The 129590-nt window shown below is 44.7% G+C and overlaps 3 protein-coding genes across 12 annotated transcripts; 2 read left to right on the top strand and 1 right to left on the bottom strand.

The window, feature by feature from the left end:
- Positions 1-8624: 8624 nt before the first annotated feature.
- On the bottom strand, positions 8625-79475 carry LGSN (lengsin, lens protein with glutamine synthetase domain). 8 transcript variants are annotated; one of them, XM_077289978.1, is made up of 6 exons: positions 79412-79475; positions 77228-77367; positions 37625-37680; positions 33446-34277; positions 25638-25828; positions 8625-10890 (listed from the first exon to the last, which is right to left on the bottom strand). In XM_077289978.1, the coding sequence occupies exons 3-6, from the start codon at positions 37649-37651 to the stop codon at positions 9688-9690; spliced, it is 2253 nt and encodes a 750-aa protein (XP_077146093.1). In that variant the 5' UTR covers positions 37652-37680; positions 77228-77367; positions 79412-79475; the 3' UTR covers positions 8625-9687. The 8 variants fall into 8 exon arrangements, with proteins under 8 accessions (XP_077146093.1, XP_077146092.1, XP_077146094.1 ...); XM_077289977.1 differs by lacking the exon at positions 77228-77367 and having other exon boundaries at positions 79257-79464; XM_077289979.1 differs by lacking the exons at positions 77228-77367; positions 79412-79475 and adding an exon at positions 53134-53187.
- Positions 79476-79667: 192 nt separating this feature from the next.
- LOC143807907 (uncharacterized) lies at positions 79668-92769 on the top strand. 2 transcript variants are annotated; one of them, XM_077289987.1, is made up of 2 exons: positions 79668-79880; positions 92630-92769. In XM_077289987.1, the coding sequence occupies exons 1-2, from the start codon at positions 79668-79670 to the stop codon at positions 92723-92725; spliced, it is 309 nt and encodes a 102-aa protein (XP_077146102.1). In that variant the 3' UTR covers positions 92726-92769. The 2 variants fall into 2 exon arrangements, with proteins under 2 accessions (XP_077146102.1, XP_077146103.1); XM_077289988.1 differs by lacking the exon at positions 79668-79880 and adding an exon at positions 86848-86918 and having other exon boundaries at positions 92630-92767.
- Positions 92770-93051: 282 nt separating this feature from the next.
- PTP4A1 (protein tyrosine phosphatase 4A1) lies at positions 93052-99777 on the top strand. Of its 2 annotated transcripts, none has more exons than XM_077289985.1 (5): positions 93052-93184; positions 95047-95139; positions 95526-95656; positions 95991-96065; positions 98523-99777. In XM_077289985.1, the coding sequence occupies exons 1-5, from the start codon at positions 93080-93082 to the stop codon at positions 98668-98670; spliced, it is 552 nt and encodes a 183-aa protein (XP_077146100.1). In that variant the 5' UTR covers positions 93052-93079; the 3' UTR covers positions 98671-99777. The 2 variants fall into 2 exon arrangements, with proteins under 2 accessions (XP_077146100.1, XP_077146099.1); XM_077289984.1 differs by having other exon boundaries at positions 98519-99777.
- Positions 99778-129590: the final 29813 nt, after the last annotated feature.

Below are 129590 nucleotides of genomic sequence, written 5' to 3'. Positions count from 1 at the left end.
CTCTTGTCCACCCGACAGACTGTTTGTTCCTGATAAATGGACCAGCAAAGTCATTTCCGAGGTTCATTCCTCGGTGTTGGCAGGGCATCCGGGAATTTTTGGTACCCGAGATTTGGTGGCTAGGTCCTTTTGGTGGCCTTCCTTGTCACGGGATGTGCGGTCATTTGTGCAGTCCTGTGGGACTTGTGCTCGGGCTAAGCCTTGTTGTTCTCGTGCTAGCGGGTTGCTTCTGCCCTTGCCCGTCCCGAAGAGGCCTTGGACACACATTTCCATGGATTTCATTTCTGATCTTCCGGTGTCTCAAGGAATGTCTGTCATCTGGGTGGTGTGTGATCGTTTTTCCAAGATGGTGCATTTGGTACCCTTGCCTAAGTTGCCTTCCTCTTCCAATCTGGTTCCTTTGTTTTTTCAGAATGTGGTTCGTTTACACGGCATTCCGGAGAATATCGTGTCCGACAGAGGATCCCAGTTTGTGTCCAGATTCTGGCGATCTTTTTGTGCTAAAATGGGCATTGATTTGTCGTTTTCATCTGCCTTCCATCCTCAGACTAATGGTCAAACGGAGCGAACTAATCAGACACTGGAGGCTTATTTGAGATGTTTTGTTTCTGCGGACCAGGATGATTGGGTGACCGTCTTGACATTGGCGGAGTTTGCCCTTAATAATCGGGCTAGTTCCGCTACTTTGGTTTCGCCATTCTTCTGCAACTCTGGTTTTCATCCTCGTTTCTCCTCGGGTCATGTTGAGTCTTCTGACTGTCCTGGGGTGGATTCCGTGGTGGATAGGTTGCAGCGGATTTGGAATCTTGTGGTGGACAACTTGAGGTTGTCACAGGAGAAGGCTCAGCGTTTTGCCAACCGCCGCCGCGGTGTGGGTCCCCGACTTCGTGTTGGGGATTTGGTTTGGTTGTCTTCTCGGTATGTCCCTCTGAAGGTTTCCTCTCCTAAGTTTAAGCCTCGCTTTATTGGTCCTTATAAAATTTTGGAAGTTCTTAACCCGGTTTCTTTTCGTTTGGATCTTCCGGTGTCGTTTGCCATTCACAACGTGTTCCATAGGTCTTTGTTGCGGCGGTATGTTGTGCCTGTGGTTCCTGCTGTTGAGCCTCCTGCTCCGGTGTTGGTTGAGGACAAGTTGGAGTACGTGGTAGAGAAGATCTTGGATTCTCGTCTCTCTAGACGGAGGCTTCAGTATTTGGTCAAATGGAAGGGCTATGGTCAGGAGGATAATTCCTGGGTGGCCGCCTCTGATGTTCATGCGGCTGATTTGGTTCGTGCCTTCCACGCTGCTCATCCTGGTCGCCCTGGTGGTCTTGGTGAGGGTTCGGTGACCCCTCCTTAAAGGGGGGGTACTGTTGTGAACTATACTTCTTGGCTCCCTCTTGTGGTCACTAGTGATTTGGCACTTGGATTGTCTTTTACCAGGTTGGTACTCACCTGCTTCGTTAGGCCTGGGGTGTTGCTATTTAAACTTCCTGGATTCTCAGTCCAGTGCCTGGCATCGTTGTAATCAGTTCATTTCTGTTTGCTCCTGTCTTCAGGTCCTGGTTCTTTGCAAGATAAGCTAAGTCCTGCTTTCTTATTTTTGATCATTTGCATTGTTTATATTTTTGTCCAGCTTGTACAAAATGTGATTCCTGATATCGCTGGAAGCTCTAGGGGGCTGATATTCTCCCCCCACACCGTTAGTCGGTTTGGGGGTTCTTGGATATTCAGCGTGGATATTTTGCAGGGTTTTTGCTGACCATATAAGTCATCTTACTATATTCTGCTATTAGTCAGTGGGCCTCTCTTTGCTAAAATCTAGTTCATTCTTACATTTGTCTTTTCTTCTTACCTCACCGTTATTATTTGTTGGGGGCTTGTATTACTTTGGGGTCTTTTCTCTGGAGGCAAGAGAGGTCTTATTTTCCCTTATAGGGTTAGTTAGTTCTCCGGCTGGCGCGAGACGTCTAGGATCAACGTAGGCACGTTCCCCGGCTACTGTTAGTGTTTGTGCTAGGATCAGGTATATGGTCAGCCTAGTTACCACATCCCTATGAGCTGGTATTTATGTTTGCGGACTTTGCTGTAATCTCTGAGATCCTTTGCCATTGGGATCATAACACTCCGCATCCTGCCCCATCTGACTCCGCAATCTGCCCCATCTGACTGCGCATTCTGCCCATCTGACTCCACAATCTGCCCCATCTGACTCCACATCCTGCCCCATCTGACTCCGCATTCTGCCCCATCTGACTCCTCTGCATTCTGCCCCATCTGACTCAACATTCTGCCCATCTGACTCAACATTCTGCCCATCTGACTCCACATTCTGCCCATATGACTCCACATTCTGTCCAATGATGACGTCAACACAGGTCCTTCAGCTCTTGTTTTCTAACAGTTCGGGTGTTGGCTGCTGAGCTGATGTGTGTGCCCGGCAGGTCAGGTGGAGGGCAGGTCTGTCTGTTGCTGTGCGGGAGGAATCTCCTGCATGGAAACAGATTTTAACTTTTTGCTGGTGTCGGCGTGCCCCTTCCCGGGCCCGGTCGCAGTGGCGACTACAGAGACTGTGGTAGTTACAACCCTGTCGCCCGTACTGGAAATTGGACTGTACATACTTTGGCTTACGAGAAGTGAGAGTGCAATGAATCTTATCTTAGCGACGAGAAACATCCTCACGCCGAGTGGTCTCGCTGACTAGTTGCCCTTCCGGTTGTCTCCACTATGAGATAGACTTGCTGCATGCCTTTCTCTGGTAGGTTATGTGTGGTACCTGCATTTTGATCCTGCTGAAATCCTTCTTCATTTGATTCCAAAGTACAGATACAGTTTGGAGGATTTATTGAAAAACACACTGTTCAAACCTAGTATTACATCATTGGTGAATAAGTTGGAAGTACAGAAACATCAATAGATAGGCATGATGGAGGACATCCAAAAATGTATGAGGAAACAATTCAAGATGTGAAACAGCAACTTCTGGTATCTCCACGTAAATCATGACACAGGCTTTTCCAGGAGACAGGCATAAAGTATTGCTCATGTGAATGGGCAGCCAAGAAAGGTCGTGTTCAACCGTGCAGAGTCACTGTCATTCAGGAATTGAAAGAGCCTGATCAAGAGAAAAGAATTAGTTGTTGCTGGAATTTTTCCTTTTGGGCCATTTGAAGGGCCGGGTGTACAGTAACAAGCCAAGAATATTTCAGGCACTCAAAGAGAACATACAGCGAGAAATTCAGGCTATGACCCCAGACTTTTTGAGGAATACATTTAACAATATGGAACAGAGCGTGCAGACATGATTGGATGTGGATGTGAACGGTTGACATTTTCAACACCTGCTTTAAATTTAAAACAACAGTTTCTCATGAACCAATGTAAGTGTGAGACTCTTAGAACTCCTAGAGTGAACCCGCAGATCCTCGGCAATGAACCTCCCCGGGGTGAGCTAGCCAGATAGACCACCCCCTATACAGGGAGCGTTAGGGGCAGGCCTGAGGGAGACTATCGCCACGGAAGCTGGCACCAGGGGACAAGCAGTAGGAGATCCCAGAGAAAGGAGAGAAGGGTAGACAAGACTGGGGAAAACAGGATGCAGGGCGGATAGGTAGGAAGAGAAACAAGGAGAAGAGAAGGAGAGGTCACAAGATGGACTGAGCAGGAACGGCGCGGCAAGGAAGACTAGGAACGGTGGGAAGGCTAAACTGGCTGGCCAGAGAGAGACACAGGGCTAACCGAGCAGAGGAAAAGGAGGACCTGGGTCAAATGAGCACAAATGACAGACAGGCAAGGAGTAGAGGAAGGAGTCACCTTAAATATACGGCGTGCAGGAGGACGTATGGGTCAGGATCCTCCAGGATCACCGAGTGGTTGTATGGAGCGCCTGTAGATCAGAGAGAAGACGTGCGCGTGCGCAGAGGGAGCTAGAGTGAAGTGCGCACGCGCACACGGCGAGATCCCGGAAGTAGCGGTGAATCGTGAAGAGGTAGACGCAAACCTGCAGAAACAGCACGCCGGAGCCGGTAAGTATGCCGGCGAGCGGAGGCGGCAGGCACGGCAGCAGGAACGGAGGCCGTGACAGTAAGTACAGTCCAAATTTCAGTATGATAGATTGTATCTTTTAGAGTTACAGCAATTTTTGTGGGTAAAGTAACGAGTGAATCACCCTGTATTACACTCACCTAATGAGGAGGATCAATAAAGCCACAGGTCAGGGTGGACACGTGTCTAGGATGTTGGTGCAGACAGCTGGGGGGGCAGATAGAGCCTAATAACAGTTTGCTAGCTTATTGTAACCATTGGGTTAATTCAGGAGATGGGTTTCAATGGGTTAATTGGCAAGACTAAGAGTATAGAGGATGATTGAAGTTATACAAGATGAAAACTCAATGTAAACAGATGGTGGAGCTCTCCAAACAATAACTGAATGCTAGAGTTTGAATACCAAGACACAGGTGTGTCCCTATATGAGCCTCATAGAGTAAGGACATGATATTCAAAGTTGGGAAACCTGACGTGGAGCACGGCAAAGGGTGGCGCGCAACTGAGAAGAGTGTAGAACCCATTCCAGCGGGACAGATGCATAACACAATGTGAACTATTTCAGAATACACTGTATATGTGCTGAATGGCTGCCTTTACAGCCGAGGGTTGACACATGCAATTGTTAAGACATTTGTTTCTGGATAAACTCTTACTAAGCACGCTCAGACAGAAGATCTTGACAGAATATGTAGGCAATGGTTTTGGTGCAATGTGAAGCAGGTTACTTTCTTCCATCCTCTATTCCTGGAAGTAATTGCATTTCTTTATTAAAAATAAGCTAATATTTTCTAGCACATACTTAGTTGATATAAGTCTGCTAAGACTTGGTGACAAAATTGTATTAAGTGCTATGGATCTGATTCTAAGTTACCCAAATAAGGAGCTAAACTGGACGGTATATTTTATATAAAAAAAACCCATTAACCTGCAGCTGTTTTTAGGGCTCTCTTACTCTGTTGAGCTCACAACTTCAGAGCATGTTTGTTGTCCAGTGGCAGGTTCTCTTGAAAATACACAGTGAGGAGGGAAAATGAAGGGGCAACTATTTGTTGGCAGTAGAGAATGTGCAAGTTTAATTGCAAAACCAGGTCACCAGCAATTTTTTTCTGTCTAACGGAATTCCTGCGAGCTGCCTCTTACCTGGAGGCATCACTGGCTTCTTTTTAAAAAAATCGGCCTGGTTTGACATGAGATCGTGACAGCACATCAAAAGAATATAAACATAAGGATGAATGACCTCGGGGAGATCAAAACATCCAACACCGCGGAGACACCATCACGTGTTTCTCAAAGCAGTGATCCAGAACACTGCCCCCATCCCTTAAGGGAAGTATGCAAATGCATGTAGAAAAGCCGCGGAGACACCATCACGTGTTTCTTGACGCAAGCAATGAATAGCCAGGTCTTTCACCGGGAAAGAACAACCACGGGAAGGGCAGCATCCAAAAGGAAAACCACCTATGCTAAAACATGGTATCCATCCACAGACAGCTGTTTCGGGGTATTTGCCCCTCATCAGTGTGGAGTAGGAAAATGGCTATTAGGAGCAGTGTCTAGTGAAAAGACTATAAACATAAGAATGAATGACCTCGGGGAGATCAAAACATCCAACACCACAGAGACACCATCACGTGTATCTCATCGCAGTGATCCAGAACACTGCCCCCATCCCTAAAGGGAAATATGCAAATGCATGTAGAAAAGCCACGGAGACACCATCACGTGTTTCTCAACGCAAGCAATGAATAGCCAGGTCTTTCACCGGGAAGGAACAACCACGGGAAGGGCAGCATCCAAAAGGAAAACCACCTATGCCATAACATGGTATCCATCCACAGACAGCTGTTTTGGGGTATTTGCCCCTCATCAGTGTGGAGTAGGAAACTGGCTATTAGGAGCAGTGCCTAGTGAAAAGACTATAAACATAAGGATGAATGACCTCTGGGAGATCAAAACATACAACACTGCGGAGACACCATCACGTGTTTCTCAACGCAGTGATCCAGAACACTGCCCCCATCCCTAAAGGGAAATATGCAAATGCATGTAGAAAAGCCACGGAGACACCATCACGTGTTTCTCAACGCAAGCAATAAATAGCCAGGTCTTTCACGGGAAGGAACAACCACGGGTGTTGGATGTTTTGATCTCCCCGAGGTCATTCATCCCTATGTTTATAATCTTTTCACTAGGCACTGCTCCTAATAGCCAGTTTCCTACTCCACACTGATGAGGTGCAAATACCCCGAAAACAGCTGTCTGTGGATGGATACCATGTTTTGGCATAGGTGGTTTTCCTTTTGGATGCTGCCCTTCCCGTGGTTGTTCCTTCCCGGTGAAAGACCTGGCTATTCATTGCTTGCGTTGAGAAACACGTGATGGTGTCTCCGTGGCTTTTCTACATGCATTTGCATATTTCCCTTTAGGGATGGGGCAGTGTTCTGGATCACTGCGTTGAGAAACACGTGATGGTGTCTCCGCGGTGTTGGATGTTTTGATCTCCCCGAGGTCATTCATCCCTATGTTTATAATCTTTTCACTAGGCACTGCTCCTAATAGCCAGTTTCCTACTCCACACTGATGAGGTGCAAATACCCCAAAACAGCTGTCTGTGGATGGATACCATGTTTTGGCATAGGGGGTTTTCCTTTTGGATGCTGCCCTTCCCGTGGTTGTTCCTTCCCGGTGAAAGACCTGGCTATTCATTGCTTGCATTGAGAAACATGTGATGGTGTCTCAGCGGCTTTTCTACATGCATTTGCATATTTCCCTTTAGGGAAGGGGGCAGTGTTCTGGATCACTGCGTTGAGAAACACGTGATGGTGTCTCCGCGGTGTTGGATGTTTTGATCTCCCCGAGGTCAATCATCCTTGTTTATAGTCTTTTCACTAGGCACTGCTCCTAATAGCCAGTTTCCTACTCCACACTGATGAGGGGCAAATACCTCGAAACAGCTGTCTGTGGATGGATACCATGTTTTGGCATAGGTGGTTTTCCTTTTGGATGCTGCCCTTCCCGTGGTTGTTCCTTCCCGGTGAAAGACCTGGCTATTCATTGCTTGCGTTGAGAAACACGTGATGGTGTCTCCGCGGCTTTTCTACAAGCACATCAAAAGAAGACCCACAACTGCTGGCAAGTAGGAAGCCGTACACAGGGCTCTTGTTCAGTGGTCACAGGTTGCTGACTTTAACCCCTTTACCCCGATCCTATTTTCATCTTCCTGTCCAGGCCAGATTTCACAATTCTTATCAGTGTCACCTTATGTGGTAATAACTCTGAAAGTCTTAAACATATCCCAGTGATGCTGAGATTGTATTTTATGGTAAAGATAAATTTAGGTCGATATTATTTGTGAAAATATCAGAATTGTGACAAAAATTTAGAACATTTTGTAAGGAGCACAGTTTGACTTTTGGAACACAAATTCTGGAATAGATATAAGATGCCATGTCATGTTTGTAGAGCCCCTGATGTGCTAAAGGTACCGTCACACTCAACGAGAACGACAACGATCCGTGACGTTGCAGTGACGTTGCAGGACCTCGAGCTCGTTGTGTTTGACACGCAGCGGCGATCTGGATCCTGCTGTGATATCGCTGGTCGGAGCTAGAAGGCCAGCACCTTATTTCGTCGCTGATCACCCGCTGTCATCGCTGGATCGGTGTGTGTGACACCGATCCAGCGATGTGTTTACTTGTAACCAGGGTAAACATCGGGTTACTAAGCGCAGGGCCGCCGTAAAGCAGAGCACAGCTGTGACGTCACCGCTGTTACTGCCGGCGCCGCTGACACATTCAGTGCAGGGAAAGCTCTCTGCAGCAGCGCGTGGACGCCGGGGGACGTGACAGACATCAGAAGGTGAGTATGTAGTGTTTTTTTTTTACTTTTACAATGGTAACCAGGGTAAATTTCGGGTTACTAAGCGCGGCCCTGCACTTACTCACCCGATGTTTACCCTGGTTACCCGGGTGCTGCAGGGGGACTTCGGCATCGTTGAAGACAGTTTCAACGATGCCGAAGTCTTTCCCCTGATCGTTGGTCACTGGAGAGAGCTGTCTGTGTGACAGCTCCCCAGCGACCACACAACGACTTACCAACGATCACGATCGCTGGTCGTGATCGTTGGTAAGTCCCTTAGTGTAACGGTACCTTAAGTGTAAAGCCCCCACAAGTGACCCCATAGTTGTCATCACTGTGTTGTTCATACATCACTGTTGAATGGCTAGGAAAAGCTAAGAATTTTTTACATGAGAAAAACAGATTCAACCAGGATTGTAAAACCTAACACAGAGACTAAAAATGTATCCTACACAGTGAAAAAAATACAGACCATTGTTCACATGAAAAAAAAAATGTGAAACTGGTTTGCCAACTAGTAGCAAAATGTGTAACTAACTAGTCAAGTGCACTGCGCTTACACCAGTTGGCATCTTGGTTGGTCCAGCCGCGACATAGTAAAACACGTCTGAAGTATTGAAGGGTTAGTTCACTGATTCACCTTCTTATGTTGTAGTCCATAATTAGCTACACAAACTGCCTTGACATTGAAAATATGACGAGGCCAGTTAGCGTGTAAATGGGGTGCGAATAATATTAGTTATGAAAATATTTATGTTTTCTGGAAAGCAAATAAATACAAAATTGAAAGTTAAAGGGGCAATGATGGTTAAAAGTCAATGACTCTTCAGGTATCATAAGTGTTTATTTCTTCAGTAGATACTACAAATTACAGCCGTGGACTGATTTCTTCATCCAGGTTTCATCGATAGAGTACCAACCGAAATTCTTTCTCCAACTCAAAGCTTTACATGTTATTGTGCACAATTTCACCAAGTAATCAGATAGAGCATTTTCCTCTTTGATACATTAACATTATGGATAGCCATGTTGCTTATTTTAACGTTCTAAAGTTGTCATCCTTTATCTACAACAAATATTCAGCTCAAAAAATTAATCCATCCAATTTATAGCAGAAATACAAGTAAGGTATCTTTTGGCCAAATGTTCATAAAACAGAGATTTAAAACCGTAGGAGATAAATTCAACATTCATTTTACTATATTATGTACTGACAGACAGGAAACAAATTCTAAGTGGGGTGTAGTTTGTTTCTTTTCTTTTTTTAAATTGGTTTCAGTCATCATATTCGGAAAGTCATACATTTTTCATTACAACATGTTATGAGGGTTTGCTTAGCTTGATTTTTGGTATGAGCTGTGATTTTTATTGGTTTCATTTTGGCGTATTCCATAGAGTTAGCACATCCGCAACGCATCAATGGGAGATGTCTCTAAGGGTTAAAAATCCCATTTACATATCGCGTCATAGAGTAGTTTATTTTTTAGGTCCGGTGAGATTTTTTAATAAACCAGCACACTACATAATACTCAACAATTCATTGGATTGTCTTTATCCATCTCCCTAAATACTGTATATAAATTTTAACCCAAAAACAGACCTTTGTTCTAAAACTCGAAATAGTTTGAAACATTTCAAATTCACTGAAAAAGGTATTTCCTCTATTAAAGCATTACAAAATCTATGTACAATTTAAAGTCATTATATAAAAATAAGGAGAAATTAAAGTGTATATTTTGTCCAAACTTAAAACCGGGAACACCTTTTATTTTTTAAAAGAAATTTATATTGTAGCTTGGTGACTTATATGAAATATTCAAGAAATTTATTTCTCTCCGAATCTATCTCCTCTGTTTCTAACTCATATTGCTTCATTGCAATAAAATATTGAATAAATGGTTCCCCCAAGGATGCTCTGATACATTTGTCTTCTTGTAGTGCAGTCAGTGCATCTTCTAGTTTTAATGGAATAGACCAAGTTTTAAGCTCGGGAAGATCTGTGTTGCTGTTTAGGCTGTCGAAGAAGTTTAGGCCCTTCTTGATCCCATCCAGTCCAGCGGCAACTGTGGCAGCTAGGACTAGGTAAGGGTTTGCCATCGCTGAACATAACTTGTTTTCTACATAAGTTCCGTTCTTGCAGTAGGATTTTACATTGAATGTAGAACCATTATTATTGAATCCCCAGGTAGCAGAAATGTTTTCTTGGGATTCCTTAATATCCTTTGACAAATGTTTTCGGCAAGCAACTCCTGGAGCGACTAAGCAACTAAGTGCTGCAGAATGGAGAAGAAGCCCAGATAACCAGTTTTTACCAATGTCTGAAAGTTCTTGCACATGTTTCCCACTATAAAATAAATTCTTCTTTCCTTGCATGTCCCATAAGCTATGTGATAAGATCCCAGAATTATAGAAACCTACCATATCAGTATAGAAACTTGCTATGCTTCCATGTTTTTTAGCCACTTCTTTGATGGCAGTTTTAAAGGTGAAGGCATTGTCAGCTGCCTGCAACCCATAATCAGGTTGAAATGATATCTCCATCTGTCCAGGTCCAATGGAAGAAGAAAAACTTTCAATGTTTCCACCAATGTAGTACATTCCATCAAACAGCTCTTGAATGAATAACTGGTCATGGTCAGTCAATAAAGTTACTGCAGGAAATGAAACTGTTTTGGCATTTATAATTTCAGCCATACCAAATACACAAAACTCATAGGTGAAAGCAGAATGTAGCAAAAACCCAATTTCCTCAAGCTGATGAAGTAATCGTTTAGCTAAAAATCGTGGAGAGGTGAGAAGCGGATCCCCTAGAAAGGTAAAAGAATCGCAGATCACTCTTGCAGTTTTTTCAGTCCAAGGCAGAATTCGGAAGGTTTCTAACTCTGGTTTCAGAATTATGTCACTTTTGAAATGCATTGAGTTGATGTGGTCTACTTCATTGTCCTTTGGGCTGAGAGTCAATTCAAGATAACTGCGAGGCATATAAATGCCACCAATGGCCCTTTCCTGCAAAATATTAGCAAAACGTTATTCTGTTTATAAAAGTTATGTGTATGCGTACTTTATGGCAGGACCCTCCACCCCGCTCATCTAGAGGCACATATAACTCATGATCCACAGTTTGCACAAGTTGTAATACAAAATCTTTTCTTAACCCATAAACCATTGTGTTCAATTTCATACTAAAATACTAATACTAAAATATTAGCAAATTAATACAAATATTTACCCATGTTAAATTAATACGGCTCCCAATCAGGGACGGACTGATCATCAGACAAATGTGGCAAATGACAAAGGGGTCAGTTCGGTCATGATTTGCTTCAATCGCAACACTTTAGAAGTATGAGTGTCCTCAGGACGCCGATACTGTTAGCGCTGTGCTCCCCCACAGCTGTTATCGGCTTCATGCTCTGACACTTACTCTGGCAGGGGACGTCGATCGGCACGATGTTGTCACTGCATCACACTACATGTATCCACTGAAAGCAAGACAGGATAGAAGAGGGGGCAGAGGCTTTGGCTGGATTAGGAAAGTGTAAGATTTTTTTTGAGACCTACGGGACGCCATTGTATGGCCGCTGTAGGCAAACATAATACAATAATGGGCTGTAGGGGAACATCATACTTTTAAGCAGAGCCATTTTACTATATAGAGGTCTGTGGGAAATAATCATACTATATTGGGGCTGTGGGACACCATCATAATATATGGTGCCTGGGGGACCATCCTACTATATGGAGGACTGTGGAAGAACATCATGCTATATGGAGGCTGTGGAGGACCATCATACTATATGCGGACTGTGAGTGTCCATCATGTTATATGGGGGCTGTGGTGAAATATCATACTTTATGGGGACTGTGGGGGGATACTATGAAAGGGGACAATCTTAGTATGTGGAGGTTTGTGCGTGAACCATCATAGTGTATTGGGGATGTGGGGGACCATCATATTGTATTGGACTGTAGGGACCATTGTACTGTATTGGAGCTATGGGGGAACATGATAATGTGCAGGGTGACTATCATACTGTATTGAGGCTGTGGGGTCATTGTATTGTGAGGGGGCTGTGAGGGAACATCATGCTGTGTGAGGGGACCATCACACTAGATGGGGGTCTATGGGGGGAACCGTATTACTGTATTGGGGTTGTGGAGTACCATCATACTATATTGGGGCTGTGGGTAACCATCATACTGGGCAAGGAGACCATCATACTGTATTGAGACTATGAAGGACCATCATACTGTGTGGGGGGCCATCATATTACATGGAGGAGGGCTGTGGTGGGGCCAGCATACTGTGTGGAGAATCACAATGTATTGGGACTGTGGTGAATATCATACTGTATTGGGGATGTTGTGGGCCATCATACTGTGCACGGGGACCATCATACTATATGAGGGTCTGTGAGGTGGACTATAATACTGGTTTAGGGCTGTGGGGTAACATCATACTGTATTGGGGTTGTGGGGGACAGTCAAACTGTGTGGGGGGATCATCATACTATACTGAGGTCTGTGGTGGGACTATCATACTGTATTGGGGTTGTGGGAGACCATAACACTGTGTGGTTGGTCATCATATTATATGAAGGGCTGTGGGGGGACCATTATACTGTACTGGGACTGTGGGGGAACCATTATACTGTGCAAGGTGGTCATCATACTATCTGGAAGTATGTGGGGCGCCCATCATACGGTATTGGTATTGTGGGTAACATCATGCTGTGGGGGGGGCTGTGGTAACCATCATACTGTGCAGGGGGTCTTGGGTGACCATCATAATCTGTGAGATTTGTGGGGCCATCATGCTGGGTAGGTGGCGGAATGTGAGAACATCATTATGTATGCGGGCTTTTTTGTGGCCTCAAATTCTTTGGGGGCCATGGAAGGGATATCATAGTGGGGTGCAAGTGCCAAAATATATATCTCTCTCCATGTCTTAAAAAAATAGGGAGCCATGTCCTTGTGTTACTACGCTTATGTTCCATAACAGGACTTTTGCTATAAGGCCCTGTGATTTCTATGTACACTCCTGTATTATTACAATAAAGAGGCACTTGCGAGTCATTATTACAAGGAGGCACAATTGGGAATAATTATCATTTTCGTGAAAACACATAAGACATTACTATTATTAATATTATAACTAAGGATGGGATGATTGTATTATTATAAGAAGGTTCAGGGTCATTAAGATAGCAAAAAGGTTAAATGTATTATTATTAAAATTATAAGGAGGCACAGGGGAACACTATTTTATAGGATGCTGTATGACTAAGGAGATGCAAGGGAGAATTATTACTATGGTGAAGTATAGAGGAAGCTTTACTGTGTAGCAGCATATAGGGGACACTGGACAAAATATGAGGGCAATGTTACTATATAATATATAGAAGGGACATTATTACTATCTATGGCATAGAGTTATAGATGAAAAACGGAAGCCTGGGCCAAATGGAATGGAAAACGGAAAATGAATGGCTATGATCATCAAGAACACCACTGATGAGAACCTGTACAGCACACACACATATACAGCTGGTCTAAAACTGATATTATCATTACATGGTCACTGTATGGTGTTAATATCAGTCCTAGTAGAGTGGTTTTGGTTGATGATCAGTATGGCGGTATTATTACTACTGTATATGCTGGTGATATTTGGTTATGGTCTGGTGGTATTTGTTATACTGCAATATTATTAATGCAATGTTATTATTATTATTATTTTATTATTATTAAGTCTTATATAGTGGTATTATTGGAAATATAGGTCTTGTAGTAAATCTTGATTTACAGTGCAGAGTAAAATAAGTACTAGAGACCCCAATCTGGTAATGAAGATTGTGCAGGTATGGGCCCATGTACTTTGAAATGAAAGGGTGAATTTTAGTGTCAGGGCAGAGACAGACTGCCATATTTCTCGTGCGAGAATCGCATCCCACTGCATGGACTGACCTGGCACCTCTCCTGACCTGAGCAAGACGGCGTGATGGATTACTGTGCAGTTATCAAGCTCAGGTCAGGAGAGCCGGCAGCCAGTGCAAGGTTTACAATGCGATTCTCGCACGAGAAATACGGCAGTCTGTCTCTGCCCTTAGTCCGTCTCTCTCCCAATTTCCACTTAAGTAGTAAGTAATTTTTAACTCACATTTTTGTGTCCAATGGACTATTAAAACATTTTTGAGAACTTATTTTTTCTATCATACACTGTATTAAAAAACAACATCAGAGATCTTGCCATTTTCATACTGACCACTGGAGCTATTTAAGAATCATAACGTCAGTCCTTTTAGAAAGAATTTGCAGCAGTTTCCTTATCATCGTAGACAGGATTATAATAACAGCTAAGGCTACATTCACATTTGCGTTGTTGGGCGCAGCGTCGTCGACGCATACCGACGCATCATGCGCCCCTATCTTTAACAGGGGGGGCTCATGGACATGCGCCGGTATGCGTTGTACTGCGTGTTACGACGCATGCGTCAGCGCAGGGGACACTACTTGTAGCATTTTTCCTGCGCCGAAAGTCCCGATCTGTAGGATCTTATGACAATGCATGCGTCGCAAAACGCTGCGTTGTGTACATGCGTTGTTGGTTGAGTCGCGTCACGTCGCCGACGCTGCGCCCAACAACGCAAATGTGAACGTAGCCTAACTCTTCTATATACAGCTGATATCCCAGAATCCACCAATCATAATAGATAATTTCACCGCTTCCCCTAGCTTCACAATAATCTTAGTACATGCTCATTAGACGCTTCTATTTAAGTTATTTAAATGATTAGATCTGAGTCAGTCTATTGCTGCTAATGAACATATGGATTTCCTAAAAGAACAGTAAATAATAGTTTTAAAAAAGCCCAAGAAGCCAGTGTGAAAATTGTAGGAATATTCATTTTCATTTTTAATACATAATGTGATATGAAAACAAATGGCACAAAAAATACATTTAACACAAAATGATTTAAACAATAGGTAATTTCTTGATGAAAAATTATTTTTAAAACGGGAGACTGGAGAATGCCACAGGGCTGAGAGGCGAGGAGCGACATTCATCTGGGAGCCAAGTATAGATCTATTGTTATTTATGCAGCATCCTGGAGCTGTAAATAAGGAGTGGTCCAGCAGGGGACAACCTTATAGATGAAATCTGTCCTAGAGTACTTTACTATGGTATATTAACTCCTTAACGACCTACGACGTACATTTTCATCACAGTTCGCTAAAGTATCTATGAAGTCAACTCAGGAGCTGAGTCTGCTTCATAACAGGCCAATGCTGGCTGGGTGACAGAGCTTGCATCTCTCTGTAATTGCAGCAACTGGAGATAGCTCTGATCACTGCATCTTTACCATTTAAATGTCGCTGTCAATCTCTGACAGCAAAATGGAGGTTAGGTCATTGCAAGTATGCGTTCACCGGCTCCCATCAGCCCCCAATGATCATGCTGGAGGGGTTACCATGGCAGCCAGTGGCCTGCTGCAAGCCATTGTAACTACCATCTTTGTCCTTCTGTTAAGTTAAGAGAACTGCAATTTCACTATTTTACAATTCTGTACAGTGTCACTTTATGTGGTAATAACTCTGGAACGCTTCAACGGATCCCACTGATTCTGAGATTGTTTTTTCATGACATATTGTACTTCATTAAGGTGGTAACAATTGTTCAATATGACTGGCGTTTATTTTTTTAAATGAAACTTGGCAAAAATTTGAAAAATTTTGCAATTTTAAAACTTAATTTTATTACCTTAAATTAGAGAGATATGTCACAAAAATAGTTAGTAAATAACATTTTCCACATATCTACATCAGCACAACTTTCTAAACATTTTTTTTCTTGTTAGGAAGGTATAAGGGTTAAAATTTGACCAGTGAGTTCTCATTTTTCCAACATTTCCCAAACCATTTTTTTTAGGGACCACATCACATTTGAAGTGACTTTGAAGGGCACATTTGAAGTGACACCATTCTATAAACTGCACCCCTCAAGGTGTTCAAAACCAAATTCAGGAAGTTTAATATTTAACTTTTTTAATTTAGACCCACATTTTTTTCATTTTCATAAGGGTAACAAGAAAAAATGGACCCCAAAATTAGTTGTGCAATTTTTCCTAAGCATTCCAAAAGCCCATATATTGGGAAAAAACGACTGTTTGGGTACACAGCAGAGCTTGGAAAGGAAAGAGCGCCATTTGACTTTTTGAATGTAAAATTTGCTGAAATAATTAGTGAACACCATGACGCATTTGAAGAGCCGCCAATGTACCTAAACTGGAAACTCCCCACAAGTGACTCCATTTTGGAAACTAGACCCCTTAAGGAACTTATCTAGATGTATGGTGAGCACCTTGAAACCCCAAGTGCTTCACTGAAGTTTATAACATTGAGACATGAAAATAATAAAAGCACAATTTTCATACAAAAATGTTTTTTAGCCCAAAATGTTACATTTTCATAAGGGTGACATGAGAAATTGTACAATACAATTTGTTGTGGAATTTCTCTTGAGTATGCTAATATGCAATATATGGAGGAAAACTACTGTCTGTGTGCACAGCAGGGCTTGGAAGTGAAGGAACGCCATTTGACTATTTGAATGCAAATTTGGCTGGAATTAAGAGCAAATGCCATGTCATGTTTGGGGAGTCCCTGATGTGCTTATTCAGTGGAATCCCCCACAAGTGACCACATTTTGGAAACTAGACTACTCAATGAATGTATTTAGATGTGTGGTGAGCACCTAGAACCTCCAGGGACTTCACAGAAGTTCATAATGTAGAGGTGTAAAAATAATTTTTTCTACATAAATGTTCTTTGAGCCCCAATTGTTTTATTTTCACAAGGGTAGCATGAGAAAATAGAGCCAAACATTTGTTGTGCAATTTCTCCTGAGTACGCAGATACCCCATATGTGGGGGTAAACAACCTTTGGGGTGCATGGCAGGGCTCAAAAAAGGAGTGACATTTTGGAATGCAGACTTTGATGGACTGGTCTGCGGGTGTCATGTCATATTTGGAGAACCCCTGATGTGCCTAAACAGTTGAAAACTCCCACAAGTGATTCAATTTTGGAAACTAGACTCCTCAAGAAATTTATATAGATATGTGGTAAGCACCTAGAACCCACAGGTGCTTCACAGAATTTTACAACATTAACCCCTTCACCCCCAAGGGTGGTTTGCACGTTAATGACCAGGCCAATTTTTACAATTCTGACCACTGTCCCTTTATGAGGTTATAACTCTGGAACGCTTCAACGGATCTTGGCGATTCTGACATTGTTTTCTCGTGACATATTGTACTTCGTGATAGTGGTAAAAATTCTTCGATATAACTTGCGTTTATTTGTTAAAAAAACGGATATTTGGCGAAAATTTTGAAAATTTCGCAATTTTCCAAATTTGAATTTTTATGTCCTTAAATCACAGACATATGTCACACAAAATACTTAATAAGTAACATTTCCCACATGTCTACTTTACATCAGCACAATTTTGGAACCACATTTTTTTTTTGTTATTGAGTTATAAGGGTTAAAAATTGACCAGCAATTTCTCATTTTTACAACACCATTTTTGTTCAGGGACCACATCTCATTTGAAGTCATTTTGAGGGGTCTATATGACAGAAAATACCCAAGTGTGACACCATTCTAAAAACTGCACCTCTCAAGGTGCTCAAAACCACATTCAAGAAATTTATTAACCCTTCAGGTGTTTCACAGGAATTTTTGGAATGTTTGAAAAAAAGTTAAATGTTCATTTCTATTTACACAAAATTTATTTCAGCTCTAATTTGTTTTATTTTACCAAGGGTAACAGGAGAAAATGGACCCCAAAAGTTGTTGTACAATTTGTCCTGAGTACGCTAATACCCCATATGTGGGGGTAAACCACTGTTTGGGCGCATGGCAGAGCTCGGAAGGAAAGGAGCGCCATTTGACTTTTCAATGCAAAATTGACTGGAATTGACATGGGATGCCATGTTGCGTTTGGAGAGCCCCTGATGTGCCTAAACATTGAAACCCCCCACAACTGACACCATTTTGGAAAGTAGACCCCCTAAGGAACTTATCTAGATGTGTGGTGAGCACTTTGACCCAACAAGTGCTTCACAGAAGTTTATAATGCAGAGCCATAAAAAAAAAAATCATATTTTTTCACAAAAATGATCTTTTCGCCCCCTTTTTTTTATTTTCCCAAGGGTAAGAGAAGAAATTAGACCACAAAAGTTGTTGTGCAATTTGTCCTGAGTACAACGATACCCCATATGTGGGTGTAAACCATTGTTTGGGCGCAGGGCAGAGCTCGGAAGGGAAGGAGCGCCATTTGACTTTTCAATGCAAAATTGACTGGAATTGAGATGGGACGCCATGTTGCGTTTGGAGAGCCCCTGATGTGCCGAAACATTGAAACCCCCCACAAGTGACACCATTTTGGAAAGTAGACCCCTTAAGGAACGTATCTAGATGTGTGTTGAGCACTTTGACCCAACAAGTGCTTCACAGAAGTTTATAATGCAGAGCCGTAAAAATAAAAAATCATATTTGTTCACAAAAATGATCTTTTCGCCCCCATTTTCTTATTTTCCCAAGGGTAAGAAAAGAAATTAGACCACAAAAGTTGTTGTGCAATTTGTCCTGAGTACGACGATACCCCATATGTGGGGGTAAACTACTGTTTGGGCGCATAGCAGAGCTCGGAAGGGAAGGAGCGCTATTTTACTTTTCAATGCAAAATTGACTGGAATTAAGATGGGACGCCATGTTGCGTTTGGAGAGCCCCTGATGTGCCTAAACATTAAAACCCCCCACAAGTGACACCATTTTGGAAAGTAGACCCCATAATGAACTTATCTAGATGTGTTTTGAGAGCTTTGAACCCCCAAGTGTTTCACTACAGTTTATAACGCAGAGCCGTGAAAATAAAAATTCCTCTTTTTTTTCACAGAAATGATTTTTTAGCGCCCAGCTTTGTATTTTTACAAGGGTAACATAATAAATTGGACCCCAAAAGTTGTTGTCTAATTTGTCCTGAGTACGCTGATACCCCATATGTGGGGGGGAAGCACTGTTTGGGCGCATGACAGAGCTCGGAAGGGAAGGAGCGTCATTTGGAATGCAGACTTAAATGGATTGGTCTGCAGGCGTCAAGTTGCATTTGCAGAGCCACTGATGTACCCAAACAGTAGAAACCCCCCACAAGTGACCCCAAATTGGAAACTAGACCTCCCAAAGGACTTATCTAGATGTGTTGTGAGAACTTTGAACCCCCAAGTGTTTCACTACAGTTTATAACGCAGAGCCGTGAAAATAAAAATTCCTCTTTTTTTTCACAGAAATGATTTTTTAGCCCCCAGCTTTGTATTTTTACAAGGGTAACATAATAAATTGGACCCCAAAAGTTGTTGTCCAATTTGTCCTGAGTACGCTGATACCCCATATGTGGGGGGGAAGCACTGTTTGGGCGCATGACAGAGCTCGGAAGGGAAGGAGCGCCATTTGGAATGCAGACTTAAATGGATTGGTCTGCAGGCGTCACGTTGCATTTGCAGAGCCCCTGATGTACCCAAACAGTAGAAACCCCCCACAAGTGACCCCAAATTGGAAACTAGACCTCCCAAAGGACTTATCTAGATGTGTTGTGAGAACTTTGAACCCCCAAGTGTTTCACTACAGTTTATAACGCAGAGCCGTGAAAATAAAAAAAATTATTTTTCACAAAAATGATTTTTTAGCCCCCAGTTTTGTATTTTCACAAGGGTAACAGGATAAATTGGACCCCAAAAGTTGTTGTCCAATTTGTCCTGTGTACCCTGATACCCCATATGTTGGGGTAAACCACTGTTTGGGCGCATGGCAAAGCTCGGAAGGGAAGGAGCGCCGTTTGGAATGCAGACTTAGATGGATTGGTCTGCAGGCGTCACGTTGCATTTGCAGAGCCCCTGATGTACCTAAACAGTAGAAACCCCCCACAAGTGACCCCATATTGGAAATTAGACCCCCCAAGGAACTTATCTAGATGTGCTGTGAAAACTTTGAACCCCCAAGTGTTTCACTACAGTTTACAACGCAGAGCCGTGAAAATAAAAAATCTTTTTTTCCCACAAAACTTATTTTTTAGCCCCCAGTTTTGTATTTTCCCAAGGATAACAGGAGGAATTGGACCCCAAAAGATGTTGTCCAATTTGTCCTGAATACGCCGATACCCCATATGTTGGGGTAAACCCCTGTTTGGGTACACGGGAGAGCTCTGAAGGGAAGGAGCACTGTTTTACTTTTTCAACGCAGAATTGTCTGGAATTGAGATCGGATGCCATGTCCCGTTTGGAGAGCCCCTGATGTGCCTAAACAGTGGAAACCCCCCAATTATAACTGAAACCCTAATCCAAACACACCCCTTACCCTAATCCAAACGGTAACCCTAACCACACCCCTAACCCTGACACACCCCTAACCCTAATCCCAACCCTATTCCCAACCGTAAATGTAATCCAAACCCTAACCCTAACTTTAGCCCCAACCCTAACTGTAGCCTTAACCCTAGCCCTAACCCTAGCCCTAACCCTAGCAATAACCCTAACCCTAGCCCTAACCCTAGCAATAACCCTAGCCCTAACCCTAGCCCTAACCCTAGCAATAACCCTAGCCCTAACCCTAGCCCTAACCCTAGCAATAACGCTAGCCCTAACCCTAGCCCTAACCCTAGCAATAACCCTAACCCTAACCCTAGCCCTAACCCTAGCCCTAACCCTAATGGGAAAATGGAAATAAATACATTTTTTTTATTTTTTTATTTTTCCCTAACTAAGGGGGTGATGAAGGGGGGTTTGATTTACTTTTATAGCGGGTTATTTAGCGGATTTTTATGATTGGCAGCCGTCACACACTGAAAGACGCTTTTTATTGCAAAAAATATTTTTTGCGTTACCACATTTTGAAAGCTATAATTTTTCCATATTTGAGTCCACAGAGTCATGTGAGGTCTTGTTTTTTGCGGGTCGAGTTGGTGTTTTTATTGGTAACATTTTCGGGCACATGACATTTTTTGATCGCTTTTTATTCCGATTTTTGTGAGGCAGAATGATCAAAAACCAGCTATTCATGAATTTCTTTTGGGGGAGGCGTTTATACCGTTCCGCGTTTGGTAAAATTGATAAAGCAGTTTTATTCTTCGGGTCAGTACGATTACAGCGATACCTCATTTATATCATTTTTTTATGTTTTGGCGCTTTTATACGATAAAAGCTATTTTATAGAAAAAATAATTATTTTGGTATCGCTTTATTCTCAGGACTATAACTTTTTTATTTTTTTGCTGATGATGCTGTATGGCGGCTCGTTTTTTGCGGGACAAGATGACGTTTTCAGCGGTACCATGGTTATTTATATCTGTCTTTTTGATCGCCTGTTATTCTACTTTTTGTTCGGCGGTATGGTAATAAAGCGTTGATTTTTGCCTCGTTTTTTTTTTCTTTTCTCACGGTGTTTACTGAAGGGGTTAACTAGTAGGACAGTTTTATAGGTTGGGTCGTTACGGACGCGGCGATACTAAATATGTGTACTTTTATTGTTTTTTTTTATTTAGATAAAGAAATGTATTTATGGGAATAATATTTTTTTTTTCTTTATTTAGGAATTTATTTTTTATTTATTTTTTTACACATGTGGAAATTTTTTTAAAAAACTTTTTTACTTTGTCCCAGGGGGGGACATTACAGATCGGTGATCTGACAGTGTGCACAGCACTCTGTCAGATCGGCGATCTGCTGTGCAGGGCTGCAGGCTTACCAGCGCCTGCTCTGAGCAGGCACTCGGTAAGCCACCTCCCTCCCTGCAGGACCCGGATGCCGCGGCCATCTTGAATCCGGGACCTGCGGCGAGGAGGGAGGTAGGAGACCCTCGGAGCAACGCGATCACATCGCGTTGCTGCGGGGGTCTCAGGGAAGCCCGCAGGGAGCCCCCTCCCTGCGCGATGCTTCCCTATACCGCCGGTACACCGCGATCATGTTTGGTCCGTGACCGCTCCTGGCACATAGTGCCGGATGTCAGCTGCGATATGCAGCTGACACCCGGCCGCGATCGGCCGCGCTCCCCCCGTGAGCGCGGCCGATCGCGTATGACGTACTATCCCGTCGGTGGTCATACGGGCCTACCCCACCTCGACGGGATAGTACGTCAGATGTCAGAAAGGGGTTAATCTATGAAAATTAAAAATATATATTTTTCCCACAAAAATGTTTTTTTAACCCCAATTTTTTCATTTTCACAAGGATATCAAGAGAAAATGGACCCCAAAATTGGTTGTGCAATTTCTCTTCAGTACGCCAATACCCCATATGTGGTCTTAAACAACTTTTAAGGCACAGTGCAAAGCTCAGAAGGGAAGAAGCGCCATATTGGAGTTCAGATTGTGTTGGACTGGTTTGAGGGTGCCATATCACAATGACAGAGCTCCTGAGGTGCCAGGACAGCAGAACCCCACATAAGAGACCCCATTTTAAAAACTACACCTCTTAATGAATTCATCTAGGGGTGTAGTGATCATATTGATACCACAGGTTGGTCACTGAATTTTATACCATTGGGCAGTAAAGAAAAAATAATTACATTTTTACCAACAAAATTTTGTTTTAGCTCCAGATTTTACATTTTCACACTGGGAAATGGGTAAAAATGGTGCCAAAATTTGTCCCACGTTTTCTGCTGAATGTAGAAATATCATATATGTAGCTGTACAGTACTGCTTAGCCATACAGCGAGACTTGGGAGGGACAAAGCACTATTTGCCTTCTGGAGCGCTGATTTTCCAAGAATATTTTGAGGACTCCATATACAGAGCCTCTAAGTGCTAGAAGAGCAGAATACCCCTTCAACTGAGCCCATTTTGGAAATTATACCCCTTTGGAAATTGGAATGTCTTTGTACTACCAGTAATATAGAAGCTACCTATATTTCCACTGACTGGTGATGGACGGGACCACATTTATCCTGTGCTCTACGCTGAGCACTTACATAGGAGTTTCCATCTAAATCTCCCAGTGAAATTCAGTTGAAACCCTGATGAATCCATTCCCTATGATGAGGCACCAGAGTTACGATGGACTTCGTTTGACCTCTGTTCACCGGTATCCTTCTTATCAGAAGTGCCCAAAACTGTGTCTGACGGCACTTTTATGTGTACATCATAGGCCAGATGGCATTCACAGTGTCTCCATCTGCCTCATTATAGGGAATCTTCAGCACAGAGAGCAGGATAAGGACTCCTGGCAGTGAGTGCCGGGGGTCACCTGTCAGAATCAGCTGACACCTGGCCGCATTTGTGCTCCAAGATGTACGTCCATACGTCCAAGGTCGTGAAGTGGTTAAATTACTCTATTTTTCCCCTTTAGAAATAAATAAATTTAAACTAAAAAAGATAAGCATATTTGGTATAGCTGTGTCCAAAAAAATGTAATCTATCAACAAATTGCAAATCTGCAAAAATCTGCCCTCATCATCTCCCGCCTGGACTACTGCAACCTCCTGTTCTGTGGCCTCCCCTCTAACACTCTCGCAGCCCTCCAATCTATTCTAAACTCTGCTGCCCGACTAATCCACCTGTCCCCCCTCCGCTATTCCCCAACCTCTCCCCTCTGTCAATCCCTGCACTGGCTCCCCATTACCCAAAGACTCTAGTTCAAAACCCTAACCATGACATACAAAGCCATCCACAGCCTGTCTCCACCATACATCTGTGACCTCGTCTCCCGGTACTTACCTGCACGCAACCCTGTGCCCCTAACAGATGCGGGTGTAATCGCAATCCACCAGCGGCTGTTAACATTTTAAATGTTATCAATATCTGAAAGCGGCATTTAACATGAACACACCAGAAGCAGCTCACAAACCCCACCCATCATTGTCCCTGTCACAAGACCGCCAGACACTGATGGGTTGGCATGACAACCGGGGGTCTGCAGGAGAGCCCCGTGGATGTCTTTGCAGATCTGTTATGAGCTCCGTCCCGTGGTCAGCGTTCATAAGCAGATGATCATTTCTGCTACACAAAGCAGGGCTGGAGCCCTGCTATATGTAACACAAGTGATCAGAAGATTGCAGCTTCAAGTCTCCTATGAAGACTACTGAAGCAAGTACAAAGTAAAAAAAATGTTTAAAAAGTTAAAATCACCCCCCCCCATTTGCCCCAAAATAAAAAAATAGACTTACTTAGTATTGCTGTGTTCAGAAATGCCTGATCTATCAAAAAATAAAAATTATTAATATGGTCGGTGAGCAGCGTAATGAGAAAAAAAATCAAAACGCCAGAATTACGGGTATTTTTGGTCGTCACAAAATTGCAATAAAATGCAATATCAGGTGATCAAATGATTATATCTTCCCCAAAATGGTACAGATAAAAATGTCAGCTCAACGCACAAAAAATAAGCCTTTATCCAGCCCCAAATCCTGAAAAATGGAGATGCTACAGGTCTCGGAAAATGGTGACCTTTTTGTTTCCTTTGCAAACTTTGGACTTTGGATTTTTTCTTCACCACTTAAATAAAAAACACCCTATATATGTTTGGTGTCTATGAACTCATTATGACTTGGAGAATCATAATGGCAGGTCAGGTTTACACATTGAGTGAACATAGTAAAAACAAAATTAATAATTGTGTGATTGCCATTGTTTTTGCAATTTCAAATCACTTGGATTTTTTTTCCTGTTTTACAGTACACTATATGGTAAAACCAATGGTGTCATTGAAAAGTACAACTCGTCCCGCAAAAAACAAGCCCTCACATGGCCATATTGATGCGAAAACTAAAAAAGTTATGGCTATGGTAAAAAGGGAAGCAAAAAAAGAAAAGCAAAAACAAAAAAATCCCAAGGTGGTCAAGTAGTTAAAATAAAGGTAAAGTATACAACCCCGTTAAGGGGTTAAGGCATCAACCTCAAAAACTAGAATTCTACACGCAAAATAAAATAATGTCATACTTATATTTTTTTGCAGTGTGGATTATTCTATAACAATAACATACGCAAAATAAAGATTTTCTGTGATACACATTCAGCCAAATAGTTTCCCCATAGGAACAGAACAACCTTAAAAAATAAAGGACAAAGCTATGAGTTCTCCTGTTTCTCTGTGGTCTTCACATAACACAAGGTAGAAACATAGTAGTCACAGAGGAGCTTCCTTGCTGGCGTATCCAAAAAATGGAATGGCATGGCCCAAGTTCACCTTTTTTGTCAAATAAACCCCAGGATAGTTGAAGTAACTTCTTAGTGTGAGTGTTCCATATTGAGAAGAGTGTGGTGGGGCAGAGATGAGAACAACCTGTCTATGTCCAATGGCCTGAGGTGGATGGATTACAAAAATCAATCTGGCTGTATCTTGAACTTTAAGGAGACAGTCAATTAGGGCTTCTACTCACTTGCATGAGACTCGGATGAGTCTCACACGGCAATACCCTGGCACTGCACCTGGCACAGAGGAGCGGAGTGTGTGGCTGCATGTATTCCTATGCGGCCACACGCTACGATCTGAGTGCCGGCAGCAGAGCTGGGTTTTAACATGCGAGACTCACCCGAGTTGCTCGCAAGTGAGTAGGAGCCCTTAATGGAAGTTACGGAAATGCCATGGCACAGTGAGAAGCTATTCAGATCTCAGCCATTAATGGTTGACAAGGGAAAAAAACATTAATATCTGAACTTAGGCGAATCACTAATAGAGGACATGAATACTGGTCTTACTTGGAAAAAACGTGCAGGAATTGTTTTAGACCTGGACACTCCATGCAAATCGGCAGCTTCAAATCTCACAAATCGTACATCTTCTCTAGCAATCTGCTGTTTAATCTGTTCAACAGAAGAAACTAACTGAAGAGGATTTTGGCTCCCACTGGAAGCTGAATACACGTGTTTACTACCGGAAGGACTGCTTTCTGAAATAAAAGCAAGAATAATATTATACAATGCATGAAGAACATGTCCTATACAGTACATGTGGTCTGTAAAGGCCGAAACAGGGTGTCATCGGATGTTCTTCTGATTACACACTATTCCAGGCATTTGACCACTGCAGACAAACACTTACTTAGTAGTCAGGTGACAACAAGACATCATTGCTTTCTGTTCTGGCACAGACTAAGATTTCAATATTTTTAAACTATTTAATTACTAGCTAATTAAAATTGGATGAAGGGTTTAGGAGTTTCAGCTCCTTAACATGTGCCACCCTGTTTTTAAAGGGACCAAAAGTAATTGGACAATTGACTCCAAGGCTATTTCAGGACAGGTGTGGGCAATTCCTTCGTTATGTCATTCTCAATTAAGCAGATAAAAGGCCTGGAGTTGATTTGAGGTGTGGTGCTTGCATTTGGAAGGTTTTGCTGTGAAGTAAACATGCGGTCAAAGGAGCTCTCCATGCAGGTGAAACAAGCCATCCTTAAGCTGCGAAAACAGAAAAAACCCATCCGAGAAATTGCTACAATATTAGGAGTGGCAAAATCTACAGTTTGGTACATCCTGAGAAAGAAAGCACTGGTGAACTAATCAATGCAAAAAGACCTGGGCGCCCACCGAAGACAACAGTGGTGGATGATCGCAGAATAATCTCCATGGTGAAGAGAAACCCCTTCACAACAGCCAACCAAGTGAACAACACTCTCCAGGAGGTAGGCGTATCAATATCCAAATCTACCATAAAGAGAAGACTGCATGAAAGTAAATAGAGGGTTCACTGCACGGTGCAAGCCACTCATAAGCATCAAGAATAAAAAGGCTAGACTGGACTTTGCTAAAAAACATCTAAAAAAGCCAGCACAGTTCTGGAAGAACATTCTTTGGACAGATGAAACCAAGATCAACCTCTACCAGAATGATGGAAAGAGAAAAGTATGGCGAAGGCGTGGTACAGCTCATGATTCAAAGCATACCATATCATCTGTAAAACACAGCGGAGGCAGTGTGATGGCTTGGGCATGCATGGCTGCCAGTGGCACTGGGTCACTAGTGTTCATTGATGAAGTGACACAGGACAGAAGCAGCCGAATGAATTCTGAGGTATTCAGAGCCATACTGTGTGCTCAGATCCAGCCAAATGCAGCCAAACTGATTGGTCGTCGTTTCATACTACAGATGGACAATGACCCAAAACATAAAGCCAAAGCAACCCAGGAGTTTATTAAAGCAAAGAAGTGGAATATTCTTGAAGGCCAAGTCAGTCACCTGATCTCAACCCAATTGAGCATGCATTTCACTTGTTAAAGACTAAACTTCAGACAGAAAGGCCCACAAACAAACAGCAACTGAAAACCACCGCAGTGAAGGCCTGGCAGAGCATCAAAAAGAAGGAAACACAGCGTCTGGTGATGTCCATGAGATCAAGACTTCAGGCAGTCATTGCCAACAAAGGGTTTTCAACCAAGTACTGGAAATGAACATTTTATTTAAAATTATTTAATCTGTCTAATTACAGTACTTCTTGTCCCTTTAAAAACAGGGTGGCACATGTTAAGGAGCTGAAACTCCTAAACCCTTCATCCAATTTTAATGTGGATACCCTCAAATGAAAGATGAAAGTTTGAACTTCAACTGCATCTGAATTGTTTTACTTAAAACTCATTGTGGTAATGTCTATAACCAAAATTAGAAAAATGTTTTCTCTGTCCAAATATATATAGACTTAACTGTACTTACAGTTACATGTGGACACGGTTCTCTTACAGATTCTCTCAATAAAGCTGGGACAGGAGTTTTTCACTGAACGTTGAGAGAATTAAGAACAGCAGCTAGTTCACACTTGACTGAAATATGCAAATTGCATATGAGTGATGAAATGACAGCTACTCAAACCGTTTAGGCTGTGCATAGGCTAAAGTGTTAACCCCTTTACCCCCAAGGGTGGTTTGCACGTTAATGACCGGGCCAATTTTTACAATTCTGACCACTGTCCCTTTATGAGGTTATAACTCTGGAACGCTTCAATGGATCCCGGTGATTCTGACAATGTTTTCTTGTGACATATTGTACTTCATGATAGTGGTAACAATTCTTTGATATTAACTGCGTTTATTTGTGAAAAAAATGGAAATTTGGCAAAAATTTAGAAAATTTCGCAATTTTCCAACTTTGAATTTTTATACAATTAAATCACAGAGATATGTCACACAAAATACTTAATAAGTAACATTTCCCACATGTCTACTTTACATCAGCACAATTTTGGAACCAAAATTTTTTTTTGTTAGGGAGTTATAAGGGTTAAAAGTTGACCAGCAATTTCTCATTTTTACAACACCATTTTTTTTTAGGGACCACATCTCATTTGAAGTCATTTTGAAGGGTCTATATGATAGAAAATACCCAAGTGTGACACCATTCTAAAACCTGCATCCCTCAAGGTGCACAAAACCACATTCAAGAAGCTTATTAACCCTTCAGGTGTTTCACAGGAATTTTTGGAATGTTTAAATAAAAATGAACATTTAACTTTTTTTACACAAAAAATTTACATCAGCTCCAATTTGTTTTATTTTACCAAGGGTATCAGGAGAAAATGGACCGCAAAGGTGGTTGTACAATTTGTCCTAAGTATGACGATACCCCATATGTGGGGGTAAACCACTGTTTGGGCGCATGGCAGAGCTCGGAAGCGAAGGAGCGCCATTTGACTTTTCAATGCAAAATTGACTGGAATTGAGATGGGACGCCATGTTGCGTTTGGAGAGCCCCTGATGTGCCTAAACATTGAAACCCCCACAAATGACACCATTTTGGAAAGTAGACCCCCTAAGGAACTTATCTAGATGTGTGGTGAGCACTTTGACCCATTAAGTGATTCACAGAAGTTTATAATGCAGAGCCGTAAAAATAAAAAATCATATTTTTTCACAAAAATGATCTTTTCGCCCCCAATTTTTTATTTTCCCGAGGGTAAGAGAAGAAATTGGACCCCAAAAGTTGTTGTCCAAATTGTTCTGAATATGCTGATATCTCATATGTGGGGGTAAACCACTGTTTGGGCGCATGGCAGAGCTCGGAAGGGAAGGAGCGCCATTTGACTTTTCAATGCAAAATTGACTGGAATTGAGATGGGACGCCATGTTGCGTTTGGAGAGCCCCTGAGGTGCCTAAATATTGAAACCCCCACAAGTGACACCATTTTGGAAAGTAGACCCCCTAAGTAACTCATCTAAATGTGTTGTGAGAGCTTTGAACCCCCAAGTGTTTCACTACAGTTTATAACGCACAGTCGTGAAAATAAAAATTCTTTTTTTTCCCACATAAATTATTTTTTAGCCCCCAGTTTTGTATTTTCCCAAGGGTAACAGGAGAAATTGGACCCCAAAAGTTGTTGTCCAATTTGTCCTGAGTACGCTGATACCCCATATGTGGGGGGGAACCACCATTTGGGCGCATGGGACAGCTCGGAAGGGAAGGAGCGCCATTTGGAATGCAGACTTAGATGGAATGGTCTGCAGGCGTCACATTGCGTTTGCAGAGCCCCTAATGTACCTAAACTGTAGAAACCCCCCACAAGTGACCTCATATTGGAAACTAGACACCCCAAGGAACTTATCTAGATGTGTTGTGAGAACTTTGAACCCCCAAGTGTTTCACTACAGTTTATAATGCAGAGCCGTGAAAATAAAAAATCTTTTTTTTCCACAAAAATTATTTTTTAGCCCCCAGTTTTGTATTTTCCCAAGGGTAACAGGAGAAATTGGACCCCAAAAGTTGTTGTCCAATGTGTCCTGAGCACGCTGATACCCCATATGTTGGGGTAAACCCCTGTTTGGGCGCACGGGAGAGCTTGGAAGGGAAGGAGCATTGTTTTACTTTTTCAACGCAGAATTGGCTGGAATTGAGATCGGACGCCATGTCGCGTTTGGAGAGCACCTGATGTGCCTAAACAGTGGAATCCCCCAAATTATAACTGAAACCCTAATTCAAACACACCCCTAACCCTAATCTCAACGGTAAGCCTAATCACACCTCTAACCCTGACACACCCCTAACCCTAACCCTAACCTTATTCCCAACCGTAAATGTAATCCAAACCCTAACCCTAACTTTAGCCCCAACCCTAACTTTAGCGCCAACCCTAACCGTAGCCCTAACCCTAGCCCTAGCCCTAACCCTAGTCCTAACCCTAGCCCTAACCCTAACCCTAATGGGAAAATAGAAATAAATACATTTTTTAAATTTTTTAAATTTTCCCTATTTAAGGGGGTGATGAAGGGGGTTTTATTTACTATTTATATCGGGTTTTCTAGCGGATTTTTGATTGGCAGCCGTCACACACTAAAAGACGCTTTTTATTGCAAAAAATGTTTTTTGCGTTACCACATTTTGAGAGCTATAATTTTTCCTTTTTTGGTCCACAGAGTCATGTTAGGTCTTGTTTTTTGCAGAACGAGTTGACGTTTTTATTGGTAACATTTTCGGACACGTGACATTTTTTGATCGCTTTTTATTCTGATTTTTGTGAGGCAGAATGACAAAAAAAAAAAGCTATTCATGAATTTCTTTTGGGTTGGGCATTTATACCATTCCGCGTTTGGTAAAATGGATAAAGCAGTTTTATTCTTCGAGTCAGTAAGGTTACAGCGATACCTCATTTATATAATTTTTTAATGTTTTGACGCTTTTATACGATAAAAACTATTTTATAGAAAAAATAATTATTTTTGCATCGCTTTATTCTGAGGACTATAACTTTTTCATTTTTTCGCTGATGATGCTGTATGGCGGCTCGTTTTTTGCAGGACAAGATGACGTTTTCAGCGGTACCATGGATATTTATTTCCGTCTTTTTGATCGTGTGCTATTCCACTTTTTGTTCGCCGGTATGATAATAAAGCATTGTTTTTTGCCTCGTTTTTTTTTTTTTTACGGTGTTCACTGAAGGGGTTAACTAGTGAGACAGTTTTATAGGTCGGGTCGTTACGGAAGCGGCGATCCTAAATATGTGTGTACTTTTATTGTTTTTTTTAATTTACATAAAGGAATGTATTTATTGGAACAATATTTTTTTATTATTATTTATTTAGGAATTTTTTTAAATTTTTTCTTACACATGTAAATTTTTTTTTTTTTACATTTTTACTTTGCCCCGGGGGGGCATAACAGTAAAGTGACAGATCGCTGATCTGACACTTTGCTGTGCACTTTGTCAGATCGGCGATCTGACATGCACAGCAGGGAGGCTTCCCGGCGCCTGCTCTGAGCAGGCGCTGTGAAGCCACCTCCCTGCAGGACCCGGATGCAGCCCCGCGGCCATTTTGGATCCGGGGCTTGCAGGGAGGAGACTCTCGGTACAAGGTGAGCACATCGCCTTGTACCGATCGTCTCAGGGAAGCATGCAGGGAGCCCCCTCCCTGCGTGATGCTTCCCTATACCGCCGGAACACTGCGAACATGTTTGATCGCAGTGTGCCGGGGGTTAATGTGCCGGGGGCGGTCCGTGACCACTCCTGGCACATAGTGCCGGATGTCAGCTGCGATAGTCAGCTGACACCTGGCCGCGATCGGCCACGCTCCCCCCCCCCCCGTGAGAGCAGCTGATCGCGCTGGACGTACTATTCCATCCTTGGGAAGTACGGCCCACCCCACATGGATGAAATAGTACGTCCAATGGCAGAAAGGGGTTAAACTGATTTTTTTGCGCTTAGTGCAGAAAACCTAGGTGCAGCTCTATCTACTGTTTAGTCTGCTTGATCTCTGGCTTTCCTGTGACTATGTTTCAGGATTATACCTTGGTTAGATTCCATCTACCTCCCTTAATGTTTATGAACCCCAGGTTTTTACTGATCTGACTAATGTCTCATTACCAGAGCTAAAAAAAAATGGGTCTACTCCAGATGTCTGTACCTGAACATTCCCTCCAGTAAATTCAAGATTTTTGCACAGAAAATAAAGGATGAAAATCAGTGAGTCTATTCGACCCCACCATCCAAATGTACCCAGTTCAAACCAGATTGAGGCTTTGTCCAGTCTACTGACAAAACCTACCAATACACTTACTATAACAATTGTTTTGTTCTGATTTCATACACAAAATACTGACATGCAAAACAAGGCAAATATTTTTATTGCATGAGAATTTGAATGTGGATTTTACCATGGTGCTGATAGTTTTGAAATTGTCTTTCAACCTTTAATCTGCATGAAGTACTAAATCATTTTAACCAGTAGTAACTAGGGTTGAGCGACTTTTATTTTTATAGGATCGGGTCGGGTTTCACGAAACCCGACTTTCTCAAAAGTCGGGTCGAGTGAAATCGGCCGATCCTATAAAAAAGTCGGGGTCGGGGTCGGCCGAAACGCGAAACCCAATACAGTGCAATGGGATACTATGGTTCCCAGGGTCTGAAGGAGAGGAAACTCTCCTTCAGGCCCTGGAATCCATATTTAAGTGTAAAATAAAGAATTAAAATAAAAAATATTGATATACTCACCCTCTGACGAGCCCTGGTAGTAATCGGCATCTTCCGTTCCTAAGAATGAGCGCGTTCAGGGCCTTAGATGACGTCACGGCTTTGTGATTGGTCGCGGCGGCCCACGTGACCGCTCAGCGACCAATCACAAGCCGTGACATAATTCTCTCAGGTCTTGAATTCCTCATTCTAGGAATTTAGGCCATGAGAATTACGTCACGGCTTGTGATTGGTCGCTGAGCGGTCACGTGGGCCGCCGCGACCAATCACAAAGCAGTGACGTCATCTAAGGCCCTGAACACGCTCATTCTTAAGAAGGAAGGCTGCCGGAAAGAAGCAGGGCACGTACGAGGGTGAGTATATACCTAATAGGAATATACTCACCCTCGGCTTCTTTCCGGCAGCCTTTCTTCTTAAGAATGAGCGCGTTCAGGGCCTTAGATGACGTCACGGCTTTGTGATTGGTCGCGGCGGCCCACGTGACCGCTCAGCGACCAATCACAAGCCGTGACGTAATTCTCATGGCCTAAATTCCTAGAATGAGGAATTTAGGACCTGAGAGAATTACGTCACGGCTTGTGATTGGTCGCTGAGCGGTCACGTGGGCCGCCGCGACCAATCACAAAGCCGTGACGTCTTCTAAGGCCCTGAACGCGCTCATTCTTAGGAACGGAAGATGCCGATTACTACCAGGGCTCGTCGGAGAGGTGAGTATATCAATATTTTTTATTTTAATTCTTTATTTTACACTTAAATGTGGATTCCGATACCGATTTCCGATATCGCAAACATATCGGAACTCGGTATCAGAATTCCGATACCAGATTCAGAAGATCGCCGACCTCATAGCCGACCCCACACAGGGGCCGGGTCGGGTTTCATGAAACCCGACTTTGCCAAAAGTCGGCGACTTCTGAAAATGGTCGACCCGTTTCGCTCAACCCTAGTAGTAACTTTTGAAAACATGAAAAACTCTACACCCATATAACAGATATATAAATTGATAACATATCAAGAACATTATTACTAAATTGATCAGCTACTAGACAACACTAATCACACAATATGGTGATATTATATGGATCATGGCTTAATGGAAATATGAAATCAGTATTCTTACCATCAGTAGAGGGAGGATCAAACTTGATACCAGCAGTATTGCTTGACTTATTAGGTATTATATTCTGTTTTCCCTCAAATGACTGAATTGGCTGCATCAATTGTTCATCTTTTTGTGACTCCCTGTGATCTGGTAAAATCTGTCCCATTAACAGATCTTGCAGTTCATTCTCTTCAGGAGTTTTAGTGGATTGTAACTTTTGGATTTCTTTCTTATTTGGCTTAAATGTCTCAAAAGTTAAGCCAGACTTTTCACTTGGATTCTCACTTCGGGTTGGGGGGCGTATCAAAGTTCTGCTAGTTGTGGATTTTGGAGTCCATTTATTTTTAGGAATAATCAGTGGGCTTTCCTTAACGATGCTTTTTAACTCTTTCAATGTCTCTTTAGGTATGGCCAATCCCAGAGGAAAAAGATCTTCACTTGGCTTTTCATTAATGTTTTTAGAACTTTGTTTAGAGTTTATGTTTTCTTCTGGCACATTCTTAACATTTTTGGTGGTAGCAGTGTGTATAGACACCACGGATTCCATTCTTTGTTTCTCTTGTTCTGCTTTAGATGAGTCATCTCCTCGGTCATCTTTTTGTGTAGTACTTTGTCTTTTATCCTTGAGAAGTAGTTTAGTAGACATATCAGATGCTTGAAAATAATTTTCCATATCATTATGTATGCCTTCAAAATAATAATTATTTATGGAACTTACAGAATAGCAAGTATTTGTTTTCTCCCACTCTAATGGAGGCAAGTAATTGCCGGTAACTTTTACTCCTCTCCGCCTTCTAAGACTTGATATCACACTGCCATCTACTTCATCACATTTAGTGTAGCTTGGATCCTAAAGTACATTTTTAAAGCTGTTAACAAAAGTTACTTTTATGAATCTATTGCTTATATAACAAACTGATGATGAAATGTCATTGTGTCACCTGACTCTGCTCTCAAGCTGCAGAGCATTCTGCACAGATCTACCCTTCACATTCTAAATCAGGGGTGGGGAAACTTTTTTCTGCCAAGGGCCATTTGTCAAGCTTGGAATGGCCCACAGGAGTACAGAAGAATCCTCCGGTGGGCCCTTGTGCAAGAGTGGGCCACCACCCTCTTATTAGACCAGTAGTTGGCACAATATACTTGAATCACTATGTACAGACACGGGCAACATCTTATCCATTTAACAATCTACCCAGTTCATTGTTCTATCAATATGTAATTGAGGATAATGTCACATTTGCATGTAGCTGAAAGGTGAGGCCCTGGAATTGATTACTGGTGGGCCCTTGGTACCCCAGTCCAACACTAGATATTTATACCATCCTTTGGGGGATGTACAGTCACCTATTAGAAGTAACAATTCTAAAAGTCAATATTGACCCTTTAATGAGTCAATCCATATGACTTAGGATAAAAGCCAAACCAGAATCTTAGTTTACAGACACGTTGTTTCAGGGTATTGCCCTTCATCAGTGCAAAGCAGGAGATCTGATTTGGCTAGGTGAGAGGCTTAAGACTGGGATCCAAGAGGTAGCATTTCTTCTTTTGGAGAGTGACAAGCCAGGCCTTCATTATAAACACTCTTTTGCTATACTACTTTGTGTTCACTTGTAGTCCTGGTGCATTGGTCTGTGAGAAACCAAGTGGTGTTTAGTGCGGTTGCTCTAATCAGCACATGATCAACTATGAATGTTTAGATCTATGGGATATATAATTTGTTGCTCTATGGATTTTCAAGAGGATGAACAATTGTATGGTGGAAATACTGGATGAAATTTCCCCAATCTGGCAAGATATTCACCTTAGTGTACACCTATCCCACTCAAAGATGGAGCCACTGACCTTTTACACATGAGGGAGCATGTGCAAGGATCTTATGTTGATCATAATGCTCTGCTCTCGCACAACATGGCGTGGGTAGATGACTAAAGTACAAGTACACTGCATAGGTGCAATTTGACTTTTGCCGGACTCTTTACTGGGTTGCCCTTTTCTCGTTGGTAACTTAGCACCTGCTGGGCGTGGTGTTTAGCTATGTTATAGGACAATGAATTTTCCATGGGGTGAGTCCCAGACCTATTATTATAATGTATGCACACACTTACTATATATTATTCAATTCATGTGTTTATGTATTTTATGATCCACTTTATTGATTTGAAATATATATAATGTTTTATTACCACTGTCACATTCTTTATGGAATGTCCGCTGTGTACTTCATGCTTTATTAATGGCAATATTGAGTAATTATTAATCACTATTTATGAGATGATGCCTGTGACATACTATGTAAGGCCTCTCATTTTTACCCTATGACAGCTTGAGAAAGGTTCCAGGAAGATTCTGAAACATTGCTATTGGATATGCACTAATAAAGGAACCTTAGTATTTTTTCCACTTATTGGAGTGCTGACGTTTTTTGGATATTAAAGGGAACCTGTCACCCCGTTTTTTCGGTATGAGATAAAAATACTGTTAAATAGGGCCTGAGCTGAGCATTACAATAGTGTAGTTTGTGTACCCCGATTCCCCACCTATGCTGCCGAAATACGTTACCGAAGTAGTCGTTTTCGCCTGTCAATCAGGCTGGTCAGGTCAAAAGGGTGTGGTGTCCTCCCCCAGATCTTGCGTAGTTTTCCGTTGGTGGCGTAGTGGTGTGCGCATGTCCAAGGTCCAGAATCCTCTGCCAGGGGATTTCAAAGAGCGCGGTGTCCGTTATTGCATTGGTGATCGGTGGGCGCGGCCATCTTCCTTTGGCCGCGCGTGCGCAGAAGCGGCGCTGTGCTGGCCGCGACGCTCTGCTGGCCGCGGCTTCAGGAAAATGGCCGCCGCGATATCCATCTGCGCACGCGCGGCATCCCGCGGCCATTTTCCTGAAGCCGCGGCCAGCAGAGCGTCGCGGCCAGCACAGCGCCGCTTCTGCGCACGCGCGGCCAAAGGAAGATGGCCGCGCCCACCGATCACCAATGCAATAACGGACACCGCGCTCTTTGAAATCCCCTGGCAGAGGATTCTGGACCTTGGACATGCGCACACCACTACGCCACCAACGGAAAACTACGCAAGATCTGGGGGAGGACACCACACCCTTTTGACCTGACCAGCCTGATTGACAGGCGAAAACGACTACTTCGGTAACGTATTTCGGCAGCATAGGTGGGGAATCGGGGTACACAAACTACACTATTGTAATGCACAGCTCAGGCCCTATTTAACAGTATTTTTATCTCATACCGAAAAAACGGGGTGACAGGTTCCCTTTAACTAGTGGTAAATAGCTATATTTTCAATACCAAGCTTGCCATTTTTTTCAGTTTCAGTACTTTTTTCCTGCATTTTTGTGCCTTTTTTGACAGTTTATAAAGAAGCCTCTGGAGAGAAACACCATGCCTAGAGCATGCTGTTTGATAAAAATGCGACTTTCCTAAAGAAAATGGTATAAAAATGTCAGGAACCAAAATGCTGTACATACAGCATTTTTAATATATTGCTATAAACTTTTAACCCTCACCTGATTGCATCATTTTGCACAAAAAAGTCACTAAACAGGAAAATACTGTGTCATTTCAGCTGTAGTTAAAGATGCCGGGCAGCAGGTATGTGAGTTGACGGGACAAAAAGGTGAGATCTCTGCTTTCCTCAATTTAATTTTTAATGTGATTTTCCTCTACAGTTCTCTCATCAAACTTTTTCTATTTTCTTTTACATTTTCACACTTAGATCCTCTCCAAATCTCAGTATTTGACTATTTATACTCTTTGTGTACTTATAACAGTTTGTTGTCAAAGGCTAGGAATAACTGGTTTAGCTTAAATGGAAAAAGTGTCAAATCTATGTCAAAAATATTTTTCCTAACATTATTGAAATTCATAGTCTATCACTGTAATTCATACTGGTATAAAAGATGTTCTATATTGTTATTTATACTCAACAACACAAATGTATATATACAAAAATGTAAAATAAAATATTCAATATATCATTCTTTTCGGTTAGGTATTAATTTGATTTTAAAATGTTGAATTTTTGTATTGATGTAGTTTAACGCCATGCTATTATTCTGTGAAAGAGAATACGAAAATTGATACAAAAGTATTATGATTTATTGTAAAAATGAACAAACCCGCGTTACACAAATATAACACTGAAATCAAAGAAACTCAAAATATAAAATATAAAACTGTAACATACCTCTGTCGTGTTTATAACATTGTCCATTCCAGTTGCATGTTAGTTCACGTCACCATCTGGAACCGAACAGAATTGATGATCCACAAAATAAAAAGGATCTGTGGCCAATATTTATAGGCAAGTTTATAATAGAGCTATTCTAGAAAGCTTTAACTAATATTAAAGCGCTGAGATACCTTACACATGAGCTTTGTGTGCTGGAATGATGTTGAAACCGTCAAATAATAGCACATTTTCAACTGTCAGGATCAAACAATGAAAACAAAAGCCACAAAAGGCTGACTGATCATTCTACGTAAGCAAAACACTTTTTTGGAACAAAGTTTAATTCTAGAAACTGTCCTGCCTGTTTGGATAACTGACTTTACATGAATGGGTATAATTTTAGCTATACACTGTGACAGAATTGCTGATTTTGGCATCTGAATTTGGTGATTTTTGTAAAGTAGCAGTGTTGCACAGAGGCCAGGGTTCTTTCCCATAGATTTGAGCTTTCAAAAACTGGACCTGCTAAGGAAGTTCTCTCTCCTGTACTGACCGATGGAAGTTCAATGTGAGTTAATGGGGAATTGCAGCTCACAAATTAAAAGTATTAGAAGTTACCTTGTAGTTAAAAAAATAAATATAATTGCTTGCTCTGCATTTTATTATTTTAATATCTTCCTTACAGAATCAGTGTTTCTTCCATTTGTGTTTTAATTTCTGTCTTTAAAGAGCCATAAGTTGTAAAGTTTAAATAAATAAAATAATCTTTATTTTTATACATATTCCGCAGCGCTTTACAGTGTGCACACATTATTATCACTCTCCTCAATGGGGCTCACAACCTAAATTCCCTGTCAGTATGTCTTTGGAATGTGGGAGGAAACCGGAGTACCCAGAGGAAACCCATGCAAACATGGAGAGAACATACAAACTCTTTGCAGATGTTGTCCTTGGTGGGGTTTAAACTGAGCCACCGTGCTGCCCTTATGTACCTTATAATGCACTTAAAGGGAATTTACTGGGACTTCATTATTGGTAACTTATCCTGTAGCTCCTCCATTACCATAGCTGAGGAAAGTGCTAGGAAGGTGGCAAAACATAATAAACCAACTGCAGTGGTCATGTGGTTAAGTGCTATGGGTTGGGAAAAGCCTGACAACCTTACGCTATAAAATCTTCACCATGGTGCTCAACTGTGGAGACCTTGACCTGGACAACAACAGTCAAGCAACTAGGGAAGGGCAAAGTCAGGTCCAAAGTAATCAGGACAAGGATGACATGAGGGTGAAACCCACATGAAGACCCAATTGCTGATGTAGTCAGTGATAAAAAGGGCTACTTAAGCTGCAAAGAAAAATATACCATTGGAACGTGGAACCTGAGAGGGATGAACAATAGAAAGCTGGAAATTATAAACTGGGAAATGGAAAGAACAAGTATAGACTTATTGGGAGTCCGTGAACTGCATTGGATTGGATCTGGGGACTTCGGCTCAGATTATTACACCATTATACAGGCAAAAACATATAAAGGGAGTTGCCACTGTTGTCAACAAAATTATCACAAGGTAAATACAGAGCTGCCAGTACATCAATGATGGGGTCATGTCCATCCACATGAGTGGGAAACCTCTGAGTGTGATCATCATTAAAGTCTATGCACCAACAGAGCATTCAACAGAACCCCAAGAATGCACATTATCCACATCATGGGTGACTTTCATGCCAAAGTTAGAGAATGAGAGGATGTAGGAGTGGTTGGCAGATATTGCCTAAGAAAATGAAGTTGGGGGCTGAATTTTGTAATTCTGTCATGAGAACAAGCTTAGAATCACCAACACCTTATTCACCCAGCTGAAGTGACGCCTCTGCACCTGGACATCCTTAAATGGACATTTTTGTAACTAGAGTTTTCATAGCTCATGTAAGGCGTGCTGGCCAAAGAGCGATGCTGCAGCACCACTGCCTACAAGAGAAAATTGCAGTGGAGCTGCAGGATCCTGTCCTCAGCTTCCCACTTTCTTAGTGACACAGGCAAGCACAACTGTCAGCATGCAGCATGCGCCTGTGTCATGTAGAAATAGATTAAGGAGGAGATGCATGCTCAAATAGGGAACATCAAAGTTTAGTAACAAAATGTTATTATTAGCAACAACACATGCAATGAGACAGACTAATAAAAGCATTTAAAAAAAACAAAACATGGTTGAATACCTAGTTATGCCCATGATGTGGCAAAAACAACCTCCACTAAATTCAATCAGCCGTATAACAGTACACGGCTCCAGTTAAAGCATAGCATAGCATTTTAGGAAACACGATAACAGTAAGAACATGTATATGCAACCCTATTATATGGGTACACCAATAGACCCATAGAAGTGCAAAGTATCAAACAAAAGACTAAACAGCCAAAGGCTATAAACCCATATTCACAGCACCATGTTACAAGCCAACAACTCAGTAAGAGGATAGCTGCTTGGTAAAAAAAAATAGTAAATTTCTTCTTGGCACGCATGGCTCCAGACACGAATCCTTTATCTTGATACCAGCAGATTTGAACTCCAACCGTTCCCCACAGATGCAAACTACTATAAGCAATGATTTCTTGCCTACAGCATTCTCTATACTTTTCTGCATCTGAGATCGCCTTGTAGGGTAGCTGCATACAGCCCATACCAGCTGCATTTATGCACTTTAGAACATTCCGTTTTGAACCAAACTGCTATCCTCTTACTTACTGAGTTGTTGGCTTGTAGCATGGTGCTGTGAATAGGGGTTTATAGCCTTTGGCTGGTTAGTCTTTTGTTTGATACTTTTCACTTCTATGGGTCTAATGGTATACCCATATAATAGGGTACATGTTCCTACTGGTATCCTGCTTCCTAAAATCTATGCTATGCTTTAACTGGAGCCATGTACTGTTATACTGCCGATTGAATTTAGTGGAGGTTGGTTATTGCCACATCATGGGAATAACTAGGTATTCAACCATGTTTTTTTTTTAATGTTTTTATTAGTCTCTCTCTCCCTGCAGTAGCTACACCACCACCAGCAACACGGCCACATCCCCTATTTGATGCTCTCCTCACTGTTTTCAACCCAAAAAAGTGCAGAGTATTACACGGCCTGTATACTGAGACATTGGCCAGCAGATTATTGCTCTGCCTGTTTTCAAAGTACATTCCAAGAAAAAATCTAATTAAAAACCCCCACAAAACCAGTGTTGGGTACCTCCTCCTATGCCATTTCTTCTGTGTTGTTGCTAATAATAAAATATTGTTACTAAACTTTGGTTAGGTCTTTATTTTTTGAGCATGCATCTCCTCCTTCCTTCTTAATCCATTGCCATTTAGCATGCTCTAGGAGAACCCCTAATCTTACTATTATTTAGTGGCGCCCTCAGTATCTAATTTCAAAATGTGTCATTTAGAAAGTTACTGGTGAAGAAGCAGTGATGCTGAGGGGGAACAGATGGAGAGGTGAGTTGTTGTTTTTTTAATACACTGGGGAGGTGGGGGAGAGGACAATGATGGGATGGATGAGAGGATGGAAGAGAGGACAAGGATGGAGGTGGGAAAGAGTACAAGGATGGAATGTGGGGGGAGGACAATGATGGGGGTGGGGGAGAGGACAATGACGGCATGTGGGGGAGAGGACAATGATGGGGTGGGAGAAAGAACAATAATGGGGGTAGGGGAGAGGACAATGATGGGAGTGGGGAAGAGAATAGTGATGGTAGTGGGGAGAGGACAATGATGGAGGTGTGGAGAGGACAATGATGGAGTTGGGGGAGAAGACAATGATGGGATGTGGGAGAGGACAATGAGGTATGTGGGAGAGGGGGGAAATGATTGATGTGGAGGTGAGGACAATGACAGATGGAGGCTGGGAAAGATGACAATGATATGTGTAGTCTGGCAAGGAGGGCAGGGGTGAGGACTGGGTAGAACATCATGCGGAGGATTATTAATTTTTTTAGAGTATCATTGATTCCATGTGCTGTACATGAGGAGAGCTTACATACAAAACACAAACAGAAATTATAATGAACAAACTAATAGTGACAGAAAGGTAGAGAGGAGAGAGGACCCTACCCTTGCAGCCTCACATTCTTCAGGATAATGGGGAAGGAGACAGTAGGTTCTGGGGCTGCAGAAGCTCTGGTGATGGTGAGACGGCAGTGGGGTAATTGCAAGCTGTAAGCTGTTCTGATAACATGGGTTTTCAAGATCCACTTCAAATTTCAGAATGTGAACAAAGTAACGCTGATGAAGGAGGAAGCCGAAATGCGCGCCGAGGTGGTCGCCACTCAAATGAAAGAGCTTTGATTGTGTAAGTCCCTTTCCTTACATTGATAATTCATGGCTTACACTGCAGGTGACTCAATACACTCTGCTCACACATCACAGGAGCACTAATTCCTTCCCTTCTATTACTATACTAAGTCCATTCTGATGTATTAGCACATTACAATTTACAGAGATACGGACTCTACCAACAAACTACCATTTCAACTGTTCCTATTGATAATAGTACCTCTTCAACTAGCACTTTACTTACTTTCATATAGTCAGTCCACAATTGCTACAATATGGCTAGTCACTACGTGCCTACATTACTTAATGTACTTAATACTATTATGATTATGCTGTAGTAGCTTTATTGTCTCTCCTTCCAGGACATTTGTCCATATTTCTTCTGGGTGTGTGCTCCTGTTTTTATTATTTTTTTATTGTTTTGTTTCATCATTGTTCTGTTATCCCTTTTATCATCTGATTCCAATGAAGCGTTACTTTGTTCACCAATTGTTGTACCAGGAATTTCTGGTCAGTTTTCCTCTTTCTCCCGCATGTATTCTCACCGACTGTCCCCCTAGCTAATACAGTCCGGTCTCCTGGGCTGTACTAATTACATTATTGATAACACTATCACTTGTTTATCACCTGAAGAGACCTATTTTTTGTTCCCCTGTCTTATTTTCTAAATTTCAGAATGTATGGGGATAATCGGATGTCTTGGGCTACAGAATTCTACAGGATGTGGGATAATCGAGAGAACTCTTGCAGGCGATTGGATGAGGAATGTACAATTGCGGAAGAGAGAAGATTTTGGAAGGACCAGAGATTACATGTTGGGAGATTTCGGGAGGTTAGTTCAGAGATATATGGTGAGACAGATTATGGACGACTTTGTAGGTCAGTGTTAGTAGCTTGAAGTGTATGCCTTGTGGAACTGGAAAACAATAAAGTGATTAGCACAGGGGAGGAGTGGAGTTGTGAGGACAGAAGTGGATTAGTAGGCAGCAGAGTTAAGGCCCCGTCTCACATAGCGATTTACCAACGATCACGACCAGCGATACGACCTGGCCGTGATCGTTGGTAAGTCGCTGTGTGGTCGCTGGGGAGCTGTCACACAGACAGCTCTCTCCAGCGACCAACGATCAGGGGAACGACTTCGGCATCGTTGAAACTGTCTTCAACGATGCCGAAGTCCCCCTGCAGCACCCGGGTAACAAGGGTAAACATCGGGTAACTAAGCGCAGGGCCGCGCTTAGTAACCCGATGTTTATCCTGGTTACCAAAAAAAACAAACAGTACATACTCGCCTTTCGGTGTCCAGGTCCCTTGCCGTCTGCTTCCTGCTCTGACTGAGCCGCCGTACAGTGAGAGCAGAGCGCAGCGGTGACGTCACTGCTGTGCTCTCACTTCTCACTGTACGGCCGGCAGTCAGTGAGAGCAGGAAGCAGACGCCAAGGGACCTGACGGACATCAGAAGGCGAGTATGTATTGTTTTTTTTTTTTTACATTTACGCTGGTAACCAGGGTAAACATCGGGTTACTAAGCGCGGCCCTGCGCTTAGTAACCCGATGTTTACCCTGGTTACCAGTGAAGACATCGCTGGATCGGTGTCACACACACCGATTCAGCGATGTCAGCGGGGCCTCAACGACCAAAAAAAGGTCCAGGCCATTCCGACACGACCAGCGATCTCGCAGCAGGGGCCTGATCGCTGGTACGTGTCACACATAGCGAGATCGCTACTGAGGTCGCTGTTGCGTCACAAAACTAGTGACTCAGCAGCGATCTCGCTAGCGATCTCGCTATGTGAGACGGGGCCTTGAAGGACAGACTGGAGAGATGTGATGGGTGATGATCAGGTCCTAGACCCCACATGGAGTCAAGGCCATCCCAGTGATGTGGGAAGTTCAGAGGAAAAGGTGATGGTCTTGTTGCCCCAGCTGCACAGCAAAAGAGGGAGCAGGATGCAAAAGTGCTGAGGCCAGCCCCTAGCCATTAAGTTGGCTGCTACTGTGCACCGTGGCTGGCCCCTAGCTATTATGTCAGCTGCTACAAAGCGCAGAGGCCTGCCCCAAGCCATTAAATTGGCTGCTACTATGCACCGTGGCCAGCCCCTAGACTTTTTTCTCTCCACATTGCCTCAACCCACTACTCTGCTTCATAGAATCATAGAATCATGGAATGTTAGAGCGCAATGCAGAATTCACTAAACCATCTCAGACAGATATCTGTCCAATCTCCACCGTCTCATCTGGTCAGAAAGCGCGGGCTGTCTATGCTCGCCTGTCTATGATGGAGCAGCACTTCTGCCTTCCAGCTCCCGCCTCATGTCACGTACCCACAAGGTGAAACACCACCTTAGCTAACAAGCACCCTTCAAAACCAACAAGTGGGCCTCCATGCGGGACGTGTATGCTGTGTTGTGTTGCTCTAAGTACGCCACGAACATGATCAGCACTGATGATATTGTCATCAGCATTATTATCTAACTTTTATGTTTCCTTGAAAATATGCTTCAGGCAATCATGGATCAGGTGGTAGCACAGGAGGAAGAGGAGAAATATTAGTTTTGAGATATATGGTGGAGACAGGATATGAATGGCTTTGTAGGTCAGTGTTAGTAGCTTGAAGTGGATATGTTGAGGAATTGGAATTGGGAGACAATGAAGGGAATTGCAGAGGGTAGAAGCACTGAAGAACTAAGCACACCAAACCAGCTCAAAGGAGCTCCCCGACAAGACACAGGTGGGTTGCACTCTGTACTGTCAGAGACAGAAGCGAGGTATAACTGTTCTTATGGAAAAAAGAGAAAATTCATCTCACCCTTGTAGAATATTCCCGTAATCCATGGGAAAAGTCTGATACTGAGGACTAAGAACACTACACGTGTTCGAAACGCGTTCAGTGGTTCATGGCATTCTTCCCTTTGGTAAATGCCGGTTATTTGCAAGCAGCTTATTTTAAACATGTCAAAATAAAGACTATTGATTTTATCTCCGGATACCTTTTTGTCTTCCCACATAACTGTTCTTAACCTAAGCACCACCTGCATGACAAGTCATCTGAATGCAAAGCATGAGCTGCAGTGGAGTACACATCTGAAAAACAAGGAAAGATCTGATCTTCCTCTTGCTCCCTCTTGTGCTGCAGTCTCGCCCTCTTCCTCCCGAGCAACAAGGCCACCAGGCTAACTGCAAATAGAGGATGTGACAGCACCACCACCAGCAGTGTCATCGAGCATTTCTACATCATCCCATTGAAGCGTTCAGATGCTCATCTCCCAAACATTGGATCCCATATTCTACATATGGCCTTACAAGTGATTTTTAAAGGGCTAACAATATGTTGGGATCACAGGAACCACAGTACATGATTCCCAGCTGCCACTACTTTGACGGTGAGCCATCCCTGCCCTGCACGAACATACAAAATCAGGTATGCTCCTGCACAAAGTCATCAGTGTAAAGGTCCACATAACCATAGATACATGGTGTTAGGCGCCGGGATTCTCCCGCTGCACAGGGTAGATCCCAAGCCTCGTCTGCATCAGCGGTCTCACCATTCAGCTTTGGACGCTGCGGGTGCTGCTGAGCATAGATGTCTATGGTAACGCCTATGGCATAGATAGCCTATGGTAACCAGCGGTAGGCAGCGACTAGCAAACGCTCTGGAGACTAAGTCCAGAAATAACCCTACTGAGCATGCTCGTGATATGGCTTGGAGGTCGGTCGTCAGCTGCTCTGGTGATGTGGCAACTCCGCATTGGTCCGCAAGCAAGTTCCTGTCTGACTGGACTTGAGCTGAACATATAAAAGGGTCTGAGGTGCACGCGGGCGCGCTAGTATCAATCTCTTTATGTGTGTGTATGGGACGTTGCAACAGTGTGGTCTTTATCAGCATGTGATCAGGGTTGGCGTTAAGCCATTAGAATTCCGGTTATCCGGAGAGGAGATTGTCTGAATGAATTCAGGGCTGGCGTCTAGTCATTAGAATTCCGGCACCTCCGGAGAGGATTTGGTTGAGTGCTTTTGCAGATTGTGTGACCACTGTTTGCTTTTTAACCCAAAAGCGGGCTTTGTTTCCCTGTGAGGTTAACAGGGATCGTATTTAGCGTCATTCCTATTCCGTTACTGTGTGCGAGTGACACAGTTCTATAGCAGAGCATCTATTCCTTTACTGTGTGCGAGTGACACAGCTCTATTGCAGAGCATCTATTCCGTTACTGTGTGCGAGTGACACAGCTCTATAGCAGAGCATCTATTCCGTTACTGTGTGCGAGTGACACAGCTCTATTGCAGAGCATCTGTTCTGTTTCTGTGTGCGAGTGACCCAGCTTCATGTGCTGTTCACTGAGAGACGTTTAACTCGGTGTATGCAAGCAATCTCTCTCTGTGTGTTCCGTCATTGTTCACACTAGCTTCAGTTGTACATATCTGAATGGTGGACCCTGGGTTGCGATTGCACTTCTCTATTAAAATTTATTTAGTGTAATCCGCCAACCCTAACACTTGGACCAGTAAGCACAGACGAAGATGTTATATCTCTGTAACTGCAGAACAACAAAACTTCATGACCATTGAGTGGGCCTCCATGCAGGACGTGTGTGCCGTTTTGCGCTACTTCAAGTACTCCACAAATATAATCAGTGCTGATGATTTCATCATCAGTGTTAATTTCCCACTTCTATGCCTCCTAGAAATACAAAGCTTCAGGCGATGATGGATGAGGTGGTGGCACAGGAAGAATAGGAGGAGGAACAGGGATCATTCACACCATTATCAGGCATCCACATGTCTTGAAGGATAGGTTCCTGTACCAACAGCGGCAAGGTACATAAATATCCAACCAGGGCACAGTTTTGGAGGATGAGGAACAATGTGTTCACAGCAGGGTGGTACTTAAAGCAGCTCACGGGCTTCACTGGAGCGTGGCTGAAAGGGTACAGACAATACAAGAGGACCCAGGTGATACACCTCCCACCAAGAACAGCTTTTCCTCGCCTCTGTGCAGCCTGGCACACATGAGGCAATACATCTGCTGTGCCTGTGCAACAACTGCCAAGATTGTTGCAAGTGCTTATTACTCTGTGGCCACCCTGCTGGTGCTCCACCACTAGCACAACATGCCATCCTTACCTCAGTTACTAGAGCGAGATCAGAAAATGTGGGAATACAAGTGCACGCTGTCCACCACCATCCATATGACAGTATTCCCCTTGGAAGGGAGAAGATTGGTGATAAAATCCATGGACAAATGTGTCCATGATCTATCAGGAATAGGCAAAGGCACCAACTCCCCGGCCAGCCGGTTGTGGGAGCTCTTAGCATGGGCACAAACTTCACAGACAGACACAAACCTCCATATATCCGACGTAAATGAGGACCACCAAAAATACCTCGAGATGGCCTCACGAGTAGCCGAGATCCCCGGATGTCCACTCAGAACCAAGTCCTGGAACTCCCGCAGAACCCTGAGATGAAACTTAATGGGAACAAACAGTTTATCCACTGGTTTGGATGGAGGAGCCTGTTACTGAGCCTCTCAAATCTCCCATTCCAACCCCGTCGACACATCAGCCACCACCACCTGAGGTTGAAGAATGGAGGATGGAGGTTCGGGGGCAAATACCGGATCCAGACTCTGGGACAAGGCATCAGCCCTAACATTCTTGGACCCAGGGCAAAAAGTAATCGAGAACTGGAATCGGGGAAAAAAAGCGACCACCTAGCCTGACTGGGGGTCAATCTTTTCGCAGACTCAATGTACGCCAGGCTTTTGTGATCAGTAACCACAGTAATGGGATGAACCACCCCTTCCAAAAAATGCCTCCACTCTTCAAAAGCCAACTTAATGGCCAGTAATTCCCGATTGCCCATGTCATAGTTCCTCTCTTCCGGGAACTTCTTAGAAAAGAAGGCACATGGCCTCATATTGGTCAAAGTGGTGGGCCCCTGAGAAAACACCGCCCCCTCCCTCTGAGGCATTCACCTCTACCACAAAGGGTTTGGATGGATCTGGTTGAACCAGGACCGGAGCAGTCATGAAGCATTTTTTCAAAGATAAAAATGCAGCAACAGCTGAGGCTGAACTGTTCTTAACATCAGCCCCCTTCTACGTCAAATCAGTGAGGGGTTTAACCACTTGAGAGAACCCCTTAACAAAACCTCCGGTAATAATTGGCGAATCCCAAAAAGCATTGAAGTCCTTTCAGGTCACGGGGCTGCACCCAATTCACAATGGCTTGAACCTTCTTGGGATCCATACGAAACCCCTCACCGGATACAATGAACCCCAAAAAAGACAGTTATTGGACAAATACTGAGCATTTTTCTAAAGTTAAGAGCTTGTTCTCCCTGAGTCTTTGGTGTACTGCTCGCAGATGACCAATATGGGCCTGCCTATCTGAAGAATAAACCAGAATATGATCTAAGTAAATGACCACAAACCGCCCTATGAAATCAGAAAACACATAATTGATGAAATTCTGGAAGACGGCTGGCGCATTATTCAGACCGAATGGCATAACAAGATTTTCAAATAACCCCTCAGAAGTGAGAAATGCAGACTTCCACTCATCCCCCTCTCATACCCGGATAAGGTTATATGCCCCCCGCAAGTCCAGCTTCTAAAACCATTTGGCCCCAGACAATTGATTACATAAATCGGGAATGAGTGGAAGAGGGTATGTGTTTCTTACAGTAATCTTATTAAGTTCCCGAAAGTTGAGGCATGGGTGGAGACTACCGTGTTTTTTTTTACAAAAAAGAATCCTGCAGCTACAGAAGACACAGAAGGGCGAGTATGACCCTTGCAGAGACTCTCGGATATAAATTCATTCATGACAGTCCGCTCGGGGCCAGAAAGGTTGAATAATCGGGCCTTAGGCAATTTAGCCCCAGGAATCAGGTCAACAGCACAATCTAAAGGGCAGTGAGGTGGTAACTCCTTGGCTTCTCTTTCGGAAAACACGTCCTCGAAGTCCTTCAGGTACTCCGGAATACCCTCCAGACCAACGGATGCCACAGATGCAGACATTAGACATTTATTAACACACTTAGGGCCCCACTTAACAAACTCACGGGCCTCCCAGTCAATGACTGGATTATGACATTGCAACCAAGGGAACCCCAAAACCAACCCAGCTGGGAGGTTGTCCAAAACAAAGCAGGCTATGTGCTCCAGATGAACAGAGCCCACCTTAAGGATGAATTCTTTAGAAACAGAACGGATCCCATCCTTGGTGAGAGGAGCAGAGTCAATAGCCACAACCTTCATGGGTGTCCCCAACCTGACTGTCCCTATCTCACAATGGACCACCAGCTTAGAGTCAATCAAATTCACTGAGGAACCGCAATCCACAAAAGCAGAGGTGGCAAAAATACAACTGTTCACACCAATATCCACCTTTAGCAACAATTTGAAAACTGAGGAAAAAAGTACCTGAGGGTCTGGGTAGCCTCCTTTGCAGCCACCCAGACCAGGCGTTTCCCGAGACCTTGGGAACAGGCGAAAAGGAGGGACAGTCCTTTCTCCAATGTCCCGGGGATCCACAGTAAAAGCAGAGTTTGTTCTCCCTTCGACATCTCTCTTTTTCCTTCACAGAGATGGCTCCCACATCCATGGGCTCTGATGGTGAAGGTTAAGAATTAGCTGGGAAAAAGGAACATCACGTTGCACCACTCCTCTTTCTTGCAACCTGCGGTCCATGCGGACGGCCTGTGTCATGGCCTCCTCTAGAGAGTTGGGTGGCGAGTGCAGAGCCATGCATCCTTTAGATGCTCGGAAAGGCCCTTTAGAAAAGCCCTCTAAGTGCCGAGTCATTCCGAGATACTTCTGGTGCCCATCGTCTGTACTCAGAACAGTACCACTCGGCAGAGAGCTTTCCCTGGGTGAGACTCATAATCGTGTCCTCAGCCAACCTCATTCAATCAGGTTCATCGTAAATCAGACCCAAGGCCTCAAAGAACCGATCCACAGACAATCTCTTAGGGGAAGTGGGGATAGGGAGAAAGCCCAAGCCTGTGGCCCTTCCTGTAAAAGAGATATAATTATCCCCACCCTTTGACTCTCATCACCCGAGGACCCAGGGAAAACAGTAACTTGCAATTCTCTTTAAACACCCGGAATTTACTTTTATCCCCAGAAAAGGTATCTGGAGGGTTCAGTAGAGGGTAGGGAAATATCTGACACACCACCAGACGAAGAGGAGGCACGCCGCACAGCGTTAATAGTATCGGCTAACTCTCGCTGCACCTGTTGGTGAGAAGCAACCAGAGCCCTTTGTTCCACAAATTTTGCATCATTTCGGTCAGGTTGGTCACCTGATGTGATAGAGCACGGAGCGGATTCATGACATACGAAAGGTGCCCCTGTGAAAAGTTCAGGTCGGTGATAATGTAATGATACACAGCGTGTGTGTAACCGGAGGTGAAGCCTAGGGGGCGCTTAAACTGAGAACACAGGCCAGCGATGAAGTAGCGAGAGCACCGCAAGGTGCCGAGAGTACCGTACCAAAGCCCAGCAGGACATGTGAGGTCAGAGGGAAGGATTGGGGCAGAGCCAACCACAACCTGACGGAACGGGAGCCGGCTGGCAGTGGTAACGGGGACGTAGTCAGGAGCAAGCAGAGGGTCGGAAGCCAGACGGGGTTCGTGGGAGCCGAAGGGCGAGACAAAAGGGAAGTCAATAACGAACCGGGGGTCAGAGGCCAGGAGGGAGAGCGGTATCCGAAGGGCAGGACAGGAGAACAGTCAGGAGAGAAGCCGAATGTCAGAAACCAGAGAAGTCAGGACAGTACAGAAACAGGAGACAGGAATGAGTCAAGGAAAAAACCGGGTCATACACAGATAAGCACATGCATACAGACGAACAACGATAGTTAGCTGAGTAACCTGGGTCAGCTACACTAGTTGACTATAACAGAAGTATCACCAACACCAGACCCAGGAACAACAAGCATTAAATAGGCGCCCCAGAACCAAAGAGAGGCGAACTAGAATTAACCCTGACCTGACCAGCATGGAGGCTAAACCATCCCATCCTGAGTCATGACAAGTTCGTTAATACCCCAAATATGGGGGAAAACTATGGCGAACAGCATAGCTCAGAAAGGAAGGAGTGATGTTTTAGAATGTAGACTTTACTGACGCGTTTGAACAGCGCTTGATATGCGTAAATAGTGGAAACCTCCACAAGTGCTCCATTTTGGAAACTGGGCCCCTCGAGGTTTTTATCTATATGTGTGGTGAGTACTTTGCACCTACAAGGGCTTCCCAAAATTTTACAACGTTGAACTATGAAAATGAAACATTTTTCATTTTTTCCACAAAAATGGTATTTTAGCCTCAATTTTTTTCCTTTTACAAGGATAGTAGGACAAAATGGGATCCAAAATTTGTTGTGCTATTTATCCTGAGTCTGCTGATACCCCAGGTGGGGGAAAACATACTGTTTGGGTGCACGGCAGGGATCAGAAAGGAAGGAGTGTTTTGGAACAGAGACTTTGATGGAATGCTTTGTGGGCATCATTTCGCGCTTGGAGAACCCCTGATGCATCTAAACAGTGGAAACCCCCACAGGTGACCCTATATTGGAATTGATCTAGTGTTTTGTTGGTATGTGAATTTTATGTGGTGGTATACGCATGTTGTGTAGAGTGCATCAGGTTGGCATACGTGAGATGTGTAGAGTGCATCAGGTAGGAATACGTGATCTATGTAGAGTGCATCTTGTTGGCATACAGCTGTGCTCAAATGTTTACATACCCTGGCAGAATTTTTCCTTTTTCAGAGAATATGAATCATAAAATCAAAATTGCTTCTCCACTCATGGTTAGTGGTTGGGTGAAGCCAATTATTGTCAAACAACTGTGTTTTCTCTTTTTAAATCATAATGGAAACCCAAAACATCCAAATGACTCTGATCAAAAGTTCACATACCTCTTGTTAGGGTTTGGTGGAACGCACCAAATATATATTTATAGAGTAATAGGTGCGTTCGAACCCGGGGTCCACCGTGCAGGAGTAAAACCCGCTGCTAGTAACTGATGGTACTATATGGCAGTATAAGTGAACTCTGTTACTTCATAGTCACTTAAGAGAACTCTGTGCCCTGTTAACCTCACAGGGGAACATAGCTATCAAATAGAGCGAACAGTGGTCATGCAGTCAGAATAGCACACGCAAAACTCCTCACCGGAGGTGCCGGTATTCTAGGGGCTTATTTCAGCCGGGCCCTGAATCTACTGACACAAAACTCCTCACCAGAGGTGCCGGTATTCTAGGGGCTTATTTCAGCCGAACCCTGAAACCACACAGATATGACCACACTGGCGCAGAACACATAACTTAGTTGATACTAGCGCATGGCTGTGCGCCCATGCGAACCTTTTATAGCTGCAACTACAGGACCTTTCTAGAGGACCAATGGGAGCTGCTGTAGTACCTGAGCCACTTCAGGACCTTCCTAGAGGACCAATGGGAGCTGCTGTAGTACCTGAGCATGTGACCCCCGACCTCCAATGAGAGGACCTACCCTGGGCATGCTCAGAAGGGAAAAAGCAGGACTTAGTCCCAGAGATGTCTGCTCAGTACTGGCTACAATGGCTGAGCCTGGAAAGGCAGCAGTAACCATCCGCACCGTATCAGGCTAAGTCAGACGCTGGGACCGATGTCTCCACTGAGCAGGCTCCACTGCGGCTGGAGAATGGGAGACCGCAGCGGAGATGGTTCGAGATTCCCCCTGTGAAGAGGCGGGAACTTGACCCCTAACACCCCATTTCTTAATATAGTGTATTGCCCACTCTAACATCAATGACAGCTTGATGTCTTTTGTGGTAGTTGTGTAGCATGCATCAGGTTGACATTCGTGAGTTGTGTAGGGTGCATCAGGTTGGTATATACAAGTTTTGTAGTTTACATTAAGTTGGCATATGTGAATAATGTAGAGTGCATCAAGTCGCAATACATGAGTTTCATAGAGTGCATCAGGTTGGCATACGCGATTTATATAGAATGCATCAGGTTGGCATACACGAATTATGTAAGTCAGAAATTAATTTAGTAGTTCATGGCTGTGTGGTAGTTTGAAGCATTCTTTTATACACAGGGCAGATTTCTCGGGCAGGTGTCACATTGATAAGTTGTGTCCTTTCTTATCCCCCTCTGTAATACACTCGATACCACTTTTGCAACCTTCCTTTATTTATGGTTTCAGCTACATCACCTGAGAAATGATGCCCTGCTCCTTCCTCATTTCCAAATATTAGGGCCTTGATCACTACTTCCTGGAATTGAAGGAATGTACCTGTTTGACCTGCACATCAAGATAGCACAAAAGCGTTAAACAATGCCATCTATACGATGTGAACAGCTAGCTTTTTATACCACACCTTAGCTTTCGCATGGTACTGTAGGGCTGAAAGACTTGATCAGAGAAGTCAACTCCCCATATATTATTATTGTACCCCAGGACAGTTTGGTTTGGTGACCTGTGTAGAGAAACCTCATATAGCAGTGGGGGTGCTGCAATCACCATGTATGATGGTCAAGAAAAGGACATCCCTCTTGTCCTTGTATTTGACCACCAGCATGTTGTCACTACACTGGGCTCTGCTCTCACCCTTTCTGAGCAGCTGCCCAATTAGCATCTTAGAGATGCCTCATGCTGAGGTAGCTCTGACATAGAGGGATTGGAATGGTGGTATAAAAGGTATCAGTAGAGGTGATAACCTTGATCCAGCAGTGGGTGAACCAATTCCCACACAATTTTCCCACTCACTGCCAGGACAGGGAGGTTCTCTCGCACAACTAATAGAGTTTAATTCCGCACCTGGCCCTCTTAACCCCTTAGTGACGGAGCCACAGTTTTGAAATCTGACCAGTGTCACTTGATGTGGTAATAATTCTAGTTTAAATAGCAAGAGAATACCCTTAATTTGTCAGAATAACAGATAAAATACAATATTTATTATTAATCCTCTAAAAACATGAAACAACCACAAACGATCATACACAAACAACACTTGACCGTGCACTCTATAACACCCTAACTACAATTTGTCCTATAATGATTTCTACCTGTTAGCGGAGGTTGGCACCCTGAACATATAATGCGAGAATGGCGCCCCCACTCCTCGACGGCTTGCCCTCTGACTCCTAGCTTGCGCACTAATTGTAGTGTTTCAGACAAGCCTGCAATCATGCATGACAGGAAAATATTTAGGACAACAAAGCCTTTGTTTGATAAGGCAAAATAATGAAGGGTGCATCCACATATCATGGCCTCCTGATGATCCAATTAGGTGAAACGCGTCGAGGCGTGTTACTTCACATCAACCATAAGTATCATCCTATATCTTTTTGCTGTCAAACTATGTATATAGTTAGTTGCCGTCTAAGATATTATCATTGATTGCTGGTTTTTCGGTTCATATGGCCAAAGTGTGATATCTTTTCAAAACTTCACTTTGAGCTTAATCTTACATATCTCTTGTTATTTGACATCTAATCATCAGTAGGGTCAATTTAGGGACAGCTGCCGCCAAGTGGGGGCGCCATATCCGCTGACAAGTAGGGTGCCAACCCCCACAGGCTAGGCAGGCTAACAATTAGTGGACAGCATTAGTTTTTTGTCACATTTAGTTTTTTCACAAGCACTTTTTAGTTTTGCACCATTGTCTGTGTCCGTGTTCTAGCACCCTTCATTATTTTGCCTTATCAAACAAAGGCTTTGTTGTCCTAAATATTTTCCTGTCATGCATGATTGCAGGCTTGTCTGAAACACTACAATTAGTGCGCAAGCCGTCGAGGAGTGGGGGCGCCATTCTCGCATTATATGTTCAGGGTGCCAACCTCCGCTGACAGGTAGAAATCATTATAGGACAAATTGTAGTTAGGGTGTTATAGAGTGCACGGTCAAGTGTTGTTTGTGTATGATCGTTTGTGGTTGTTTCATGTTTTTAGAGGATTAATAATAAATATTGTATTTTATCTGTTATTCTGGCAAATTAAGGGTATTCTCTTGCTATTTAAACTAGAATTTCGATTTACCTATAGCTGTTTATAGCTTATGTGTTATTTTATGTGGTAATAACTCTGCAACGCTTCAACAAATCCCAGTGATTTTGAGACTGTTTTTTCATGACACATTATACTTTATGATAATGGTAAATCTAGGTCAATATGTTTTGTGTTTATTTATAAAAAGTAACAAAAATTTTAGTAAAATGTTAAAAAATTTGCACTTTTCTAAATTTGAATGATTATCTCTTTAATCCAGATGGTCACACCACAGCGAACCATTAATAAATAACATTTCCTACGTGTCAGCTTTATATCAGCACCATTTGTAAAATGTTATTTTGTTTTGTTAGCATTTTATGAGGTTTAAAAATGTAGCATCAATTTCATTATTTTCAAGGAAATTTACACAATTTCTTTTTTTAAGGACTTATCCATGTTTGAAGTGACTTTAGGGGTCCTATATATTAGAAAAACCCCAAAAGTGATACCATTTTAAAAACAGCACCCCCTGACATATTGAAAACTGCAGTCAGTTAGTTTGTTAACCATTCAGGTGCTTTACAGGAATTAATGCAGAGTGGCATGACAGAAATGAAAATGTCTATTTTTACCACCTAAATGCCTCTAACTTCTGAACAGATTACTACAGCAGTCAGACTGTAAGGCTGCTATTTGGTCATGAACTGACATGGCAAACATCAGGACCACACAATCATGATCTGAGGGCACCAATTTGGATAAAGAGGAAGCCTTCACACTCTGTTAACCATTTATAATGATGTAGTCACTACTGACAGCAGCATCTAAGGGGTTAAACAGATTTGGATGGTGCAAACACTGATCATGGCTGATACAGCAAGTTGTCAGCTATAGTGCACAACCGACGGCTGCTGGATTGTCACCTGTATGGGGAGGCTATTCTCTTATATCTCAGGTCAGGTAAAAGACGTATTGGCGGTCATTAAGGGGTTAATGGACAGCTATAGTTAGAATTTGAGCCTCCCCTTGAAATGTATTAGGGACTCATCCACACAGATGTACCGTTGTGGAACGTACACCTCAGCAAAGTTATTGATGAAGTGATCAATGACCGGCCGAACTTTGAAAAGTCGGTCAAAGTTGGGGTCATCTCAGGTAGGACACCATGTGTTATTGTTGTAATAAATGTGTAGGAAGATCTCAAAGCCTTTATGGACCATCGCCATGCAGAACAATGGAGTGAGGTATAAACCATTACAAAAATATTGCCAAAGTTCTGGCTTCTTCACTAACCCCATTAGAAGGATAAGGCCCCAAAACATTTCTACTGTGTCTACAGGGGTCCAGATAGAAAATAATTAAGTGGGGTTTTGTGCCAAAAAAATTTCGACATACAAATTTGTCTCGACCACCACGAGGTTTACAAAATCATCATTGAAAAAGAATTTGAAAAAGTTGAATTCTGTGAGGCCGGTAGTGTAAAATTTGATTCCTGATTGCACCACAAAATCAAGAATATGTGGCTCATAATCTTCGGTGAGGTCCATAGGGGGTCACTAACAATGGGCACCAATTCATTTTCTGTCCTACGGCGTCTATATGACAGTACAGTATCATTTGAGGAAGAGGAGGAAAAATAAAGGAAGTTGTCATCCTCTCCCTCACTATCAGTGTCGGAGGCAAGGAAGGCATATGCCTACATGGCTGAATACCATGATTGGGACAAGTGGGACATTTTTTCACCTGTGTGGTGTTTGTGTGTTACTGTCCCTAATCTAGTCCTATCAACTAATCTAAAAAAATGTTATTCTTTTTTCACACACACAAAAAAACAAACGGATGCTGATCAGCGATGTCTCATTAATCAACGCTCAACGGTTATAGGATGCATGTGCGGATGTGATTCTTTTTTTACGCTTTGCTACCTGACACTAACCCTGACTATATTCAGTAACAGGAAAGATATACAGTATATCTTTGTACTGTGTTAGCCAGTAATAGAAAATTTAGAAATATTTAGATTTGAGAGTCCTCAGTGGTTGATACCTTTTAATGGCTAACTGAAAAGATGGTAAATTGCAAGCTTTCAAGACTACTCATGTCTCTTCATCAGTCGAGGAATAACACAAAATCTGAAAAGTAGCATATGTATACACAACAGGGTACAGAAATAATGCAATAGATAAGACAAGTGATGTGAAGCAGAACTATCAGATAAACAGTTATGGCCGTAAATATTGAAATAGTTCATAGATTATCTGTTCATAGATTGGAACAGTGAGGATGATGATGAGGTTGTAGATCTCACTTGGTGTGAACAAGGAGGCACGCAGCTCAGCGGAGGAGGTGGAGGAGTAAAATGAGCAGGTTACGTTGCGACTGGCTACACAGACACTGATTGATGCAATCATGATAAACACTGCATCCTCAGCCACTGTGACCAGCACCAGTCGCAAGTCTGAAGTTTGCAGGAGCAGCAAGGGTTGCCTAGCCTGGGCTTTTTTTGAGGTAGCAAAGGATGACTCAACTTATCTTATCTGCCAACTTTACAAAAAATGCAGACTAGCGGGCCTCGCCAATCACCATACGTCCCATCAACTGCCTCTGCTGCTTCACACACGGGCCTTGCATGGCTCACATCCACAACCTGGTGGTACAGCAATTTCTCGGCCACTATCCCGGCCTGGATTTGCTGCTGCAGAAAGCAGGGTTGCTGTGAGCTCACGTGCACCGATCACCCTCCTGCAGGTCATCGACTTGCATCGCTACAGAGGTCTTTCAGAATACCAGTTAACCGTTTCATTTGCGAAATGCCGAAACGGTGGAATTCCACTCTGCACATGTTGCAGCAAATATTGCAGCAGCGACAAGCCCTGTTGCAGTATCTCCTTTTGCATAGCCTGTGTCGATGCAGTACATAGGGCAAATCACCCTTGTGCACAGATAAAGGACCTCTGCACCCTTCTGCACAGTTTCAAAAAGGCTACTAAGATGGTTAGCGCTGACGATGCCGTCATCAGCATCACTATTCCGGTCATCTACATGCTGGAGAACACTTTGAATAGTCTGTGGGAGGAGATGGTGGTCCCAGAGGAAGAGGTGGAAGCACAGAAGGATGCGGAAGGGATATCTCTAAGTACCAGTCTTTTGTCGCACAGGCGGGTGACATGGGAGGCTGGATTACAATGATCGAGGGGGGCACATGGTACGAGACAAACTGTTACTGAAGGTGCAAGAACCGAAGCACAAATGGAAGAGGATGAGGAGGAAGAGGTGATGGGCGCACAACAGTCAAGACATGAAGAGAATGATCCTGTTAGAATCTGTTTTGTTTTGACCATCCGCCATCTTGTTGTGGTTTTCTGGCTGCTGGTCTTTTTCCCCTGGTGCTGGGTTGTCTTGGTCAGGTGATTGTATCACCCTTTATTACCCAGCACCTGCCTCCCATTCCTTGCTGGACAAGTGTTAATCTGCTAGAGTTCTGGCTAGGTGCTTAGACAGCTTTCTATGTTTGATATTTTGCAGTTCTAGGATTTCTTGTTCTGCTATCTTTTGTTTGTTTTCAGTTTGTTTCTGCAGCCTTCTCTGTGTTTCCTATTAGGAGGTGACCTGTTTTTTGTACCCAGTCCTTAGATCTTTTAGGGACCTCCTTCCCTTTATCTATAGGTCTTCGCTGAGTGTAGACTAGGATCGTCGGCGGAGCTATTCGCAAGGAATGGGTCGCCCACTCTATCGTAGGGTTTCAGCCTAGTATTAGTGCAGGGTCAGCTTTCCCCCATCTCTCCTAGTTTTGTGCTGCAGTTTTGTAACAGTTTGTCCAGCCACACGTATATATAAAAAAAATTAAAAATTTCCCAGATTTTTTCAATATATGCATGGTCCAGGAACTTGCTCAACGCTTGCAAGGGTTAACTTTGGAAGTAACCAACCTTCAACAGCACGTGAGTAATTGCTCTGGAGCACGCCCTGAAGAACCTAAGGTAGGATTACCTGAGTTTTTTTCTGGTAAACGGCAGGAATTTTTTACTTTTAAAAATGCATGTTTACTATATTTTTGGCTTAGACCCAGATCTTCAGGGAGTGAATTACAGCGTGTGGGTATTATTATGTCTTTATTGCGAGGTGAACCCCAAATCTGGGCGTTTTCATTACATCCTGAAGATCCTTGTTTGACATCAGTAGAAGCATTTTTTTCTGCTATGGAGTTGTTATATGATGATCCTGATCGGGTCACATCAGCTGAGGCAGAGCTCAAAAGGCTTAAACAGGGCTCTGTGGATGCTGATAGGTATTACACCCTGTTCAGACGATGGTCCGCAGAGGTCAGGTGGAATGACCCAGCGCTCAAGAGTCAGTTTTTAGCAAGTTTGAGTGAAAGAGTTAAAGATTTGCTCATTGCATATCCTGCACCTGATACTTTAGAAATTGCTATGCAGTTAGCTATCTGTGTGGATAGAAGATTGAGAGACAGGCGGAGTGAAGAGAAGACTCTTATAATGCTAGACCCAGTCTCTCAGGATAGTCCCGTCGACAGCGGGGAACCGATGCAACTTGGGGCGATGTCCTCTCGTTCCCAGGAGAGGGAGAAGAGGTTCGCTGAAGGGCTATGCTTGTATTGTGGTAAGGCTGACCATTTAATTAAGCAATGTGAGGTTCACATAAGGAAAGAAAAAAAGGTCAGTAGGAGTAGCACTCCAGTTCGTATTGCGTTTTTACGGTCAGCAGGAGCTTTTTTTTCTGGTAATACCACATATCATGGTCATTCCATTGATTTTCAGGTAATGGTGGATTGTGGTTCTGCACTTAATTTGATTGATCAACAATTCCTAGATAAATATAAGTTTGATTCTAAACCACTGTCATCTCCTATTCCTGTTGTGGCTATTGATAACACTCCTCTGGAACATGGGTGTATTTCTCAAAAGGTTTCCGGGTTCCCACTTATTGTGAATATGGAACATCAGGAGTGTATAGACTTGTTTGTTTTTGCTAAATTACCTTGCCCAGTCACCCTGGGTTTACCCTGGTTAAAAATGCACAATCTTTTGCTGGACTGGTCGTCTAGTACTATAAGGTCCTGGGGTCAGGGGTGTTATGGTAATTGTTGTAATGTTCACATTGCTGCCGTTGTTAAGAAGGAGCTACCTGAAGCCATTCAGGATTTCTGGAGGGTATTTTTGGAGGTCAAGTAGCTAGCTCTACCACCCCATAGAGATTACGACGGCGCTATTGTGTTTGTTCCAGGTGCCACACTTCCTAAGAGTTGTTTATTTAATCTGACGATTCTCGAGAGGGAGGCCTTAAAGGAAAACTTACAGACTAGTTTAGCTGCAGGTCATATAAGACCCTCTAAATCCCCTGTGGCTGTAGGATTCTTTTTTGTCAAAAAGAAGGATGGGGCCTTAGGCCGTGTCTGGATTTTCGGGAGATTAATAAGATCACTGTGCGCAATCCTTACCCGTTGCCGCTGATTCCGGATTTGTTTAACCAACTAACCGAAGCGAAGTTGTTTTCTAAGATTGACCTTCATAGGGCATATATTATGCTGCGGGTGAATGGAAGACAGCCTTTAATACCCGGGAAGGTCATTTTGAGTGTCTGGTGATGCCTTTTGGCCTTACTAGTGCGCCTGCGTTTTTTCAAAATTGCATTAATGACATTCTGAGGTCGTTGATCGGTAGGAGTGTGTTTATTTGGACGATATTTTAATATATTCACCTGATCTGGAGTCGCATTGGCAGAGAGTCCGCGAAGTTCTACAGATTTTGAGTGAAAACTCACTCTTTGCTAAATTGGAGAAGTGCGAGTTTGCGGTACAGAAAATGAGTTTTTTGGGGTACCTTGTCTCCAGTGATGGGTTTGAGATGGACCCAGTGAAGGTTCAGGCAGTGCTGGAGTGGCCTAGGCCTGAATGTTTGAAGTCGGTTCAGAAATTTTGGGGGTTTGCCAATTATTACAGAAAATTCATAAAGAATTTTTCTGTGAACGCTAAACCTATAACTGATCTCACCAAGAAGGGTTCTAATACTGTCCAATGGTCCTCAGAGGCTGTTAAGGCTTTTGAGCATCTCAAGGAGAGGTTTAGCTCTGCTCCTGTTTTGATCCAGATGGATGAGACCAAGCCATTTCTGGTAGAGGTTGATGCCTCTTCAGTAGGGGTGGGGGCAGTTCTGTCCCAGGAGGGAGAGGATGGGGTGCATCCCTGTGCTTTCCTTTCTAAAAAAATTTCAGAGACTGAGCTCAACTATGATGTTGGGAACAGAGAGCTGCTAGCTATTAAACTCCTGTTTCAGCATTGGTGACATTTTTGGAGGGGGCCAGACATCCAATACAGGTTTTTACTGATCATAAGAATCTGATATATCTGGATGCTAAACATTTGAATGCCCGTCAAGCTAGGTGGGCACTGTTTTTTACCAGGTTTCATTTCTCCGTAACATATATCCCTGGGGCAAAGAATGTTAAAGCGGATGCTTTGTCTCAGTTTCTCTCCAGCAGTTAATACTGAGAAGGAGGAATGTATTTTGCAGATAGGGGTTGTGGTGGCAGCATTGGGTTCTGAGTTGGAGAGTAGCATCCTAGAGGCCCATAATGCTGCACCAACTAACACTCCGTATGGTAAATTATTTGTGCCTAGAGCCTTGCGGAGAGCTTTGTTTGCTGAATGTCATGAGTCTCAGTTGGCGGGTCATCCAGGGATTTCAGAAACTAGAAAGTAGATCAGTCGAAGTTTCTAGTGGCCAAGGTGGCAAAGAGAAATCATCAAGTGGGTGCGTCAGTGTACTGTGTGCGCTAGGTCGAAGGCCTCACATGCCCCAGCTGCAGGTTTGCAGTGCCCTTTGGAGGTTCCTAGTTCGCCATGGTCACATCTTGCTATGGATTTTATCACCGATCTTCCGGTCTCTGAGGGTTTTTCTGTCATCTGGGTTGTTGTGGACCGGTTTAGTAAGATGTGTCATCTGGTCCCGTTCAATAAATTACCCTGCGCCAAGACACTAGCTAAGGCATTTGTGAAAGAGATTGTCAGGCTCCATGGGGTTCCCACGGACATTGTTTCAGATAGAGGACCACAGTTTGTGGCTCGCTTTTGGCGTGCTTTTTGTGACAGATTAAAGGTTAATTTATCATTTTCATCAGGTTATCATCTGGAGTCCAATGGACAGACCGAAAGGAAGAACCAGGACGTTGAGCAGTTTTTGAGATGTTTTGTAGCAGACAATCAGGAGATGTGGTCGGAATATCTACCACTAGCTGAGTTTGCTCTTAATAATCATACGTCTTCCTTGGCTGGGTGTTCTTTTTTTTGCTGTACAGGGAGGCATCAATCTTTCGGTCCATTTTCTAAGATTGGAGCAGCGGTGCCTGAGGAGGAGAGTTTTTCTGGAAATTTGGACAGGGTTTGGACCATTGTACGCCATAATCTGAAAAAGGCTAATAGGAGGTCAAATAAATATTTTGACAAGAAAAGAAGGGAGGCATTGTTTGCAGTTGGGGACATGGTCTGGTTGTCCTCCAGTAATCTACGTTTGAAGATCCCTTCTAAAAACTGGGGCCTAAGTTTTTAGGACCCTTCAAAGTGGTTCAGGTTGTCAACTCGACAGCGGTGAGATTAGACATCCCCTTGTCCTGGAGAATTAATTCAGTTTTTCATGTATCTTTACTGAAGAAAATTGACACACCAGATAAGGAGCCTATGCCGACTGTTCCTCCAGTTGATGAGGATGGCGAGTTTGAGATTTCACGCATTTTAGATTCCAGGGGGCACAGAGGAAGTTTGCAGTATCTCGTATCCTGGAAGGGTTTCAGTCCCAAGAAAAATTCTTGGGTGAAAGCTGAGGACGTCTCGGCCTCAAGGCTGATTAAGGCTTTTCACAGAGGTTTCCAAATAAGGCTCGGCCAAGAGGATCTGGAGGATCCTCGTAAAAGGGGAGGTACTGTTAGAATCTGTTTTGTTTTGACCATCCGCCATCTTGTTGTGGTTTTCTGGCTGCTGGTCTTTTTCCCCTGGTGCTGGGTTGTCTTGGTCAGGTGATTGTATCACCCTTTATTACCCAGCACCTGCCTCCCATTCCTTGCTGGACAACAGTGTTAATCCGCTAGAGTTCTGGCTAGGTGCTTAGACAGCTTTCTGTGTTTGATATTTTGCAGTTCTGGGATTTCTGGTTCTGCTATCTTTTGTTTCTGTTTTCAGTTTGTTTCTGCAGCCTTCTCTGTGTTTCCTATTAGGTGACCTGTTTTTGTACCCAGTCCTTAGATCTTTTAGGTACCTTTTTCCCCTTATCTATAGGTCTTCACTGAGTTTAGACTAGGATCGTCGGTCGGTCTATTCGCAAGGAATGGGTCGCCCACTCCATCGTAGGGTTTTAGCCTAGTCTTAGTGCAGGGTCAGCTTTCCCCCATCTCTCCTAGTTTTGTGCTGCAGATCCCCTCTCTGTGGTACGTGGTTGGTGCGAGGGGATTGGGGGAGAAAGCTTGAGTGTTACAACGCCAGCAACAAACCATGGCCTTGAACCTTATGGAAGAGAACAACACATGAGCACCTTCTTGCTGCACTGTCTTCATCATGATGTCCGTATTCCTAAGGTTAGAAATATTGCTGACTACTGGGTTGCTACTCTATTAGATCCACAGTATGAGTAAATTTTTGCAGATACTACCCCCCTGAAAAGAGACGCATGCATGCAGGAGTATCGAAACATGCTTGTTGACAAAAGAGTAGTGTTCCCCAAGACAGCAGTGAGGCACACAGGGTGCATTGCAGTTCAAGACTTCCAACCCCAGGAACGTCAAGGTGTCACCGCAAAAACATTAGCAGCAGTGTAAGTGGCATAAGCAATTTCTGAGTAACTTCTCACATTTTTTAGACCAGCCCGTTCACCAGCAGAATAGAGTACAAGTCTGACATGTTGTGAATGACTGGAGAGGATGGTGCAGGAGTATCTTGAGCTCAATATCAATGCCATCAGGGGGGATTAGGACCCTTTTGAATTTTGGTCTGCAAAAATGGAAGAGTGGCCTGAGCTCGCCGAGGTTTTATCATGCCTGGCAGCCAGCGTTCACTCAGAACGTGTCTTCAGCACTGCTGGTAGTATCTTGACCGATAATCGCATCCAGCTGTCCCCTGAAAGTGTAGACCGCCTAACTTTCATCAAAATGAACAAGTCATGGATCTCCAATGACTTCTGCACCCCAATCACAAACTGGGCAGACTAGGCGATGGTATCGTTTTTAGTGTCATGTGCGGATCTCGCATTACTGCAGTCTGTGACACCATTGTCATGGCTTCTGTGCCTATTGTTGCTACTGCTGCTGATGTTACAAATGATTTTTATAAATGTGGAAACTCCAAGTTGGGTCTCCATCTGGTGGGTTGCTTGTTGTGGAAGGGAGGTTAGAGGCACATTATACTGCTTCTACTCTGTGAAAATTGATGTCACTTTAGTGGTGTGACAAAAAAAATGTTGAAATGTGGAGAATCCAAGTTGGGTCTCCTTCATGTGTGTTGCCTGTAGCAGTAGGGCTCTTAGACCAGCAGGCCTGCACTCACTTTCAGTCAACTACCTGTGTTACCATCCTTATATTTTTCAAACATTCGTGCTCTACCTAGCTGATATTTGTTACACCTGAGTGTGGCTTGGAAAAAAAACTGTTTCACCTGTTGCATTAGATATCTGGGCTCCCAGCAAAGGCTTACACCGGTCCCCTTGCATACCTTGTCTTAAGTGAAACTTCAATTCAAAGCTCCAAATACTGGCCCAGACACTGAGACCTCATGCATAACCCATGGTTGACTGCTTCTGTGCCATTATAAAATGTTCTACTTTGGGTCAATGTGTGACAATCCTTAGATTTTTCTAACATGAGTGCTCTACCACGATATTTGGGCCAACTGAGTGTGGCTAGGAAAAAAAATAGTTTCGTCCTAATTGAAACTTCAACTCAAAACTGTAAATGCTGGCTCCGACCCTGATATCTCATGCATGGCCAATGGCTGACTGCTGTAACATTCATCAGGCACCTTAATGTGATCATCATACACGCGGTCACAGTGCTGCATTTTAGCTATGATGAATCCATACATCCAAGGTCAGGAAGTCTGGATATGTCCAAGGTCAGGAAGGAGTTAACCATTACACCGATAGGAACTTTTATGACATCCCACTGTAAATACACAGTCATTAAAGGGGTTGTCCAGTCTTTAACAAAAAGTCTGCAGTAACTCTATTTGACGGCAGACTTGCGAATTCTCACGTCGTGCGCACAAAGGATTCATCATTGGCGGGAATGATGGTCATGTGACCGCGTTTGCAAGTATGTGACATGCATACTCTCGGCCAAATTCTGACTAAACTGTTCCCGGCCTCACCCAATACATTTGGAGACGTCTTATGACAGAATCACACTCACATTCAGTGAGCACTTTGGAACGAGCCATTCTTTCACGCCAGGCAGAGCGTATGGCTACTGGCTGGATTATACACCTGTGCAACTGACTGAAAAACCTGAATTTAATCAATAAGGGGAGCGCCCCGATACATCTGTCCATATAGTCTATGGGGCTGCCCGAAACCTGCATGGAAAACAGTTTTGAGAATATATTTTGTGACACTTTAAGTTGTTTTATGGCAAATACACCTTCATGAACTGGGCTTTACTTGTATGCTTGAGAGACAGCTCAGGTCAGGAGACCTGCGGCCGGGCACTGAGGTACATGCATGGCCTCAATTGTACACATCTGAATCCAGCGTAAGCAGAATGGTATCGTCTGATGAACAAGCTCGTGTCCAACGAGGACGAGGTGGGCTGGCAGACGCAATTTATGGCCAACATCTCTCACTTCTCAGAGAAACACACTGAAGCATTATTATTGTATGGTGTTTTCCTGGATTTCTAAAAATTTAGTCAAGAATAAGGCCATGTTCACACTATCAGTATTTGACCAGGTTTTTACATCATCATTTGTAAGCCAAACCCAGAAGGGGGTGATAAATACAGAGGTAATGACATGTTTCTATTATACTTTTCCCCTGATTGTTCCTCTAATGTGTAATAACCCTGCCGGCATCACTGCATGGCCTCCCATCCCCCACCTGCCTTACACACCAACTTACTCACTATCCCGGGCCATGCTGTGAGTTCTGTCTTCTGCCGGATCCAATTCTGTGTGCCTCATGTCTCCAGCCTGCTTTGTGCATGCTTCCTGGCTGTGTGCATAGGGGGGCGGCGCTAGCAATTCCTGATTCTTATTGAGACTGTGTGCACCTTCCTAAGGAGTCTCCTGCCAATTTCCAAGAGGCTTCTGGTACTTAAGGCATCTCCACCCATTGGAGGACGCCTGAGCAACTTTCTCCCTCAGTAAGGCTGGTTTCAGACCTGCGTTCCTGTGCGCTGTGGATGGCAGTGTACTTCCTCCTTGCTTTCTCCGTGAAGCTCCGCCTAATGCCGGCTGCTTCCAGCGTTTCCCTGTGTACCTATCTTTAACATTGGGTACGCAGGAATATGCGTTGTATGCGGATGTGTCGCATTGTGACGCGGATGTGTCGCGTCGATTTGAGGTGTGTGGCGCCCACACGGAAAACGCTAAATTTGGATTTCTGTGCGGGCGCCGCACACCTCAAATCGCCGCATGAGGACACATCCGCATACAACGCATGTCCCTGCGTACCCAATGTTAAAGATAGGTACGCAGGGAAACGCTGGACGCAGCCAGCAGTAGGCAAAGCCTGGGTGGAGCTTTACTGAGGAAGCAAGGAGGAAGTACGCTGCCATCCGCAGCGCACAGGAACGCAAGTCTGAAACCAGCCTTAGTGTCTTGCTACTGAGCTGCCAGGTCTTGTCCTGTCTCTGCCATCCTGGGGGCAGTATGCCCAGGCCTGTATCCTTGTCCTGTTCTTTTTTCCATTGTCTGTCCCTGTCTGTACTCTGGTTTATATCTGTTCCTGTTGCTTCCTGGTCTGGTTGCCTTTCCCACTCAGCTGTACGTACCCTTGTGTCTACTCCCTCCTGCTCTGCTCGCCGCAACCTGTGGCTCTGATCCTCTTTGCTCTGCTCGCCGCAACCTGTGCTTCTGCGCCTTCCTGTCCTGCTCGTTGCAAACCTGCGGCTCTGCTCTGATGCGCACTTTGCAGCTCAGCTCTGCCCACCGCAACCTGTGGCTCTGCGCCACTCTGCTCACCGCAAACCTGCGGCTCCGTTCTGTTCTGCTGTGCATTTTGCGGCTCTGCTCTGTCCGCCACAACCTGTGGCTCTATGTCTCCAGTGGTTCTGCTCTTGGCTTCACCTCCAGCTGTTCTGCCCTTGGCTCCGCCTCCTGTGGATCTGCTCTTAGCTCCGCCTCCTACATTTCTGCTCTTAGCTCCGCCTCATGTGGTTCTGCTTTGCATCTGCTCCTTGCGGTCCTGCTCTACTTCCGTTCTGCAACCTGCGGGTCAGGTTCCTACCTGTTCCCATATACCCTCCTGTCTGAACAGGTCCCTACCTGTTTCCATATACCTGCCTGTATTCCGCTCCCTACCTAGCCAGTACCTGTCCTGCCAGAGTACCAGCCGTCTCCGCCTGTCCAGCCAGAGTGACAGCAGTGCCCGCCTGTCAGTGTCTCAGTCGTGCCCGCCTGCCAGTGCCTCAGCCGTGCCCACCTGCCAGTGTCCCAGCCGTGTCCGCCTGCCAGTGTCTCAGCCGTGCCCGCCTGCCAGTGTCTCAGCCATACCCGCTTGCCTGTGTCTCAGTTGTGCCTGACCACCAGTCAAGCCTGTTGCCTGCTTCTGTCCTAGCGTTCCGTCCCCCGGTGGGATCAGCAGCCACAGCCAGACACCACCCTGGAGTGGTACCTGGAAGCTGCCTGACGCACAGGCCTGAGGCTCCAGTTAACACCAAGGTAGCTGCTTAGTCACACCCCTTCCAGGGTAGTCTGGTTTGTGGCAGTGGGGCCACACCCCCACGCTCGCGCCAACCAACCAGGGCGCGAATATTACATAATGGTTTTGGCTTACAAATACTGAGGTAAAATACTGACCAAATACTGAACGTGTCCTGAATAATGGGTTTAACAATTAACCCCTTCCTGACATCCGACGTACTATCCCGTCGAGGTGGGGTGGGCCCCCATGACCGCCGACGGGATAGTACGTCATGCCCTTTAATGCGACACCGCGACTTAAGTCGCGGTGATCGCATTAAAATTCCGACGCCATCTCACCTGGGGGAAGATGGCCTCGGCATTTCGGGGTATGGCGCCGCCCCCCCGGCCTCCCGATCGCTGTGATTGGCTGTTCAATTCTGAACAGCGAATCACAGCCTTTCTCACTGTTTCAGCCAATCAGATTGGCTGAAACAGTGAGGTCCCAGGCTAGGATCGAGTACCGATGTACTCGATCCTGGGGCCGGTGCCTGGCAACGCCAGGCACCGACCAAAACCCCCCGGATTGGCGCGATCGACGATCACATCGATCGCGCCAATCGCAGGGCACAGCGGCGGTATTACCGCGCTGTGCCCTGCCTGGACCGGCGCCCCCTCTGCCCTGCCCTGCCTCCTCATCGGTCCGGATCCTGCAGCTGATTGGCGCGATCGATGTGATCGTCGATCGCGTCAATCAGGGCACAGACCCGCCGCATTGGCGCGATCGACGATCACATCGATCGCGCCAATGGCGGGGCACAGCGGCGGTGTTACCGCGCTGTGCCCTGCTTGAATATAACTGCCTGGGCCCTGCCTCATCTCCCTGCCACCTCCGGATAGAGGGCACAGCAGCGGTGTGCCCGCGCTGTGCCCTGATGGTGACCTGGGGGTGACCTACCGGTCACCTGCCGGTCACCTACTGGTGACCTGCCGGTGACCTGCCTATGATCGGAGCTGTGAGCTCCGATCATAGGCTGGTGCCTAGCAACACCGGCGTCACCAGGGCCTCCCCTGATTGGTGGGATCGATGTGATCATCGATCCCACCAATCACAGGTCACAGCAGCGGTGTGTGACCGCTCTGTGACCTGTCTCACCTGTCCCTGACCTGTCTGACCGCTCTTCAGGAATCCTCACACTTGGTGAGGGTTCCTGCAGAGCGGTCACGCTGTCAGATCCCCCTCCTGTGCTGAGACTTGTGGTGCCACAGTAGCCTGTGACACCATAATTCTCGCTAAAAAACAAAAGAAAGAAGACAGAAGAAAGAAAACAGAAGAAAGAAGACAGACTACAACCGTAAGTGTTGATACCCCGATCCCGGCCCGATCTTTCTTACCCCCCCCCCATCCCCCCTTACCCCCCCCATCCCCCCTTACCCCCATCCCCACTTCCCCCTCCACCCTCACTGCGCCACGTCCGTCCGTGCCCAAATTTAGCAGCCGCCGAGCGTTGATTGGTGACGCAGTTCACCGATCAACACTCGTGCTCTTTTCTTTTTCACCCCCCTTAGTGCCGCCGAGCGTTGATTGGTGACGCAGTTCACCGATCAACACTCGTGCTCACTTTTCTCCTCCACATCCCCGTCCACGCACCCCGCCGCTGCGTCTGAACCCGTGCCTTTCGTTTCTTTTTTTTTTTCTCCACATCCCCTTGCGCGCACCCCGCCGCTGCGTCTGAACCCGTGCCTTTCGTTTCTTTTTTTTTTTTTCCACATCCCCTTGCGCGCACCCCGCCGCTGCGTCTGAACCCGTGCCTTTCGTTTCTTTTTTTTTTTTTCCACATCCCCTTGCGCGCACCCCGCCGCTGCGTCTGAACCCGTGCCTTTCGTTTCTTTTTTTTTTTTTCCACATCCCCTTGCGCGCACCCCGCCGCTGCGTCTGAACCCGTGCCTTTCGTTTCTTTTTTTTTTTTTCCACATCCCCTTGCGCGCACCCCGCCGCTGCGTCTGAACCCGTGCCTTTCGTTTCTTTTTTTTTTTTTCCACATCCCCTTGCGCGCACCCCGCCGCTGCGTCTGAACCCGTGCCTTTCGTTTCGTGTTTTTTTTTTCCACATCCCCTTGCGCGCACCCCGCCGCTGCGTCTGAACCCGTGCCTTTCGTTTCGTGTTTTTCGTTTCTTTTTTTTTCCCACATCCCCGTCCGCGCACCCAGCCGCCGCCGCCGCCGAACTTTGATAAGTGACTCGGTTCACTTATCAGAGCTCTCGTGCCTGGCGTTTTTTCCACATCCCCATTCACACACCCAGCAGGCGCCGAACTTTGATAAGTGACGCAGTTCACTTATCAGAGCTAGGGCCTGCTGTTTTAGACTTTTCCTTTCACAGGTAGTTTTTTTCCCTATTTGCTTTTTTTCTTTTAGCTTTTACTTTTCAGAAGTTTGCACCAAACACTATCCCCCCCACACGTACACACAGTTCCAATAAATTGCACCCAAGCACCATACTCACACAAAAAATGTCCCGTTCGTCCCGTTCGCCCCGTTCGTCCCAGCAGCGCTATTCAGCAGAGGAGGCATATTCTTTTCTTGCCTCCGACACTGATAGCGAGGGAGAGGATCCCACATTCCTTTACTCGTCAGATTCTTCATCCTCTTCCTCCTCCTCCTCCCCCTCCTCCTCATCTTCCTCCTCGGGTCCTGCGGAACCGCCTCGCAGACGCCCCAGGAGAGAAGATGACGCAGCACCCACTCCTGAAGATGAACCAGCGCGCCCTTCTTCGGACCCCATGTGGACCTCGCCCCCCGAAAATTACGAGCCACTGATTCCTGATTTTGTGGCAGAATCAGGAATCAGGTTTGACACCACCGGCCTCACAGAAATAGACTTTTTCAAAGTCTTTTTCTCTGAGGATTTTATTAACCTCATGGTGGAGCAAACTAATTTGTACGCTCGGCAATTTTTGGAGCAAAACCGCGGTTCATCATTTTCTAACTGGTCTCCTGTAGACGCAGTAGAAATGATGCAGTTTTGGGGCCTGGTCCTCCACATGGGGATCGTGAAGAAGCCAGAACTTCGGCAATATTGGAGTGTGGATATTTTATATAACACTCCAGTGTGCCGAATGGTCATGGCTCGGACGCGTTTTGAGGCCATCCACAAATTCCTGCATTATTCCGATAATGCACAGTGTCCCGCACGAGATGACCCCAATTTTGACCGTCTCTTCAAAGTTCGGCCGGTCATCGAACACTTCAGCAAAAAGTTTGCTGAAGTGTACGTGCCCAAAAGGGACATCTGTGTGGATGAGTCCTTGGTTCATTTTAAGGGGCGGCTCAGATTCCGTCAATACCTGCCCAGCAAAAGGGCCAGGTACGGAATCAAACTCTACAAGCTGTGTGAGAGTACCTCAGGGTACACCCACAGCTTTAGAGTTTACGAAGGGAAGGACAGCAGGATTGAACCGCCTGAGTGTCCCCCTGTCTTGGGAGTGAGTGGGAAAATAGTGTGGGATTTGGTGCACCCACTGCTGGATAAAGGTTATCACCTCTACACCGATAACTTTTATTCCAGCATCCCACTCTACAAATCCCTCTCTGCGCGAGGTACCGCAGCCTGCGGTACTGTCCGCAAAAATCAGAGAGGCCTCCCGAAGACGCTACTTGGGCAGATGCTCAGAAAAGGTGAGAGCAAAGCCCAATGTAGCGACCACCTGCTGGTGGTCAAGTACAAGGACAAGAGGGATGTCCTTCTGTTGACCACCATACACGGTGATGGCAGCGCCCTCAGCACTGTACGGGGTACCTCTACACAGGTCTGCAAACCGGACTGTGTACTGGGGTACAACAAAAACATGGGGGGCGTTGATCTCTCCGATCAACTCCTCCAACCGTACAGTGCTTTGAGGAAGGCCAAGGTGTGGTACAAAAAGCTGTCGGTGTACATCGTACAAATGGCAATGCTTAACGCTTTCCTGCTGTCACGATGTGCACGCCACACCGATACGACGTACCTTCAGTTCCAGGAGGTAGTGGTTAAGGCCCTGATGTTTGGCATGAGGGAAGGAGCGGGCCCCAGTACTTCCGGAACTGAGGGTGCTCGTATTGTACCAGGTCAGCATTTTCCGGGGGTGGTCCCGCCAACTGGTAGAAAAGGTAAGCCGCAAAAAAGGTGCCGAGTGTGCTACAAACGAGGAGTACGCAAGGACACCATCTATCAATGCGACACCTGCCCCGACAAACCTGGCCTGTGTATGAAGGACTGCTTCAAATTGTACCACACCTCCATGCACTACTAATTAGGAACCAGTAGATTCGTTCCAAAGAGGTAAGTTCCATGGGGGTCTAGGTTCCAAAATGATGTCACTTGTGGGTTTTTTTTACTGTTTAGGCACATCAGGGGCTCTGCAAACGGAACATGACGCCCTCAGAACCAGTCCATCAAAGTCTGCATTCCAAATCGTCACTGCTTCCCTTCTGAGTCCCGAAGTGCCCAAACAGTTTTTTCCCACATATGGGGTACCAGCGTACTCAGAACAAAATGGACAGCAACTTTTGGGGTCCAATTTCTCTTGTTACCCTTGGGAAAATAAAAAATTGGGGACTGAAAGATCATTTTTGTGGGGAAAAAATAGGATTTTTTATTTTCACGCCCGGGCGTTATAAACTTTCGTGAAGCACTTGGGGGATAAAAGTGCTCACGACACATCTAGATAAGTTCCCTAGGGGGTCTAGTTTCCAAAATGGGGTCACTTATGGGGGGTTTCTACTGTTTAGGCACATCAGGGGCTCACCAAATAGAACATGATGCCCGCAGACAATTCCATCAAAGTCTGCATTCCAAAAACGTCACTTCTTCCCTTCCGAGCCCCGAAGTGTGCCCAAACAGTAGTTTTCTCCCACATATGTGGTACCAGCGTACCCAGGACAAATTGGACAACAACTTTTGGGGTCCAATTTCTCCTGTTACCCTTGGGAAAATAGAAAATTGGGGACTGAAAGATCATTTTTGTGGGGAAAAAATAGGATTTTTTATTTTCACGCCCGGGCGTTATAAACTTTCGTGAAGCACTTGGGGGATAAAAGTGCTCACGACACATCTAGATAAGTTCCCTAGGGGGTCTAGTTTCCAAAATGGGGTCACTTATGGGGGGTTTCTACTGTTTAGGCACATCAGGGGCTCACCAAATAGAACATGATGCCCGCAGACAATTCCATCAAAGTCTGCATTCCAAAAACGTCACTTCTTCCCTTCCGAGCCCCGAAGTGTGCCCAAACAGTAGTTTTCTCCCACATATGTGGTACCAGCGTACCCAGGACAAATTGGACAACAACTTTTGGGGTCCAATTTCTCCTGTTACCCTTGGGAAAATAGAAAATTGGGGACTGAAAGATCATTTTTGTGGGGAAAAAATAGGATTTTTTATTTTCACGCCCGGGCGTTATAAACTTTCGTGAAGCACTTGGGGGATAAAAGTGCTCACGACACATCTAGATAAGTTCCCTAGGGGGTCTAGTTTCCAAAATGGGGTTACTTATGGGGGGTTTCCACTGTTTAGGCACATCAGGGGCTCGCCAAACACGACATGACATCCGATCTCAATTCCAGCCAATTTTAGCTTGAAAATGTCAAAGGGCGCTCCTTTCCTTCTGAGCCCTGCCATGCGCCCAAACAGTGGTTCCCCCCCACATATGGGGTATCAGCGTACTCAGGACAAAATGGACAACAACTTTTGGGGTCCAATTTCTCCTGCTACCCTTGAGAAAATAAAAAATTGGGGACTAAACGATCATGTTTGTCGAAAAAATGGGATTTTTTATTTTCACACCCGGGCGTTATAAACTTTCGTGAAGCACTTGGGGGATAAAAGTGCTCACGACACATCTAGATAAGTTCCTTAGGGGGTCTAGTTTCCAAAATGGGGTCACTTATGGGGGGTTTCCACTGTTTAGGCACATCAGGGGCTCGCCAAACACGACATGGCCTCCGATCTCAATTCCAGCCAATTTTAGCTTGAAAATGTCAAAGGGCGCTCCTACCCTTCTGAGCCCTGCCATGCGCCCAAACAGTGGTTCCCCCCCACATATGGGGTATCAGCCTACTCAGGACAAATTGGACAACAACTTTTGGGGTCCAATTTTTCCTGCTACCCTTGAGAAAATAAAAAATTGGGGACTAAACGATCATGTTTGTAGAAAAAATAGGATTTTTTATTTTCTCACCCGGGCGTTATAAACTTTCGTGAAGCACTTGGGGGATAAAAGTGCTCACCACACATCTAGATAAGTTCCTTAGGGGGTCTAGTTTCCAAAATGGGGTCACTTATGGGGGGTTTCCACTGTTTAGGCACATCAGGGGCTCGCCAAACACGACATGACATCCGATCTCAATTCCAGCCAATTTTAGCTTGAAAATGTCAAAGGGCGCTCCTTTCCTTCTGAGCCCTGTCATGCGCCCAAACAGTGGTTCCCCCCCACATATGGGGTATCAGCGTACTCAGGACAAATTGGACAACAACTTTTGGGGTCCAATTTCTCCTGCTACCCTTGAGAAAATAAAAAATTGGGGACTAAACGATCATGTTTGTAGAAAAAATGAGATTTTTTATTTTCACACCCGGGCGTTATAAACTTTCGTGAAGCACTTGGGGGATAAAAGTGCTCACGACACATCTAGATAAGTTCCTTAGGGGGTCTAGTTTCCAAAATGGGGTCACTTATGGGGGGTTTCCACTGTTTAGGCACATCAGAGGCTCGCCAAACACGACATGGCCTCCGATCTCAATTCCAGCCAATTTTAGCTTGAAAATGTCAAAGGGCGCTCCTACCATTCTGAGCCCTGCCATGCGCCCAAACAGTGGTTCCCCCCCACATATGGGGTATCAGCCTACTCAGGACAAATTGGACAACAACTTTTGGGGTCCAATTTTTCCTGCTACCCTTGAGAAAATAAAAAATTGGGGACTAAACGATCATGTTTGTAGAAAAAATAGGATTTTTTATTTTCTCACCCGGGCGTTATAAACTTTCGTGAAGCACTTGGGGGATAAAAGTGCTCACCACACATCTAGATAAGTTCCTTAGGGGGTCTAGTTTCCAAAATGGGGTCAATTATGGGGGGTTTCCACTGTTTAGGCACATCCGGGGCTCGCCAAACACGACATGGCCTCCGATCTCAATTCCAGCCAATTTTAGCTTGAAAATGTCAAAGGGCGCTCCTTTCCTTCTGAGCCCTGTCATGCGCCCAAACAGTGGTTCCCCCCCACATATGGGGTATCAGCGTACTCAGGACAAATTGGACAACAACTTTTGGGGTCCAATTTCTCCTGCTACCCTTGAGAAAATAAAAAATTGGGGACTAAACGATCATGTTTGTAGAAAAAATGAGATTTTTTATTTTCACACCCGGGCGTTATAAACTTTCGTGAAGCACTTGGGGGATAAAAGTGCTCACGACACATCTAGATAAGTTCCTTAGGGGGTCTAGTTTCCAAAATGGGGTCACTTATGGGGGGATTCCACTGTTTAGGCACATCAGGGGCTCGCCAAACACGACATGGCCTCCGATCTCAATTCCAGCCAATTTTAGCTTGAAAATGTCAAAGGGCGCTCCTATCCTTCTGAGCCCTGCCATGCGCCCAAACAGTGGTTCCCCCCCACATATGGGGTATCAGCCTACTCAGGACAAATTGGACAACAACTTTTGGGGTCCAATTTCTCCTGCTACCCTTGAGAAAATAAAAAATTGGGGACTAAACGATCATGTTTGTAGAAAAAATAGGATTTTTTATTTTCACACCCGGGCGTTATAAACTTTCGTGAAGCACTTGGGGGATAAAAGTGCTCACCACACATCTAGATAAGTTCCTTAGGGGGTCTAGTTTCCAAAATGGGGTCACTTATAGGGGGTTTCCACTGTTTAGGCACATCAGGGGCTGGCCAAACACGACATGGCGTCCGATTTCAATTGCAGCCAATTTTAGCTTGAAAATGTCAAACGACGCTCCTTTCCTTCTGAGCTCTGCCGTGCACCCAAAAAGTGGTTCTCCCTCACATGTGGGGTATCAGCGTACTCAGGACAAATTGGGCAACAACTTTTAAGGTCCATTTTCTCTTTTTACCTTTGGGAAATTAAAAAAATTATTGCTGAAAGATCATTTTTGTGACTAAAAAGTAAAATGTTAATTTTTTCCTTCCATGTTGCTTCTGCTGCTGTGAAACACCTGAAGGGTTAATAAACTTCTTGAATGTGGTTTTGAGCAGCTTGAGGGGTGCAGTTTTCAGAATGGTGTCACTTTTTGGTATTTTCTGCCATATAGACCCCTCAAAATGACTTCAAATGTGAGGTGGTCCCTAAAAAAAATGGTTTTGTAAATTATGTTGTAAAAATGAGAAATTGCTGTTCAAATTTTAACCCTTATAACTTCCTAAAAAAAAAAAATTTTGTTTCCAAAATTGCGCTGATGTAAAGTAAACATGTGGGAAATGTTATTTATTAACTATTTTGTGTCACATAACTCTCTGGTTTAACAGAATAAAAATTCAAAGTTGGAAAATTGCCAAATTTTCAAAATTTTCGCCAATTTTCCTTTTTTTTCACAAATAAACGCAAGTGATATCGAAGAAATTTTACCACTATCATGAAGTACAATATGTTACAAGAAAACAATCTCAGAATCGCTAAGATCCGTTGAAGCGTTTTGGAGTTATAACTTCATAAAGGGACAGTGGTCAGAATTGTAAAAAATGGCCCGGTCATTAACGTGCAAACCACCCTTGGGGGTGAAGGGGTTAAAAACAAACTACGCTCCCCTCCTAACACCTATACCGTACATTAGAAAAGCGCAGGGTCGGCGTTAGGGGCAGGCAGACTAGGCAGCTGCCTAAGGCCTCCGCTCCCCCAAGGGCCCCCAGCCAGTGGTGTACCACTAATAGCACACCACGCAGTCACTATAGGGACTGTTGTGAACTCTGTTTCCCTCCTGTGGTCGTGAGTGGTACTGTGTGAGTTCTCTCTTTGGGCTCCCCCTGGTGGCTCTTTTTGTTATTTTGCAGGTTTCTGGCAGGATCAGCTGTCTCGTCATCTGCTAGTTAGGTTTCCTATTTAATCCACCTGGTCCTTCATTCCTTGCCTGTTGTCGTTGTATTCAGTGCTATTCTGATTGCCCGTCTACATCCGTTATCAGTCTCTCCAAGAGAAGCTAAGTTTGGTTTGCTTATTTTTGCTCATCTGTGTTCAAGATGTTTCCTAGTATATGATGAGTTTTGTCCAGCTTGCTAATATGTGATTTCCCTGCTTGCTGGTGCTCTGGGGTGCTGAGTTGCACAACTAACGATGTGGGGGTTCTCGCATTCTCTGCGTGGATATTTTTGCATAGGGTTTTTTACTGACCGCACAGATCCCTTGCTATTTTCTGCTATCTAGCGTTAGCGGGCCTCATTTGCTTAACCTGTTTCATCTCTGCATTTGTCTTTTCCTCTTAACTCACCGTTATTATTTGTGGGGGGCTTCTATATCTCTGGGGTTATTTCTCTGAGGCAAGTGAGGTCTTTACTTTCTCTTTAGGGGTAGTCAGTTTCTCAGGCCGTGAAGAGACGTCTAGGATTTCAGGAAACGTTCCACGGCTGCCTATAGTGTGTGCGGTTAGGATCAGGTTTGCGGTTAGTCCAGTTACCACATCCCCAGAGCTCGTCCTATTTTCTTCTACTTAGCTGGTTAGATTTGTGATCCTAAGCCACTAGGATCATAACAAGGGACCATAAGAGGAAACCGGCACCGCACCTCCCATCATAGATGCCGATAGAGTTGAAAGAAATGGTGGAGGTGAGAGCGTCAGATGACGCTCCCTCTCCCATCATTCTCCTTCTGCCTCTCACTCAGCGGGTGCAAGATGACGTCATTTCATTGTGTGCTACATTGTGCTAGCAGTGGAGCTGATGAGACAGAGCAGTGGGGGAATATGAAGAGGTAAGTATTGTGTGTCTGCTATATGGTGTGTATAATACTGCTGGACTGTGGGGCTGCATTATAGTGCGTGTGTGTGTATATGCGTTATACTGTGTGTGTGTTAGGGAGGGGGTTGGGGGCTGCATTATACTGTGTGTAGGGGGTTGGGACTGTATTATGTATGTGGAGGGTTGGGGGCTGCATTATACTGTGTGGGGGGTTGGGGACTGCATTATACGGTGTGTGTGGGGGGGGGTTGGGGGCTGCATTATACTCTGTGTGGGGGCTGATACTGTGTGGGGGAGTTAGGGGCGGCATTATACGTGCATGTGGGGGGCTGCATTATACTATGTGTGTGTGTGGAGGCTGCATTATACTGTGTGTGAGGAAGGGGGTTGCATCATACTGTGTTGGGGGGTTGCAATATACTGTGTGTGGGGGAGGGAGTTCCTTTATACTATGTGTGATGGGGTTGGGGCAGCATTATAATGTGGGGTGGGGGCTGCATTATACTGTGTGGGGGGGGTTGGGGGCTGCATTATATTGTGTGTGTGGGGAGGGGGTTGCATTATACTGTGTGTGAGGGGGTTGGGGGCAGCATTATACTGTGGGATGGGGGCTGCATTATACTGTGTGTGGATAGGTGGGGGGCTGCATTATAGTGTGGGGGTTGGGGGCTGCATTATACTGTGTGTATGGGGGACTGCATTATACTGTGTGTGAGGGGCTGTATTCTATGAGGGAGCTACACTATTCTCAGAGGGGCTGCATTGTACTCTATTGGGGGCCACATTATTCTCTGAGGGGGCTGCATTATACTCTATCAAGGACCATGTGGAGTGTATTATACTATGTGTACTACATGGGACCTGCATTATACTGTATGATGACTATGAGGAATGCATTATACTATATGAAGCATTATGGTATGCATTATACAATGTGGAGGACAATGAGATGAATTATACAATATGGGGGTCTATCAGGAGTGTATTATACTATGTGGAGGACTATGGGGTGTATTATACTAAACAAGCAAAATGCTGCCTATTCATCGAGTGATTGGATTGTTTATGCTGGAACAGAAATCCTTGTTCTCAGCAGCACATCGCCGGTGTAAACTGTAGATGTGCTGCTGATAACATGATACTGTATGGGGACAGATTGATTTAATAGTGATTGTTCTGTTCCCATCATTGCTCCTCAGCCGGTGTAAAGAGGCCGGGAAACAAGCGTCGAACAATTTCATTATTGTCGCTCACACTAGTCCGCGGCCTGTTTCTGTGCGATGGAGCAATATGGGAGCATTTGGGGCCCCATTATAATCTTTTGCCCAGGGCCCCACTTTATCTAAAACCGGCCCTGGTCAGGCGACTGCAGCATTCACTTGCAGCGATGGCACGTGACCAGTGATCAGAGGCAGCGGTCACACAACTCGATAGCTTGGCTTATTTAACCCTTTGTGAATCCCAGACCCGTACGTCAGGTGTTGGTCCCCACAGACAGATAAGCTGCAGCCTGGGTTGTAACAAGCTTTGGTGTCACCTCTGCGACCAATCAGCTCTTCTAACCTGCCATGGAGACATGCGAGCTGCAATCTGATTGGCCACTACGGACAGCAGCCCAAGCAGTGATTCCAGTCAGACAGAAACCGCTTTGTGGCCGTTCTCGCCGGTGTCCAGCCTTTTTGTCCCACAATCCTCCATTCCACACCGGTACGGCTCACCCCTCCTTATCACAGGGCCACCTCCGCAGCGCCCTTCCCCCAGCACACACGACGTGGGCTCTTTGATTGTACAACCAGTTCTCACCGGCTTTTAGCGGACTGACGTCAGAGAGGCACGTCTCGCGCCGTAACCCCCCCTTTCCTGGCAGCGAGGTGCGCAGTGATTGGCCAGGAGGGCGGACACGTCACTACTGATATATAATACTGGCTTTGTGACGCAGGCAGCCCGGCGTAAGTCGTGCGTGAGCCGCGTCCCATGCTGGTTACTGGTCACGGAGGAGAAAGCAGCGAGAGGAGGTCGGGGCCGCGTCCAGCCCGTCACCGGAGCCTTCACCACCGCGCCCTAGCTACGGGACACAGCCGTCTGCTGTATGCTCCACCGGCGGCCGCCCCACGGCTCCACCCGCGATTCTTCCTAGGGACCGGCTGTATGATTAAGATACAATCTTCAATGAGTAAGCATAGCCCTGTAAGTATCTCCTCCGGTCCATACGGACGGCTGTGCCTAGCATGGCCGCCATGTCTGCTCCTGCCATCTCCATTGTGCTGGCTGCGGACCGGCGGGATCCGGATTGTAGACGGTGTGATCTGCCGGACGTGCCCGGGCTTGTCTGCCGTGTGTCAGCCGCTAATCCGCTGCCCTGGTGGCTGCGCCGGTCACTGCCGGGGATGGATGTGACTGTGGCTTTAGCCTGGAGAGCTCGGAACGTGTCATCAGGTCATTCCCAGCCCACCTGGGAGGGAGCAGCAAGATGTAGGGACGGAGACCCTGGTTCCAGTGATGCCCCTTACTGGGCTGCTTGCTGCGGTTTGGATAAGATTGGTGTTCTGTGCTGCAGAGCCGCCAGTGCTTTGTGTTGGTAGCTTACCAGGTATCAGGATTGCTGCTGACAATCTCGTTATAAGACAGTGAGTTATTGAAACTGCAGCGGAGTAAGTGACACCTGGGTCAGGGCTCTCTACATTAGGCTACTTTCACACTAGCGTCGTTCGACGCACGGCGTTTTGGAGAAAAAAACATCCTGCAAAGTTGCCCGCAGGATGCTTTTTTTTTTTTCTCCATAGACTTTCATTATCGACGGATTGCCACACGTTGCATCCGTTGTGCGATGGATGCGTTGTGTTTTGGCGGACCGTCGGCACAAAAAACGTTTCATGTAACTTTTTTTTGTGCGTCAAGTCTGCCATTTTCGACCGCGCATGCGCAGCTGAAACTCCGCCCCCTCCTCCCCAGACATCGCAATGGGCAGCAAATGTGTTGAAAAACTGCATCCGCTGCCCCCGTTGTGCTACTTAACACACTGTCCGTCGGGCCGAAGGTTTGCGACATGCTGCGTTCTAAAAAGATGTGCCGCAGGTCCGGAAACGCAGGGCCACCGGATACGTGTTCGGACACATAGTGGAGACGGGATTTCATAAAATCCCCTCCACTATGCTGTAACATCTGGACGCTACGGGTTGAACACTGCGGCTGTACGCAGCGTTCAATCCGCAGCTAATCCGGATGTATTCCTGAACGTGGACACATACCCTAAAGTCTGTTCTGTTCCTGATCTGAGCTTTTAGGTGAGATGAATCTGTGCTGCACTTTATGTACATGCTCAGTAGTGACCAGTGCTGTGGAGTCGGAATGACATGTCCTATAAAATGTCTGTTCTGTCCCTGATCTAAGTATCTCGGCTGTTAGGTGAGATGAATCTGTGCTGCACTTTATGCACATGCTGAGTAGTGACCAGTGCTGTGGAGTGGGAGTTTTGGCCTACCAACCCAATAGCCATGTTCACCACATCCCTAGAGGAATTAGAGAGGTAAAGTTTCTAAAATGGGGTCACTTGTGGGGGGTTTCTGCTGTTTTGGAGTCTCATCTGCTCTCCAAGTGCAATTGCATCTGCAATCTATTCCATGCAATTTTTGCACTGAAATGGTGTTCCTTCTTGCCCCCCTCCCCAATCATATGGGGTATCGGTGTACTCGGAAGAAATTGCCCAACAAATTGTGGTCCTTTTTCTCTTGTTCATTTTGAGGAGAATTGTTTAAAACTAACTCTTAAGGAAACTGTCACTTTTAATTTTTCATTATCCAATTTTTTTTTTTTTTATTCCGTTAAGCCCCTGCAGGTTCGAGGTGCTCACCACATCTCTAGATAACTACACCCCTGAAGGAATTTTCCAAAATGGGGTTGTGTGTGTGTGTGTGTGTGTGTGTGTGTGTGTGTGTGTGTGTGGAGAGGGGGTTCCACTGTTTAGGCACGTTAGGGGCTCTCCAAATGTAACATGGCACCCGCAGACCACTCCCATCAGTCTGCATTCCAAAACCTCACTCTTTTCCTTCCGAGCTCTGCCGTGCACCCAAACAGTGGTTTTTCCCCACATATGGGGTGTCTTACTCAGGAGAAAGTGGACCATATAATTTGTTGTTCATTTTCTCCATTTACCCTTGTTGAACATGAAAAATTTGAGGCTAAAGCAACATTTTGTTGGTTTAATGTAAAATGTTCAATTTTTTTTTTCTTCCATGTTTTAATTCTTGTGATGCACCTAAAGTGTTAATATACTTGAATGTGGTTTTCAACACCTTGAGGGTGCTTGCTGTTTTTTTGTGTCCCTTTTGGATGTTTTCTGTCATGTAGCCCCTCAGTCACTTCAGATATTCCGTGGTCCCTAAAAATGTTTTGTAAAAGCAAAAAAGAATGCTAATAAATTGTTAAGCCTTCTAACTGACTAACAAAAAAATCAACCAAATTTTACCACTTATATGAAATACATGTCACGAAAAAACAATTACAGAATCGCTGGGCTATGATGAAGCATTCCAGAGTTGTAAACTAATTGTGTTACACTGGTCAGAATTGTGAAAATGAAGCTGTCATTAAGGGCTCCTTTTCACTTGCGTGAAATACGGCTGAGTCTCGTAGGTTAACCCCTTTCTGCCAGCTGACGGAATAGTACGTCAGCTGGCAGATCCCCTGCTTTGAGGTGGGCTCCGGCTCCAAAGGATTTCCGCTTAGCACACCTGTGCAAAATGATCTGTATGTGGCATGTTCAACATGTTCCGCCATCTTAACTTGGGTCCGCTGCAGTTTAGTTAGTGTAATTGTTTGGAGGCCTTGGACAGGTAAGCATCTCTGCCTGTGTACTGGCTCTCCAAATGTGACATGGCATCCGATCTCAATTCTGCGTTGAAAAAGTAAACCAGTGCTCCTTCCCTTCCGAGCTCTCCCGTGCGCCCAAACAGGGGTTTACCCTAACATATGGGGTATCCGTGTACTCGGTACAAATTGGACAATAACATTTGGGGTCCAATTTCTCCTGTTACCCTTGGGAAAATACAAAACCGGGAGCTAAAAAATAAATTTTGTGGGGGGAAAAAAAGATTTTTTTTCTTTTCACCACTCTGCGTTATGAACTGTAGTGAAACACTTAGGGGTTCAAAGTTCTCACAACACATCTAGATAAGTTCCTTGGGGGGGTCTAGTTTCCAATATGGGGTCACTTGTGGGGGGCTTCTACTGTTTAGGTACATCAGGTGCTCTGCAAATGCAACGTGACGCCTGCAGACCAATCCATCTAAGTCTGCATTCCAAACGGCGCTTTCCCTTCCGAGCTCTGCCATGCGTCCAAATGGTGGTTCACACCCCCCCCCCCCCCCCCCATGTGGGGTATCGGTGTACCCAGGAAAAATTGCACAACAACTTTTGCGGTCCAATTCCTTCTGGTACCCTTGGGGGGGGGGGGGGGGGGGGATAAAAATTGGGGGCAAAAAGATCATTTTTGTGAAAAAAATGATTTTTTTATTTTTACGGCTCTGCATTATAAACTTCTGTGAAGCACTTGGTGGGTCAAAGTGCTCACCACACATCTGGTTAAGTTCCTTTGGGATCTACTTTCCAAAATGGTATCACTTGTGGGGGGCTTCAATGTTTAGGCACATCAGGAGCTCTCCAAACGCGACATGGCATCCGATCTCAATTCCAGTCAATTTTGCATTGAAAAGTCAAACAGCGCTCCATTCTTTCCGAGCTCTGCCATGCACCCAAACAGTGGTTTACCCCCACATATGGGGTATCGGCGTACTCGGGACAAATTGTACCATAACTTTTGGGGTTCGATTTCTCCTTTTACCCTTGGTAAAAAAACAAACAAATTGGAGCTGAAGTCAATTTTTTGTGAAAAATAGTTAATGTTCATTTTTTTTTTTTTTTTTTTTTTATTTTATAAACATTCCAAAAATTCCTGTGACCACCTGAAAAATTATTAAACTTCTTGAATGTGGTTTTGAGCACCTTGAGGGATGCAGTTTTTATAATGGTGTCGCACTTGTTTTTTTTCTAAACCATCATATAGACCCCTCAAAGTGACTTCAAATGTGATGTGGTCCCGAAAAAAAGAAAAAAAAAATGGTGTTGTAAAAATGAGAAATTGCTGGTCAACTTTTAACCCTTATAGCTCCCTAACAAAAATAAATGTTGGTTCCAAAATTGTGCTGATGTAAAGTAGACATGTGGGAAATGTTAGTTATGTATTTTGTGTGACATATCTGTGATTTAAAGGCATAAAAATTCAAAATTGGAAAATTGCCAAATTTCCGTTTTTTTCACAAATAAACACAAGTAATATCAAAGAGATTTTACCACTATCATGAAGTACAATATGTCGTGAGAAAACAATGTCAGAATTATCAGGATCCGTCAAAGCGTTCCAGAGTTATAACCTCATAAAGGGACAGTGCTCAGAATTGTAAAAATTGGCCCAGTCATTAACTTGTAACCCGCCCTTGTGGGTTAAGGGGTTAATACTAAACCTTACTGTAACATTATATCTCCCATACATATACATAGGCACACTGTTTGACATGTTAATACACACTAAAACAATATCACATAACACATCACTTTAAATGTGAAACGTACCCGCTTTATTAGGAAAGTTTGGGGAGGGCGCACGGACCCTGGATCCGGTTCACCTGCTTGCCCCATTTGAGGTAATGTGTATGGACTCAATATACTGATTTACTTGGGCCTTTGGTCTGGTTATGTGTAGGTAGGTTGGTGCTAGTTATTCTCAGCATAGCAGTATGGGCTTTATAGTCCACCATGTATAACTATGGGTTAAACTTTGATCCCGGCTCCGTGCGTCCTTTACATGCTCCTTCAGTGGTGTCTCTGCACACCCTGCGGTATTGAGCCTCACCTGATTCCTATATGTAATATGTTTTATATGTATATCTTTGTGCAATAATAAAGTTTATATTTTTATACGTCTTTATTTCGGTTTTTTGGTCGTTTTTCTGGGTCTGTTTGACCCATATCTCCCTTGCTCTATATTTGATAGCGACTTACCCGCATTTATGCATTAGTCCTCTTGGCATAGCATTTTTGATTTGGATCATTTGATTGATAGTTATCATCTATTGCTATGCATGTCTTTGTTCGGTGCTCAGTTACTTATTAGGAAAGTGTGCAAAGGCATGCAGTGCATAAGCTAGCCCTCCATACACCCCTTGCACGGGCACCAGCAAAGTGAGATCCCTCATGCACATGTGTTTTTTTTTTTTTCGTGCAGACTATGTGCACACGTTGAGTATTTGCTTGCAGAAATTTCTGCAGCTCTTGGTAGTTAAAACCCTGCGGCAAAAACAGATTTTTGTACAGCAATGAAGGCTTTTTTGTGATGGAATTTCTTGGTTCAACACCAACTTTCATGCTGACACAGTGGCATCAGGGTAATGGGATTAGGGCTTGGTGTCAGCTGCTGTCATTGACACCTAGGCTTAAGGTACGGTCACACTCAGCAACTTTGCAACTAGAACGACAAGAATCCGTGACGTTGCAGCGTCCTGGATAGCGATCTCGTTGTGTTTGACACACAGCAGCGATCAGGATCCCGCTGTGCCATCGCTGGTCGGAGCTAGAAGTCCAGAACTTTATTTCGTCGCCAGGTCGGCGTGTATCGTCGCGTTTGACATCAAAAGCAATGACGATAACAATGGATGTAATGGAGCTAACAACCTGTGAGAACGAGAAGTGAGTCACCGTTAAGTCACTGGATCGCTCCTGCATCGTTCTGGAGTTGCTGTGTTTGACATCTCTACAGCCACCTAAACAGTGACGCTCCAGCGATCTAGTTTAGGTCGGCTCGTTGTCTATATCGCCGCAGCGTCTGAGTGTGACTGTACCTTTAGTAATGAAGGTGTCAGCCCCACACCCTCATTACTAAGCTGATAATCTAACACAAACATACATTGTCACCATCCTATGTAGGAGCATTAACAGAACAAACCTACATAGACTGTAACCAGACAGCAACTGTTAATTTTAACCCCTTCATGACCCAGCCTATTTTGACCTTAATGACCTGGCTGTTTTTTGCAATTCTGACCAGTGTCCTTTTATGAGGTAACTCCGGAACGCTTCAACGGATCCTTGTGGTTCTGAGATTGTATTTTTGTGACATATTGGGCTTCATGTTAGTGGTAGATTTAGGTCGATAATTTTTTTGCGTTTATTTGTGCATAAAAATGGAAATTTGGCTAAAATTTTGGCGGCCGCCGGGTGAAGTGTGGGCTGTTCCCCTGACTGTTATTATGGGTAAGTGCTTATCACTATTTGTCATATAGCAGACTATGGGCCCGCTTATATGGGAACATTGAGACGTGTATACACTCACAGGACCAACTAGTTTTCTGCTTTAGACATGCATATATATTTTATGCTTATTCCAGGGATGAATTGAATTGGACTGCCCACAAATAACCCGGTGTACTGATGTTTTTCCCTATGATACCTCTGTATTAGTATATACTGCTTACAGCAGAGATATATTTAAGAATTTTTAGCTGTATTGCTGTCTTTGTATTTCAATAAATTTTGTTTTTTTATTAATTGAGATTTAGAATTTCTTTGCTCTGTTTTTTGGTGGTTTTATGTGCCCACATTGCGGATTCGTGTGAGATTTTTCCGCACCATTTTTGAAAAATCCGCAGGTAAAAGGCACTGCGTTTTACCTGCGGATTTACCGTGGATTTCCAGTGTTTTTTGTGCGGATTTCACCTGCGGATTCCTATTGAGGAACAGGTGTAAAACGGAATTCGCACAAAGAATTGACACAGCGTTTCCGCGTGGTATTTTCCGCACCATGGGCACAGCGGATTTGGTTTTCCGTAGGTTTACATGGTACTGTAAACCTGATGGAAAACTGCTACGAAACCGCAGCGGCCAATCCGCTGCAGATCCGCAGCCAAATCCACACCGTGTGCACATAGCCTAATTCTAACCCTTACTTTAGTTCTAATCCTAACCCTAGTGGGGGAAGAAAAAAAATATATATTTCCTTATTTTATTATTGTCCCTACCTATGGGGGTGATTAAAGGGGGGGGGTCATTTACTATTTATTTTTTTTTATTTATTTTTTTTTATTTTGATCACTGATAGGTTTTATCACAGTGATCAAAATTCCATTTTGGAAGATGTCGGCGCCCATGAAGAAGAGTGACAGACAGGGAGGCTCGGTAAGTATGAGGGGGGGTGGATCAGAGCATGGGGGGAGCGGACAGGAGGACGGAGGGGAGCGGACCGCAGTACGGGGCAGAAAGGAGGACTGGGGAGGAGATCGGTGGTGGGGGCAGATCAGGGTCTCCAGCCATGGCCGATGATATTGCAGCATCGGCCATGGCTGGATTGTAATATTTCACCACATTTCATAGGTGAAATATTACAAATTGCGCTGATTGGCTCTTGAAACAGCCAATCAGAGCGATCGTAGCCACGAGGGGGCGAAGCTACCCCCCCTGGGCTGAAGTACCACTCCCCCTGTCCCTGCAGATCGGGTGAAATTGTTGTTAACCCTTTCACCCAATCTGCAGGGAAGCGATCCCTCCATGACGCCATATAGGCGTCACAGGTCGGATTGGCACAGACTTTCATGATGCCTACATGGCATCACAGGTCGGGAAGGGGTTAAAGATAAAAAAAATGAAGAAATTGTGTGGGGCTTCTGCGTAATTTTAATAACCAGCAGAAGGAAAGCTGAGGGCTGATGTTAATATTCTGGGAAGGAGCCAATAGTCATAAAGGTTCCCAGGCTATTAATATCAGCTCACAGCTGTTGGCTTAGCCTTTACTGGCTAGTTTACAGGGGGACCCCAGGAAAAAATGGACATGGGGTCCCACTATAAAATCTAACCAGCAAAGGATAGGCAGATAGCTGTGAGCTGATAATAGCCTAGGAAGGAGCCATGGATATTGGCCCCTCCCAGACTAAAAATATCAGCTCTCCGCCACCCAAGAAAAGGTGCATCTATAAGATGCGCCAAATCTGCCACACTCTTCCCACTTGCTCTGTAGTGGTGGCAAGTGGGGTTCATATTTGTGGGGTTGATGATACCTTTGTATTGTCAAGAGACATCAAGCCCACATGTTGGTAACCATTAGTAACCCCATAGTGATACTGTATTTTAAATACAGGACTTTATTCTGGGTGTCTTTTTATAATGATATTCCTTTAACCTCTTTCTGACCTCGGACGGGATAGTACGTCCGAGGTCAGATACTGCGCTTTGATGCAGGGCTCCGGCGGTGAGCCCGCATCAAAGACTGAACATTTCAGCTGTTTTGAACAGCTGACGTGCCCGCAATAGCGGCGGGTGAAATCACTATTCACCCGCCGCCATGAACTAGTTAAATGCCGCTGTCAAACGCAGACAGCGGCATTTAGCCGGCCGGGCGGCTGGAAATGAGCGCATCGCCGACCCCTGTCACATGATCGGGGGTCAGCGATGCTTCTGAACAGTAACCATAGAGGTCCTTGAGACCTCTATGGTTACTGATCGCCGGTAGCTGTGAGCGCCACCCTGTGGTCGGCGCTCATAGCACACCTGCATTTCTGCTGCATAGCAGCGATCTGATGATCGCTGCTATGTAGCAGAGCCGATCGCATTGTGCCAGCTTCTAGCCTCCTATGGACGCTATTAAAGCATGGCAAAAGTAAAAAAAAAAAATGTGAAAAAAAATATAAGTTTAAATCGCCCCATTCAAAATAAATCAATAAAATCAAACCTACACATATTTGGTATCGCCACGTTCAGAATCGCCTGATCTATCAATAAAAAAAAAAAAGCATTAACCTGATCGCTAAACAGCGTAGCGAGAAAAAAAATTGAAACGCCAGAATTACGTTTTTTTTGGTCGCCGCGAGATTGCATTAAAATGCAATAGCGGGCGATCAAAAACGTATCTGCACCAAAATGGTATCATTAAAAACGCCAGCTCGGTACGCAAAAAATAAGCCCTCAACCGACCCCCCAGATCATGAAAAATGGAGACGCTATGGGTATCAGAAAATGGCGCAATTTTTTTTCTTTTTTTTTTTAGCAAAGTTTGGATTTTTTTTTCACCACTTAGATAAAAAAGAACCTAGTCATGTTAGGCAGAGGTGTCAAACTGCATTCCTCGAGGGCCGCCAACAGGTCATGTTTTCAGGATTTCCTTAGCATTCCAATGGAATCATTCTGTGCAGGTGATTAAATTATAATCACCTGTGCAATACAAGGAACTCCTGAAAACATGACCTGTTGGCGGCCCTCGAGGAATGCAGTTAGACACCTCTGATGTTAGGTGTCTATGAACACGTAATGACCTGGAGAATCATAATGGCAGGTCAGTTTTAGCACTTAGTGAACCTAGCAAAAAAGCCAAACAAAAAACAAGTGTGGGACTGCACTTTTTTTTTACAATTTCACCACACTTGGAATTTTTTTCCCCGTTTTCTAGTACACGACATTCTAAAACCAATGATGTCGTTCAAAAGTACAACTCGTCCCGCAAAAAATAAGCCCTCACATGGCCATATTGACGGAAAAATAAAAGTTATGGCTCTGGGAAGGAGGGGAGCGAAAAACGAACACGGAAAAATGGAAAATCCCAAGGTCATGAAGGGGTTAAAGGGAACCTGTCTCCCCCAAAATCGAAGGTGAGCTAAGCCCACCGGCATCAGGGGCTTATCTACAGCATTCTGGAATATACCGACTCTTGAGAAGATTTTCAGGGGTTAAAAAGTCTTATATGCCGGAAAATATATTTAAAAAAAAAAAGTAGATGGAGATGGAGTGTAGCACGGCCGATGGAGGGGAGAGAGCACAGGGGGAGACGGCTCAAACGGGACGGCACAGGAAAGACTTTAGACAAGGGGAATAGCACATGAGGTAGACTGTCAGAGCACAGACGGGAGAAGTCGGCACATGGGGAAAGAGAGTGGATAGGTGGGTGAGCACATGGGGGGAGAGATTCTCAACACTGCGAAGCCTGCTCCCTTCGTGACATCACCGCCCTCCTGATGGCATCGGGCCTCCATCTAGCTTAAATTTAAACATTTTTAAAAATCACTGGGATATGTGGAAACATTTCAGTTTTGAAGTGATTGGATATATCCCCCCTCTCAAATGGTGGACTAATAAGACTTTTTTTTTTTTTTCCTCGTGTGATGGTCCGCGACGGATCCTGCGCCCATAGGCTTCCATTATAGCCGCCGACGGGCAGCGCAGGACCTGTCGCTGGGCAATTTTCCAATGTGCAGAAAAAACGTTCCTCTGAACATTTTCTCCGCCCAACGGACAGTTATATTCCGATGAATCCAGTGCACGATGGATGAAACGGATGGCCATCCGTCGCTAAGGCTACTTTCATACTAGCGTCGTTTGGAATACTTTGCAATGCGTCGTTTAGGAGAAAAAACGCATCCTGCAAAGTTGTCTGCAGGATGCGTTTTTTCCCCATAGACTTGCGTATGGCCACACGTCGCATCTGTCGTGCAACGGTTGCGTCGTGTTTTGGCGGACCATCGGCACAAAAAAAGTTGCATGTAGTGTCTTTTTGTGCATCGTGTCCGCCATTTCCAACCGCGCATGCGCGGCCAGAACTCCGCCCCCTCCTCCCCGGACATTACAATGGGGCAGCAGATGCGTTGGGAAAACTGCATCCGCTGCCCCGTTGTGCTTTTATTTCACAGCATGCGTCGGTACGTCGGCCTGACGCTAGTGGGGAAAAACAGAATCCTGCAGAAATTTGCAGGATCCTGTTTATTCAAAACTCAACAGATTTCGGAGGAGAGAAAAGACAGGAGAGAAAATACGGAAGTGTGAAAGAGGCCTTATCCCTCTAGTGTCTAGCTGTCTGTGTCTGGCTATTGGCTGTGTGTAAACATTCTTCAATGGAGTATGTAAAATAAGAGGTTGGACAAAAACTACATCACAATTCTTTTTTTTTTTTTTTTTTTTTTTCTTTTTTTTAAGTAATCATTATTTAGGTTACAAAAATGCATGAAAATCTGCACAAAAAAAATCAAACTCGTGCATTTTTACCTGCGTTTTCTGCCAAGAGATGCAGATTCTGTGCCGAAAATTCTGCAAACAAATCTGCGATGTGTGCACATACCCTAAGCTACAATTTGTACTGATGCAGTAGAATGTTGGCTGTAGTGTAGCGCGGACAGTTGCACTTTTTGTCCTGGTGGAGGAGCTATTCTTAGTGATTGCCAATACTGACCTGAGGACCACAAAACTAATGGGTTAATGTTTAATGACACAATACTAGTACTACTGTCTCCTTCCACGAACTCAGACAATCTGAAATTGGCGTGCAGGTGAGGAAATTTGAATGGAAGAAAACACTGAAATTGCCATGCTGTACTACTGGAAATTGCCATATTTATTCAGAAATTTGCTGCAGATACTTTAGGGGTTGTTGGCCATTGGCTTCTGATTCCCTGTTTCCCCGTTGTAATATAGCACTTGTACTCCTTTCCGGTGCCATTCCAGTATTGTCGGCACTCGCTCTTGGGGATCGAAGTACATTATCATGCGATTCCTGCAGCCAGTAAGTGCTGACTTCACTACCTGCTTTCAAACACGTCACATACATCCGGTTGAAGTGAGATCATCAGCTTCCGCTGCCTCTGGGTGTATGTGGTATGTCCAAAGATGGGAAGAGAAGCCAGAAGATTGGCCACATGGATCGCGTTACATAACCAGTGTCACACAATCCCTGGGACAGCCAGTGGAGACACTACTAGCATCGGGAGGGGAGTAAAAGTTGTAGTGGAAACCCCTGTCCTGGGAGAGCTAGTTTGGGGTGAGATGCAAGGATCTGCCAATGTGGCTCCTATTAATAATGAATTGGAGACACACAGCCAGCATCTGTCACTGTACAGGGTTTGTCTGGTTTGTCTGCTCAGATCCCAAGCCACAAATATTTTATTACACCCACAGGAAGAAAAGGGGGTGGCTTAGTGCATTTGCCTAAAAGATATGCAAGTTTAGAGACCAAGGCCCATAAATCATGGATTCTGCTGAATTCCTTCAAAGTATTCTATCCAGCTGCTAATGTCTTCAGCAATTTACTGCATTTATGAATAACACTTATAAATCTAATGAGTTAAGTTGGATGTATAAATTGTTAAGGGATCTAAGCAAGCTATAAAATATTAACCATAACAGGTTTTACATGGGGAGATGTGGGGATTCAGAAAGGGTTGTGTTGAGTAGTGGAAAACCCCTTTTAACGTGTGCACAGGTGTTTTGGAGAATACAAAGAGAAAAGCAAACTGGCCATTCTTGATGCACGAGAGGCTTGGGCAGGGAAAAGACGAACTATGTGGTGGACTATTCTCCCTGCGCTTGTGCTTATCTTTCCCGATTTAGCACATTTTTCAATGTGTAGGGTGTTTTTGTTTTCTCCTGACACTCCATTTGAGAGGAAAAGATTTTACCAAAAAGCTTGTATTTAATGCTGACAGCCAGGATTTCTCCTGATGGCTGAAGATCCGGTGACTTCTAATCTAGTAGTCAGTACTGGCGACTGTACCGCAGGACACGTAGGTGTCTGCAGTTTGTTGTACTGTTCTGCCATGATGTTGTGCGTTTGCCAATAAAATCTTCAGAAATCCCAGGCGAATACTGCACTGCATTACCGGAAATGGGGTGAATTTTATGTTAAAGCGAACCTGATGCATGCTGCCCACCCAATCCATGGGCATCATGTATCGGGCACTGGCTGTATGGTACGACGACTACCTTTATAGTAGCTGATTTCGTCTGTCTTGTCACACCACCCTTGTATGTGACTTTCAGAACCTGTGCCCATTTGTTCATGTTACTGCTAATAAAATAAGCTGTAACACTTCTTCAATCTTGTGGGAGCTGTCATTAACTATTTCTTTCTTTCACAGCAGTTCTGTGGTGTTCTTGGTCACACATTTATGGAGTTTCTGAAGGGCAGTGGAGACTACTGCCAGGCACAGCATGACCTCTATGCAGACAAGTGAACTGTAAAAGAAATTCATTACTACTCCACAAAGAAACCCCCCTAAGAGCCGTCAACCTGGAAAAGTGTTGGATTGAATTTGGCAGTGCACCTTAAGTAAGGGGCTGATACCTGGATGGGGTAAACATCCGTGCACTGCATGTCTTTTGTCTCTCAGTATTACTGGATTGAAGATTTGCTCTTGTAAGGAGGCTCATTTCATTCATTGCTTCCATCCAAACAAGCACTGAGAAGTTTGTGGAGTAAAGCTGACTTCAGTTTCTAAACCTAATTTCCTTTCGTGATTAACTTTAAGTTTACGATCGTTTCTTTTCTGTATAAGTTTGTTTTGGTTCTTAAATTGAAGAAAAAAAAAATGGCCAGAATGAACCGCCCTGCTCCAGTGGAGATAACCTACAAAAACATGAGATTTCTCATCACCCACAACCCCACCAATGCAACCTTAAATAAATTCATAGAGGTAAGTGTTCCTGTTGAAGGGCTATTGTCTTGTAAAATGGATATGGATACTTAATATGCTCCATGCTACAGCTGCCGATCAATGTGCTTGCTAGCCAAAACTGCAAAAAATGGTGTCTATTTGACTACTAGCGGACACTAACAAATGATAGAAGCCGTTTTTTGACTCTGGTTATGAACATCGCAGGCCCTGCACCTTGGAGCCTGTCAAGAGGGGAGATGAGGATAGCGCTCTTATCACTTACAGGGATTCGCCTTGTGATTGAACATTGCTGTAACTAGCTGGCCACATTCTTGCAAGTCTTGACTCTGCCCCTTCTGTGATAAGCTGCTCACTGTCTATTGACAGTGTTTATATAGAGCCTGTTGTGGGCAGGGTCAGCTCTCCTGCATTATTAAATACAAACATTTGTCAGTACTGCACCCAGAAAACTTAAGTGATACATCGCTGTCGGCTGCTCTTAAGTGAGGTAGCAAAACCCTGCCGACAGATTCCCTTTAAACGGCTCTATAAAATAGTCTTGAGTTTTAATTACTAGACCGTGCAAACTTGGACTAGACTGTCCTTTGCATGAGCCGGTTTGATGAACTTTTTATAAACTTTCACTTGATCATCCAAATCTTAGTTGTCTTACTTAAGTCCTGTGATGCCAAATTATGGCACGGTTTTGGCACTCTTGGGCCACGCCTTTTTTTTTTTTTTTTTTTCTCCTTCCCCCTCTTAGTCCACTTCTTGATGGTCCATGTACCTTTTTGATGGAAAAAAAATTAATAAATCTAAGTGTGGTTTAAGAAATAGCAGGTGTTTTTTTTGTTCTTGCTACAAATTAAGCCTGAATGCTAGTGTATGAAGCTTGGCAAGAAGAGCCCTTGGGTCCTAAGTTGAGCTGGTATCCAAGCGTGCACCATTTTGGCAAACAAGCTTGTGAGCGTAAAGGTGTAATATACTGATTTTAGATGAGGCCGCATATCAAGCTGTCAAGTCTGCTTTAAGAAATGTCTGGTCTCTTCTGATGTAAGCACATTGCACTAAATGGTTTACACCTGTGACTTGATGGGAGGATTTGCCTTTTAGGACATGGACCAACAGATAAGGCTCCATTGTTGCTTTTAGGTAATGCCAACAGTTATGGTATTTACAGTAGAGATTTCTGCACCAAACTGCTGTGGTTAGTCCCAGCATCCTGCCTGAGACCTCTCAACTCTCGTGCTGCAGGTGTGAAGCAGGTTCATATCTGCAGCATGTCAATTCTTGCAGCGTTTTCCTGCCAAGAGATGCAGGGTTTTTATTTTTTTGTGCAGAAATTTCTGATGTAGGTACCTAACTTGCGTGCATACCCTTTAGACTTTGCCTCTTCAGATAAGAATTAACAGAGAAAAGGTTGTAAAAGTTGGTGGTGACTATGACTTTACAACCTTAAACATCTGCCAAATGATGGGATTGGGGGGTTAACATAGTCTGTCCTTGGAACAGGTTAAAGGGCTGAATTCCACCTGAACAGCTTCTGAATTTCATAGGAAGTCCTCCAACCTTCTCCAAAACCGCTGCGTTTATTTCCAGAAGAGTTGACTGGAAACAAGGGTGCAGTTCTCAAGCAATCTTTGCCTTTTTTTTTTTTTTTTTTGACTGGTCAGTCTCTACACCCATGCCCACTCTATATTGAACATTTCTGACGATTTAGGATGGGTAAATGAGAAAATTTATTCCGATAACCGAATAAAGGACCAGATAACCATCCTCATATGACGTGTGCATAAAAATCTACATACATACTGAACAGGGTTTTTTACAGTGTGGTAGTCTTTTTAGGATGCAGTCTTGTATTTAAAAAAAAAATTCTAATTTTTTAAAATGTTTACCAGGAACTTAAGAAATATGGCGTTACTACAGTTGTGAGAGTGTGTGAAGCCACCTATGACACTGCCCTCGTGGAGAAAGAAGGAATTCAAGTTTTGGTGCGTATAATTGTCTAAAATGTTACATTTTCTGATCTGTTAAGTGTGAAAATCTAGACCCACACAACCACCACTAATATCCAGAATGAAGGGGCACTAGAGAGCCGATCACAGATTATTGCTAGCCTGTCTTCTGATAGAAATGCGACATTACATTGTAAGCAGGTTACTTACATGGCTCTTGGCTGAGACTGCTTTGTCATATTTCCAGCTTTGTGGCCTGTTCACTAGACCTGTCATTCTAGAAGTCAGTGGTCATCCTAAAGAAGGGCTTACTAGCATGTGGTTCTCTCAAATGCAGTTTGTGAACAGAAGAATATTTTGCTTGGATTTTCTTTGCTTCATAACATCTTAAATTGTGACTTTTTTTTTATTTCTCTGAATAGGACTGGCCTTTTGACGATGGTGCTCCACCTTCTAGTCAGATCGTAGATGACTGGTTAAATCTTCTGAAGGCTAAATTCCGTGAAGAACCTGGCTGTTGTATTGCAGTTCATTGTGTTGCTGGGCTGGGAAGGTACGTTGTAAAATGTGGTCACATAAAACAAACACCTTTTAAATTGATGAAGACTTTGTGCTAGGCAAATCTAGATATATCTCTGCTAAATAACTGGCATTCTTGGGATATCACCCCAGTGTCTTGTGTAAAAACCAAGGCCAAATGTAATATCTTGCATTGTCAAGTCTTCAAAAAAATCAGAAATCTTGAATTGCTATTAATCAGTTACTTATTCTAGAAACCATTTTTTAAGGCGCATAAAATGCCACACTTACGGATTTGTAATAATAATAATGGACCGAGCAGTAACATTATAACATAACTTATTGTCTTAAACTGTTTTCCCTTCCAGAGCTCCAGTACTTGTTGCTCTTGCGTTAATTGAATGTGGGATGAAATATGAAGATGCTGTTCAGTTTATCAGGCAGTAAGTATGCAACAAACTGTGCAAACGTCCACACACCATTTAAGGCTCTAACAGATGCTGGGTTTGAAAGGTAAAAATAATGCCCCAGTTCATTGAAAAGTGACATGCTCAGATATTTTATCATCTTTGTTCAGGAAATTACAGAACTAGGCAAACTGAAATGTAAAAGTATAAAAATTATAAAATACAAAGATGTGCATCTGTAATCAGACTATTGTGGTCACATTAACATGCCATATGGGAAGTAGGTTCTAAGTAGCTCAAGTATACAGACCATGTGCCATTATAGTAAGGGGAACCACACTGCCCAACACCCCAACGCTTGTTTCTCATGTAGCTTCCTCTGACATGGTCTGTATCTTCGAGCTACATCTATCTGGTTTGTGTGTGTATATATATGTGTGTGTATGTGTGTATATGTGTATATGTGTGTGTGTATATATATATATATATATATATATATATATATATATATATATATATATATATATATATATATATATATATATATATATATATATATATATATATATATATATATATATATTTTTATTTTTTTTTGCTGTTTTTAGTGTTTGCTGTCTGTCCTGATGCAGGCAACAGATATTTAGCAGCATTTCCTTAAGGCTGTGTGCACACGTTCAGGATTTTTTGCTTTTTATTTTCTCTATAAAAACGTGTTAAAACCGCAAAAAAATGCATACATTAAGGATCCTATTAGAATGCAATCTGCAATTTTTGTGCACATTTTGCGTTTTTTTCCGCGGCGGAATCCGGAAAAATGCAGCATGTTCATTCTTTGTGCACAATCGCGGGGATTCCGCACACATAGGAATGTATTGATCCGCTATGCCCACCATGCAGGAAGTAAGCGGATCATGTGCGGTTGGTACCCAGGGTGAAGGAGAGGAGACTCTCCTCCAGGCACTGGGAACTATATAATTGTAAAAAAAAAAAAAAAAAAAATTAAAACAAAAATCATGATATTCTCACCTTCTGGCCTCTCCGGCAGTCTTCCCGCTCCTCGCGATGCTCCCGTTCCCAATAATGCCTTGCGGCAATGACCTGTGTATCTTTAATTATTTTTAACATTAGATCAATAGTAAAAAGTTAGTCACACTTGTCAAACAATAATGCAGTTGACTGACTAGGGCTGGCCATGGCTGCTTCCACTACTAGGCCAATTATTGGGGTAACTTGCAGCTGCACAATAACAATGGAACCACTACGAACTGCCACAACCAATCATTTATACAAGCTGATTGGACACCCGTTACAGGTAGCTATGGCTTCACGGGTGTAATTTACAAATGACCGAATTTCTACTTTTATTAGATCAGTTACACCCACTTGACTCTCCTTGGTGAGCTTAAATGGGGGCTGGCTGTGGGATGTTTTGGGTCTTCCAGAATTGTCTCCCACCCCCCCTTAAGATACAAGAATATCTTCGCTCTCAAATTTTCATGTTTCTTAGCACAATTTTACCTTTTATATCCAGATGAAACACTGTCTGGATAGCATCATCTATCTGGCCATTTAAGTTTGTGGGAATCAGTCGACCTTACAGTGATGTGAGTAAATGCGTTTTGTCCCATCACTACAACGCAAAGAATAGATCTCCCATAAATATCAGATCAATGTAGACCCTAATATTAATCCTGATCACTGCCTCCATAAGGTCTAGGGAAGTTTCTTTAATCAGAAGAAGCTTTTTGGTTTCAAAGTGTACTTCCGTATGTTCAATGTTCGGGTGAGAGATCCCCTCTCCAGTGATGCCTTGGGCCCCTTTCACACACCAGTTTTTTGCGATCAGTCGAAATCCGTCAAACTTTGAAAAAAACGGATAAGCAACTGATGCCGGAAGATCGTGTGTGTTTTTTTTTTTTTTTTTTGTTTTTTTTTTTTCCCTCAACTTGTGTTAGCGACGGATTGTACAATGGCCTCACGTTTCATCTGTCATTTGCAAAATCCGTTAATAATTGTTTGTCCAGAGACAACGGACATAGTAACCTTTTTTTTTTTTTTTTTGTGTCCGGATCTGTTGCCATCCGTTGTTTGCTAGAATGGAAGCCTATGGTGCCGGATCTGTGTTACATACTTTTTTTCAGTTAAAAAAAAAAAAAAAAAAAATGGTCCGTCCCGGCGGATTATGACTCATTGCAAAAAAACTGATGTGTGAAAGAGACCTCAGACCATATTGTTTGTACTGGGGTATCTGACATGGTGAATTTCTTTTTGAGCAGAAATTCCTAATTGTCTTCATGCCAATGGCTACTAGTTTCCTTTCCTGATGGAGTTTTTGAAATCTGACCTGGAAACCCATGTCATGCAGCTTGGTAGATGTGACTTACCATTTACTCCTACCTTGACAGTAAAAATAAATGCAAAATACACCAAATAAAAATGTACTCCATGAACTTTAAACTTTTTTTTTTTTTTCTCCCCTCTCCCAGGAAGCGTCGTGGAGCTTTTAATAGCAAGCAGCTGCTTTTCTTGGAGAAGTATCGTCCTAAAATGCGGTTACGCTTTAAAGACCCCAATGGCCATCGTAACAATTGTTGCATTCAATAGAAGCTACAGAGGAAAACGACAAATGTCAATCTGAATAGGATCCAATGCTAACACCTGGTTAATGTTTTATAGGTCAAGTGATTCTTTTGAAAAATGTCCACAGCCCTTCCAGTTTGGAAACTGCTGATGTCACGTAGATAAATAATGTAATTGAGCTTGAATGATTTGCTTATTTGTTGTGTACTATTTTAAAGTCCTTTATTACTATTTACCTTCCTAATCACGCAGTAAAAAAGACCTAATGGTTCTGGTTTCCCCCCCCCCATACTGTTATCAATGAAACAGATGACCACACAATGCCAAAACATCCAGCAAGTTTTCTATTTAGTAGTGCAGTACTTGTCAGCGGTAGTGCACTTTCATATATTGCCTGATTGTTTGCTGGCTTCTCGCCATATGTTTACATCCTCTCCCACACGTTGCCGTAATATCAGGGCTTGCACAAGTCTCTAGTGTGCAAGTTTTTATTTTCCCTTGATAACATTGCCAATCATGCATCGAGCAGGCATTTCGCCATATCATCTCAACCTCTTCTGTTCTGTAAAAGCACACCGACCATATTGTAGAAGTCTCCAGACAAAGCCTTACTGTTTGAATACCTGTCTGCACCGCTTGGTGCATCTTACATGGAGGACCTTGGTGTATTTTCTTTTTTTCTTTAAAATGTTGCCTTTCGTCTTGTGCAGGAAGTGTAGAATATGCCATTTTTTTTTTTTTTTTTTTCTTCTGTAACTTTTTAAAAACATGTAGATGCTTTAATGTAGCTAGATTAAGGTTTCTGAAAGGTCCTTTCTTTAACTGTATGTTTGGGCAATTCTTCAACAGTTGCTTTGTGACTTTATTTCCCTTCCTGAGCGTCTGCTTTTACAAAGGCAGATCTCAATGTCTGTAAATTTTTTTTTTTTTTTTTTTTGTATGCCTTTTTTGAGCGGTGTAACTTAATATTTGGATACTTGATTATTTTGTTTTATTATGTAATTGATAAAAAGGTGATCTGTATCAATGTTAGCTCAACCATATATTTATACTGTCTTGGGAATGTGAGGTGTTAGTACTGTGGGAGAATAAGTTACCAGTGTTTCACCAGCTTGTAAAATGTAGTATGAAAGCATAAACCTCTAATAAAGAAGGATGCAAAGTCTGATGCTTCATTGGGCTTGTCCTATGCATGGACTACGTGTATGTGTGGCAAAGCTTTTATTTATTTTTTTGAATGATGCTGTGAATATCATCTCGTGGTCTCCAATGCTGTAATATTGCAGAATTTTCAAACTGTTCCCTTGCTTTATGGTCAGAAAAACGGAAGGGAATTTATAATGGCTAGTATTTTGATATGCTGGGCTTGCTGAAGTAAAACCTGCCAACTCATGATGCAGCAAATTGGAAAGTGAGAACTTATATCTTCAGGAGTGCAGTGTTCGCTTGACAGTTTAAACCATTGGCTTAGTGACACTGCTGATTTGGACTGTACAGGATCTGGCCAACTTTGGGACATCACTTGGTATCTATAAAGCAGAGAGATTAAAACAATGTGCTCCCCTTGCCTAGGAAACTGCCCACAGACTAGAGATGGCTGGCAAGCGTACTTTCCTATTTCGTTCAGGCACCCATGCTGTGGCCCTGTCAGGGCTTACATTTAAAACCTCCCCGCACTCCAGAAAACTGAATTTAGATGTATGTGCTGATGGGGCCCTAGACAATGGTGCCACCAGAATAAAGGTGCTCTGTTGTACACCATTGTATATGCCCACTGGAGGCATCTCAGTCTGTGTCTGCCTCCAGTAGGTGTACTCTTGAAAATGCAGCACATCAGAGCACACTTTTGCTATGCCAGAACAATTTGTGTGTCCCTATTGGCGCATACATCCGAATCCTGTTTTGTTGGGGGTTTGGAGGTACACCCCAACATGGCCACAGAATGGTGCCTGAACACAATGTGAAAGCACACTTACCTGGGCCATGAGCAGTAGACAAAAGTGAAAATCCCTCTGTTCTTCATCTGCATTCTGCTGCCAAGGCTACAGCCAACCCGCAACTACAGATTTGGGAAAGTCGTGTGTGTTTTTTGTTTGTTTGTTTTTTTGTTTATTTTACAATTGGCAGTTAAGGGAGTGGTTGTCTAAAAACCTTTTAAACATACCGGAGAAAATAACTTCAAGATACAGAGGTAGTTGGTGCACAAACTGGCCCATTCATGTGAGCCCAACAGCCAGCAACAATGCATATGCCCTTTTGTTGCTGCCCTAAACCTAACATGATGCCTCTCCTGGGCTGAAAGCCTACATTTATATGGGCAGCAACAAATGGGAATTCCTAGCAATAATGCTAAATAGTTTATCTGAAAACCAGTGGTGTAATTTCTAGCATCCGATGGGCCAAATATATAGACATAGTTCAATGCCAAAGTAAGAGAGGAAACATAGAGGAAGGCGCTTGGGAAAACAGGTTAAAAGATAATCCTTTATATATTTAAAATGAAATTAAAACCTTGTGGGCCAAGAAAGTGCATGGTAATGAGCCAAAATATGAGTGGCACCACAGCATGGCAGGCACATATAAAATTAAAGCAGCAGACAATTTAAATATTCTGGAATGCGATGACTTGTATAAATGATTGTAAATGGAACAACCCTAGTTCATATAAAGTGCACAGTGCTGAAATAGAGGGACGAGATCAGTGGTGCTGCAAAGACCAAGAAACATGTAGTGTAACTTAGAGGTTGCTGAATGCTTACCTAAACCATGCGATGGTGCCACAGCCCCTATATATGTTTCAGCGGTGTGCCTTTAGAAGGGTAGTGGCATCATGGCATCGAATAGCCTCTTAAAAATCTGCTGTCCAATCATAATGTGTGAATTATAGTATGTTAACGGGCCCATTAGGCTAGGCGCCAGGTTTGCTCACATGAAGCAAACGCCCACCGCCCAATCAGTGTGTCTATCAATCTGATCCGTTCAGAGAGGGCTGTGGATTGGCGCACGAAGTGCCAACGTGTCCAAAACAAGTGACATCAATGTGAGTGGGATGTCTGTGACATCATGTGTCAACGTCCACAAGTGAGTGGAGATTGCATCAATGGCGCCAGGTCTGGAACGTCAGCGGGCATGTGCACCAGCCTAGGGAGTTAAACTGCACCCATTAGTCAGTACGATATGAGGCTGCGAGAAGTCTAATGTATGGGCAAAAAAATGAAATGAATAATACAGTGGGGTGACAAGCATAATGAGGATACACGTATATTACTTACTGGTAATGTGTTTTTACAGAACCCATAACAGCACCAACGAGCGAGGGGATCCGCCTTTGCAGGGCAGGAAACTTTCAAGATAAAAAAGGGCAGCTCCTCTCTCCGCATCAGTGGATTAGAGCATGAGCGGACCTCAGAGTTATACCGGCCTCACACTAGCAAGTTTTACGGACGTATGAGCGCATAAACTACGTCCGTAAAATACGCATTACACACGGCCCAATGATTCTCTATGGCCCAGCTCCTATCTGCTGTATATTACGGTCTCGTACGGCCATAGAAAATCGCAGCATGCTGCGTTCGTCACCGTATTGCGCAAAAAAAATCACCAATGAAAGTCTATGGGGGCGAGAAAAATACGGATTCCACACGGACCAGCAGTGTGACTTGCGAGAAATACGCAGCGGTGTTAGTGAAAAGCCGGTAATTCAATTGCCGGCTTTTCATTTCTCCTTCCCAAACCCGACATGATATGAGACATGGTTTACATACAGTAAACCATCTCATATCCCTGTTTTTTTTGCATATTCCACACTACTAATGTTAGTAGTGTGTATGTGCAAAATTTGGGCGCTGTAGCTGCTAAAATAAAGGGTTAAATGGCGGAAAAAATTGGCGTGGGCTCCCGCGCAATTTTCTCCGCCAGAGTGGTAAAGCCAGTGACTGAGGGCAGATATTAATAGCCTAGAGAGGGTCCATGGTTATTGACCCCCCCCTGGCTACAAACATCTGCCCCCAGCCACCCCAGAAAAGGCACATCTGGAAGATGCGCCTATTCTGGCACTTGGCCACTCTCTTCCCACTCCCGTGTAGCGGTGGGATATGGGGTAATGAAGTGTTAATGTCACCTTGCTATTGTAAGGTGACATTAAGCCAGATTAATAATGGAGAGGCGTCAATTATGACACCTATCCATTATTAATCCAATTGTATGAAAGGGTTAAAAAAAACACACTATTAAAAAGTATTTTAATGAAATAAACACACAGGTTGTTTTAATATTTTATTGCTCTCTCAATCCACCTGAAGACCCTCGCTCTAAAAAATAATAAACCAACAATATGCATACCTTCAGATGATCTGTCACGTTCCATGAAGTAAATCCATCTGAAGGTGTTAAATCATTTTACAGCCAGGAGCTGTGCTAAAGCACTCGCTCGTGCCTGTAAACCCCAGGTACTGAAAGGAAAGCAGGATGATCTGTACTTACCTTGAGTTGCGGTGATGCGCCCTCTGCTGGATGTCCTCATATGAACTCGAGCGTGGGAACTTTTCCAAGGCTGGATAGGGTACCCTTCGAGACTCCCATTCCTTTCCTAGAACCCTGAAAGGAGATAAACAGCCCTATCCTTCCTTCCAAGGTTTTGTTGCTAACAAATAGTGAAGCAGGCACCTCCTGAAACTTCTTTTCTCTATTTTTAGGGTCAGGGCAGAAGGACGGCAGAGATCTCCTGTGATCTATGGAACTTAGATACTATGGGTAGATAGGCAGGGTCAGGTTTCAAGACTACGCTGTTGTCTTATCATGGTAAAGGGAGGGTCTGCTGAAAGGGCCTGTATATCGCTTACTCCGTGCTGACGTTGGGGCTAAGAGTATAGTTTTTAATGTAATCAACTTTACGGACCCTTTAGTTAAAAGCTCAAAGGGGGTTCTGGCAAAGCATTCAAGACCCATGAGGGACCCAGGCCACCGGGACTGGTCTGGATCTAGCACATACCTTAATAAACCTGACCCACTGATTATCTGCGAGGTTGTAATTATTCAGAGCCGCTAAGGCCAACACTTGGATTTTTAAGGTACTAACCGCCATGCCTTATTCCTGTTCCCTCTGAAGGAACACCCTGTAGATGACAAGAATTTTTTTGAAGTCCTACCGTCAATTTTTCTAGTGACCGGCTTCCTACTAGTAAGCAAGGTAGAAACCAAAATGGTAGAAAACCCCTTGCCTTCTAGCACTGACCTCTCAAGTTCCAGGTTAAGTGCAGCCCAGTTACCTGAGGCTGGAATACGGGTCCCTGAGCTAGAAGGTCTGGGATCTCTGGAAGGACCCATTGTTCTGTGACTTGATATGTTCCTCAGCCAAAAGAACCAGGGCCTCTTGGGCCAAAAGGGGACTATGAGCACTACGCATGCCCTGTCCTGCCCGATCTTCCTGAGAACTATTGGTATCGGACAAATTGGGGAAGCGTAGGCTAAGGCAATGTCCCATCTGATCCGAAAGGCTTCCACCGCCTGAGGATTTTCTTTTGGATCCAGGGAGCAGAACCTATCCACTTTGCTGTTCTGCTGAGTTGCGAAAAGGTCGATCTCCTGCCACCCCCACATGGCCACTAACCGCCTGAATATTGATGTTTTGAAGGACCATTCACCCTGTGGAAGTAGTTTGTGGCTCAAAAAATCTGCTATGTTGTCATTTGCTCTGATGTGAAGAGCAGATAGCGATAGGATGTTCTCTGCAAGGCTGAAAATTTGTTTAGTAATCTGCATTAGGGAATGGGACCGTATACCCCCTGATTATTCAGGTATGCAACTTGACCTGATTGTCCAAAAAAAAAATTATGTGATGGCCTTGTAGGAATGGTAGGAGAATCTGTAATGCATTCTCTACCGCCAAGAGCTCACACACGTTTGAGGAGCTTTCTTTTTCTACCGCTGGCCAAGTTCCCTGAACCAGATGGTTGTCCAGATGTGCTCCCCACCCCCTGGGGCTGGCGTCTGGTAACTACCCTGGTGACGTGCGGAAACCACGGGACCCCCTCCCAAAGGGACTCTATCTCCAACCACCAGAGGAGCGAATGTATTACCTCCCAAGGCAGTGTCAGTGTACCTTCCAGATACCACCATAAGGAATGTTGACTTTCCAACACGTACCACTGCAACCCTCGAGTGGATTTGGGCTTATTTCACTGCCGGGATACATCAAACGCCCCAGGAGGGACATAGCAATCCTGATGGACATCACCAGATCTTGTATTGGCCTGGAGAGGAGACAGCAATTTTTCCCTTTTTTTTTTTTTTTTTTTTTTTTTTTCTTTGATCCGGTAGATGACACTCCTCCTGGAGTAAGAGCCCTAGAAAGATTTGTGTCCTTTGTGGGTCTAACCTTAACTTCTCTAGGTATAAACACCACCTTAAAGGGAAGGTGCCATCAAAAAAATTTTTTTTACAGCAATTGTAAAAATGTAAAGAATTACTGTTTAAATTTTCTTAAAAAATATTTTCATTTGTTTATAATTTAGTAAAATATGAAAAATAATTTGAAAAGTTTTGGAATTTCCACTTTTAAACACTAGGGGGAGCAGCTGCTGAAATTTCAGAAAAACCTAGTGTACAACTAGCTCACATTACTGCACTGCAGTAATTATGGGCGGAGTCTGCTGACGTGTGGGATGTCTCCTCTCCTCCCCTTCTGGGTGTTTGCTAAGGGATGAGAGGATTCAGGAACCCAGTGAGCAGCCATTTTGTTGGTGACTGCAGAGTAAGGCTGCCGTCACACTATCAGTATTTGGTCAGTATTTTACCTCAGTATGTGTAAGCCAAAACCAGGAGTGGAACAAATAGAGGAAAAGTATAATAGAAACATATGCACCACTTCTGTATTTATCACCCACTCCTGGTTTTGGCTTACAAATACTGAGGTAAAATACTGACCAAATACTGATCGTGTGACCGCAGCCTTATACTAACAAGTAGACAGTCACCAAGGATGGCAGGCAGCAAGGATTCTGGGAGATATGTGGTGGAGGGAGCAGGGTGACAGCAGCACAGAGTATTTCAGGAGAGCAGTGTGCTGGTCTATGGGGGGGCACCATGTTCAGTGCGCGGAGCAGCCAGGGATTGTACATAGAGCGCTGTCTTTTATACACATGGATGGACCGTCTGCTCCACAGAAATCCAGGAAACATTTCTGCGGATTGATGGCCTGTTCTGATCCAGACTTTGCATGCAGACCCCATTCCCCTCCTCAGATCCTGTCTTCTCCATCCTGTCCTGGCGATGTGTGAAAGTGAGACGTCAGGCGAAGTACGGGGTGATGCTGGGAAGGAAATGTAGCCATATAGTAACGATAAAAATGAGACCCCTCTCTTCAGCTGCCTCACCAGCCCTGACTGCACCTAACTGGAGGTCATGCTGCCCCTCTATTACCCCAGACCCGCGTGCAGGTGCTCAGCCAGAACCACCATAGAATGGGCCCGCTTTCTGAAGATAATACGGTCATAGTGTTCTCACATAATACCGCCATATAGATCACACATAATACCGCCATATAATTCTCACCTAATACTGCCACATAGATCACACATAATCCCACAATATAGTTCTCATATACCACTGTCATTTAGTTTTTACATCATTCCACAACACTGATCAAACATAATATTGCCATATAGATCACATATAATACCGTCACATAGATCACACAATACTTGGCGGCATAATGTGTGATATTATATATATTATAATATCCCGGCATAATGTGTGGTCTTTATGGGAGTAATATGTGATAAATATATATATAGCGGCATTATACGTGATCCATATGGTATTGTGCTGCTCTAGGGAGGTGAGAGACGTATGGTGGAAGGAGCAGGGTGACAGGAGCACAGTATTTCAGGAGAGCAGTGTACTGGTCCATGGGTGGGAGGGTGTGCTCACACTCACACGCTCCCAACTGTATACTTATAGCCTTTACTGGCTATTAAAATGGGGGACCCCCCAAAAAAAAAGACGTGGTGCCCCCTATGATTAATAACCATCAAATATTATGCAGACAGCTGCGGGCTTACATTAATAGCCTAGGAAGGGGCCATGGATACTGTCCCCCCCCCAGGCTAAAAACATCAGCTCTCAGCCGCCTTTTACACGCGACTTTTCTGGCGCTTTGCCTGGCAATTTCCACTTGCCCTGTAGCGGTAGCAAGTGGGGTTCATATTTGTGGGGTTAATGTCACATTCATATTGTCCGGTGACATCAAGCCCACGGCTTAGTAATGGAGAGGCGTCTATAAGGCACCCATCCATTACTAATCCTATAGTTGTATTGTAAATAAAGACTCGGCCAGAATAAAGTCCTTTATTAATCTTTTTTAAACCATACCAAATGCGTAATCCTCGACTCCCTCATCTCCCACAGCAAAAATAATAAACCACAATGGGGAAAGACACGCAGGGGGGAGAGGAGTGCATAGGAGAGGATTAGATACTGACTGCTGAGCCTTGTATCTAATCCTGTCCTGTGTGATACCGACTGCTGAGCCGTGTATCTAATCCTGTCCTGTGTGATACTGACTGCTGAGCTGTGTATCTAATCCTGTCCTGTGTGATACTGACTGCTGAGCTGTGTATCTAATCCTATCCTGTGTGATACTGACTGCTGAGCCGTGTATCTAATCCTATCCTGTGTGATACTGACTGCTGAGCCGTGTATCTAATCCTATCCTGTGTGATACCAACTGCTGAGCCATGTATCTAATCCTGTCCTGTGTGATACTGACTGCTGAGGACACAGTACACGGGACAGGATTAGCTACCCAGGACAAGATTAGCTACACAGGACAGAGGTAGCAGTGGTAGGTGTATATAGAGGCAGGTAGCAATGGTATATAGAGGCAGATAGTGGTATACAGAGGCTGGCAGCAGTGGTATACAGAGGCAGGCAGTGGTATACAGAGGCAGGCAGGGGTATACAGAGGCAGGCAGGGGAATACAGAGGCAGGTAGTGGTATATAGAGGCAGGCAGGTAGTGGTATACAGAGGCAGGCAGGCAGGGGTATACAGAGGCAGGCAGGGGTATACAGAGGCAGGCAGGGGTATACAGAGGCAGGCAGGGGTATACAGAGGCAGGCAGGGGTATACAGAGGCAGGTAGTGGTATATAGAGGCAGGCAGGTAGTGGTATACAGAGGCAGGCAGGCAGTGGTATACAGAGGCAGGCAGTGGTATACAGAGGCAGGCAGGGGTATACAGAGGCAGGCAGGGGTATACAGAGGCAGGCAGGGGTATACAGAGGCAGGCAGACAGTGGTATACAGGGGTATACAGAGGCAGGCAGGGGTATACAGAGGCAGGCAGGCAGTGCTAGGTGGTATATAGGGGCTGGCAGCAGTGGTAGATGCATAAGAAAATAAAAACGCTGTACTTACCTTCTTTCCTCTACCAGGAAGTGCTGAGTCATGTTCAGGGCAGAGCAGTGTGACGATCTCCCTGCTCTGCTCTGAACAGGTCGGCAGTGATTGCAGCCTGTACTGTAATACTAAGTACAGGCTGCAATCACAGCTCCTTGCTGCAGATACTCACCTCGGACCCTCGCTTCCCAGCAGCAGCTTCTGCCATCGCACGCACTGAGCTGTGTGTGCGATGGCAGAGGGAAATAAACAAAATGGCCACGATCTCCTCTCACAGCTGTGACACGGCAGCTCAGTGGGCGTGGCCAAGTCACAGCTGAGAGGCAGGAGGAGATGCAGTCGGGGCCGACCGTTGTCTCCTATGTACATGGCTGCCGTAAGTGAGGTGTGCAAGTGTCGTGCCCAGACACTTACACCCACACTAATGAAAATGGCAGCCTCCAGTGGTGAATGTAAAAGTGAATAAATAAAAAAGTATGAAAGAGGTACATTTACTTTTGTATTAAAAATAATTGATTGTATAATCAATAATTATTAATACAAAAACTAAAATCACGGCACCCTCCCTTTAAGCTCTCTAAGATGGTTGCTATGTCTCACTTGACTGGCAATGAGTAAAATAACACACTATCAAGAAGTCGTCCAGGGATGACCAGTATGTTCCTTTCTCTGAAGTGTGCTGTAACCTCTGCAATTAACTACGTGAACAAACGAGAGGGGCTACCGCCAGGCCGAAGGTGAGGGCCCTGTACTGGAAGTGCCTTGTGGTGCCCCCTACTGGCACTGCTACTCGAAATACTTCTGGAACGCTACGTGTATTGGCACGTGGTAATATGCGTTCTTCAGATCCAGGAAGGCCATATAGCAACCAGGAAAGCAGTTGTATCTCTGATTTCTTTCTCGCTTCATTGGGGGACACAGGTAACCATGGGTGTATGCTGCTGTCACTAGGAGGCTGGACACTATGCAAATAAAGAAGTAGTAACTCCTCCCCGGCAGTATACACCCTCCGACAGGCACCAGGCAACTCAGTTTTTGCTTAGTGTCTGTAGGAGGCGGACCTGGATCTAACCCCAGATCAGCATTTCTTTTACAGGGATTTATTGTTTGTTATTAATCATTTCCCCTTTCTTTTTCAGATATTTTCTTCAGGGTAACGGTGCAGTTTTCTCACCCTGTTTTCCCCACTTTGAGCGACCGAGAGAGCAGTGTGGTATCACCCACATCGCACCCTCTCGGACCCGCTGGGCAGGACTTTGTCCCCTGTCACCCATCCGGGTGTTCAGGGTGACTTCTTCCTCGGTGGCCGGTCCTGCCCGTTTTCCCCTCCTCATCCCTCTCCTCAGAGAGGGCTGAGAGGAAGACGGCGGTCACATCCAGTGACCCTCTCCCCCTGGTTAGGGGTCGACGCTGTCTTCTGCGCCGGAGAGTCGTGGCGCGGGAAGGAGGACTACTTCCAGGACCCTCTCTCTCTTCCAGGGATCCTGATGGTTCCTCATCTGCAGGTAGGGAGTCTTCAATCAACAAACGACCCCCCTTCTCTCCCCCCACCAATGACCCTGCCCGGCGGCGATCTCCTCTTACCAGAGGGGAGCATCTGTCAGGGGAGTGGGCTGCATATTCGGGTGTCGGGATGTGCTACCACGTAGGGATGGGAGCAGGAACGCTGGCACCTTTCCCCTTATTCAAACTTGCAGCCCGCCATTTCTCTCTGTTCTCCCAGCTTTTTTCCCTTTCTTGGCGCTTGAGCGCCCTCTGGTGGCGGCCGGTGTTACTGCAGCCGGGAAGTTCAGCGTCTCCCTGCTTTTTCCCTTTCTTGGCTCTTGAGCACCCTCTTGTGGCGGCCGGTGGTATGGCGGCCGGGACGCTTTCAGTTTTACAGGGGGCGTTCCTTTCTCCACACTCTTTTCTCCTGCTTCCTGCTCCCTGTCAGCGTCTGCTCACCACGTGGGACACAGGATTTCTCGGGGGAACACAGGCACCTGCGGCTATCGCTGTCCTTCAGCAGGCTCAGCGCTACTACCTACTCCAGAGGTGTCAAACTGCATTCCTCGAGGGCCGCCAACAAGTCATGTTTTCAGGATTTCCTTAGCATTCCACAAGGTGCTGGAATCATTCTGTGCAGGTGATTAAATTATCACCTGTGCAATACAAGGAAATCCTGAAAACATGACCTGTTGGCGGCCCTCGAGGAATGCAGTTTGACACCTCTGACCTACTCCACCTGGCAGTATTCTCCGGGGACAAGGTAATATCCACCTATGTCCGACCCCACCCCGGCCTTTGCCCCTACGGCCATCCATTACGCCTGCGCTCACTGTAAGAAAAAGTGGGTCTCAGGTCAGCCATCTTTCTGCCCGTCCTGCGTTCCTCCTACCATGTCAGTGCCCCAGGAAGCTTCTGGGTCCCGGAATGAGTGCACACCCCCTCCCCCGGAGTGGGCTGTTGCTATGTTTCAATCAGTGTCTGACCTGACTAAGGTATCTCAGTCCCTGGTCCAGGCACTTGAACGCATCCCGCTTCTCTCTAATGCCTCTCTAATGCCACCAGTGCCACGAACGCCTCACACGGCGATTCGCTCGCACCTGTCCTAGAGCCTCACAGAGGCGGACCGGACAAAAGAGACAGAAAGAGGACCTTATCTAGATCTTCCTCCTGTTCACCGGACCACATGGGGATTCCTTTATCTGCCCGTTCCCCCTCCTCACAGGCGGACCTCGGGTCTGCCATAACGTCTCAGTCGGAATCTGACTCATATGCAGATCAGACTTCCGGAGCACAGGAGATGGTCGATAACCTTATTTCAGCTATCGTTCAGACGCTTGATCTTAAGGAAGATGAGGCAAGCTCTCAGGACGTCTCCGTTGCTTTTAAACGGATTAAACGTCCCTCTAGGGTTTTTCCTAATCACAAGGAGTTTGACAGCACTACCTCCACTCACTGGAAAAACCCTGGTAAGCGTTTCCCCGGCAGGAAACGGCTTAACGTGTTATACCCTTTTCACTCCGACCTTGTCTCCAAATGGTCCGAGTCTCCTAAGATTGACCCGCCCGTGTCCAGGCTATCCTCACAAACAGTTCTGTCTATTCCGGATGCGGCTTCCCTTAAGGACCCCACGGACAGACAAATCGAGACGCTAGCAAAATCGGCATTTGAGGCCTCCGGAGCCTCCCTTTGCCCTAGTTTCGCCTCGTCATGGGTAGCGAAGGCTGTATCAGCCTGGGCCAAGACTCTGCGCAGGGGCATTTTGGCCTCTGCTCCTGCTGAAGAACTGTCTGAATTAGCGGATCAGATTTCGCTGGCAGGAAAATACCTCATGAATGCATCCCTTGATGCAGCGGCCTGCTCTACCAGGGCTAACGGCAACATTGTCGCCATTCGCCGGATTCTTTGGCTAAAGGCGTGGAACGCTGACCCCACATCTAAGAAATTGCTCACTGGTCTGCCCTTCCAGGGCTCCAGACTCTTCGGCTCGCAGCTAGATCAAATGATCTCGGACGCTACTGGCGGTAAGAGTACCTCCTTACCCCAGTCCAAGCCAAAACGTCCCTTCAACAGGAGGGCCCCCAGTCCTTTCGTCCCTTTCGGTCTTTTGCCTCTTCGGGAAACCCCGTCCAGGACCGTTCCTCCTCACAAGGGAACCGAAGAAAACCTTTCAGGCCTCCGCCACGCTGGAGAGCCAAGAGCCACCCCGCAAAACCATCGGGATCTCGGGGCCACAGGTTTTCTAATAAATGATGGGTCGCCCCCACCTGGAACTCCTTCCAGGGTGGGAGGCCGCCTTCTTCTATTCTCAGAGGTTTGGCTTTCAGTAGTCGACGACGCCTGGGTCAGGGAGATCGTCACGTCAGGCTACAAAATAGAATTTTCTTCGCCCCCAGGAAGACGTTTCATGCTCTCTCGTCCTCCCAAACAGCCCTCTCATCTCCCAGGGCTTCTCCAGGCCGTCGATTCGCTCCTCGCCTCAGGAGTCATAGTGCCGGTGCCTTTTCGCCAGCGGTTTTCCGGGTTTTATTCAAACCTGTTCGTGGTTCCAAAAAAGGACAGCTCTCTCCGTCCGATTCTGGATCTCAAGCGATTGAACCGCCACCTTCGGATTCGACACTTCAAAATGGAATCTCTGCGCTCGGTGATCGCGTCCATGGAGCCGGGAGAGTTCCTGTGCTCAGTGGACATTCAGGATGCATACCTTCACATTCCGATTTGCGTACAGCATCAGAGGTTCCTCCGGTTCGCGATCAGGGACCATCATTACCAGTTCACTGCCCTCTCCTTCGGGCTGGCATCTGCTCCCAGGGTCTTTACGAAGGTCATGCAGCTGTCATGGCCATTCTGCGTTCAAAAGGGATTCTGGTAATCCCATACCTCGACGACCTCTTGATCAAGGGCTCATCCCAGCGGGATTGCAGCCAGAGCCTCCAGCTTACTCTGGACACCCTAGTTCGCCTAGGCTGGTTGATCAACTACCAGAAGTCTTCCTTGATTCCAACCCAGCGGCTGGAGTTCCTAGGCATGGAATTCGATACCTTTCGGGCTCAGGTCAGTTTCTTTGTCTTCGTCGGGGTGTCAGAGTGCTAAAGGGTCCGAGCTCTCTGTCCCTTCGTCTAGCCATGAGGGTTCTGGGGAGAATGGTCGCTTCTATGGAAGCGGTCCCCTATGCTCAGTTCCACTCTTGTCCCCTCCAGCTGGCTCTTCTGTCTGCCTGGGACAGGAATCCGCTTTCCCTGGACCGTCCGTTTCGCCTCTCTCCCAAGGTGAGGCAGTCTCACTTGGTGGACGCTGTTCACCTTCATTCTGTGCGGGAAGTCATTTCTCTCTCCCCACTGGCAGGTGATTACCACCGACGCCAGTCTCCAGGGTTGGGGAGCGGTCTTTCTCCACCTCACAGCCCAGAGCCGCTGGACTGCTCAAGAGGCGTGCCTCTCGATCAACCTCTTGGAAATCAGAGCCATCTTCCTAGCCCTCATCCACTGGGAGTCCCTCCTCTCGGGAAAACCGGTCCGCATTCAGTCGGACAACGCCACGGCCATGGCATACATAAACCACCAAGGGGGGACTCGCAGCAGTTAAGTCATGGCGGAAGTGGCAAAAATTCTCCGCTGGGCGGAGGGTCACGTTCCCTCTCTGTCAGCCGTCCACATCCCAGGGGTGGACAATTGGGAGGCCGACTTTCTAAGTCGCCAGGGCATCGTGGCTGGCGAGTGGTATCTTCTTCCCGCAATCTTCAGCCAGATTTGCCAGCGGTGGGGCATTCCAGACGTCGACTTGATGGCCTCCCGGGCAAACCACAAGGTTCCCCAGTACGTCTCCAGGTCTCGGGACCCGATGGCCGTCGGATGCAACGCTCTCGTGATCTCTTGGGCCCAGTTCCGGATGCCCTATCTGTTCCCGCCTCTCCCTCTGATCCCAAGGGTTGTAAAAAAGATCAAGTTGGAAGGGGTCCCCGTACTCTTGGTACGCGGAGCTGATGAACATGTTATCGGACGTTCCATGGAGACTTCCGGATCTTCCGGACCTTCTTTCACAGGGGCCCCTCTCCCACCCGAATTCTCAGTCACTGAATTTAACGGTATGGCCGTTGAGGCCGCGGTCCTGAAGAACGCGGGTTTTTCTCATAGCGTCATCCAGACTATGATAAGAGCGAGAAAACCGGCCTCCTCGCGTGTCTACCACAGATGTTGGAAGGCCTTTTTCCGATGGTGTCGGGATAACAATCTTTCCTATGACCTTTTCCCTTCCTTCCCTTCTCAGCTTTCTTCAAACGGGCCTAGATTCAGGTCTTTCCCTTAGCACCTTGAAGGGTCAGATCTCCGCTCTATCCATTCTTTTTCAAAGAGACATGACTTTCCTGCCTCAGGTGAGAACCTTCAACCTTCTAGCTCCCCCTTACCGTTCTCCTGTTGAGCCTTGGGATCTCAACGTCGTCTTAGACACCCTACAGCGGGTGCCCTTTGAACCGCTTCAGGACGTTTCATTCCCACTTCTATCCTGGAAGGTAGCCTTTTTGGTCGCCATCACCTCCATTAGAAGGGTTTCAGAACTGGCGGCATTATCCTGTCGTTCTCCCTTTCTAGTCCTGCATCAGGACAAGGTGGTTCTTCGTCCGGTTCCTTCCTTCTTACCGAAGGTTGTCTCATCTTTTCATATCAACGAGGACATTGTCCTCCCATCCTTTTGCCCTTCCCCGGTTCATCCATTGGAGAAATCCCTTCACAAGCTGGATGTGGTCAGGGCTATCCAGGTTTACATCGCCAGAACTGCCTTTTTTCGTCAGGCCGATCCTCTGTTCGTCGTCTCGTCTCGTGGGCGTCGAAAGGGACTCCCCGCCTCCAAGTCCACGATTGCTCGTTGGATCCGTTCAGCAGTTCTGGAGGCATACCGTGCCCAAGACAAACAGCCTCCTTCGGGGGTAAAGGCTCACTCTACCCGGGCAGTGGGAGCTTCCTGGGCAGTTCATCACCAAGCTTCGGCCTCACAGGTTTGCAAGGCCGCTACGTGGTCATCCATTCACACCTTTGACAAATTCTACGGGGTGCATACTCAGGCTTCTGCGGACGAGAGCCTGGGTAGGAGGATACTGCAGGCGGCGGTTTCTCACCGGCCGACCTAGCTCCTCTTTTTCTGCAGAATACCCACGCTAGGGACTGCTTTTGGACATCCCATGGTTACCTGTGTCCCCCAATGAAGCGAGAAAGAAAGAGGGATTTTTGGTTCTTACCGTAAAATCTTTCTTGGAGCCTTCATTGGGGGACACAGCACCCTCCCTTGAAGTTGTACCGTGTTGGCTAACGTGCCGTTGTTGTGGGTTAGTACATAGGTTGAGTTTTATATTACCTGTTCCTACTACTGCTTTTGCACCAACTGAGTTGCCTGGTGCCTGTCGGAGGGTGTATACTGCCGGGGAGGAGTTACTTCTTCTTTATATGCATAGTGTCCAGCCTCCTAGTGACAGCAGCATACACCCATGGTTACCTGTGTCCCCCAATGAAGGCTCCAAGAAAGATTTTACGGTAAGAACCAAAAATTCCTCTTTTATTGACTCCATCTTGAATTTTGGAATCTTCAGGAACTTGTTCAGGTTGAAAATCATTCTGTATGAGCCTTCCTGCTTTATCAGGAACAGGGGAGATTAGAAATCTTTCCCTTCTTCTCCTGCTGGAACATCCTGCAGAACGTTTTTCTTTAAGAGGCTTAGTACCTCTGATTTCAGTGTTACTTCCTCCGAGCTGGACGCTTGTGAGGCCGTTACCATGAACCTGTTTGGTGGATGTCTCCCGAACTCTGGCTTCAACCCTGCCCTTACCAGGTTGAGGATCCAAGGGCTGGATGATATTTTCTCCCAGGCTGGAAGGAAAAGGGAGAGCCTTCCTCCCATCTGGGGTGGGGAGTCATTTGGAGGGCTCTCTACCACCTTGGGAGGAATTACCGAATAGAAACCCCTTGCCCTTTCTTGGTTGATACTCCCATTCATCCACTGCATTCTGTGGATTGTCTCTCCGAAAAAACTGCCTGAAGGACGAGAAGGGAGGTTTTGTGATCCCTTTCTTATCAGCAGCTTCTTCGAAGATGTCATCTTCTTATCAGCATCTCTTTCTAACATGTCATCCAAAGCTGAACAAAATAAGTATTGACCTTCAAAAGGGAGAGAATACAGTTTCCCTTTTGCCTGTACGTCCCCTGGGTAACCTTTTAAACAGACTGCTCTCTTACCTGCATTAGATAATGCTGCAGACCTTGCGACCAGTCTGGCTGAGTCGGTTGATGCATCCAATAAGAAGGCCGCCACCCCCTTGATTACTGGGAGCGTGGCCAAGATGGAGTCTCTGGATGAATTTTCACTCGGCTGGTCTTCCAATCTACTTAGCCAGACCATGAGGGACCTTGCTGTGCCGATTGTCGCAATGGCTGGCCTCAGCACCCCTGCCGATAACTCCCACACAGCTTTAAAAAAGTTGTCAACTTTCCTATCGAGGGGGTCTTTTAGTAACCCTGAGTCTTTAAAGGGAATGGATGATCTTTTTGAAGCCTTGGATATGGCAACATCAAATTTGGGCGCTTTACTCCAGGACAAGGTAACCTTTTCCTCAAAGGGGTACTTCCTTTTAAAGTAGGGATGGCAGGGGGCCCTTCCTATCTGGCTTTCCCCATTCCTTTTTAATGAGACTTAGTAATTTCTCATCCATACGGAAGGATCTACGTTTTTTCTTGTCCAAGGTCCCAACCATTATATCTTGGACAGACGTTTTGGCCTTCTGGTCAACCAGAACCATCGTGGACCTTATGGCCTTAACTAAATTGTCCACATCTTCTAGGGGAAAACGGTAGCCTGCTCCTGAGTCACTTTCTGATGAGGATGATCCTGAAGTATCCCCCCAAAACCCCCTCGTCCGAGTAAACCGTCGATGTTGTGGGAGACATTCTATCCCTATCCCTATGTGGTGTTTCCCCTGAGAGGGATTGGGACCTTTAACGAGTTCTCCACCTCTGTTCTGATGAAGATTCTCAGGGTGGAAGAGTAGTTTGGGGTCTCATTAGCCACTGTGTCATTAATACACACCTTACATAATTTTTTGGGCCATGTGTTAACCAGATCCTGCCTGCACAGAGCACAGGCTCTGTGCTTTGATTTCCCTGTATATTTTATAGGGGGATCCTACCAGAAAGACCAAAAGACAGAGTGAGAGAGAGAGAGATCTGCATTATTAAAATTACATTCTCGTAACTCACCATTCAGAGGAAATTGAAAGGTACCGTAACAGGAGGCTGGATGTCGTCCGAAAGGTCTCCTTTAGGGACCTCGGGATCTTCCATCCTAGTAGAGCTATGTTGACTTGTCCTAGAGTCTTTGGACCTGCGTGCCCCGCTGGAGCGTCTGGAACTCCTATCTTCGGCAGTCGCATCTGACTTCGGGGTCGCTGCGGCTGCTCTGGCTCCAAATGCTGCAGCTATAGCTGCCGCTGGTTATGTTGCTGCCACTGTGGAGAGGGCTGCTATGCATCCATCGCTGCACTGGTGCCCCTGCCTGGCTGGCGATCTACCCTTAAGTATTGTGCTGTAGAGGATCTGCCGGCTGGCGTGCTCCTGCAGCTTCCGGTACCCGCCCTCGGAAGTCCTCCGGGTGAAAGGTCCTGGCTGCATCATCAGAGCACGACTTGCGGCAGCACTCTGTGACCACGCCGGGACACGGGGCTGCCAGATAACCATGTGTTGATGGCGCCGCAGACGATTGCTTCCAGCAATCCCGGTGCCGGCCGTAGCAGAGACGATGCCCTGCCATAACCGACCAGCCCAGGTCTGGGAATTAGCTTTTTCTTCTTTCTTCGGCCGCCGTGCAGGACTGAAAGTGTCCCCCCTCCCCCCCCCCCCCCTGTCAAGGACAGGAAACCACTGATGCGGATAGAGGAGCCTCCCTTTTTGTCTAGAAGGTTTCCTATCCTTGAAGGGCGGATCCCCTCTCTCATTGTTTTTCCAGTCACCCATGACAGCACCAAACAGCTTATGTGTGAGTGTTAGAAAGGGAATTAAAAGCAGACATATGATAATAAATATAGGTGAAACCTGATTGAATAACTATAAAAAAACATGATGTGATGAGGAATTGTAAAAATTAGAATTCATAATGTATATCATGATTAAATGGTGAACAAAGAATGCTGATGATGGATTACAAAGGCTAGTGTACATAGAAAGTATCACTAAAAATACAATTCTGTGAATAAACAAACCATGGTGTAAAAATGATAAAATATTGAATAAAATACAAAGGTGAGATAAGAATACGCAGAAGTGAACATGTGGCAGAGATAAAACATTTAAAAAGACAAGTATGTGTAAAATGTATAAGAATTAATCTCTGCAATAAATAAATAGTGAATAAGAAGTATGAAACGAAAGATGTAATAGCAGATTGTGGACACATGATAAATGACAGTGAAAGGAACCAAATCTTCAGCATCACTAATAATATGTATATTTTAAAGAGCGAACAAAGATTCAAAGGTACCCTAGTCTAAAATTCCTTCATCTCCATACCACTAGTGTACCAAAAAAACAGCTACTTAAGATCTGTTTGGGTTATGTGCCCAGTCCATCTATTATACAATTATTTAAGACTAGCTGAAGAGCCAGGCGTTGCCTGGGCATAGTAAACATCTGTGGTTAGATATAGCACCTCACTTCTCTTATTTTCCCATCACGCCTCTCATTTTCTCCCTTACACCTCTCATTTTCCCCCTCACTCCTCTCATTCCCCCCTAACACTTGTCATTTCGACCTCACATCTGTCATTTTCCGATCACTCCACTATTTTCTCTCACTCCTCTCATTTTGCACTCACACCTTTTCATTTTCACCTCACACCCCTCATTTTCACCTCACACCTCTCATTTTCCCCTCAGTATATACATGTTTGTCATCTCCCTTCTATATAGTATACACCTGTATGTCATCTCCTGTATATAGCATATGCCTATATGTCATTAGACCTCGTTCACACGTTATTTGCTCAGTATTTTTACCTCAGTATTTGTAAGCTAAATTGGCAGCCTGATAAATCCCCAGCCAACAGGAAGCCCTCCCCCCTGGCAGTATATATTAGCTCACACATACACATAACAGACAGGTCATGTGACTTACAGCTGCCGTATTTCCTATATGGTACAGTTGTTGCTCTTGTAGTTTGTCTGCTTATTAATCAGATTTTTATTTTTGAGGGATAATACCAGACTTGTGTGTGTTTTAGGGCGAGTTTCATGTGTCAAATTGTGTGTGTTGAGTTGCGTGTGGCGACATGCATGTAGCGACTTTTGTGAGATGAGTTTTGTGTGGCGAGTTGCATGTGACAGGTTAGTGTAGCAAGTTGTGTACAGCAAGTTTTGCGCATGGCGAGTTTTGCTCGTGGCGAGTTTTATGTGTGGTGCGTTTTGAGTATGTGCAAGTTTTGTGTGAGGCAACTTTTGCATGTGTTGCAACTTTTGTGCATGTGGCAATTTTTCCACGTGTGCAAGTTTTGCGTGTGGCGAGTTTTCCATGAGGTGAGTTTTGCACGCGTGGCGAGTTTTGCGCGAGCCTAGTTTTGCGCGTGGCGAGTTTTGAGTGGCGACTTTTATGTGGCGAGGTTAGTGTATGTGTGGTGAAATGTGTGCTGAGGGTGATATGTATTCAAGCACGTGGTATTGTGTGGCGCATTTTGTGTGTGTGTTCATATCCCCGTGCGTGGTGAGTATCCCATGTCGGGGCCCCACCTTAGCAACTGTACGGTATATACTCTTTGGCGCCATTGCTCTCACTCTTTAAGTCCCCCTTTTTTTACATCTGGCAGCTGTCAATTTGCCTCCAACAGTTTTCCTTTAACTTTTTCCCCATTATGTAGATAGGGGCAAAATTGATTGGTGAATTGGAACGTGCGGGGTTAAAATTTCGCTTCACAACATAGCCTATGACCCTTTCAGGGTCCAGACGTGTGACTGTGCAAAATTTTGTGACATACACACATTCAGCTTTATATATTAGATTATTGAGATAAGGAAATCAAAATAGACCAGTGTTCACAGACAGGAGATCTGTAGGGTAAGACTTCTGTTGTCTGGTCCCTCCAACACCAATAAGCCAATAACTACAAAAGTGTGTAATATGTGCACAGGGAAGTAGAAATGTGATTGGGTCCCTGTCAATGGTTGACTTGATATGATTAATATGGTCAATATGATAGTACAGTGTTGTAAAAGGTTTCCATGTTGGACAAGCGACCCATGGTTTAAATCTGTGGTCCAAAGATAAGCCAACAGACACAGATGCATGAGGGGTAAAGACAAAGCAATGGAAAGTTAAAATAGTTAAATACAACAAAACAGACAACTAACAAAACAAATAATAAAAACACATGCCGAAAAAACATACCAATGTGCGGGATCAGTTCTCAGAGGAACTAAGCAAAACTTAACGATTCATTGAGGCAATCAGGCTGAAGGGTCCACAGTGTCCATATCCATCTGGACGCTTTGAGCAAGGATGTCTGAACTAATATGGTCCATGCCCTTGATACGGAGGCCTGATGGGTCACATGAATGGTACAATATAAACTGTTTAGGGAGGTCTTAAGTTGATCCACATTGTCCAAGGTTGCAGCTGCAAGAATATCTCATCCATGTTCACATGTCCCGATTTTAAGAGCACGTGTAGTAAGGCCTCTATAAATTAAGGAACATGGGCATGTTGCGGGATATGACAGTTCATGTTGTGCATGTGATTGAATGCATGATCACATACTTCTTCCCATCAGAGGATAGGAATTCCTTGGTCTTTTCTATGTTTGGACCGACGGTGCACCTGCTACATGGTGTGCATCCTCAATTGTTAAGTAGGTTTTGTGAAGAAGATTTTCGGTTGGTTAGTTGGAATGTAATATCTTCTGACCATGTGGTCATGTAAACTACTACATCGCTGTGCTGCGAGCGATTGCATGGTAGATACTGGTGTAACGTGCAGTCTGCCAAAAGGACTGGCCAATGTTTCTTAAGGATGTTATATCTCCTTTGCCACTGGGAGTGGTATTTTATCACCATTCTCACAATACTTGTTTTTGGGGGTTTCCGAGTAGGATAGACCAATTTGTTACAATTGTAATTCTTGGCTCTGTTGTAAGCATACTTAATGCATCTCCTGCTGTAACCATGATTATGGAATCTTTTTTTCATCTCATCACGTTTCTCAAAATCTGTCAGTTGAACAGATTCGTCGGATTCTCAAAAATTGGCTCACGTTGACCTATCTAACAACATGAGTAGGATAAGATGAAGAAGCATGTAGAATTGCGTTGACAGCCGTTTCTTTGCAAAATATATCTGTTTGTAAGAAGCAAAGTTATCTCTCTTAATCAGGACGTTCAGAAAATCAATTTGATCGTAATGAAACTTGTAGGTAAGCCTGATATTAAGGTTATTTGTATTTCCTGAAAAAAAGGGCCGCAGTTCATCAGATGACCCTCGCCAGATCATGAATAGGTCGTCTGTGTACTGGGTCCAGAGGATGACCTGGTCCATCAACGAGCAATGATCTGATGAGAATGGGTTCCTCTCCCACAGCCCCAGGAACAAGTTAGGATAAGAGAGCGTGCAAGCCGCTCCCATGGCTGTCACCTGGAGCTGTAGATAGAAGGACCCAATGAACACGAAAAAATTGTGAGTGAGGAGGAATTCCAAAAGTTGAAGAATAAAACTTTTTTTCTCACTTGAAACTTGTCATTGAAAGAAATTGTGCTGTAGCTTTGAGGCAACCTGATGGTGGATGCTCGTGTACAACGATTCTACATCACAAGTGACGAGGAGCTTATACTCATCTATGTGTACAAAATCATTTTTTTTTTTTTTAAATTCAGAAGTGTCAGAATGATCTTGACATGTGGATTTAAAAAGGAATCAATGTATTTGCCAATATTGCCAGTAAGTCCATATTTTCCCTATGTAATAGGCCTACCTGGAGGTGGGTGTAGGTTTTTATGCACTTTTATGCACTTTTCTTCCCTGTAGGAAGATATAGGGTTAAAAGTGAGTTTTCTGTAGCAAGATGAGTCCTTAAGCTGCCGATGTGCTTCAATTTCATACATCTCGCATGGCCATACGACAATGTTCCCACCTTTGTCTGCTGGTTTAAAAATGATGTCTTTGAGGTTTTTTAGACGTTTTAAACCCACATGTTCCAACTGGGAAATGTTGTCATTGTTAATCTGGGTTGGTATTTTGTCAAACTCCTTACTAACTGACTGAACAAATATCTCACCATTAGGAAGCATAGCTAATGGAGGAAACCTTTTTGATTTTTGACGAATAGAGGTTGGAAGCTTACCTAATGAAGGATTTTCATGTTCAATTGCTAGTTCTTCCAGAACTTACATTTAAATATGTAAGATATTGGTCGATATTTTGGCCAACATATGCAAGCTCAAAACCCGTGTCAAGGGTCCTCACACTTGCAAGTCCTAACACTAAACTAAATAGCAAAGCCACAAAAAGAGGACTAAAAATCCTACAAAAATTCAAGAAATAATACAGCAGAAAAGGGGCAGCATTGTCTCTGAACAAATGCAACAGGATGCAGCAAACCCACGTAGTAAAGATGGCGGCAACCCAGGTGCAAAATACTGATAAGACAACTACTCACAGCCTACCAATTCATGGAGGGGGTGACTGCTTAGTATATGATTGCACAAAAGTAGTTTGCATAGGGGGCTGTTCACAAACAGGTGGTGTACAGTATCTGGCTTACAGCCTCTTAGTGACACCCATACTATTAGATCAGGCGGGCTGCCCAGCACTATCTAAATGCATCCCATGTGAACATACTTCCCAGTTTACAAGACCAAAAATACTGGGCTTGGCTGCACCCTGAAAAAAGTGCAGAAATTACATATAAATATGTGAGGTATTGGCCGATATTTTGGCCAAAATATGCAAGCTTGCAACCTGTGTCAAGGGTCCTCATCCTCACGCTTGCAAGTCCATACACGAAACTAAATAGAAAAGCCACAAGAAGAGGACTAAATATCCTCCAAAAATTCTAGAATTAATACAGCAGAAAAGGGACAGCAGTTCTTACCTGCCCAGGTCTTCAAACAAATGCAGAATGCAGCAAACCCATGTAGTGCAAAATACTGATGAGACAACCACTCGCAGCCTATTAGTGATGCCCATACTATTCAATCAGGTGGGCTGCCCAGCACTTTCTAAATGCACCCCACGTGAACAGTCCACAAAAAGAGGACTAAAAATCTTCCCAAAACTCCAGAATTAATACAGCAGAAAAGGGCCATATCGACCAATACCTGACATATTTGTATGTATTTTCTGCACTTTATTTTTCAGGGTGCAGCCAAGCCTGATCAAATAGTAGGGGCATCACTAATAGGCTGTAAACCAGATACTATGCACCACCTGTATGTGAACAGCGCCCTATGCAAGCTGGTTTTGTGCAGTCATACACTAAGCAATCACTTCCTCCATGAATTTGTAGGCAGCGAGTGGTTTTCTCATCGGTATTTTGCACCTGTGTTGCTGCCATCTTTACAAAATGGCAGCGCCTGCGGCAGCCGCGCACTGTCGGTTATCAGTTAGTGCCTATTATATTGCTGTGCTGAAAAGAAATAAAAAATCACCATCAAAATGGTGCTGTCAGCTGCACCTGTGCATTATCATGTATTGAGTACCAATGTGTAAATCTCTGAATATGTGATTCAGACAGAACCCCCTGCGGAAGATTCACTATAATGAGGCAGATGGAGGCACTGTGGGCGCCATAGGACCTGTGATCTGGTTGCGTCTTTTTAGGATTGCATAAATGTGCTGTTGGCCACAGTTTTGTGCACTTCTGAAAAGGACACCGCTGAACAAAGGCCAGACGGAGTCCAGAGTAAATCTGCCTTGTTATAGTGAATAGATCCCTCGGTAGTTTCATCTGTCATGTCACTCAGAGATTTAGATGGAAACCCCAAAGTGAGTGCGCAGCGTAGAGCGCCGGATAACTGTGATCCCTAACGTTTCTGGTACCACAAAGGCTCTGGAAAAGCTAACTGGCTTCACTCTCCTCAAATGAAATTCAGCAAATTCTGCGCTCCCAAATCCAAATGCCCCCTCCCTTCTAAGCCCCAGTGTGCCTAAACAACATTTAGCACCCTCATGTTTGGCATTTCTGTAGTGATGAGAGCCCGCCTAATTTACAGGTACGTGTCTCCAGAAGCATGAGCTGGGCATAATGTAGTGGTGACTGCAAGGGCAGTTTGCAATTTTCACTCGGCAACATCCACTGCCGCCTGCTTCTGGAAAACACCCATGGAGCTAAAAAAGATTTATCTGGGAAAAAATGTGATTTTTTTTTTCTTATTTTCACAGTTTAACGTTACAAACTTCTGTGAAGCATCTGGGGGTTCAAGGTGCTCAACACACATCTAGATAAGTTCCCTAAGAGGTCTAATTCCCAAAATGGTGTCACTTGTGGAGTTTCCACTGTTTAGGCACATCAGGGGCTCTCCAAATGCGACATGGCATCCGCTATTATTCCAGCAAAGTTTACATTCAAAAAGTGAAATGGCACTCCTTCCCTTCTAAGCCCTGCTGGGTGCCCAAACAGTAGAGTTCTCCCACATATGGGGTATCGGCATGCTCAGGAGAAATTGCACAACAAAATGTATGGTCCATTTTCTCCTGTTACCCTTGCAAAAGTAAAAAAATAGGTCTAAATTTAAATTTTTGCGAAAGAAAAGTAAATGTTTATTTTTTTTCTTCCACATTCCAAAAATTCCTGTGAATTATCAAAGTAATTTTACTACTTTCATAAAGGACGATATGTCACGAGAAAACATTCTCAGAATCACCGGGATCCATTGAAGCATTCTAGAGTTATGACCTCATAAAGTGACAGTGGTCAGAATTGTAAAAATTGGCCTGGTCAGGAAGGTGAGACAGGCTTCGGGGTGAAGGGGTTAAAATGACATAAAACATTGTGGGCCAAGAAAGTGCATGGTAATGAGCCAAAATATCAGTGGCACCACAGCATGGCAGGCACATATAAAATGAAAGCAGCAGACAATTTAAAGACACCTGGAGTTGGAACACCAAGACTAAGTCTAAATGATTGTAAATGGAACAACCCGAGTATATATAGTGCACAGTGCTGAAATAAAACGAGGGACGAGATCAGTAGTGCTGCAGAGATCAAGAAGCATATAGTGTAACTAAGAGGTTGCTGAATGCTTACCACGCGATGTGCCACAGCCACTAAGCACATTTCTGCGGCATGCCTTTGTCAGGGGAAGTGGCATCATGGCATCCAAAGCCCCTTAAAAACCCATGCTGTCCAATCATAATGTGTGAATTATAGTATGTCAATGGACCTATAAGGATAGGTGCCGGGTTTGCGGACATGAAACAAACGCCCACCGCCCAATCACAGTGAGTCTATCACTCTGACCTGTTCAGAGAGGGCTGTGGATGAATGAAGCGCCGACAAGTCCAAAGCAATTATATGGGCTGGTAGGCTGTCACTATTGTAATGAAATGTTGAAATCGATGTCAAGTTATTAAGAGGACTGGATTTGTGCTGGAAAGCTGATGAATACCTCAATCTATCCATAAACGTCTACTACAACACTTTTACGCCAAAAAATTATAGGAGTGATTATTTAAAATTTTTAAAAAAATTAGTTTTACAGTAAGGGTCTATTTTCAATAGACCAGACTTACAAAGTGTCTGAATTGCATTTTTTTTTATTCAACAAGTCTTTACTTTATATATACTAGATGGAGGCCTGATGCTATTGCATCGGGAGGGTGGTAATGTCACGATGGGGGCAGCCTTTGCAGCGTTGAGAATCTCTCCCCCCATGTTCTCACCCCCCTATCCACTCTCTCTTTCCCCATGTGCTGACTTCTCCCGTCAGTGCTCTCTTCTTTGACCTGTCTACCCCATGTGCTATCCCCCTTGTCTGCCGTCTCTCCTTCCTGTGCTGTGTTCTCCCCTCATGTGCTGTCCTGTCTGAGCTGTCTCCCCCCTGTGCTCTGTCTCTCTCACCCTGTGCACTTTCTCTCTCCCCCATCTGCTGTCTTCTCTCATCTCTTCTTTGACCTGTGTAGATACTGACATTACAGCAGGAGATAGCAGAGGAAACATTTTGTGAGGTAAAATATTGTTTAAAAACAGTGAAATATTTTACCTGACAAAATGAATCCTCTGTGATCCCCTGCTGTAGTGTCAGAATTTTTTTTTGCTTCCTCCCCTACCCAGGAGACATGGTATGCTCCGTACACGGTCACTCACAGACAATTTTTAAAATGAACTTTCGTTCGTGGGAAAACCCCTTTGACCAAGTTCCTCTGCCTGTAGAAAAGTGGCGCATCTGCCGAATGATTGTGTGTGTGGTGCATACGACGTATACAGCTTGTGTGTGTGTGGTGCGTACAGCGTATACAGTGCATGTGTGTGTGGTGTGACGGTGTTCCACTGGTGGTACCGCGCAAGAGGCTGGTACCACCAGCAGTTTCCATATTGAGACACCCATCACTTGGGTGTCCCAATATGGTGGTCGGTGAACTTCCGCCGCTTGGAATTCTGGGATCCAGACACATCTGGATGGAACAGGATGTGAGGACATTACAAGGTAAGTATATATTAAGATAAAGCTGAGAGTATGTATGTGTGTATGTATCAAACCACACCCAGTCCACATAGCCCTGCCCACTCTGCATAGCCACACTCACTCAACACACAGTGCTGAGGAGGGGGGAAGGTCACACAGTGCTGAGAAGGGGGTTCACACAGTGCTGAGGAGGGGGGTCACCTAGTGCTAAGGAGGGGGGTCACACAGTGCTGAGGAGGGGGTCACACAGTGCTGAGGAGGGGGGATGCACAGTGCTGAGGAGGGGCACATAGTGCTGAGGAGGGTGAGACACAGTGCTGAGGGGGGTCATACAGTGCTGGGGAGGGGGGTCACACGGTGCTGAGGAGGGGGTACACAGTGCTGAGGGGGAGTCACACGGCTTCTATATCTCTCACAGGCCGTCTATTACCCCCAATGGCCGCACTTCTCTCAGTAGAGTCCACAGCACTCGCCTCGGCCGGCGTCCTTGGCGCCCAGCTCCGTGTGAGCAGGTATCAGGATGCAGTAATGGTTGGAGGCAGAACAAGGGTTAACGGGAATTTAGTGGAACAGCGTTACTCCATGCAGGGAGAGAGTAGATGAGGGGTTAAAGGATAATAAAAACTGGTGGACGTAGGTATAGCAGGGGAAATAAAGGGTTGAGGAAAGTTTAAAGGTATCAGACTTATCAGTCCAGCATGGATGAGGATCAGTCTCTGTGAAGATAGCGGTGGCGTTCCAGTCCGAACGCTTGAAGAATCTGGCGTAGTCCTGGTCTGAGATGGGTCCTGGGCTCCGATGTCGTCACGGATCCTGGAATGTCCTTTCGCGGGTCCTGGTTTTAAGATGGGTCACGCTGGAGAGGACAGTCCTTTCTTTTTAAGCGTCGGCACAACGCTAATGCAGGCGGAAGCACATATGTTCAATGGCCGCACTCGGTTCACAGCCGGGGTGTCCAGACTCGAACTGTGCCCCCAGAGATCTGGTCATGGGGAGTGCTCACTCATGCTCAGCGACACTGCAGGAGTGGATATCAGGGATCTCAGGAGACGTCTTTTCCTACAGTCTCCGGTAAGTCTCCGTAGGCCTCTCTGACTTGAGCCTACTTTGTCCTGACTGAACAGTGCAGGAGGGCTCTCACTCTGCCTCTGCACCCTAGAGCTTCCCACCAACTGAGCTCTCGTTCCTGCGCACTGCCCCCCTTTTATATCCTTCACGCCCCCTGATCTCCAGTTCAAAGGTGTGTCCGGGGCACTAAACTCTCCCCTGCAACTTGGGCGACAGCACCGATGGTTCCGGACTCGTCCTGGACAAGGCACGCTGAGGCTGGCTCTCCTCATTACATTCCCCTTTGTGCTCGCCATTCCACGGCGAGATTTCTTTCTTTTTTTTTAAATTCGTTTATTAACCAAAACAGTTACAACATATACATATTTGTGCATCCAAGCCAGCATAAGTACACTTGTCAAGGTAATTACGAATGGACAACAAATTTGTGCATTAAATTATTCACACTCTTTCAGTATTATGAGTCCATATGTTGCAATGTATATATAATATATCACTGGTCAAGTGAACAGAAAACATAACTTCATGTCGGCCTAAGGGATTGAGAGGAACAGGGGATTGTGCTAGAGAAGTCAACAGCGACGTTATCTGGCTCCAGTAAGACTGAATAATAGGGCAACCCCATACCATGTGTATAAAGTTTGCTTCCAGCGAATAACATCTCAAACATTCCGATGTTTGAAACCGACCCATCTTAAAGAGCTGCAATGGAGTTAAATATGACTGATGTATGAAATATAATTGGGTCATTCTATTATTGACTGATGGGGACACTCCAATCGGAGATTCAAGAATTTCCTCCCAATCCTCATCTTGAGCATCAGGAATGAGAGCTTCCCACCTTCCCTTAATTGACACAATAGCAGAATTGGTTCCCACCGATAACATGTATGTGTATAAAGCTGAGATGAGACCATGGGGACCTCGTGATTTAAGAATTCCTATCAAAGGGAAAGATTAGATAATTTGAGTCAAACTCACAGAACGTAGATGTGACTGGATAGCTGATCTGAGCTGAAGAAACCGAAAGAACTGGGATCTCGGGACATTATAATTAGACTGAATTTGCTCAAAGGACATCAATACTCCATTATCATACAAATCTTTAATCGAGAAAACATTATGTGACATCCAAAAATTAGCAGACGGGTGACCCAACAGCACTGGAAAATAAGAGTTGTTCCACAGTGGCATCTCTGCTATGATATCTTCAAAGTGGATGACTTTTTTAATTTGTCTCCAAACTGACCGTGCTAATTTAAGTAGAGGTAGTAATAGAGGGACACCAGGTCTATTTGTTTCTAAGAAACCCAATGGGCAATCCACCTTTGCAGCATGCATTAAGTGACTTTCTGAGTTGGGTAGGTGATTGTCGGGCATCCACTTACTCAAAGCCTTAATTTGTCCGGCTAGGTAATATAAATAAAAATCTGGCAATGCCGCTCCCCCCATCTGTTTGGACCTCTGTAGAGTAGAAAGTTTAAGTTTGGGTCTGCCTTTCCCCCATATAAAAGACGTGGTCAAGGAATTTAGATTTGTGAAGAAGGATTTAGGAATCAACATCGCACTATGTTGGAGGGAGTAGTTGAGCTTAGGAAGTAAAACCATTTTAATTAAGTTTTTACGGCCAGCTACAGATAGCAAAAGTTTACCCCACAAGGCAAATTTAATTTTGACTAAGTCCAGTAGAGGAATAATATTGAGTTGTAAATCAAGCTCACTGTCTTTGGATATGTTAATACCTAGATATTTAAAATGAGACACCATAGGCAGCGAAGACAAAGTAGCAAGGTGAGTCATTGGGCTATGAGAAAGAGGCAATAGGGCGGATTTATCCCAGTTAATATGTAATCCGGAGCATTTACTAAATTTATCTATAATAGTAACCGCATGTGGCAGCGTCTCTTCTGCCCCATTTATGAATAAATTCATATCATCAGCATATAAGCCAATAGTCTCTAAACGGTCCACTATATTTATACCCACAATATTTGGAGAGGACCGCATGCATATAGCCAACGCCTCAATCGCAAGAGCAAAGATAGCTGGGGATAAGGAGCACCTCTGACGTGTCCCTCTAGATAGAGAAAATGACTCAGATGCTGAATTATTTATAATTATACGAGCTTTAGATTTAGAGTATGAAGGAACAGATGAATGACCTCGGGGAGACCAAAACATCCAACACTGCGGAGACACCATCACGTGTTTCTCAACGCAGTGATCCAGAACACTGCCCCCATCCCTTATGGGAAATATGCAAACGCATGTAAAGTAAGCTGCGGAGACACCATCACGTGTTTCTCAACGCAAGCAATGAATAGCCAGGCCTTTCTCCGGGAAGGAACAACCACGGGAAGGGCAGCATCCAATAAAGGAGAATATCCAATA

Source organism: Ranitomeya variabilis, chromosome 2 (assembly GCF_051348905.1).
Source record: "Ranitomeya variabilis isolate aRanVar5 chromosome 2, aRanVar5.hap1, whole genome shotgun sequence".
Classification (NCBI taxonomy): Eukaryota; Metazoa; Chordata; class Amphibia; order Anura; family Dendrobatidae; genus Ranitomeya; species Ranitomeya variabilis.
Note: the sequence above shows the minus strand (reverse complement) of the source record. Positions and strands in the feature narration are given on the sequence as shown.

Bases quoted from the DNA above. Each gene is read 5' to 3' on its own strand.
- LGSN (XM_077289978.1), bottom strand. From the start codon at position 37,651: ATGGACAATGTTATAAACACGACAGAG. The intron at 25,829-33,445 runs GTAAGAATACTG...CTTTTATTTCAG, and splicing joins TGATCCTCCCTCTACTGATG to AAAGCAGTCCTTCCGGTAGT. The intron at 10,891-25,637 runs GTAAGACCAGTA...AATATTTTGCAG, and splicing joins TTCCTGCACGTTTTTTCCAA to GAAAGGGCCATTGGTGGCAT.
- PTP4A1 (XM_077289985.1), top strand. From the start codon at position 93,080: ATGGCCAGAATGAACCGCCCTGCTCCAGTGGAGATAACCTACAAAAAC. The intron at 95,140-95,525 runs GTGCGTATAATT...TTCTCTGAATAG, and splicing joins AAGAAGGAATTCAAGTTTTG to GACTGGCCTTTTGACGATGG. The intron at 95,657-95,990 runs GTACGTTGTAAA...TTTCCCTTCCAG, and splicing joins TGTGTTGCTGGGCTGGGAAG to AGCTCCAGTACTTGTTGCTC.
- LOC143807907 (XM_077289987.1), top strand. From the start codon at position 79,668: ATGCTGGTTACTGGTCACGGAGGAGAAAGCAGCGAGAGGAGGTCGGGG. The intron at 79,881-92,629 runs GTAAGTATCTCC...TTTCTTTCACAG, and splicing joins CAATGAGTAAGCATAGCCCT to CAGTTCTGTGGTGTTCTTGG.